We start from the raw sequence: 139,377 nt of genomic DNA, 5'->3' as shown, positions 1-139,377 counted from the left end.
TAACACCCTTAGAATCCATTCTCACACACTCCTTAGGTTTCTGCCAACATATTAGCAATGTATTGCTATTCTTTCGATGTGTAAGCTGTTTCTTCCTGGATCATGGTGTGTACCTGTCTTCCTGAAATGTGTTGAGACTTGACCCTTGTTAAAGGCTTAGAGGCAACAGGGTAGTTGTGAATTTTGAGTGGAATGAGCACCCCCTTTCAAGGCATTTGCCCCAGGTGAGGTTTTCACAGGGTTTTCAGACAGAGAACAGCTAGTCTCATCAGACACAGAAGAGCAAGCTACTTCCACCGGCAAAGGAGACTCAGAATGACTTGGGAGTTCGCTATTGTCTGCTTCATCTGATTCCAACCAGATGCACCCTGCCGAATTTCTGGACCTTATTCTTTCCTGATTGATACCCTAGTTTTCCCATGACAGATTTGATAAGAGTGTGAATTCAACTGTCCTTATAAATCATCAACTTACACAATTACATTTTGTGTTTGACTTTTAGCAATATCAGCCCTGGGTCTACATAATTAAAAGATAGTTTTAGGACTGGCATGTAAGTATCCTGGTTCTCAGATTGTGACTTGTGCTGGAAGTGAAGAGACCCGAGTTTGTCATTTTCTCTCTGTAATCACCCAAGTGCACTGCAAAGAATCCATCCTACACCACAGGTCTGAGTCATGACTACTGCTGTAGGAGTCAAGGGCAGCAGCCAGTTGGGCTCCCAAGGCATGAGCTTCAGTTGGCATCTCATCACAGTCAACCACAGGCAACAGTTTGATTAACTGTGATGCCACTGCATACCGTGGATTGCTAGCATCCCATTTCCCATTGGTTAGGAGCTCAGCACTGTGCTCAAACTCAAGGGTATGACCATATCATTGCAAAATCCCATCTTTGTGAGTCTTTCTCCTGGGACCATCCCAGTACCAATTATTATATCAATCAAGGTCTAACCAGGAGAAAGAAGCCACAATGGGAAAGTTTAACATAAACAATTATTAACAGGGGATTGGAATAATAGGGAATTGGCTAATTAGAGCTAAAGACAATTCTAAAGAATACAGAAACAGAGGTGTTAAGATCAGCTACTCTCTCTAGGACTGAGATGGAGAGCCCAAGGAAGAGTCCTCTCCCACCAGGCTGAGATCCAGACTTCACTTGAAAGGGCATGGCAGAGAAGTCGCTGACTGCCTCACCAATGGGACTTCCTGGAAATTTGCCCTCTGGGGTGCCATGCATGAAATTTCATGTCATGCATGAAATTTGCCCTCATGGGGTTCCAGCACTGCTGGAACCAAGATTGTAGGAAGTGTTCTGTACAGGAACCCAGTGCTGGAGAGAGCTTTGCCAGTACAGGGATCAAGCACTGTATAAAGTCATACCATTGTGCAGTCAAGAGCCAGATGTATAATCAGGGAGAGCCCAGTGCTGGAGAAAGCCGCACCAAGAATCAAGCACTGTTGTCGTTAGAGAAGGTGCACTCGGTGAGAGCAGAGTGCTGGAGGAAACCAGACTGCTGCCAAAGTCAAGTGCTGGAGGAAGCTTGCTCTGCCGGAGATCAGTGCTAGAGGAAGCCTCGTGAGGTGCAAAAGAAGTCTGAAGCGTCAAGAGTCCACTCACTGCAAAGTCAGCTTGTGGTCTGGGGTCTGTGGTGACCACGTCGGGGTAGAGAGGGTGCGGCAAGGTGGTTGCAAGTTGGGGGCTGCGAGCTCCTCAAAGGACTCCTCACTCTCACACACATCTAAGGCAGGGAACCACTGGATGTGCCTCTGCAAAACTGTGCAGCAAGCGCAAGAAAAAAACCAAACCTCAACAGGATCAGAGCCAGGAAAAGCATCCCCTTCCTCTTTCAATGTCCCTCTAGCGCCCTCTACTGACAAAGCTTAACTGCCAGGAGAAACGCATAAATAGTCCAGTCCAGTATCTCAGAGCAGATACTAGAGCCTGAATTTGGAGCTGAGAGGCAATAAATTGAAAACTGTCTTAGTGGCAGAATCCCCACATAGGGTCTCTGACCCACAGACTGGGGACCAATATGGCAAGGAGGGCTAAGTGAAAGTCCCACTTCCTACAAAGACAGCAAACCAGTAAAAATACCACATCCCTGGGAGAAGTGCAGAGATTCATGCCAAAGAATTGAAAGAAGCAGGGGTAGTGAGACCTATCACATACCCATTTAACCCGCCAGTCTCTCCTGTGCAGGAGTCAGATGGAAAATGATGGTGGACCTTCATGAACTTAATCAGGTGACACTTCCAATTGCAGCTGCTGTCCCAAATTTAGTACCTTTCCCCTGGTATTTGGTATGCAGCTATCAACTTGGTTTTTCTTCCATACCAGTATGCAAGGTTCACCAGAGCGGTTTCTTTTTTAGCTGGCAAGGCCACCGTGTAACTTCAGGTGGCCTCAGGGCTCTGTCAGTTCCGCTCTGCCCTAATAGAGTCTGCAAAGATCTTAATCATTAACATCCCACAAAACACCACAGTGGTCCACTATATTGACAACATTACTGGATCTGATGAGCAGCAAGTAACAAGTACTTTAATTGCCCTAATAAGACATATGCAAACTAGAAAGTGGGAGATAAGCCCCACTAAAGATTCAGTGAAGTTTCTGGAGATGCAGTGGCCTAGAGTATGAAAAGGTATCTCCTCCAAGGTGAAAGACAAGTTGCTCCTCATACAACCTACTCCCCCTAAAAGAGGCCCAGTGCTTGGTAGGTCTACTTGGATTTTGGAGGCAGTGTACCTCATCGATAGAGTCACCTGGGAGGTGCCAGTTTTGAGTAGGGACAAGAGCAAGAGGAGGCTCTGTGACATGTTCAGGCTGCATTACAGCTGCCCTATCTCTTGGTATTTATGATCCCCCAGAGCCAGCGATACTCCAGCAAGCACCAAAAGCAGAATCAAAGCACAGACTCATAGGACTTTTGATAAGTGTAGGCTCTTTTCTATAGATAACTCTTCTGCTTTTCAGCAAGAGTCTCTGGCTTGCTATTGGGACTTGGTAGGAACCGACCACCTAACAAGGTAACATCAGGTGACCATGCAACCTGAGCTTCTCATCATGAATGGGGTGTTGTCTGACCAACCCAACCACGAGGTTGGGTGTGCACAGCAGCAATCTATCATCACTTGATATAAGAGATCAGGCTTGGAAAGGTCCAGAAGGTGCGAGCCATTTACAGGACCAGGTGGCTCCTGTTGCATGGTCTTCTCTCCCTCAATCACTGGCTATGACCTTCTGGGGTGTCCCTTACACCCAGCTGACTGATGAAGACTCAAGCCTGTTTACAGATGGGTCTGGCTGATAGGCCGTTATGACCTGACAGTGGACAGCTACAGCCCCCGCCCCCCAGCTGGGTGAACCTGGAGGACAGTGGTGAAGAAAAGTCCTCACAGTGGACAGGACGTCGAGCAGTGTGTTTTGGCTGTTGACTATGTCCGGCATGAGAAATGGCCAGAAGTACGGACCTATGCTAATTCATGTGTCAGATAGGATTTCCTTCCTTTTCAAGGCTGAATAATATTCCATTGCATGTATATACCACATTTTGTTTATCCATTCATCTGTTGTTTCTGTCCCTTGACTGTTGTGAATAATGCTGCTATAAACATGGGTGTTCAAATATTTTTTTTGAGACTCTGCTTTCAATTCTTTTGGATATATACCCAGTAGCAGTGGAATTGCTGGATCTTTTTTGAGGGCCCACCATACTATTTTCCATAGCAGCTGCACCATTTTACATTTCCACCAACAGTGAACAAGGGTTTCAATTTCTCCACATCCTCACCAACATTTATTTTCTGTTTGTTTTTTTTTTAATAGTAGCCATCCTAATGAGTGTGAGGTGGCATCTCGTGGTTTTGATTTGCATTTTACTGATAATTAGTGATGTTGAGCATCTTTTCATATGCCTGCTGGTCAGTTTGTGTATGTTCTTTCGAGAAGTGTCTTTTCAAGTTTTTTGCCCATTTTTCAGTCGGGTTGTTTGTTTTATTGTTTTTATATTGTGGGAGTTCTTTAGATAGCCTGAATGTTAATCGCTTATCATAGAATCCAGGGATCTTTTTGATGAGACCTGTAGATCGGTATTTTTTAAAGCTCCTTCGCGTGTCCTCTCTTAGGAAATGAGACAGTGTGTTTAAGTTAGTTCTCATCAGGACAAATGGGTATATCATCCTATAGGAATAGAGCGTGGAAATTTCCTACCGGGTTACTATATGTATCCATCAGTGCTGTCCAGTTATGGTAACCCTGTTCTTCCAGGGTCACTGGACACACAGTTCCCTGGGTCTATTCTTTCCTCCTTGCACAAATAGGAATGAGTTCATATTTATGCCTTATAAATAGAGGAAGAATAGAAGAAACAAAATTTCCATATATTAACACTCTCCTACTTATAAAAAGCATCAAGATTATACATATCTATTCTCATCACCTTTCTTTATCTAAGAAAGGCAGTACAACTACCTTTTTGAAGACTTGATATTAACTATACTTTGGGGTAGCTTAGGGTCTCACAGCCTTTCCCAGATATTTCCCTTAAGCATAACGATCGTCATATTTTTTAGGGTGCTCAAATCGTTACAGGTTGGACAATGGCCTTCCATTTACTTAGTGTCTTTCTCTTTGTAACACTACCCCTGACATCCTTGAAAATATCCTTGCTTTCTGGCCTCAACAGGATGCTTGTAGACCCATCCTGATTTTTCTTGTATCAAGAAATGGAATCCACTAAAAAAAAAAAAAAGAAAGAAATGGAATCCACTACCCTCCTAGGACTCCTGGTTATTTTAATGGTAAATAATATGACACCAACATCTGGGCATTAGGGGTATACATGAGAGTTAGTAGCGGGGTACTGGACCTCACCTGGTAGAAAGAAGTGTTCTTTCAGGTACAGGTTTTTTGGTTTTTGTTTGTTTTGTTTTTTGTTTTTGTTCTTTGCTGTGCGGGGCAGCTTGTGGGATCTTAGTTCCCCAACCAAGGACTAACCGGGGCCTTCGGCAGTGAAAGTGTGGAGTGCTAGTCACTGGACCGCCAGGGAAGTCCCCATTACAGGTTTATATCGATCTTTCCAATTTAACATATCGCTGCTGTGCCCTGCCTTCCTGACAGTCTGTAGCTACCATGATGCTGCCCTTACTATTATCCCCACCCGATAGCTGAACAAACTAAGACTTTGTAAGAAGTTATGTAACTTGCCTGAAATCACTGCAAATAAGTGTAGAGCTGCCCGGCTCTATCAAATTTCAGAAACTGAGCTCCCACAGGGCCCAGCCTCCACCTCTGCCCGCTGTCAGAAATACATCGTTTACAAAGACTTTCCACCAAGTTGCCCCATTTAGAACTCCCAAGGCAGGGTCTTCCTGGTCTTGGCTGGGTTGAGGAGAAGAGAAAACACTACAGCTTCTTCTTTCTTCACTGCAGGATTCAGGAGTGAGGATGACCAGGAGAGCCCTCCACGAGAAAGGCCTGAAAACAGAGCCCCTCAGGCGGCTCCTTCCCAGGAGGGGCCTCCGGACAAACGCCCGGCCCAGTTCTGCGGTGCCTCAGGATCCCAGAGCTCCCGTGGGAGGAAGCAAGGCCCCGAGGGCACCGAGGACGACCCCCCAGGGGAAGGGGAGGTGAGCCGGCTCCCCAGGCAAGGTGAGGCCCTTAGGCTTCCCTTGGCCGCCCCAAGATCCAGCCACCCACCCGTGCCCCCCGAGGGTGCAGAGAGCTTCCCAGCTCCACAGCCACCGTGGGATCATCGAGGGCGAGTGGCCCCAGCCTGACCCGAACCTAAGGCCATAGCACCCATCTGGCTCGCCACTGACACCCGCTCAGAGCGGGCTCGACCACACCCCAAGTGTGGGAAGGGCTTCGGGCACAATCGTACCACATCGAGCGCCTGAGGACGCATCGCAGCCAGAGGGTCCGGAGTGCTGGGTGCGCGCCCGGCCTCCACCCCGGGAGGGGCTGCACGGGAAGCGCCCGGGCCTCTGCCAGCCTCCGGCCGAGGCCCGGGGAGGCAGCACAAGCGCAGAGACCCTGCGTCACACGCGCATCTCTCCACCCCCTCCCTACTGCCTCCCCGAAGGCCTACGGATGCCCCGCCTGCGGGTGGGTTCCGTTGATCCCTGGAGGATCTGCAGCAAGACCTCCCGGCGGGGCCCCCGGGGGCCGGAAGCCTTCCCGCCCAGGCGCCCGCCTCGCCCACGTGGGGATGCGGAAGGTGGCCTGGGCTGGCTGGCGGGGAGCTCACAAAGCTTCTGAGCCGCCCCCAGCAGACCCCACCTGGAGAAGGCCCGGGGCAAGTGAGCCCTTTGCGCGGTTCCAATGGACGTCACCGAGTTCTTGCTTGCCCACTCCACTGCTGGGCCCGTCGTACTACGAAATAATCACGTCTCCCATTGGTTGAGGGCTTACTCCGTGCCAGGCTTTGTGATTTATGGGAATGACCTCATTCAATCCTCACCACACTCCTGTGCCATTGGGGTTCTCATTATCATTATCAGCATTTTACAGAAGGAGAAACTAAGTCTCAGAGAGGTTAAGGGACCGGCCCAAAGTCACACGGCCAGTATGTGGCAGAACCGGCTTCAGACCCAGGTCTGCCTGCCTGACTCCACAGCCCGCCCCACAGCACTGCTTCTCCTGCCGGTACACGAGTGAAGGGTGCAGGTTTGACAGGACATCTACTTATGAAGCATTCATTTTTCTCGTGATAATTACATAAAACACTTTTTATACTAAAGTGAGCAGATACTCCCAGGAATGAAAGTGAATATTTGTGCCAAGATTGAAATGCAACTTGAGACGCCGGAGATATTCCATATGCCAAGGTCAAGGCTTCAGGCTCAGCCCCCGACTCCCTGAACCACCCTCTTCTCAGACCTCTGCCTTTGGAGGGATGTTGACCAGGGAAGCTCTGCTGCAGGGCCAGCTTCTGTGTGGAACCTTCCTGGAGGCCAAGAAAGATGGCCTCTCCCCAGTTTGCCATCCCACTGAACTGCTTAGGAAGGTCATCGAGTTTCTCTGGGCTAAGGTTTCTAAATTCCCAACACATATCAATCTAGGATTGGGGATTGAAAAATGGGAATTCTTAGGAATTCCTGAAGTCATGTTATTCTGTATTTTTCATAACTTTCTATATTTTTTTAATAAATAAGAAATAAACATTTAGTGGTAGTTACAAAGAACTGTAGGCTATAGCAAATATTCAAAACCAGGAAAATACCAGAGAATATTACTGGGTAGTATTTGGATAACAAAATGTTTAAACCTTCAACAAGATCAACTACACTACACAGAACCATGTGTTGAAATTGCCAATTTAAGGACTTGTTTCTAAAACTTTTTACTTCTCAGAACATCATTCATAGGATTTGTATAAGATATACAATACGTATAAACAGGTTAATATTTTAATCTGTGAGAATGACTCACTGTTAACAACAAGTAGGGCCACGAATACGTTTTTTTATTTGTTTGTTTGTGGTGGCTTGTGGGATCCTAGTTCCCTGACCAGGGATCGAACCCAGGCCCTCAGCAGTGAAAGCGTGGGGTCCTAATCACTGGACCGCCAGGGAATTCCCACGAATACGTTTTTTACATGGCAACAGCTACAAAAAAAAGACTGATTAGTTGTGATCACTTATCTCCTATGTACTTCGGTCCCAAGTTCCAGAAATGTCTACCTTAACCTTGGACTCTGTCAGCGTTTCATTCTTGTGCCGTGCTTTTTACTTGACATCAGTGTATTCCTTCAAACCAGGAATTCCTCGATGTTTATTGTTAAGCATTCGTTCTCACAGGAGAATTATAATAGTTTTTCCTGTTTTCCCAATTTTTTTTTTTTTTTTGCGGTACGCGGGCCTCTCACTGCTGTGGCCTCTCCCGTTGCGGAGCACAGGCTCCGGACGCGCAGGCCCAGCGGCCATGGCTCACGGGCCCAGCCGCTCCGCGGCATGTGGGATCTTCCCGGACCAGGGCAGGAACCCGTGTCCCCTACATCGGCAGGCGGACTCTCAACCCCTGCGCCACCAGGGAAGCCCCCAATTTCTTGACTGATTGTTTTTGGGATTCAGAAAAACACAAATTTCAGGACTTCCCTGGAAGTTTTGCATGCTGCAGGGTGCGGCCAAAACAAAAACACAAATTTCCTGAAAATGGTCGGGAAGGACTTCCTGCATCAAAATACTCTTCTGAGCTGAGTAGGGTTGGCAAGGCAAATATGCTGCAGAAATAATTATCCTGTATAGCATAAAGCCCAGTCACTGAAGTTTCATGGTTTCAGGAACCTCAGAGTCAGAAGATCCAATTATGGATTCCAGCTCTGCCAGTTCCTGGTTGTGAGACCTTGGGCAAGTCACTTTACCTCTCTGAGCTTCAATCTAATGGATAGAATGCTACCTGCGAAATAACTTGCTTGCTTTGTGAGGCGGTACTGAAGAAGGGTTAAAAGTGTGGCTTTGGAGTCAGACAGTCTGAGGTTTGAATCTACTGCTTACTACCTCTTTGATCTGGGGCAAGGTCTAACCACTCTGAGCCCCATTTTTTCTCTTCTGTAAAATGGAAAAACTGATTGAACCCATTTCATAGGATTTTGGTGAGTTCAAATGAGATCACCTATAAAAACACTTAACACAGAGCATGGTACATTGTGAATCCTTGATGCGTGTGGACCCGTAGAGTTATTATCTGCTGTATCTACTACCTCACAGGGCAGTTGTGAGGATGAAAGGGAGGTTATATTGTGGAAGTGCTTTCTAAGCTGTGAAATGGTCATCCACACACTTCCCTTTCCTTCAGAGATGAGATGGCCAGAAGCTCCTGGCAGACGTCAGTGGTTTCTCCCAGTAAGGAGCCCAAGAATACCTACCTGTACCCACAGAAGGTAGCTGTGTTGAGGAGGCAGTGTCACCATGGTTACCTGGGAAAGAAGGTTTAGTTGCAATCAGGTAGGCAAACTCCAGCATCATCTGACTGTGGGCACACTTTGGGGAAAGCCAGTTTTCAGAAGGAAGCTTTGGAGAAAGGACAATATTTAACAGAGCCTGCCCACCATAGGTTGGTTTAATAGGGATCAAATCAAGAGAAGGGGGCGTGTGATAGGAGGTGGTGAGGGGCTGTTTGACTGTTGTCTGAAGCCCTCTTATTGGCTGAACTTAGGAAACAATTCTATAAGCTGGAACCAGTGCATCCCGCTCCTGCCATGTGTGCACTTATGATGCTCATTCATTCTTAGACTGTGGACAAAACACGAATCAAAGGGCTCTGCAAAGATGATCTTGTGTAATCCTGACAGCAGCCCCATAAAGTAAATGCTAGCGTTACTCCCGTTCTGTAGCTGAGGGCTTGGAGTCTGGGAAAGTTAAGTCCATCGCCCAAAGTCACATAGCCTATATGTTGTGGAGTCAAGATTCAGACCAAGTCCAAACGCTTAGCCTCCGCCAGGCTTCCTCAACTCACCGGGTGCCAGATGCTGAGCTTGAACAAGGAAGAAGGAAACACAGACCTACAGGATTTAGTGCCTCAAGTGGCCTCCTCTCTTGCCTTCTGTAACAACTCTCTCTCCCCATACGATGCCTACTTTTCTGGACACTGTTTCTTTGCTTCCAGGGATGTTTTTCTCTGCTTAGCCCTTAAGTCCAGGTTTTCTGGGCCCCATCCTTGGACTCTTTTCTTTTGTACAGGACTACGAGAGATCTTTATGCCCACAGTTTCCGCTGCCAGTCATCTCTCCTATTTTTTATTTTTTTATTATATTTTTTAAATTCTTTGGCTGCATCATGCGATTTGTGGGATCTTAGTTCCCTGACCAGGGATCGAACCTGGGCCCTCGGCAGTGAACGCACAGAGTCCTAACCACTGGACCGCCAGGGAATTCCCCGTCTCTCCTTCTAATCCAGACTGCCCCTCTGAGCACCAGCTCAATCCAGCCAACTGCCTCCTTGATGTCCCCTCTGACATTCCAGCCTCCCAACCAAATTCATCCTCTCCCCCTTAACATGCCTCGCCTCCTGAGTTCCCCTTCCTCCTTACCATGGCCTCCTAGTTTCAAATACTGGTGTAGTGGTGAGGAACCCTAGAAGTCTTCCTAGATAAAGCCTCTTGAGTCAGTTCTTGGGGCTGGAGAGGGACTGTGGGGTGTGTCCTTTGAGAGCTGCCATGGGTTTGGCGGTGAACTTGGAGGGTAGAATGCATTGTTTAATCAGCTGTCTGCTAAGTGCCTGGCAGTGCGCCTGGTCTAATAGCAGGGGTCGAGGACACAATCATGAATGAAACAGACAGGATCCCTGGCTTCAGGGAGCTTTCAGGCCACTAGAGAAGACGGACCTCAAGCAATCCTCCCCAAATACCAGCTCTTACAAACTGTGACAAGTATCATGAAGGAAACGTTCAGGGTGCTATGAAAGAACGTGGTAATCCCAGACTGGTTGGAATCAGAAAGGCTGATGATTAAGCTTCCTGGAACACCGTCCTGTTACCTCACACCCAACCAATGAGAAAAAAGTTATGCACCATGCAGGCCTCCCCGCAAAATTTGCCTTTTAAAATTTCCTTGAAGACCATCAGGGAGTTCAGGTCTTTTAAGCATGAGATGCCCATTCTCCTTATTTGGTCCTTCCCAAATAAAACTTTCTCTGCTCCAAAAAAAAAAAAAAAAAAAAAAAGAACGTGGTAAATCTATATTGGGTGGGGGGAGGGGGTCAAAGGCCATTTGGAGAAAGTGACAATTACTATATTCCTGAGAACTGAGTTGAGGGAAGAGAATTCCACATAGAAGCAACCGTAGGTACACACACAAAGACCCAGAGGTGGACAAGAATGCGGTGTGTTGGGAAAACTGAAAGGCAACTCATGTCTATGGCTCTGAGTATGCTGGGGCATGTGGGCAAGACAAGACTGGCCTGGTTGGCTGGGGACGGTGGCAGGTGCCTTGTGGGCCATGGTAAGGAGCCTGGATTTTTTGGTTTAACTTTTTATTTGGAAATAATTTTGAAGTTACAGAAAAGTACGAAGGGCATCCGTATGTCCTCTACTCCAAACTCATCTGTTAAAAATTACTTGTTCTCCCTCTATATGTAGTATATACATGTGACTTTTATTCTGAACTATTTGAGAATAAGTTGCATACATCTTGTTCTCTTACCCTTAAATTCTTAGAATTTCCTGCCCCAGTGCAGTACAGTTATCCACTTCACTAAATTTAACACTGATGCAATATGGTACCTAATTTACCATTCACTTTGTCAATTGTCTCAATAATATCCTTGATGTAGTATTTTCCCCTCTAGTCCAGAATCCAGGCTAGAAACGATGTATTGCATTAAGTTGTCATTTCTCTTTAGTCTCCTTTAATCTGGAATAGTTAGCCTTTGTCTCTTATGACATTGACATGGTAGAAAAATGCCGTCTTCCCCTTTAATAGAATGTTCCTCATTTGAGCTTTGTCTCCTGTTTCTTCATTATCATATATGGGTTAAGAAATCCCGGCCGGAAGACTGCATAAATGTTGTCGTATCCTTCTCAGTGTGACAGCAAGAGGCACACAATGTCTGTCTACTCCTTAGTGATTTTGTCTGATTTCTCCAATCTCTAGTTAAAATTTTTCCCTCATAACTGATAAGCCGTCAGGGCGATACATTACAACCATGCAGCTACCCTATTCCATAGATTATTAAATAGGTGAGATTGACTATCTCTTCATGATTCTTGCCTGAATCAGATCAGTCTTTATTACGATGGTTACAAAATGATGACTTCAACTCCAGGACTCCCTCCACTTGACACTCTTCTGCCTACTTATTTAATATTTATTAGTAGTAGGGACTTTGAGATTTATATTATTTTCCAATAGTTTTGTAGTTATTAACCTTACTTATTTTGGTGCTCAAATTGCTCCAGATTTGGGCAGTGGGAGCCCCGTAAAACTAGAAGCCTGGTTTTTATCCCCACTTCAGTGGAGTAGCATGATTCTGTTTGCACATATGACCACCTTTTATTGTGTGACAGTGTGTCGTAGGGGCACAGACATAGGGAGACCTGATGGGAAGCTCTTGTGTAGTTGAGGAGGGAAACGTGGCTTAGACTGGGGCGGTGACATATTGGATGGAGAGAATGGATGGACGTTGGAGGAACTTTGGTGGTAGAATCAGCAGGACTTAGCGGGTGCAGATGGGGGGTGAATGTGTGAGAGGTCAGAGAGGGAGAAGTCAGGAGTGACCGAAGTGGCTGCAGGGATGGTGGAGTCGTTTACTGACGTGGGAAAGACAAGCAGAGTGAGGGGGTCGGGTGGGATGGGTATTTTAGACAGTTGAGTTTGAGATGTCTTTGACATCTGAGCGAAGGAGTCAAGTAGACAGTTGGATATATTGTTCTGCAGCTGATGAGAGAAGTCCAAACCAGAAGAAAATTTAGGACTGCCACAGATGGATGATTTCTGAATCCATGGTCCTGGATGAAATGCTGTGAGAGGGAAGTGTAGAGGAGAGAGAGGGATCAGGCAGGGGAATCCTGAGGGAGTTCACTGTTTAGAGGTCTGGAGGTGCGCGGCAGGAGATGGCAATGGACGGGTCTGTGGGGTCAGATCCCATGGAGCCTGGAATGTCAGGCCAAATCCTGAAGGCTCTGGGAAAGCATTGAAGGGTTCTGAGTAGGGAAGTGAGTGACAGGGAATGATTTGAGTTTTAGAAAGATCGTTCTGAGAGCCAAGCGGGGATGATTTGGAAGGTCATGACAGTAGCTAATGCTACGGTTCTTTCTAAAGTAAATCGGTTTCTCTTTTGCCACTGGAACTTGCTCAAGTGGCCACCTGCACCTAAATGCCCTCTCCTTGTCCATCTGGGCACAAAAAAAGATGAACCGAACATCTGCCCCAGCTGCACTTATCAGTCCCAGGTAATGTGACAGCAAACCCCCATCTCCTTGCCTCATTTTGGCTGGAGGCTATTTTTGGGGGGGGCGGGGGGTTTGAACCTTTTGAGCCAGGCGAAGTGTAGGTGTGCAGGGGATGGTCTCTGAGGTTTGTGAGAGTCTGTTTAGGGACCGTGATCCTCTGACCCGGCCTGCTTTGAGTTTAGCGTGGTCTCTGCCCCCTGGGCAACTGCCCATTTAAACCTGTATGTCGTCCCCTCCCCACGCCCACACATGCAGGGGGAGGTGGGTCGCGTCTGGAAGAACATCTCAGTGCATCCTCTCCTTAGCAGGGGTGGTGCTGTGCAGGGGACCTGCAGTTCTGCCCAAAGGGTGTCGGTACCTGTTTGGATGGAGACACAAACAACCAAAAGCGGACATTTTAAGAGGCCAGAGGGAGGGGCAGATGCTCTGGAAGCCCAGGAAAGGCAAGATTGTTTCTAGTTGGAGAAATCAGGAAAGGTCCCCTGAGAAGGCGGCATTTGAATCAGGCCTTGAGGGTAGAGGGTTATTCTGTGGAAAAGAGGAAATAAAAAAAATCAAAGTCCTGCGTCCTCATATTTTATTGACATTGTCAACACAGTCGTTATTGGTTGCATAAATATCCTGTTAGGCAGATCCTCCATTGTTAGTTCTCTGACTGTTGGAATAATTCATACCAGGCCTCGTGACATTGGCTTGGGGCTTGGGGCTGGGCACTGGGGACAGAAGCAACTTGGGACCAAATGCAACTCAGGAATCAGTGCTTGAGCCCACCCGCTCATTCTTCCATTCAGCAAGACCCACCACATCCCAGGCCCGAGGCTACGACAACGATGAGGAGGACATGGTTCCTGTTCTGAAGACGTCACGTCTGCTAGAAAGGGAGCCACAAGTGGAGAGAATTTATTGTAGGGCACGGGTAGATGCTGCCGTAGAGGCACAGCGCGTACAAGAAGCGTGCTGACACAGAGAAAGGGGCTGAAGGGAGCTGAGGCCTCGGGAGCAGATGAGTATATCAGGCAGAGTGGGACAGCGAGAAGCAGGGGAGGTCTGAGGACACACGTCAGAGGACCAAGTTCACATGGAGCACAGCAACATACTTCTCTGTCCACAGGTCAGAAGGCACATCTCTCCTACTCAGGCTTCTGGGCATATTCATTTTTTCTGTTTTCTATTTCAAATATTTCCTTTCCCATTTTGGGGGTGGGGGAGTGTTTTATACTCTTTTCCAAAAATCTCAACTTGCATGCTTCATTCATTTGTTTTATTTTTCTCTTTTTGACACTAAAAGTATTTAATGCTATTAATTATGCCTCTGCAGATAGCTCTGACTGTATCCTTTTTTAAAAATTATTATTTTCTAAATAGGTTGCTTTTTATCCTTGATTTACTTCTTGTCCTAAGGGTACTTTGAGATGTTATTTATGTTTTTCAATTTCTGAGTGGTGTGTTTTATGTTATTGTTAGTTCTACTGCATTTTGATCCGAGACTGACTTCTAGAATTCCCACTTTTCAAAATTTACCAAAATATTCTCTGTAGCTTAATATTTATTGAATTTTATCACTGTCCATGAAACTTGAAATGAAGGTACACTGTTTTCAGGGTCAAAAATTTATATGTTCCTATCTTTTATGTCCTTATTTATTTTTTGATTATTTGTTTGGAAAACGTGTTAGGATATTTCCAATAAAAGTGTCTCTCATGTTTCTTCTTGTATTATGAAATATTTGATTGCATGGATCTTTGTTGTTATTTAACACATAAGAATTAAACCCCTTCACTGTGAAGCATACCTTTTATTTTTTTTAATTTGATTTTACTTTTTATTGAAGTACAGTTGAGTTACAATGTTGTGCAAGTATACCTTTAGAGAGTGAGGTCAAGAGCTCGCATTCTGGACTCAAGACAGCCTGGATTCACACCCCAGCTCCACCATCTCTCAGCTTAGATTCCTTATCTGCAAAATGGAGCTAGTAATGGTATTTCTAAGTTTGGGTTTTTTAAGCACAAGCTGTCTCTTCTCTTTGCTTTGCCCTGCAATTTTTTTAAAAAAAAAATGGTATTTCCCTTGTCCCTTGTATAGTTGTTGGATTAAATGAGATGATGAATAGAAAGCATTTAGAATGCTGCTTGGCACAAGGTAAGTGCTCAATAAAGCCAGAATTCACTGCTACAATCACTGTTATGTTGCCTGGCTGACCATTCCTGGCATTCGAGGCCTCTGTTGTGGAGAAAAGGTCTCTAGGAACCTCTTTCTTTTTCTCCATCCAGTAAACATTTGGTAAACAGAATGCTTCTTCATGCAGAACTTTAGAAGACATTGTGGGGAATTCCCTGGCGGTCCAGTGGTTATGACTCCACGCTTTCACTGCCAAGGGGCGAGTATTCAATCCCTGGTGGGGGAAACTAAGATCCTGCAAGCGGCGCCATGCAACCAGGAGGCATTGTGGAAAACAGGGAGAAAAAAAAAAGCTGACAACTTCCCAGCATGCAAATGCAGTGACACACTTTGGCTTTGATGGTGGGATCACTGGGTGAGTGTCAGTGGCCTGCTGCCACTAATGTGGGGGTGGGGAGGGCAGGTAGGACGGGAGAAGAGGGGGAGGACCCAGCCTTCCCTGGATGTTGTATTGAACACTACTGTCCAGCCCTCAGAGCCTCACATCCCTTCCACCAGTGCTGTGAGCTGGAACGCTGTAGGATTCCTGTCAATAGCTTCCACCTGCCACCTTCAGATGCTTGCCCTCAATGCTGGAGCCACTTTCCCCATGGGAACTTGCATGTCACCATGCCCTCCCTCCCCCAAGGGGGCTTATAGCCAAAGACTTGTGTGAAGTACAAAAGCCCAGCTGCTTGGCCTGAAGTAGGACAAACTCTAAGGTGTTATTTATATCCCAGAGCTGCTAACACACTTGCTAACCTGCCTACCTCACTCCCTTACTGTTTTTTCCTGGGAACACTTCCTTAATACATCACTTGTACTTTATTTATTTATGTTGGCTGCGTTGGGTCTTCGTTGCTGCACGCGGGCTTTCTTTAGTTGCATCGAGCGGGGGCTACTCTTTGCTGCGGTGCGCAGGTTTCTCATTGTGGTGGCTTCTCTTGTTGTGCAGCATGGGTTCTAGGCACGTGGGCTTCAGTACTTGTGGCACGTGGGCTCAGTACTTGTGGCACGTGGGCTCAGTAGCTGTGGCTCGCGGGTTCTAGAGCACAGGCTCAGTAGTTGTGGTGCACGGGCCTAGTTGCTCCGCTGCATGGGGGATCGTCCCAGACCAGGGATCGAACCCATGTTCCCTGCACTGGCAAGCAGATTCTCAACCACTGCGCCACCAGGGAAGCCCCTATCACTTGTACTTTAATCCTTGGCCCAGGTTAAGCTTCCAGGAGAATCTGACCTAAGATAAACTGCTTCACTCCCTCCTAATAGGAGGAATTTGGATGTGGAGAGAACACAGTAGTCAGTTTTTGTCCCTTTGGTTGCAAGGGACATAAACCCCAAAGGTACTAGCTTAGACAAAAGGGGGAGTGGTTAGAAGGATGCTGGGATATCTTAAGTGATCACAAGGAGGAGATGAGTACACCTGGGCCATAGAAGCATCTGGAATCAGGACATTCTCTACCCAACATATTTTTTCTTTTTGGCCGTGCCACGTGGCCTGCGGGATCTTAGTTCCCTGACCAGGGATTGAACCCGTGCCCTTAGCAGTGAAAGTGTGGAGCCCTAACCACTGGACCAGGAAATTCCCCTTTCTCCAACTTTACTTATGCTTTTACTCATGTCTGCTTTATTCCCTGAGAGTTGTATTTCCAAATAGCTGGAAATGAGGCTGCAAAGAGTATCTCCACCTCACTTTCCTCAGCTCTGCCCCTGGTTTGTCCAGCATGGTACCAAATGGCCACAATTGGGGATAAGGAGTCACCTAGTCCCCATGAATCTCTTCTATTCCTAGTGAAAGAGGGGCTGTGACCAGAAGGAAGGAGGGGTGCTGGACAAAAAACTAGATGCCCACCACACAGTTCTTTTGATGAAGAATGAAGTTAAAAAGGCATGGCTTACTTGTATACCCATGTTCACAGCAGCACTAGTCACAAACCAAAAGGTGAAAACAACTCAAATGTCCATCAACAGATGAATGAATAAACAAAATGTTGTATATACATACAATGGAATATTATTCAGCCTTAAAAAGGAAGGAAATTCTGATACATGCTACAACATGAAAGAACCTTGAAAACATTAGGCTAATGAAGTTAGTGAGACACAAAAGGACAAATATTTGTTATGATTCCATTTATATGAAGTACCTAGAATAGGCAAATTCATAGAGGTAAAAAGTAGAATAAAGGTTACCAGGGGATAGTGGGAAGGGGCATAGGGAGTTATTGTTTAATGAGGACAGAATTTCTGTTTGGGGTGATAAAAAAGAAGTTTCAAAATGGATAGTGGTGATGGTTGCAAAAGATTGTGAATATATTTCATGCTAATGAATTGTGCACTTCAAAAGGGTTAAAATGAGGTGTTAGGCAGGGTTCTCCAGAGAAACTGAACCAGTAGGATAGAGATATATATAAAGAGATTTATTATATGGAATTGGCTCGTGCAGTTATAGAGGCTGAGGAGTCCAGACCCAGGAGAACTGATGGTGTAAGTTCCAGTCTGACTTTGGAAGAATCAAGGAACAAAAAATATATGACACACATAAAACAAATAGCTAAATAACAGAAGTAAATTCTTTACCAGCAATCACACTAAATGTAAACCCTTCTATTAAAACACAGATCAGGACTTCCCTGGTGGCGCAGTGGAATCTGCCTGCCAATGCAGGGGACACAGATTCGAGCCCTGGTCCGGGAAGATCCCACATGCCGCGAAGCAACGAAGCCCGTACACCACAACTACTGAGCCTTGTGCTCTAGAGCCCGTGAGCCACAACTACTGAGCCCACGTGCCGCAACTACTGAAGCCCACGCGCCAAGAGCCCATGCTCCACAACAAGAGAAGCCACCGCAATGAGAAGCCGGCGCACCGCAATCAAGAGTAGCCCCCGCTCACGGCAACTAGAGAAAGCCCGCGCTCAGCAACGAAGACCCAACGCAGCCAAAGATAAATAAATAAATTTATAAATAAATACAGATCAGTAGCTTGGATTAAACAAAAAACAAAAACAAAAAAAACCCCCCTAAGAATCCATCTATATGCTCTCTACAAGAGACTCACTTTAGATATAAGAACACAAAGAGTCCTTTAGAAATAAGGACTCACTTTAGATGAAAGTAAAAGAATGGAAAAAAAGATATTCCATGCAAGTAGTAACCAAAACAGCGCTGGATTGGCTGTATTATTATCAGAAAACATAGACTTTAAATCAAAAAAAGGTAATAAGAGACAAATAAGGACATTATATATTAATGTTTTTTTAAAACGGTATTTATTTACTTATTTATTTTTGGCTGCGTTGGGTCTTCATCGCTGTGCATGGGCTTTCTCTAGTTGCAGCTAGTGGGGGCCACTCTTCATTGCAGTGTGTGGGCTTCTCACTATCATGGCTTCTCTTGTTGCGGAGCATGGGCTCTAGGTACGGGCTTCAGTAGTTGCGGCACATGGGTTCAGTAGTTGCGGCACACGGGCTCTAGGTGCACGGGCTTCAGTAGTTGTGGCACAAGGGCTCAGTAGTTGTGGTTCGCGGGCTCCAGAGCGCAGGCTCAGTAGTTGTGGCGCACGGGCTTAGTTGCTCTGCAGCCTGTGGGATCTTTCCGGACCAGGGCTCGAACCCATGTCCCCTGAATTGGCAGGCAGATTCTTAACCACTGTGCCACCAGGGAAGTGGTTAAGAGTTTTTAATGTCAGTTATTGTACTTTTAATTTTTTAAAGTTCTATTTGATTCTTTTCAAGTCTGCTTGGTCATTTGGTGGCGTTATTATTTCCTGCTCCCTGGCAGATATTTTAAGTCTATGTTTTATTTCTTTAAACATAATAATCAGAGGTATTTTATAATTTGGGTGTGATAATTCCAATATAGGAAATGTTTGCAGGTTGGTTTCTTCTTCTGGTTATTTCTCTGTATCCCTGGATATTTCTATCCGTATATTCTCCTTGAAAACTTATTTGGGGGAATTTGTATTTGCTTCTGCCAGTGCCCAAACACAGGCAATCGACAGCCAATTTAAATTTATAGCTTAATGTTTTTGCTTTTGACCACACAAGTGAGGTGATTTGGAGCTACATATCCACCCCAGGGCTGGCTTGTCATCACAACTTCTCAGAAGTAGTTTCTTCTCCCAGCTCCTGGTTTAATCCTGTTCGATCTCGGCAGGGGGTGTCTCTCCGTAAGCACTGGGCAGACGCAGGGCTTGAATTTCTGTTCTGTGAAGCATGCTAAAGTTCATCTAGTTTGGCAAATGCTTTCAGGGTAAAAGCAGTTTGTGTTCAAGTTCCTCTGTGGGTTCACACTTTCAGCTAAATTTTAGTCTGATAATTCCTTCTTTGTCCTTCAGTACTTTTAAGAAAATTTATTATTATTATTCCACATTTTCATTGTTTTCAGTGAATAGATTGCTCTGAATAGCCTGCCATATTTACCAGAAAGCGTTCTATGCTTTCAAGCTTCAAAAAATATTATTTATCTCTTATCTTCTTTCATTTCCTCTCTAGTTCTCTTTGTCTTGTGTACTTCAACCTGTTGAAAAGGTCTTTACTTTCATTTTAAAGGAGTTTTAAGAAAAGTCAGAGATAAAGTGCTTACAGACCACCATATTTAACCAGAAGTCTCCCATTAATGTCATTGTTATATGATTTTTGCAAATGAAATAATAAAATTCTAGAGGCTGGACGGGATGCTTCTCTCTGGTCCTGTCACCTGATGGCTAAATTTCAACTTGGGGGAAGGAAATAGTTGTTCCACAAGATGAGCCCTTTACTAGAGAGTAGATACCCTTCCCTCCCTCTGTTTTATCAGCCTCAGTCTTCCTTGCTGGACTGACTGCACACACCACTGCTCGCACCACTCCTTCCCCCACCCCTCACCATAATCAAGATTTGGGGGAATGAAGATTGCCTCCGTGGTTTAGATTGAAAAGATTTCCCAAGTGATTCTGATATGACCTCATCATTAATTAGAGGATCACTGGGGTAGCTTACATAGGTGAGAGGAAGCTTTCTTGACTCTCAACTAAGTTAACTGAACCCTGTTATGTGCTCTGGTCACCCCTGTGTTTCTCTGATTGAAAAACTCCACCTGTAAATATTGATTTTCCCAAGACCCCAAGTCTGGTCCACCCCCCGCCTTTTCTATGTCAATTGATGGCGATTCCTTCCGTTGTTCAGGCCACAATCCTTAGAGTGATTCTTAATTCCTGTCTTTATCTCATATCCCATTTCCAATTTTGGGGGAAACCTTTTGGGCTCTACCTTCAAAATATATCCAGAATCTGACCACTTTTCACCACTTACACCACCACCACCCTGGTCCAAACTACCCTCATCTCTTATACACTAGCATGCTTTTTTTTTTTTTAACCAAGCTGCTTTTATTTTATTTTAATGTCTATCTATTTATTTGGCTGCACAGGGTCTTAGTTGCAGCATGCAGGATCTTTAGTTGCGGCATGCAGGATCTAGTTCCCTGACCAGGGATGGAACCTAGCCCCCTGCATTGGGAGCACGGAGTCTTAACCACTGGACAACCAGGGAAGTCCCTTGTTTTATTTTTCGCCATGCCGCTCAGCTCGCAGGATCTTATTTCCCCCGACCAGGGATGAACCTGGGCCCTTGGCAGCCCAAGGAGTGTGGAGTCCTAACCACTGGACCACCAGGGAATTCCCTAACATGCATTATTGCAATTACCTTTTAGCAGACTTCCTTGCTTCCATCCTTGCATCTTTGATTCATTACCAACACAGCAGCCAGAAGGGTTATTTTAAATATGTCACATAATGTCACTCTTCTGCCAGAAACCCTGCAATGGCTCCCTATTTCAAAGCAAAAGCCAAGCATACAAGACCCTATAAGAACTGTACTCCCTGTCCCCTCAATCGTTTCCCACCACTCTCCCTTCACTCACACGCTCCAGCCAGTTTTCTCCTCGCCGTTTTTTACTAATACCAGTCAGATGTTCCCTCTTGCCTTGGATACTCTCCCAGATAGCCCACTGGCAAACCGTCTTGCCTCCTTCAGTTCTTTGTTCAGATCTCACTTTTGCACTGGTGTCCAACCTGGCCACCTCGTTAATGATGCAACCTGCTCCATCTTACCTTGCTCTACTTTTAAATTTGGGGGGGGGGGTGTTATTCATCTTTTTATTGTTAAATTGTAAGAGTTCATTATTTATTATGACTCCAAGTCCCTTCAGATATATGAGTTCCAAACATTTTCTCCCATTCTGTAGGCTGTCTTTTCACTTTTTTTTTTTTTTTTTTTTTTTTGGCCAGGTAGCACGTGGGATCTTAGCTCCCCGACCAGGGATCAAACCCGCACCCTCTGTGTTGGCAGCGCGGAGTCTTATTAACCACTAGACCGCCAGGGAAGTCCCCCCCCCTTGCTCTACTTTTTTTTTTCCCCACAGCCTTGTCTCATCTTCTAACACACTACGTAAGGTATGATCTCCCCTCGTTAGAATACAACCTCCAAGAAGGCAATAATCAGGTTTGCTCACTGAGCCCAAGCACCTAGACCAGTGTCTGGCACCCAGCAGGCGTTCAATAGATGTTCAATTTAAACATTAAATGTTTGTATTCCTCGCAATACTACTACCACCGAGAAGTATAACTAACAATATCGGGTGGTTTTTGGTCTCCCACTACCTTCGCCCACACCTAGGAGAGCAGCTACTTAGAATTGGAAACACGGAATTTTCAGTTCACCAAAGCTCTTTCTCTGCTCAGCTTCTCGAAAGTGTATGTCCCAGGCTCACGGTTTCCAGCCTGGGCGAGGTCCCACTCCCCAGCCCCAGGGTCACGCCAGTGATTGTACCCGACTCATCAACCAACCAATCAAAAATCGCCGTTCTTTTTTTTCTCTTGCCCCGGTAAATGACTTCACTTTCCGATTGGTTGTGCCAAGAAGGACCGGACGAAGCAATTTTGGCAAGGGGGGGTTTTACTCTAGGGCGGTTGCCTAGGTCACCGCCCGGCTTTCCGGAAGCTGAGGAAAAATGGGCGGAGCGAGTACACCCCGCCCTTATTCACGATCTGGCTTGGTATTGGTTCGCAGCTTGCGGGCCACGCCCCCAACCCGGACTCGCGCCGCGCCCCAAGCGGTCCGCTGCTCCGGGCCGGGTTACGAGGAGATCCTGAAGGCTCCTCCCTGGGAAGGGGACCTCAAAAGCCAGGACACCTGAGCCCCGCCCCGAGTAATCGCCCCGGCCCGACGCAAGTAGAGGTGCCTCTGCCGGCAGGGACCCCTAAGATCACATTCATTCATGCTACAGTGCGAGACCGTAGGTCTGGATCCAGGTCCAGTAAATTCCGAGAAACCTGGCCGGGGCCGACACCTCTTCTAAACCGCTGTTAAAAGAGGTTTTGGATTCTAGATGACCTCCAAGGAGCCTTCCCCGACTGACAGGCCCTATTCTTCATGGAAGTCTCTGGGCTCTGGCTTCCTCAAGTGTAAATGAATAGTGCCCCGCTATGGCACTCACTTGCTGTTTGGCCTTAGACAAGTTATATCCTATTTCTGGGCCTGTTTCCTCATCCTGGCATGAAGGGACTGGACTAGATGTTCCCCAAGGTCCCTTCTAGTTATTCCTTCCTAGCTATGAAACAGCCCAGGTAACATGTATAAAAGTTCTTCATAAATATTTGACCCGTTATATAAATTGTAAGCAATTTACGACGCTATCTTCTCATCCTCCTTACTTTCTGTACCCAGCAGTTCCAGGAACGGAGAAAGAGTCTAGGGTGGCACGTAAAAATGAAATTCGGACTGTCAACAGATACGGAAAAGGCTGACTGCCTGCCGCTCAGGAGATGATGCCGGAGAGGAGGTGGAATAATCTTTAACCTCCTCATTTTACAGAAGAAAAAACTTTTTTTTTTTTTTTGCGGTACGCGGGCCTTTCACTGTTGTGGCCTCTCCAGTTGCAGAGCACAGTCATCCAGACGCACAGGCTCAGCGGCCATGGCTCACGGGCCCAGCCGCTCCGCGGCATGTGGGATCTTCCCGGACCGGGGCACGAACCCACGTCCCCTGCATCGGCAGGCGGACTCCCAACCACTGCACCACCAGGGAAGCCCAGAAGAAAAAGCTTTGAGAAGAGCTGAGTCAGGCTGCTAATGGGAAGAACCAGGTTTCCTGAATTGACTCCATGATTGGTCCCTTTACACTTTACAGTGCTGGCAAAGAGAAGGCATAACTGTGTTAAAACAGGTTAAAAAAATTGTTCACAGAAATAAAAGCAGACAATGTAATCTGGAGCATTTCCCACTTTCATTTACTTAGGATTCCTCTCCTCCTGACATTTGGGGTGACTAACAAAGAAGAAATAGAGCAATAAAAAATAAAACAGAAGCAAGTTATTTCCCTCTTCTGCTTTTCCTGTCACCTTTGTCTCCTTGGAAGAGCTTCTCAACTTCTAATGTTCCAAACTCACCTTTGTAAGACTCTTCAGTGGTCACCCACCCACCTTCCCAAAAAAAGGGGGGGGGGGAAGCCAACTAAAACCAAAACCAAAGTGGGCCATTTATACAAAATGTCCAGCCTAGGCAAATCTACAGAGACAGAAAGTACATTAGTGGTTGCCTAGAGTGGAGGGGGTGGGAGGTGGGAGGGGTGGGAGTGAAAGGGCAGGGGGGAGATTGGGAAGGCGGCGGACAAGAAGTGACTCCCGATAGATAGGATGTTTATTTGGGGAGTGATCAAATGTTCTAAAATTATGGTGATGGTTGCACAACTCTGTGATTAGACTAAAATTCACAGAATTGTCCACTTTAAGTATACAGTATGTGAATTCTACCTCAATTAAGCTGTTATAACAAAAGAGGCATACAAAAAGCAAAACTAAAACCAACCAACATGTGCCTTTGCTTCTTCCCTAGGTTCTGAGTGTTTAATCCTCTCACTCTTAGGGGATCTGGGCCATCTGGCCCTGCAGATGTTTCCTGAATCTCCAAATGTGTCACCTCCAGGGTTGCCTGCCTCCTGCTCTTGCCACCCCTTCACATTCTGCAAGGCTCCATGTAATAGAAGGAAGCATGCTAGTTCCCCGGCCCGCCTGCTCACCCCCTCCTCTGCCACCTCATTTCTTGGCCACTCTGGATGGCGCTGGGATAAAGAAAGGAAGGACAGACAAGGCAGAATAGAGGTGAGTCTTGCAGGAGATTGGAGAAGTGAGAAACGATCTAGGGCAAAATGAGAAGAAACGAAAGGGAATGTTGAGAAGGAAAAGAATCAACTTAACTTTTGTGTTTTCTTTTCCCCCTCCTGGAATACTTCAAGGATAGCAGATGGCACCTGAATCGCTTTCCTTGGTCTAGGTTGTCTTCTTTCTCGAGTTCTTGAAGGAAGCAGCAGACAGGCAGTTGTTACACATCTGCTTCCTGTCAGTCTTTCACATGAAAACTCATCTTCTTAGAGAAGTCCCCGCCCAGCCTCCTTCTCCAAAACTGCAACAACTTCCCTGACCCTGACACTTCCTAGCCCCCTTCCCACTTTGTTATTTTGCTTTTCTGTCTTCCTTAAAATTTAACCTCTGTGAGGGCAGGACTTTTTTTTTATCTGTTTGAGTCCCTGGGTCTGGCCCAATGTCCTCCTCAGTCTCAGATTTTTTTTTTTTTTCTTTTAAATAACTGAGCTAAGGGACTTCCCTGGTGGTCCAGTGGTTAAGACTCCACGCTTCCAATGCAGGGGGCATGGGTTCAATCCCTGGTTGGGGAACTAAGATCCCACATGCCGTGGTGCAGCCAAAAAAAAGAAGAAAAAGAAGAAAGAAAGAAAGAAAAAAAAATTGAGTTAAAATACACACAACATAAAATTTACCATCTTAACCATTCTGAAATGTGCAGTTCTTTGGTATTAAATAGAGCCTCAGATGTTTGGAAGGAGCACAGTGCTAAGCTCAGAAGCCCTGGAATCAACCCACGTGGACTTAGCTCCTGGCCAGCCTGTTACTATGTGGCCCTGAGTTACTCAGGCATTAGAGTCTCGGCCTTCTCTCTGTGAAGAGGAGATACTCACAGTATTGACGCCATGGCCCTGGAGAGGCTGGAAGGCCATGGGTGTGTAGCAAGGGGCAGTGCTTGGCTCAGAGGGCGCCTCAGTACATGTGAACCATTGTTGTTGTTCTAGAGCTTGGAATTCAGAATCAGAATCAGGTTGGGTTTCACTCACAAGGTCACATGGATACAGCTCGATCCTAGATGTAGCTTTAGCTGAATCCTGAGCAGAGCCTCCAGGTTGAGGGGTCTGTGAAGTGCTCCTGGCTTTCAGGACTGAGTAAGCCTCTGCTCTCTCTTCTCTGGGGCTGCCTCTCCATTCCTCTGGGGCTTGGGGGAGCAAGGGGTGCTGCTTCCAGCCATGGGACTGCACTGAAACGCGGTATTTATTGCTTGTCTGGGGCACCTCCTTACGGCACCTATTTCCTTAGCCATTACCACGTGTCTGCTATGTGCCGGGCACTATAATGGTTGCTAGGGCAGTGCAAAGATAGATCCAATTTGGACCCCATCCTCGAAGATCTTAAAGTTCAACCACGAGGATAAGACATGTGTGACTGGGCCATTTATCAGCTGATAATTATTTATTGACTGCCTACCATGTGCAAGATGCTGTATAAGACATTGATTCAAGCACGGCCATAGAAATCCAGGGGAGGGAGAAATGATGGTGGTTTAGTCATACTCATCTAACCTAGTGCCTGGCTTCCAGGAATGCTGATGAGACGGATGGGGTTGGTTGGATGTTTGGTTGTCAGGGAAGGTTTCACAGAATAGGAGAACAAGCCGAGGATACTGCTGAATAGAATCTACTCACTGGAGAAGATACTGCAAAGATATGGTCCTCCGGTTCATCTGAGAGGCTGTGAGGCAATCTAGCTGATGTGAGGGTTCCTGTAGGGCAAGTGGAAAATTCAAATGGAAATGGGGTCCAAGAAAGAAAAGGAAAAGCATGAAGGATGCTGGGAGCTTACTCTCTCTGTTGTCTTTACACAAAGGTCCCTCTGGGTTTACTTTCCATTTGAGTCCTTTTGATAGAAACCCAGGAGCCAAAACCTACTTCTCTATTCTAGGAAAAACATCAGTGCAAGCACAGCAGCTGATCCTCAGGCTCAGAGACAGGGAGGATTCTGGAGTGGACGGGACTAGGGTGAACTGGGAAACACAGCCCTATCTAAAAGGGGGCAGCCACTGCTCGGTTCAAACTAGATGCTGGAGGCAAGAACCTCGGCCTGCTGTTTCCAGCTCTTTTGATGGATCGAAAGCTGGAAACCTGTTTGGTTTTTTCTTTAATGGAATCTCCCAATGTTAAATATCAACTCAAATGTTGTTAATTTTATTTCTTTTTTGGCCGTGCCACGTGGCACATGGGATCCTAGTTCCCCGGCCAGGGATGGAAACTGTGCCCCCTGCATTGGAAGCACGGAGTCTTAACTACTGGACCGCCAGGGAAGTCCCAACTTGAATTTTGAAAAGAAATTCTGCGACCATTGAAACACATTTTCCAACTGTAGCTATCAGTCTATAACCTCTATTTAGGGAACCAAGAGAGATGAGGTTAGAAAGATGGGCTGAAGTGAAGTTTCAAATGGCCTTGAATGCCATGCTTAGAGAGGTCTGACTTGAGCCTATAGACAACTCCAGTTTGATAGACTAAAAGGGCTGTTTGAACAGAGGAGTGGCTTGATGCAAGGGTTTGGGGGCAACTGGAGTAAAGTGGGGAGATGTGGCATATGAAATAACAGGGGAAGCAGTCAGGATTGAAGGTTACTGCAACAACGCAGGTTTGCAGCAATGAAAGCTGAAAGATGGTGGCAGTGGGACTGGAAAAATAGGTTGGGGGAAAAAAAAAAGACAAAGACTAACAAGATGATAAGGAAAAGATGGGGGAAGCAGAGGGGGTGGCAGGAGAAAAGATAACTGGGAGTTCCAACTCGACTTGGAATGAACCAGCTCTCTCGCAAAGAGAAAAGGCCAACCAGCTTGGTTTCAGGCCTGCTGAGTTGAAAGAAGTTAGCGTGATGCTAAACCACCACCCGAATGCTGAGCCGGTAATGAGTCCGCGGGCCAGAGCACCGCGGCGCGGTCCTGGCTCCGCTCCTGGCCCCCTGAGGGTCTGGGACAAGCCCGTTTATAAATTGACTTTATAAATCAGTTGCCTACAAAATGGGGGTGATGCCGCCGGCTTCTCAGGTAGGTTGTGGGCGTTAAGCAGGAGGCAGACGGGGCCGCACTTGGGAGCGGGGAGGAACGAGCGAACGCAGTCTTACCCCGGGCTCTGGAACGTTCGAGGTCTCGGGGAGGGGCCAGCGAGGGCCCCGGCGGGCGACCGGGCTGCTGGCCCTTCCAGGAGAAACAGCCGCCCGCCCCGCGCCTCCCCGGCCCAGCCTGCGGTGGAAAGACCACAAGCCTCCGGGGCGGCCAAGTTCAGGGGCACCACCCCCCACTCCCCGCACCCCGGTGGGCCCCTGGTCTGCGCGGGCCGGCCCTCCCCTCCCCAGCTCAGTCCCCGCTTTCTGGAGCCCTCCTCCCGTCCGCAGCTCATCCTCCCCGCGGGGAGGCCCAGGCCGAGGCGGGGTCCGAGCGCCGCAGCCCGCAGCCAGCCCGCCCGATTCCCGAGTCCCGACACGGCCGGAAGCGCATTTTCCTCCCGCCCCCAGCGCGGCCGCTCTAGGAACCCGGGGTGCGGGCTTCTCAGTGGGAATAACCCCTTCGGCCCCGGCAAGTGAAATCGGCTTCTGGAGGAATTGGTACACTTGCTCCCTGAGAAGGGTTGAGTTGCCTGGTGCTCACTCCGGGGGACGTTTTGATGATTCTGGTGCCTAGATCAGGAGGGCGAAGCCCAACTGCCTCGGTTTCTATCCCAGCTCGGCTGAGGTCATTTCACCTCTCTGAGCCTTGGCTTTCTTACCTGCAAACATAACCAAGCTAGCTCAAAGGCTTGCTGTAAGGATTCAATGAATTAATACATGTAAGCACTTAAAAGTGTGCTTGACACATAAGTGCTCAATAAATGCTAGCCAACGTCATTATTATTACTATTATTACTGCTGTCTTTTTTAAAAGGTCTGTCGGTAGAGGGTCAGTTTTGTGACACAAGAATAAGGAACACGGTAGAGACAATAGTAAGGGCTGCTATTGATTGAGGACCTTCTTGCTAGGTTACTTACAGACCTTATCTCTATGGCCTTAGGGCAATTCTGTGAAGGGAGTATTATTCTTTGTCCCATTTTATAGGAACTGAGTGTATGTCAGAGTCTGATTTGAACTCAGATCCCTCTGGTTCCAGGGCACATGCTCTTCCTCTCCTCCACACTGCGTCTCTGATATTGAAAACTTTTTCTGGGAATTCCAAACTAAAGCATCAAAACAGACATGGATGTCTAGTTAGTCCAGAGCTGAGGAGGCTGTGCAAAATCACCTAATTCCTCCAACGGGACAAAAGTCAATAATGAAGGGAACTGCCCCGGGATGGACACCATCCTTGCCTAAAGAAAAGGATCTTGTGACCTTAAAAAGGAGCAAGTTGCGCAGATTCCCCTGGAGGTCCACTGCAGTGGGTACGATTCCTGGTGCCGGAACTAAGATCCCGCATGCCATGTGGTGCGGCCAAAAAATAGGAGAAAAAAAAAGCAAGTTGTAGACGTCCAAAGAGAGAAAGGCGTTGAGCATACATTTTAAGGATAAATTAAAACCATGTTTTTATGTGCAAAAACAATTACCATCCAGCCCGCCCTTTCACACACCCTGTGGAAACCTCAGGGGCCAGTTTGACTGGCCGTTTCTTCCTGCTTCAACTCCTCAGGGTCCCTCTGGGCAGTTTTCACTGGGCTCTAGCGCTTAGTACTACTAAAGGTCCTTAGAGTGTGTGGAAGCCTGGAGGACGTGGGCGGCTGTTCTTTCTTCCTTTCATTCTCTAGGGATTTAGCAACTAGACAGGCATGCAGGAGAGCAGCCCAGGAGAGCGTGAGCCTGGAAGCTGTGAGTGAAAGGGGTGAGAGGCAATGGGAGATGAGGAACTGGAGTTGGTGGGCACCAACTTTCTTCCCCTCCTCCTCCCCATGTCCTTAGGCCCGCCGCTCCCTCTGCCTGGTTGAAGCTTTGAGAGGGCTAGACATTGTCCACCTTGTCGCTTCTGCAAGAAAGAGTGGGGCTTTCCCAGGGTCACTCCACAAGTTAATGGTTTAGTCAGGACTGCTTAAGACATGAATACCTCATTTAATGTACCCAAGGCAGGAAAAGGAGCGTGAGGCCACACTGGTTCAAAGACCATACACACTTTCTCCAGTAAGGAAAACCATGTCCATACAATACAGGGGAGATGTTTTCTAATAATTTTTCCTTTTCACTTCTTTTTTTTCTTTTTTTTTTTTGCGGTATGTGGGCCTCTCACTGTTGTGGCCTCTCCCGTTGCGGAGCACAGGCTCCGGACGCGCAGGCTCAGCGGCCATGGCTCACAGGCCCAGCTGCTTCGTGACATGTGGGATCTTCCCGGACTGGGACACGAACCCGCGTCCCCTGTATCGGCAGGCGGACTCTCAACCACTGCGCCACCAGGGAAGCCCTCACTTCTTTTCATAGTTTGCAAAAAAAATTCAAATGGTATAAAAAGATAAAAGTGCAAAGCCAGCCAGCCTCCTGCCTCTGGCTGCCCCATCCCCTATCAACACCTGCTGAGGTGAGCATGTTACCAATTTCTTATGTATCTTTCTAGAGATACTTTATGCTTATGCAAGCATCTCCTTTTAGAAAAACATAAAAGTGATAGCACACTGTAGATACTTGCTTTTCCCCTGGATTTTTCACATAGCAACATCTTTTTAAAATAAATTTTAAATTTTTATTTATTTATTGTTTCTGGCTGCATTGAGTCTTCGTTGCTGCGCGCGGGCTTTTTTCTCTGGTTGTGGCGAGTAGGGGCTACTCTTTGTTGCGGTTCGTGGGCTTCTCATTGTGGTGGCTTCTCTTGTTGCGGAGCACAGGCTCTAGGCGTGTGGGCTTCAGTAGTTATGGCACATGGGCTCAGTAGTTGTGGCGCATGGGCTTAGCTGCTCTGCAGCATACGGGATCTTCCTGGACCAGGGATCAAACCCGTGTCCCCTGCACTGGTAGGCGGATTCTCAACCACTGCGCCACCAAGAAGCCCTCACATAGCAACATATTTTGGAGAATGTTTCGACTCAGTTTGTACATAAGTAGTTCATTTATTTTCACAGCTGCTGAGTATACCATTATATGGATATGCCATAATTTATTTAATCAGTTTCCCTATTGGTGGACATGTAGATTATTCACAGTCTTTTGCTATAAAAACAACATTTCAGTGCATATGATTGTGCATACATCTTTGTGTGCACGTGTCACCAAGCCTGTAGGATCTAGAAATGGAATTTTTGGGTCAAAGGGTGTGGGCATTTTGAATTTTGATCAGTGTAGCAAATTTCTCCTTCCTCCAAAGAGGCAGTGCAGATGTATCCTCTTATTAATCATGTTTGAGAGGTCTGTTTCTCCACAAAGTATATAATCAGACTATTTATATTTGATAACTTCTTAGGTTAAAAACAGTGTTTCATGGTTGTTTTTATTTGCATTACGAGGTTTTTTTCTTTTATAAATTTATTTATTTTATTTATTTATTTCTGGCTGCGTTGGGCCTTTGTTGCTGCACGCGGGCTTTCTCTAGTTGCGGCGAGTGGGGTCTAGTCTTTGTTGCGGTGCACGTGCTTCTCATTGTGGTGGCTTCTCTTGTTGCAGAGCACGGGCTCTAGGTGAGCAGGCTTGAGTAGCTGTGGCACGCAGGCTCAGTAGTTGTGGCTCACAGGCTTAGTTGCTCTGTGGCATGTAGGATCTTCCCGGACCAGGGATCGAACCTATGTCCTCTGCATTGGCAGGCGGATTCTTAACCACTGTGCCACCAGGGAAGTCCCTGAGGTTTGTTTTATAACCAACACTGGTGAGAGAAAATTGAAACCTGACATTGGAGGTGTGAGATTTTAAGAAAGCATCATGCTGCTTTGAACTAAGTCACGTCTGATCTGACTTGGACGAAGAAATTGAGAAAATTTGCCAATGAGCTCTAAGCCACCTGACTCCTTGGAGAAGAGGTACAAAAGACAGACAAATGAAATCATGATTTTCAAAAGAGGGGAAAGATATCAGTAACACAAACCAACGGCCAGGAATCTTGATGTTTAACTCAGCTAGAATTCTAAACCAGACCATCAAATGGATGATTTGTGAGTACAATGGCATGGTGTAGGGAAGAGGAAGGACACTGAGTCCTATCAGACTGCAATAATCACAGCTTTTACCTAACAGGGTGACCTTGGGCAAGCTACTTCATATATCTCTGAACTTCCACTTCTTCAGCATAAAATAGGGGCAGTAATAGCCATGTGCCAGAGTTACGGCAAAAACTAAAATAACTCATGGAAAATGCTTGGCACAAAAGATATCAGTGGGAGTTCCCTGGCGGTCCAGTGGTTAGGACTTGGGGCTTTCACTGCCGTGGGCCTAGGTTCAATCCCTGGTCCAGCAACTAAGATCCCACAAGCTGCACAGTGTGGCTGGAAAAAAAAAAAAAAGATATTAGTTAAAGTGGAAGGAAGGAGGTCAAACCTGAGCCCTCTGAGGTTATAGGCCCTAGACATCTGAGGAAAGGGGAAGAAAGCTGGACAGATGATCTGGAGATAGAACAGCTGTAAGCCAGAGCAGCTTGATTGCCCCTGTAAAAGGCAGTATTTTCCAAATCTAGTGATCAGATCTCAAGGGTGAAAAACCAGACAAACAAAACCTCCAAATACTATCCCCCTTAAAGCTTGAAACAAAACCGTCTTCTTATCAGTTGGGTATTTCTAGGGCCACCAATGTTTCATTCTTTGTGAATGGCCCCTGGAGACGACAAGGAAGAGGTACTGTGTATCTAATCTGCCAACCCCCAAAAAAAGCCTAAAGATGTATGTTGTAGTTAATCCCCCTATTGGGATTATGAGCGGGATGTGTGATTTGTAATAGTGTCTTTAAAACCGGCTGCATTTATGGCAGCCATGCTGCTTATCATGCCCCGTCGGAGCTGTGTTTGCCATCTGTCTCTGTTGGACTGGATCCAGAATTAGGGGATGGGTTGAAGACATGGCCCTCGGCATCTCAAAATGTCATCTTGATGAGGACTCACCGGAGAACTTTCTCCCAAACCTCACGTGAGTTTTGTAACCAATATTTGCTTCAGCCTCTAGAAAGCACAGCAAATCTGTAACCCACTTTTAGTAGTTATAAACAGAGCTTTATACATATGTATTGTATACCAACCCTGGATTCATGTTATCATTTCACCCCTTATTTTCCCTTTGCCATTTTATTTTTTATCTTGATCATGATACCCTACTACTGCTACTGTCAGTAATTATGGCCAGCGTTTTAGCGGCTGTGAGGCTTACTAGATGCCAGGCACCTGTTGCAATGCTTCAAGTCTTTGTTGAAACCAAGCAAGGTACAAATAAAGAAACAAACACAACTGCCAGGTTCCCTCATCTCCCTTATGGTACCAACTTAAAGGGGTCATTTTAATATCTGAGGACATAAATCTTAGAGAAAGGCTGCATATCTTTGACTTCATAGTTCTGCTTATGAAGCTGTATTTGGAAATAAACAGACCTACAAAGCAAAACAAGAACCTCTCAGCAGTCAGAAGGCGTCAGTCAGGGAATTCCCTGGTGGTCCAGTGGTTAGGACTCTGTGCTTCCACGGCAGGGGGCCTGGGTTTGAGCGCTGGTCAGGGAGCTAAGATCCCGCAAGCTGCTCACCGTGGCCAAAAAAAGAAAAAGAAAAATGAGTCAAATTGAAGGAAACATATCAAATAAATAATAGTACAGTGGGTACCCAGATGTGGCAAAGGTGTTAAGTAGAACTTAGGAATCCCTGAGGTCAGACCCCCAGGCAAAGGTGAGGACAGTTATCTAGGAGACACTGTAGTCAGGGAAGGAAGGGGTAGGATTTAGCTGGATTTCGAAGGAGAGAAGCCCCAGTCTTAAAGCTGGGAAATCCAAGACTTCACAGTTGATCTGTGGCCTAGAACATGTTATCTGACTTGTTTGAAGTCTCATTCCCTTGTGAGTAAAAAGAGGATGATAATACTTGCCTCTCAAAGGTAGAAACAAATGCCTTCATGTGAATGAAAGTATAAGTTGTAAAATGCTTATTCAATGTGAGCTACTATCAGGGCCTAGATTTAAGTTGGCTGGTATTTGATCAGGACCCTGCAGACAGACCAGACTCAGCTACGTGGACAGGAGGAGGGGAAGTGCTTTAGAGCAGAGGGAGGGAGTCAAGGTTTGGTGAAAGGCCCAGAAGCAGGACAGCCCTTACTCTGTCAGGGGATGGGTGGGGTGGAGCCCTTGGTACGTGGGAGGGTGGGGATTACCTGTGAGGGAGGCAGAAAGGCTGCGTTCAGATAGGGCCAGGCCTCCGGGGCTTTGAACTTCACTGTGCTACAGGCATAGTTCTAGGTTCCTTAGGGGATGTCAATCAGGCTTCAAACTTTTGAGAGCTTCCCGATTTTTTTAAAAGAACTTTAATGTGTGTGACAATATAATACTCTCCTCCATCTGTCTTCAACCTCCTTTCCCTTTCCCTAGGCCCCAGTAGAGCATTTGTTCCCAGGGCTGATGGGAACCTCTCCAGAAGGTTAGTCCATGTGTCACATATGGATAGGAAATCAGTTGAATCGACCTAATTTGACTCGGATTAGTACAAACCTGAAAAGGAAATCAACTTTTTTTTAAATCTCACAATCTCCACTCGTAACCTTCCATTTAAAAAGTGGTTGTGGGCTTCCCTGGTGGCGCAGTGGTTGGGAGTCCGCCTGCCGATGCAGGGGTCGCGGGTTCGTGCCCCGGTCCAGGGGGATCTCACGTGCCCCGGTCCAGGGGGGTCTCACGTGCCGCGGAGCAGCTGGGACCGTGAGCCATGGCCGCTGGGCCTGCGCGTCCGGAGCCTGTGCTCCGCAACGGGAGAGGCCACAACAGTGAGAGGCCCGCGTACCACAAAAAAAAAAAAAAAAAGTGTTGTTGTTTTTTTTTCCTCTAAATTGGAAATCATCAAACAGAACAAAAGATTACAAAGCTAAGTCTTGCTCTTACTTCAGATTCTCAGTTCTCCTCCCCAGAAGTAACTCTTTCCAGGTACTTATGCAAACTCCCCAGAATAGTCAAGATATACACAAAAGTCACTCACAGAGTCGGACTCTTGTGGTTGGAGAACATCTGAGCGACCATGTCATTTTGCAGAGGTGGTAACTGAGGCCCTGAAAGCTTAGCGACTAGAGTTAGTTCAGATCATACCTTAATGCAAATATTTGGTTTCAAAACAGTATACAAAGATTTCATTTCTCTTCATTTGTATTATATATATATAATATACACACATATATATAATATACACATTTACTTAATATATAAGTTAATTTTATTTACACAATGATATATGTGGTCTTCAGTAGCTTAATCAAAGTTATTTTAACTTTATAAAAATAGAAAAGTTCCGTAATTTCCAAAAATTAAAAAAACAAACAAACCATCTCTGTTGAGGATGAGGACCATGGAGTCATTCTGAGGGCAAACACTGCAGTGCCTTTGGGGAGACCCATGGGCACCAGATGGGTGGGGAGAAGTAAAGGACAGTGGAAGCAGGACAGCTGTCTGGAAAGTCACTGTGGTAATTCAGGAATGAGAACCAGGAGGCTGCAGTGGCCTGGGGCAGGCGGATGGAAGAGCTGGATGGACTCAGCAGTGGTGCCATAGGCCTGAGGACCTACTGGCTAAGGGGTACAGAAGATGGACCCCCCCAGGCTTGGTATCACGTAGGGAAAAGGAGCCGGTGAATCTGGGATGAGGGCGAAGTGGACGGGTCTGTTCGGCAGATGGAGAGAAAGAGCTAAGGCTTTGAGGATGGGGCAGAGTTGGGCAGCTAACAGCTAAGGATTTGGAACTGACCACATGCAACAGGAGATTTCTGAGGAAGAGAATGTAAAGGAAGGACTTGGTTCTGAGCTCAGGGGACACGGTGGTCGGGAGGCACCAGGAGGGAAGGACTTGTTGTGACAAAGACTTAGGAGCCACCGTTGGCACTTGAGCAGTTCCTGAGTCTGGAATCTCAGACTCTCAGAGGTGGAAGGGACCCCCAGGTCCCCAGACCCAGCTCTTGTTCCGCATTTGAGAACCACGTTCCTGAATAGCAGCTCCCAATGTTCCCTGTGGGCACGCATATCTCCGCGGAAGAAGGCCCCATCCATTCCTGGTGGCAGCATCTGGCAGCCTTTCTGCCTGTGGTTAGACAGCTGTCCTGGTGACAAGGTGCCTGGGGTGGTGAGGTGAGTGGCCTCCTCCAGCTTCACCTTCCCAGTCCTTGCATCCTGCCCTGAGAGCGTCCCCATCCATACAGCAGGGGATTGGAGTGTCTAGTCGTGGCCCCAAGTCCTCCCAGATTACTCAGGACATTACCCAGATTTCCAGACTCCTGGCTCTCCTGCCCACCAGGCTGAGGGCTGTGCCCTCTGATGAGGAAGACTGAGGCAGACGTGGCTAGAGTTGGTCAGCTCCAAATTCTTGATCATCTCATTTAACCCTCCCGTCCCTTGGAAACCAAGGCTCATCCTCTTTCCAAAGAAGAGGAAGTTAAATCTCCAAGAGGCAAAGTGACTTGCCCAAGATCATCCTGGCAGTGAGGATGGAGCAGGGTTTGGATCAGGATCTACCTCCAGGACCTCACTGCCCTCAAAGCAACCTGGGCCTCGGGGCACAAGGCCCTGTATTAAGGGGCCATGTGGGAGGCTCGTGAGCTGTGACCAAGAAGAACGTGGCGGTGGGTTGTCCATGAAAGGCAGGGAGTCAATCCAATCCTCATCCTTCCAGGAATTCCCCTGCCAGGAGGGTCTCCTTCACGGCCACTGTGCCAGCTGACTATAGGCAACAGGACAGCACACTGTCGTCTATAGTCAGAGCGCCCTTTGCCTCCCTAGAAGCAGGACAGGAAACTTTCTGGAAAATGGCTTGGCCCATCCGGAGTGCCCTGCCCTTCCCTATTCCTCTCTCCAGCTTGTGGAGCAAGATGAGGAGAGAATGGCAGGGCTGAGAGGCTTACTCTGTGGTCCCAGAAACACACGCACACACACACACACACACACACACACACACACACACACACACACACACACGCAGCCAACCTGAGCCCTGATGGTTCTGAAGTCAGCATGCCTGGGTTTGAATCCATCTCTGTCACTAGTAAGCTGTGTACAAGTGACTTACTCTATCCTCAAATAATAATAATATTGGTTTCATGAGTTGTTTTGAAGGTTCATGGAGTTACTACATGTAAACCCTTGGAACAGTGCCCAGCATGTAGTGAATAATCAAAGGAACTACGTCAGCAGACATCATCCTATTTATTACTCTGAACCTGGTAGACACAGATCAAGGGGTACAGAATCAATAGCTACAGTTAAGTGGGTGCTGGAGCATCAACAGTGAAAGATGATTAACATACTGAAACCACCTTTCAGCCTCACAGTTGGGGAATACAAGAGGAGTGACAAGGATTGTGACAAACTGGAAAGCCTGTGCCCCTCTAAAGAAGGAAGCTACCGCCCAGCCAGTTGTTGCCATGTGAAAATTTGGGTGATGTTGCCACATCTTTGGATTTTCCAAAATTTGAATTTTTATGTGAAATGTACCAATTTTTAAATGTGGCAATTAATTCAGTTTTTAAAAAAACCCAAAACCTTGTAGGCCAAACTCAACTCTTCTGTGAGCCTCCAGGGTACAGCTTTCCTGTAGACTTACTGCCCCACGGCCAGGTCAGGCTTTTGCAGCCCTGGGAGGGCAGAAGAGAGCCTTGAGGGCCGGATCTGCCCACAAGCCTCTCTGATCCCAAGTCGGCCTCCTTCTCACCTGTCCCTCAGAGCAAAGGGGAGAGTGGGGATGTCTGGGAACGAATGTGATTGTGCAGTGGAGGCTCTGCCCAACTCTACCCCATCTGTCCAGCCTAGGGATTAATCCAGAAACAGATGGAAGAGGCAGAAGGATGACTTCATTCCACACACTGAGCACCTACTACCTGCCATTACTGTTCTAGGTGCAGTGGAGACAGCAGTGATTACAAGAAGCCAGGCCCCTGCCCTGATGGAGCAGATCTTAACCCCTGTGTGTGCGGGAGGGGAAGGCAGTGCCAGAGGTGATGCGTACTTCGGAGAAACAGAGCAGGGGAAGGGGGGCCAGGAGGAGCAAAGGCCCTGAGGCTTGACTGAGGTGTCAAAGGTGACAGAAGCCAAGGATAAGATGGAGATATGCCTGCTAGGGAAGGTGGAAGGAGACAGCTCTGATAAGGAGCAGAGGCAGGGCCAGCAGGGCCTCTTCTGCTGGTCACACTCTCTAAACCGCATATGTAGGCCCAGAGGAGTTGCCTCCCCTTAGCAATTTCTGACAGTTTGTTCCTCCCCTCACTCCCTCACATCTCTGGACAGATAGCCCTTTTCACATTCTCTTTGTGAATGTGATTTGTAATTCCTTTGTGTTTATCACACACACACAAACACACACAATCAAACCTCTTGAGTTCTCGAGGGTAGAGAGCCCAATTTTTGTTCAGCTCTGAGGTCTCCCTGCCGTTATGTTCCCCACAGTGCCCAGAAATAATAGGCTTCCATATACCAATGTGTTAAACTGAAATAATGGCATGGCTTAAGCACGTTCCCTCACTTCTCACACCTTAGTTTCCTCTCCTGTAAAATGGGGATAATCATTGATTGTGATGAGGAGGAAAAGAGAAAAAGGCTATAAAAATTGGGGGCCTAGATAACCTGGACTTGAGGCCACCAGGGTTTTTCTCTTGCTCTGAGTTGGGTGCCCCTGGAGCTACTGGGAAACGTTCTTGCCCTCCTCCCTCCTGCCACCACGGGGCCTCAGTTTCCTCCTCTGAGGGGAGCTAACTGGGGAAGAGGGGCCAGCACACACTTCCCAGTGAGGCTGGGGCTAGGGACACAGGGCTGCCACAAATCTCTCGTGGCTGCGCTGGTCCCCTCAGCCCAAATGCTTGTTGCTGTGACTTCTTATTTCACCTAAGCCATTTTTGGTCTGTAGGATGTTCCGTCTCCAGGTCTGTCCTGCCAGCCCTGGCTCCCACCCCATAATCCAGGCATCCAGGACCCATGCCTGGGTCTGAGTCCCAACAAAGGCAGGCCCCGGAGACCAGCAGCCAACAAATCTGAGATAGGGCTTTCTGGGAGCGGCAGGCGGAGCCCCTGTGAAATGGAGGGTGGCCATAAATCCGGAGCCCCTCACTGGTATCTGGGTTCCCCCGAGAACTGGCTTCCACTGGAGACGGAGAGAGGGGCGTCGTCTCAGCCACCTCCCTGCTTCCAGTCCTCTTTTTCTCCCAGGCTGTGGGAGGCAAAGGGTTAAATCCCATAGAGCTGATGCTCTGACTCCAGGCTAGAGGGGCCCGGGAAGCTGGGGTCACTTCCTGCTCCGTCCCAGTCACCCTGAACTGGTCCCCGGGTCCTCAGCCTGGGATCACCCCTTGAGAAGGACCCCAGAGTCCTCGGCATCTAGCCCGCCCCCCGAGGCAGGGCATTCAAGGGGTTAAGTCCCCTGGGGCTGGATTCTGCCTTCCGGCCTTTCCCAGACCCCAGAGCCGTGAGTTGGGGGCGCCTGGGTTCCCGGGGGGTTGGCCCGGAGGGCCCGGGACGGCCGCCGGGGAACAATGGGGCGCGAGAGGCAGGGGCCGGGCGCGGGACTGAGCCCCCTCCCCCGCCCCCGGGCCGCCCGGGTTAGGGGTGGGGGCCGGGAAGGGGCCGTGAGGGCCGAGGATTCTGGGAAGAGCGCGAGGGTCTGGCTGTGGGGGAGGGGAGGGCGTGAGCATTCTGGGAAGAGGGAATTCGGCCTGGCGGGCCGGGCCGGGGGCCGGGGCGCCGCGGGAGAGCCGGGAATCCTGGGTGCCCCGGGCGGGGGAGGGGAGGATGCCAGGCTCGGGGTTGGGAGCCAGAAGGAGGGTCGTGGGGACCGGCTGGAGCAGAAGTCCAGGGTCCGGGCTGGTGTGGGCGTCGGGGGGCCGGGGCCACGGTGGCTGTATTCCCGCGGCTGCCTCCATGTCAGGGTCACCCTGGGCCGCTCTCCACACCTCTCTGTGAGGCAGCCTCCTCCTCTCCTTCCCTCCCTCCCTCCCTCCGCTGTGGGGCTGGCCTGAGGTCGAGGCCGCTGCAGGCCCAAGCACTTCTTGCCTCCCTCCTTCTCCCCACTTTGATACTCCATGTCGGCCTTGTCATTAACCCCTTCCCTTCTACCCTGGATCGCTGAGTTTGAATTTCTCGAGAGACGATCATGGTACATAAATTCTTACCTGTCCTCAGCAAACAGAGCAGGCCTCTTCAACATAGTCAGGCAGCCCCCAGCTTGGCAGAAGTCCCTGCTTCCACCTTCCCAAAGACACTTACAGATGGGGGTGGGGGATTCTCATAGCCTAAGGAGCTGCGGAGATGAAGAAGTTCATTTACTTCCTAACATCTAAGCCCTCTCTCTCCTACTGCTGTTTGGCAGGCTTCAGCTAGCTCCTGCTTCACTTTGGTCACCACCCTGCTGCCTTCTCACAAGTCCTTGCACTGCCGCCCCCATACACACAGTGGTCATCCCACATGGCCACTCAAAGCCCAGGCCCTCCCCAGGGTCTCTCTGGGGAGTTCTCCTCCTAGCACTTAACTCCTGTGGCCCTGTTCCCTCATCATGGAATCATATGACTGTCTCTGGAGTGACAGCTGCCTGTGTTTTACTCTGAACTCCTGCTCCTCTGCTGCCATCCCCTTTAAAGGCATTGGACCAAACAGGTTTTCTAGGAGCAAGGGGCATCTCATTCATTGATTTTTCGTTCATTCAAAATTTATTGAGCACCTATTACGTGTTAGGGATGGGATACAGCAGTAACGAAAGAGAAGATGGATTAGAGGAAGGGGTACCAGGATGGGAGTGGTAGTGGAAGCCTTCAGCGGGGAGTACTCTGTTTCGAGTTCACAGCTACAGATTGTCAGGATCCAACCCCTCCTTTTACAGCCAGGGAAACCTCTTGATCCCAGGAATTTCTCCATCCCGTTCCCATGGCCAGCAGGCTCTGTCTGAGCTTCTTTCCCCAGCTGCCCACGTTTATGAGTTTCACATGACTTTCAAGGTCACTTCCCTCTCTTAGAGGCTGCGACAAGCCAGACACAGAGCCTTGCATATCTGGTCTTAGCTCTGCCACTTCCCAGCCTGTGACCTTGGAGAAATCTTCCTGGGCATTGATTTCCTAATCTGGAAAATGGACAGCCTGATTCCTGGGTCTCCTCATAGGACTGTAGGGAGGATGGGGTGCGACAATGAGGACAGCACAGTGGGCACTGTGTCAGCTGCCAGGTGGTCTCCACACACTCATCCCGCCTCTCTTTTCCTTTCCAATTCCCTCTCAAGGTAGTTCCTGCAGAAGCCCCCGATGGCTTTAAACTGCCCCCTCTCCCTACCTCTGGCCCGAGCTTCGACCTTCTTTCTGTGCTTGGATAACGGGAAAGTGCCCCAGTCTTTTGGAGGGCCCTGTCCCCTCAGGGAAATCAGGGTGGTTACTTTCTTTTTTTAACTCTTTAAGTGTTCCAGGCAGTCTTGGTTGTCTATGGGGCTCATAAGGAAAGTTTATTGGTCCCAATTAGCAGCCCCATTAAGGAGGAAAATTAGAGTCTTTAATGAACTTCCTCTGATTAGCAAAATAACAGGTTTCCCAGCCTCTGGGCATCAGAGGGGTAGGGTGAGAGCCTGCTTCCCCTGTGGGTGTGAGATAATACCTCTCCAGCCCCCAGTGTGGGTTCAAAGGGTTATGACTGATGAGCTTTTAATTACACTCTTAAATTCACCTACTTGCTTAGTTGTGATCTTAAGATCTGGAGCAGGAATCTGGCCTGCGGGGGTGGGGTGGGGGGAGGGGTGTGGGCGCGGTGAGAACTGATGCCCAGAAAAATGGGGAGGTAGGAGACTGCAGTTCAGATCAGGAGAAATAGGGGCTGGGGGGTGGGCAGGTGGGGGAGTGGGGCTGGGGGAGTAAAGGAAGGCGGGAGGTCAGCTCCCATGGTGTGCTCTCTCCCCTCCCCTCCCCTCCCCAGGGTCCCTGGAGCACTGGGCAGTCCTGAGTTCTGGGATGGAGCCCGAGGCAGCGCTGTGGGGCCCTGATCTGCAGGGTCCTGAGCTGAGCCCCGACGATGCTCATCGAGGTGAGGGACACAAGAAGGGACTGCGGTCCTGACAAGACAGTAGCCCCAGTTCAGGGAGGGGCGCAGACTCTGGGGGAAACCCAGGGGAGGGAAGTGATGCTCGGCCCGTGTTCTGAAAGGAAATGGGGGCTGGAGACTCCCTTTCTCTCTGTAGGTGCCGACAGTGGGAACGAAGAGGAGAGCCCTCAGCAGGAAAGTTCTGGGGAGGAGGTCATCTTGGGAGATCCAGCTCAGAGTCCAGAATTCAAGGACCCACCAGAGATGCCCCTGGAGACACCCTCCCAGGATCCCTCAGTCCCCCAGGACCCCCCGGCCCCGCTGGGTCACTCCAACCCCTCAGACCACCAGACCCCTCTGGACCCCCCAACCCCCGAGGTAGTCCCGACCCCGTCTGACTGGACCAAGGCCTGTGAGGCCAGTTGGCAGTGGGGGACTCTGACCACCTGGAACAGCCCCCCGGTGGTCCCGGCCAACGAGCCCAGCCTGCGGGAGCTGGTGCAAGGCCGCCCTTCCGGGGCCGAGAAGCCCTACATCTGCAACGAGTGCGGCAAGAGCTTCAGCCAGTGGTCCAAGCTGCTGCGGCACCAGCGCATCCACACAGGCGAGCGGCCCAACACCTGCTCCGAGTGCGGCAAGAGCTTCACGCAGAGCTCACACCTGGTGCAGCACCAGCGCACGCACACGGGCGAGAAGCCCTACAAGTGCCCCGACTGCGGCAAGTGCTTCAGCTGGAGCTCCAACCTGGTGCAGCACCAGCGCACGCACACGGGCGAGAAGCCCTACAAGTGCACCGAGTGCGAGAAGGCCTTCACCCAGAGCACCAACCTCATCAAGCACCAGCGCTCTCACACGGGCGAGAAGCCGTACAAGTGCGGCGAGTGCCGGCGGGCTTTCTACCGCAGCTCGGACCTCATCCAGCACCAGGCCACCCACACGGGCGAGAAGCCCTACAAGTGCCCCGAGTGCGGCAAGCGCTTCGGCCAGAACCACAACCTCCTCAAGCACCAGAAGATCCACGCCGGCGAGAAGCCGTACCGCTGCACCGAGTGCGGCAAGAGCTTCATCCAGAGCTCGGAGCTGACCCAGCACCAGCGCACGCACACCGGAGAGAAGCCCTACGAGTGCCTGGAGTGCGGCAAGAGCTTCGGCCACAGCTCCACCCTCATCAAGCACCAGCGGACTCACCTGCGCGAGGACCCGTTCAAGTGCCCGGTGTGCGGCAAGACCTTCACGCTGAGCGCCACGCTGCTGCGGCACCAGCGCACACACACGGGCGAGCGGCCCTACAAGTGCCCCGAGTGCGGCAAAAGCTTCAGCGTCAGCTCCAACCTCATCAATCACCAGCGCATCCACCGCGGCGAGCGGCCCTACATCTGTGCCGACTGCGGCAAGAGCTTCATCATGAGCTCCACCCTTATCCGCCACCAGCGCATCCACACCGGGGAGAAGCCCTACAAGTGCTCCGATTGCGGCAAGAGCTTCATCCGCAGCTCCCACCTCATCCAGCACCGGCGCACGCACACGGGCGAGAAGCCCTACAAGTGCCCCGAGTGCGGCAAGAGCTTCAGCCAGAGCTCGAACCTCATTACGCACGTGCGCACCCACATGGATGAGAACCTCTTCGTGTGCTCCGACTGCGGGAAGGCCTTTTTGGAGGCGCACGAGCTGGAGCAGCATCGAGTGATCCATGAAAGGGGCAAGACCCCCGCCCGAAGAGCTCAGGGAGACAGCCTCCTGGGGCTCGGGGACCCTGCCCTGCTGACCCCACCCCCTGGAGCCAAACCACACAAGTGTCTCGTCTGCGGAAAGGGGTTCAATGACGAGGGCATTTTCATGCAGCATCAGAGGATCCATATTGGAGAAAACCCCTACAAAAATTCAGATGGCCTCCCTGCACACTCCGCCCCCAAGCCGCCTCAGTTTCGACCCCCCAGGCTCCCTTTTGGAGGAAATTCCTATCCAGGTGCGGCGGAGGGCAGAGCTGACCCCCCAGGACAGCCCTTTAAAATGCCTGATGGGCAGGAGAGCTTCAGCCAAAGGCTGGGTCTGCTGTCCTCCAAGTCCTACATCTGTTCCCACTGTGGAGAAAGCTTTTTGGATCGCTCTGTCCTCCTTCAACATCAGCTCACCCACGGCAACGAAAAGCCCTTTCTCTTTCCTGATTATAGGATTGGCCTAGGGGAAGGGGCAGGGCCCAGTCCCTTCCTAAGTGGAAAGCCCTTTAAATGCCCCGAATGCAAAAAAAGCTTTGGCCTCAGCTCCGAGCTGCTGCTGCACCAGAAAGTCCACGCCGGCGGGAAACCCCAGAAGAGTCCGGAGCTGGGGAAGAGCTCTTCGGTCCTCCTGGAGCACCTCAGGAGCCCACTGGGGGCCAGACCCTACAGCTGCTCAGATTGTGGGGCCTCCTTCCTCGATCGCCTAGCCCTCATCCGGCACCAGGAGACCCATACCCAAGAAAAGTCCCCCAAACCTGAGGACCCCCACCCAGAGCCAGCCACCCTGTCCACAGGCCAGGAAAATGAGGAGGAAGCCCCCATCCCCACAGAGAGCAGCAGCCACGGGGAAGGGGGAAGCCCCAAAACCCTTTTGGAAGAAAAGCCCTATTTGTGCCCCGAGTGTGGAGACGGCTTCACAGAAGTCGCAGCCCTCCTCCTCCATAGGAGCTGCCACCCAGGGGTCACCCTGTGAAATGGGTCTGGAGACCAGGGGCCTCTCTTCCCTGAGAGGAACACTGGATCTCCCCAAAAATTATGTGGGGAAAGGAGGAAAACTCTTTCAGATTGTAGCGAGGCACAGGATAAAGAATGGTGGGTAAAAATAGTGCTTTTACATCAGTGATGAGAAACCCTTTAAAATTGTTGGTGGGAACCACTTATAAGGCAGTAGAGAAAAACTGTTGGGTTAGAAACCCTATAAATACGTAGGAAAAAAAAGCCCTTTAAGTCTGTAGCAGAAAAACCCTATAAACCATAGTGGATAAAAGCCCTATTAATTGTAGGAAGAGGTCCCAATATGTCTCTAGACAACTCTATAAAACTGTATTGAAATCCTTGTGAAACTATAGAGTCAGGGAAGTGCAGGGAATATGACAATGGCGTTGACTTGGGAGGAGTGACCCTTAGAAGGTGTAGAAGAACCTCCCATGAACTTGCTCCTCCCATGAACTTGCATTCTCTCCCCTTGGAGTATGGGAGGGAACCTCTCTCCCAGAGCCGTGGACAATTACACTGAGGAAACTGCTCGTCTGGGGAGGAGCGCGGGAATGGGGTGGAACCAGAAAAGGAAGAAAACAGAGGAGAAAAATAAGTGATGAGGAGCCCTCAGATCCACAGAGGAGAAATGACCCAGGAACCAGGAAAAGAAGGTGTAGCTCAGGACACTGGGGGTTCCTTGGGGTACGAGGGCAGCCTTAGATGATTGTGTGTGTGAAAGGAAGAGGCCCATGGAATTCCTGATCAGAAAGAACCCAAAAATGGGGAAGGAAAAAAAAATCCAGCCTTTTTAAAGGCTGAAGTTTGGGGTGCATAAAAGCTTTAAGTATAAGGAGACCACAAAAATTAGGGAGGAAGAGTAGGGGGTTGGTTATAGTGCTTTGAGGAAAGCAGACCAAGGTGGAGAAACTGTTCCGATGGAACCCAACAAACTCCAGGCTGCCCAGTCTTCCCTGTCTCCAGGAGCTTGTTAAACTACAAGTACAAGCAGATCCCAGCTCAGGCCATGAGGGTTCCCCCCACCCCCAAAGCAGGCAGGACTCCCCTCTCCCCAGCCCAGCTGGGGACGTCTACTCTCAGAGGCCTCCAGGGATGGAGGGTCCCTCCTGCCACATTCTCAGGTCTCACTGTCAGGAGGCTTCTCCTGAAATCTAACTGCCACCAGTCCTGCTGCAGTGGCAGCCCATTTCCTCAGATTCTGTCCTCAGTCAGAGAGGGAGAACCGCTGCTAGTCGACCTCCAAAGAATAAAGCCCTTCAGAGACTCAAGGCCTGTGTGTGCTTAAATCCTCCCCAGACTTCTCCAAGTCAAGAGAGCTATGTGTGGGCTCTCTGTGGCAACGAGGGACAGCAAGTTGACAGAATAGAGAGCTTTGATTAGCCAGCAACCTGATTTTAAACCTCACTCTTTCATCTGAGCTGTTAGCAAGGCTGCTAGCAGGACAAGCCAGCCTGCACACTGTGATGGGTGTCCAAACGCCCCACAGACTGGACCGTGGGTCCCTGAAGAGTATGGAGACCTGACCACCTGACCACCTCACCCTGGTACCTGGGGCCCTGTGAGGTTGTTAACAACCCAGCCCGACTGTGGGCTTGCAAAGGGACAGATTCCACCCACTTGGCTCCTTTCCTCCTTAGCCAGAAACCTTCAGAGGGAAATGGAAGGATGAGAAACACACTCCCTGGCCAGGCTTGTCTCCAGTCCTCACACACCACACACAGTGACATACTTTCATTAACCCAGCCAAACCCGCTCACATGACTGGGAGTGTGTGGCAGGGGAAACAGACTGTTTTCTTCTAAAATGGTTGGAGAGAGAAAACTCCTGAAACATCTGTAACAAGAACCCCATCCCCTAACCCTAGAGACCCTTAAAGAAGGAGAGGACTCCGTCCAGTGCTGGGTTCAATGGAAGTGCCCACTGACCCCACGCTGGCCCCTGTAACGCACTGTGGTCCTGAAGTAAGAGGACTGAGATGCCAGGTGAGGAGTCACATCCCTGGAGAGGGTGACCCAGCTTCCTACAAACTTGTGGAAGAGACCTCTGATTCCACTACCTAAAAGTTCAAAAGGTGAAAGTCCTTCACCCTTCGTCTATCCTGTTCCCAAAGGGATGACCCTCAAATTCAAAGATCGAAGTCATAGAACGCTGTAGGAGGAAGAAGTGAGGCCTGCTGGGGAGAAGGAAAAGGCAGGCCTTGGATGACTACGGGGAGACCCTTGTTAACATCTGCATAAAGCCCCGCCCCACCCAAGTGCCAGGTCAGAGAGCACCACCAAGAGGGGAGAAGAAGGCTGCCTGCCTCTACTGACAGCATGGACCAAGGGGGTGTCCCTCTGAGACTGAGGAAGAGGAGACGATTCTCCAAGCAGGTTTTTTTCCCTGTAAGATGGCAGCAGAAAGAAACTTCAGTTGTAGAGACAAACCCCTTGTAAAGCTAGAAGCAGATCCTCTCAGAAACAGGTCTGAGGAATCTGTCTCCAGAAGGGTCCTGGAGAGCCCTTGGGGCTCCAGGGTCAGTCCAGGGGAAGATGGTCAGTGTGGTCAAAGGCCGACTGAAGGCCAACCAAGGACTAGGGTGTAGCATACGTAGTAGGACGCTCGCATGTTGTAGGGTGAGGGCCAGAGGTCTTGGCTCCGGTACTGAATGGATGATGTGGACACGATTAGTTGGGGTCTGGGGTTTCATAGCAAGAAAGGGGGCAGAGTCAGAGAACTTTGGGGTGTCACCTGTTCTCTGTTGCCCACCTCCCCAAACTCTTTTAGCTGGGTACTTTCCTCCCAGAGCAAGCTACATCTTGGGAGGAACTAAACAGGGAACAGGCTGGGGGAGGTGGCAGTGTCGAGTCCCTCTGACCAGCTCAGGCCAAGGCCCAGGGGTCGTGGCACTTTCCCACCAGAACTGGGTCTGGAAGGCAGAGCGTAGCCAAACCCTCTCGTTCAACTCCACGCAAGCCTGACTCTTAAGAAGGGCCCTCGTGGAGGAGTGCGACACAGGGTCACAGCGTCATTGGTGAAAGCAGAGGGGAGAACAGAAACTGATCTGAGCTTAGGCTGAAACTTGAAACTGCTATGGATATGGAGGTCAGAAGGGAGCATGGGCATGAATCCTGAATGGTGGGGCAACTCGAAACCATCACAACCAAGAGGTGGGTTCCATGGCACCCGCCCCTCAGGTGAGCAGTCCCGACTCCTTTGCCCCCGTGAGGGAAGCCCCACTCACCTGACTTGTCCCCCCTGGAGTGAAGAGAGGCCCCACTTTTGAGTGTTGTGTGTCAATAACAGTGTTGTGTCACTGGTGGTCATGTTGAATAGTTGAAGAGAATAAAGGGAATAAGATTTCCCAGGTGGTTTCTGTCTTCTCTTTCAAGCCTAGAGCAAGCTGAGAGAGCCCGTCCTCTCCCAGGGCAGCTTCCATGTGTAACCTCAAAAGCTCAGCCCAGCCCCAGGCCGCCCTTGCAGCCCTCTTCCCAGAGGCCTAAAATCCCCATCCAGAGCTTGCTGGTGGGAGCCTGAGGGTTTATGGAGTTTTAGAATCTGCTCCCTTGGGAGACAGGGGCAGAAATGTGTTGAGAAGGTGGCAGAGCCAAGCAGCACGACATGCCGACTTCTGGGTGGCAGCCTGGTGACTCGCACTCGCTGGCTCGGGTCCAGCTGTGCTGCCCCAGGGAGGCCTCTTGGGCCCCAACACCTGCACCCTCCCCAGATGGCCACAAGGCAAAGTGCCTAAGATTCTAGTTCCAGAAGCCGGCAGCCACCTCCCCTGGTTCGTCTGGGTCCTGGCCCTGGCCCAGCTCTTCCTCTGGACCAGAGCCTCCTAGCCCCCGAGGAGAGGTGGGTGGTGACCTGGCTCGTCATCTCACTCTCAGGATGTAGCCCGTGAGCCCCCAACGTGTGGAGAGGCTGAGGCTAACAGGAGGCAGCCATTTGCCTAAGATGCAAGGGAAACCAGAATGCCCAGGAGCAAGCTCTGCACCCAACCAAGCCTCTCCTCCCCCACCGCTGGGCCTGCCTGGGCCTGGCCTGGGCTCCACACTGTCTGGGCCAGGCAGGGGTTGCTCCGCTGAATCCGCCTTGCAGGCTTGCCTCAGCGCTATCTCCTGAACCTAGACCTGACCATGGCCCCTGAGTGGCTGCTTGAGGTCAATACTTGCTCTAACCTGTTGCCTGCCTCTGCCGCAGTCTGCCGGGGGCCCCTGCCCCAGCCAGGAAGCTGTCTCCCCACCTTCCCTGTGCTTCTCTGACCCAGACTCCCAAGGCTGACTCAATTGTCTCTCCTTCCCCTTTTCCATCTGGAAAGCAAGGGGTGGGGGACGGTGGGGAAGGGGGGAAGAGAGGAGGGAATTGCGTTTCACGTAGAAGCAAGTAAAGAAGGCTATTCTATATTCCCTGGGGACACTGAGGTACCTCAGCACAGGAGGATCCTCAGCAAAGTGAGGGGACTACAGGGGAAGAACAGACACTGGAGCACATTGGTTCATACTTAGCAGAAGGGGCTGTGTATCCAGACGTGGTACCTGCCACAGCAGAGGGTCAGGAAACTGGCAGAGGAAGTGACCTGAAGGTTGAGGGCTGCAGGAACAGGAAATAGTAAGTGTAGGGGCCAGGGGTGTGGTGGGGGATAGAAGGTGCATAACAGTTAGGTGTAGGCTTAGAGCATAGTGGAGTAGAAACTGAGAAAAGGGAGAGAGCAGAGCCTGGAGTGTAGAGCATCCCGTTTGAGTAACTTTGGAATAAGGGCACCATTGGGGGAGAGGGGGTTAAGGAGAGTGATGTGATCTTATCCCCCTCACCCAACCCTGGCCACGAATGATGGTGATTTACCAGGTCTGGAGCTCAGGAAAGAACTGGGTTGGAGGAGTTGGGCCTTAGCAGCCTAGCTGTAGCCATGGTCCTGGATAAACACACCCAGGGAGAGCAGTAGAGTAGAAAGGAGAGGGTCTAGCTTATAGGTAGAGGAGGACCATGAGAAGATAGTAAGTATGAGGAAAAGCAGGAGAGTGCAGCACCACAGGGCCCAAGGGAAGTTTTAAAGAGAGTGGTTAATGTCAAATACTCCCCTGGACCCTGTGGCCACAGACAGCAGCCTTAATTCTGGCTAAAACACGTAACTTTGCCACTGAGGCCAGCATCTGCTTACCCTCCGAGGCCAGCCAAGGTCAAGATTGGTTCAGGAGGAGCTTTGGCCTGCCCATCCCAAGGGGCCCAGGGTATCACACAGCCACTGAGGTTGTAAGGGATCAAACATCCTGAGTGCAAGGGGCTGACCAGCCCCTAAGGCAGATCCTCCCAGCACTGGGCAGGCTCACTGCAAACCAACGTTTACGGTGAGTTTACTGTTCTTCCTGCAGCATCAGTGCTTGCTCTTCCCACAAATTCTGGGATTTTTATCCCACTCCCTTGGTCTGGAGCTTGAGAAAGTGGTTTGGGCATACTTTATTAAGCATGAGGACTCAGAGATTTTAGCCCTACTGGATATGGAGACTAGCCCAGGAGAGATATTTGGGGAGGTGTCGCAGTCACTTGCATTTGTTAAGGAGCTCACGTGGAGGTGACTCCTGGGAAAGAGGGTAGTGCTCACAGAAGATTGGCGGACCCCGGCCCGCTCCAGGGCGCAGCGCTCCCCTCAGAGCCAGACGGCATCTCTATGATGCAATGTGCTGCGTTTTTTCCCACCTTGGCCACCACTGCCGGGAGCCACGGACACCTCCTCGACGGCCCGATGCCATCCCCCGCCACGGCGAGAGCCTCAGCGAGCGCGCCCACTGTCGCCAGCCCTGAGCCGGAAGCACTGTAGCCCCCGTCTCCGGTCCAACCTGGTCCAACCGCTGCGGCCCCGCCGATACCTTGGGCACCATGTGGAGCCCGAAGGCGGACAAAGCCGCGAGCCCCACCAAAGGCGAGACCTCTGATAAAGCCGCAGCTTCGCGCAAGGGCGTGACTGCTGACAAGGCGGCGGCCGCTCCCGTGGCCATGGCTCCAGCTCCGGCACCAAGCCCGGTCAACACCGGCCCGAGCGCGACCCCCAGTGCAGCCTCCGGCCGCGGACTCGACAGCACACTGAACCCACAGGCGCCGCTGGACACACAGTTCCCGAGAACAAGGCCAGTGGCCAGTGCAGGTCGCAATGAAATAAGTGACCCGCTGAGGCGTCCTGCTTGTCCGTCCGAGGGGGAAGGGCGGGTGAAGCCATTGGGGAAAAACGGCCCACAGACTGGGCCCAGGCCCGCCTCTGGCCAGCACAACCGGGGACCCGGCTCTCCCCTCCGAAGATCTTGCCTAGAAGCACCAATACAGAACTACATTTCCCAGGATGCACCTCGGGGTTCCCAGCACCCCTGCCGCCAATGACTGCGCGGGCTGTGGCGAGCCCGCACGGACCGGGCCGGCAGAGATGCGGAGATCCAGGGTGTCAGCCCCTCCCCATGGGAACAGGTGGGGCCGGCTGGCGACAGAGTGCTGACCACGACGCTTTCTCCCTGCAGACGCGCCCCTCCCAAAGGCCCAGTCTAACCAGCTGTTGGGAGTGGGGTCTCATCTGTGCAGGCCCTCCAGGTTCACACGCCAGCCAGGGCAGCGCTGGGAACAAGTGTAACAGCCAAAATCCGGAACCACATTTAGGGCAGGAAGCCTGGCTACCCGGACTATAGGCTGAGGGTTGGACGTTTATTCAAAACAATTAACAGCCTATACAAGACATCTCTAGAGCAGGGACCGAGAGGAGCCTTGCACCTCTCAGCAGCTCCACCTTCCAGGCCCCTGCATACTGCCTTCACAGCCCATAGAGTGTGCTTGGGCAGGCAACACACGAAGCATTGTGGGTATAGGCTCAGTCACAGGGTGTTAGATGCTCTTCTACCTGGAATGATTGGAAGTCGGCCCAGCACACTAGTCTGTCCCTTTTTCCCCCTGGAAGTTCTGCCTCCACTAAAGTTAAGGCCACCAGGATGAAAGCAGGGTCAGGGCTGGGGACCCAGCGGAGCCCTGGGAAGCATCAGGGCTGTAAGTGGGGCCTGGGAGCGAAGTAGAGATTGGGAGGGGTCTGATTAGAATAGAAACTGATGATCTTAGTTCAGCACTCCCAAGATGAGTGCAAGGTGACTGCAGCAACCTTAGAGCTTCCCAGAAGACAGTGCCCCCATCAAGGAGGTGCTCTTAGTATAAGACCAGACCAAAGAGCCCAAGGAACTCCACAGGAGGGGAGGTCTGCCTAGGTCTGGGGAGCAGAGGGTAAAGAAACTCCCTGGGCCCCAGAGCCCAGTCTCAGAGCAAGGAGCTGGGGATCTGACCCATCCCTGGTCCTTACTTGTGGGTGTGTAAGCAGGTAGTGAACTTCCACTTGTGTGGGAAGTCACAGCCTGGGGAATTTCCCCTTTAGGGCTGGGATGGGCCCGTGGAGTCAGTTGGAGAAGGTTTAGGGCCAGGTTCCAAGAAGTTCTGTTGAGTGCTCTGGGCCCCTCAGGCCTCTCACAGCAGACCTTTTGTGCAGGGCAAGTGCCCCCTAGGCTGTAGTTCTGACCTTGGGGAAAAGGTGAAACTGAGCTTGGTTAATCCCACTCCCACTAGCATGCACTGGGGCCCCCAAAACCAACTACATGGGGAGGGGCTGGGCCCACAGGGTCCGGAATGGAGGGTGGGGGCCACTGGGTGTGGGGTGGGGAGGGACTGGAGGCACAGCCCCCAGGGTCCATGGGTGTTCCAAAGTCCCCTGAGTTACGGGTTCAGCTGATGTAGACACGGTGGAAGTCATGGGCACCAAAGGCTGCGTTGCACTTGGGGCACTTCCTCTGGCGGGCCTCATAGCGGCCCCGTACGCACTCGAAGCAGAAAACGTGGAAGCACTTGGTGAGGACTGCATCCTTCTTGCGGGTGTTACAGCAGGGGCAGGTCAACCGCGCCTGGGCAGGGCACAGGCATCAGCTCAGGAACAATCCTGACAGGGCCCGGATCCCAAGCTGATAGCAAGAGGTGGTCCAGACTAAGGCCACCACAGAGCAGACTGCACCTAACTCTCACCATAGCCCTAGGAGGTAGGGATAAGCATCCTCCAGATGAGGAAACTGAGGCTCAAAAGCCCAGGTTTCAAAACTAGAAAGTAGCACAGTCTAGCCTCTAATCTGGGTGGTGATGGCCAGTGGTCACATGTCCCCTCTAAAGGTCAATGACCCACAGGCTCCAACCTGAGCTTCTCTGCCCGGGGGCTTCATCTCTTGCCCCTTTGGCCTTCTCTGGCAAAACCCCAATCCTGGCTTAAGCCGACTGTCTACCTTCTCTCCACCTGCATCTGGTAAGTCACAGCTGGGCATGGCAGTGCCACTAGAAATCTGCTGTTCTCAACCCTCAACTGGGCCCATCCCTGGTGCTGCCCAGAAATCCTGCTGTGGGTCCTGGGATTCATTTCTCTCTAAGGAGGTTTTACAAATCTCCTCTCCTATCTTGAAACTTCCCACCTGCCACCAGGTCTCACTTCCAACTCCAGACAGGAAATTCCCACAACTCAGCATTCCCAACATTCATCCTCTGCCCTGCCTGCCACCTCAGCAACTCCCCACAAGCATCACCTCTTCCCTAGCTCTCAGAACCCTACCCATCAGCATTTGACAGGCTGCAGTCTGTTGTTTCTCCAAAAACCCTTCCCTGCTCCCTCATGGCTGCCTCGAGCTGCCTCTGCCCCTTCAAGGCCAAACTGCTTCAACAGGTTGTCTACTTACTGACTCACTCTCCACCCTTTCCTCACTGCAGTAGGTGAGAGTCCAGGTGATCTGACCTCCACCTCCACCTCTGCCCAAGAACTCCCACCAAGGCTGCCAAATCCAAGAGGCATCTCTCAACACCTGCTTCATTTGCCTTCTTGGCATTTCTGAGCTCACCCCTGCCTCCTTGAAACTCTTCCCCAATCAATTCCCTCTAGATTGCTCTCCTTCCTCCTAAGCTACAGGCTCCTCTTCCTCTGTCCATCATTTAAGTTTCGAGGCTCCTCAGGGGGAGTGACGGCCGATGCCATCCCTCGCCACGGCGGGGGAGGAGTCAGAGCTCCTCAAAGGCCCTACCTGCCCTCACCTCATGACACTGTTCCGTGTCATGCCACAGACCCTCCCTGGGTGACGACAGTTATATGTGGCTTCTACCTTTGCCTCTGCTGACAATCCCCCACAAACTCCTGTCCTCCACACCAGCCCTTTTGCTTTGAGTGCCTTCCCAGACAGCCTCCCAAGAAGTCCCACAGGCACCTCATCCTCAACATCCTTGAGACATCGCTCTCTGCACACTGACTACAGCATACGCCAAGCAGCTCAACCTGGTTTGCAAACCCTTCAGGATCTAACACTGCCCAACCCCCACCAGGCTTGTCACTCACCACAAAACCCATGTTCTGTCCTCCAACTACGACTGTCCAGCTCTGTCCTCCAGCACGCCTCTCTCAACTAAAGGCCTCCACCTCTGCCTTTCCCTTTGGTGGAACCCTTTCATCCCCGTTCATCACGGCCAACCCTGACTCACTCTTCAGTTTTTCTTTGGATGATATTCCTTCCAGGAAGCCTGCTGACCACCAGGGCTGTTAAGGGGCTCCCCTGATTTCCCACAGCCCCTCTGGCCTCTGCCATCACACTGCTCATCACTCAGATGGGAGAATTACTTGGCTGCCTCCTCCAACAGACTGTCAGTTTCAAGAGATCTGAGACCAGGTCTAGTGCCTAGCCCTCTCATACCTAGCCAGGCACTCTGCCTGGCACGTAGTATGTGTACCATACTTGATAGTTATCTGATTCTCCACATCGGGTTCTGCGCAGGTTTTGCCATCCTACCTTATTTCTGGGTTCCCCAGACTACCCACCAGAGCTCTCACCAACCCCCCATCTAAGATTCCTAGGTCACCTAAGATTCCTGGAGCACAACCCAGCCCCAAGGCCCCACCTTGTACTCCTTGATCTCCTCCTGGAGTATTTCATCGGCATCTGCGTAAACCTCCACCTTCCTCTGCTTCTCCAGCTTGCGTCGCAGCCGTGAGATGTCCTCCTGGGGCAGGAGAGGGGCTAGGCTGAGTGCAAGGGTCCTCAATCTGAACCTCCTGCCCCCACCCCGCCCCCACCCCTGCCCACCACACACCTGAGCCCTCTTGAGGTTGAAGCTTTCTTTCTCACGGGCAGCCCGGCTCTCTGCCAGGCAAGGCTGGATCTCTCGCAGCCGTGTCTGCACGTGCTCCAGCTGTACCTTCAGGTCCTCGGCCAGCTGAGCTGCTTCCACAGCCTGAGGTGGGTGGAGCGGGGAGGAGGGGCACCGTTTGCCTGAGCCTGGGGAGTCAGGCATGTGGAGCCATGGCCCACAGATGCTTGTGTCAACCATCCAGTGATACCTGCTCTTGGGGTAAGTCCAGTATCTTCACTGGAACTGGTTCTGTCTCCTGACCTCTGAACCCTCACCTCCTCCTAGTCTACCTCATTCCCAACACCTTCAGTTCCTCACCTGCATAACGCTCTCTCCTGTCTTTGAGGCTTCACCGGGCTCCTCTTTCTGCTCCCCTCAACACACATTTTTTTCCTGCAACCCCCTGAGGCCTCAGCTCAAATGTCACCTCCTGAGACACACTGTCCTATTTTTCTTTCATCCGCCTCTATTTCCTTCATAAGACATACCGTGAGTTCCCTGGTGGCCTAGTAGTTAGGATTCCAGGCTTTCACTGCCGTGGCCCACAAGCTGTGCAGCGTGCCACCCCCCCCCACACACAAAAAACATGCTATGATCTGTAATGATGTTATTTTGTCTGTGGGATTATCGGCTTGCTATCTGCCCCTCAAAACTGGAAGTTCCCACTTCCAGCAGGGCGGTCTTGTTCCCGTGATCTCCCCAGCACTCAGTGCAGGTCCTGGGATATAACAAGGGTATGACTAATACTGCTTAAATGAATGAGCCAAATGGAGAAGAAACGAAGTCCAGGAGGGGAAAAAAGATGAAAGTCAATGTTAATCTTAAGCCTTTACCATAAGCTAGAGGAGTGATATCACCAAGAGGGCGCCACAGATCATTCCTAACTCTGTTACCCTCAGAAGAACAACTACCACAAGCTAAACATTTCTTAGGTTTAATACAACTACATGACAGAGACCACCATGCACATTTCACAGCTAACCAATGCAGTGTCAGGACGTGGGCTGAGGAGCCAAGGAGACCCCGGGCCCAAATTCCAGTTCCACTCTTTCTTGAGCAAGTCAGCTACCTCCCTGAGCCTCAATCTTCTCACTTATGAAAGGTAACAACAAAAACTGTTGTAGGATTATTTTCAGACTGAAATGTGACCAAGCATGCAAAGTCCTCCAGCACACAGTTTGGAACACAGTAAGTGTCTGAGACATGAGCTGGGCTGTGAGATGAAGCAGAGCCAGACTTCGGCCCAGGTCATCTGCTTCAAGTTCTCTAGGCAGAGTCACAAAGTGAGGCTGTGAGCCAGCATCCCAGGTTGCTGTCCCCTCGCATAGGTCTGGCCTCACCTTCCTCTTGTTGAGCTCCAGGGCCTGGCTGCGCAGTGTCAGCTCCTTCTCCACACCCCCGAGGCTGCCCTGCAAGGCCCGCTCTTTTTCCTCCAGCTTCTGCACGGTCAGCAGCTGGGCATCCACCTGAGGACAGGGGTGGGGACTCAGTGCTGGGGAGCCCCTGCCTCTCCAGCTCCACTCTAACAAGCCCAGGGCAGCCATACCTGAGACTTGAGGCCAAGAACCTGCTCGCCCAGCTCATCCTTCTCCTCCCGCAGTAGCTTATGAATCTGGTTGGCCTTGATCCGCTCTGACATCAGCTTAAAGTTGGCATCGTCCTTTTCCCGCAACTGCTGTAGCAGCCGCCCATTCTGCTCCTGCATGTCCTCAAAAGCCTGGCCTGTCACATCCATCTCTGAGAGCAGAGCCTCCTCCTCCTGCAGCAAGTGGGCAAGGACAAGATGGAATGTAGTAGATGGACAAGACGACAGTGGGGAAACCACAGGAAAACATGGCTGAGCAAAGAACCACAGAATGGACCCAGGCCATGTGCTAGAATAGGAGGTTTAGGAAATTCCAATATTCAGAAGCAAGGGGACCAGAACGGGGTCGCACCTGCTTGGTGGCACCCAACTTGCGTTGCAGGTGTTCTATCTGCTCCTCTGCCTGACGAATGCGCCGCAGGGCATCCTCATCCGCGATCTTCTTGCTCTCCCTCCGATCCCTCTCCTCTAATTCCCGGATACGGCTCCGTAGCTCATCGACCTATAACCACCAGAAGGAGGGAGCTCTCTTGTCACTGCTTCCTGCTGACCTAGGGCTCTGCTCTGGTTACAACCCCCTGGGGCAGCCTCTCTGCACACCTCATAGGCCCTACCTGCCCTCACCTCAGCCTTGGCCTTGCGTTCCGCTGCCATGAGCTGCACCTTATCCCGCTGCTCCTTGGGTGCAGACTTATACATGTCCAGCAGCAGTTTCATCTCCTTCTGACTTTCCTGGGCCTTCCTGGGGGAGGCATAGGAGGAAGGCTTGGTGAGTAGGGTTGGAGGCCACTTGGCAGGGGTGGGAAGGAGAAAGGAACAGGGCCTCACTTGAGCTCTGCTCGGAGACCTTTGAGGAGCTCTGACTCCTTCCTCTTGGCCTCCTCCACCTTGACCTTCTCCCGATCAGTCCTTGAGAGAGCTGAGGCTACAGATGGGGGTCCCAGCCCAGGCCCTTCCCGCTCCCGAAGCTCCCGAAGCTCCCGCTTGGGTTTAGCCTCAGGTTCTCGGGCCCGGGAGGAGGGGCCCTGGGCCCCGGGGGTCAGGGCCTGGGCCTCTTCCTCAGAAGGGACCAGGTCTTCCTTCTTCACCAAGGAGGTAGTAATGGCAGCGCCAGGCATTGAAGCCATCTCCTTTCTGGCATCAGGGGCACCAACAGGGCCTGGCCCACCCTCTTCTTTCCCCGGGGCTGGGGCACTCAGGCCAGAGTCCTCCGGGTGGCCCAGGGTGGGGATGGAGTGGGTAGAGCCACTGGCCTGGGCCCGGAGCTGCAAAGCACAGAGAGAACAGGGCTGAGGTGAGACGTGCTCACTGGGGTCTAGCCGCAGCTTTCCCCAGGCAGCCCCTCCTCACCTTGGCAATCTCAGCCTGCACTTCCCGCAGCTTCCGCTTGTATCGCTGAGCGTCCCCCTTTAGCTGGTGGTTGTGGTTTTGGAGGCTGCTGATCAGGTGGCGCATCTCCCGGTTGATGGGCCCTGGAAGAGTACAGGAAACCAAGGCTGGGTTGAAGGCTGGGTTGGTCCCTGGGTTAGGGGCCCAACCCCTCAGTGGGGGAAGGGGCAGGGCCAGAGCCATCACTCTCATTACAAAGGAGATAACAACTGAAGCCTTATGTAGAGTGTGTGATCTCATCAAACAAATGAAGAGAATTCACCTAAACATAACTTGACACTGCCTATGTGTGTTATTTCTGCTAATGCAGACTTCTAAAATATTTCCAAATTTCCTTTCAAAGGAACACATGACTAACTGTAAATTCATAAAAGTAAGTTAGTCCACTTCTTTTAGCTTTTTAAACAAATACCATCTTCTTAATTACATTTCCCCGGCATTTCTCATAATACTTCCTATCTTCCCTCCCTGCTTTATTTTTCTTGGTATATTTGTCACAACCTAATATACACGTTCAATTTTTTCCTCCTTTGTTGTCTGTCTTCCCTCACTATAACACTGCTCCACAACAGGGATCCGTCGTGTTTTGTTCACTGGTATCATCCCAAAGCCTAGAACTGAGCCTGGGTCATAGAAAGTGTTCAATAAATCTGTGAAAAATGAATTAGTATCTCAGAGAGGCACCATAAGGCCAGAGAAGTATGGATGAGGGTGACAGCTCCCGTTCTGCCTCAGTCTGCTCCATGAGCCACCTCATCTGGCTGTAAGCCTCACTGCGCCTTTGAGTCAGGTGGTGTGGTCCCCATTTTCCACAGAGAGATGAGGCTCTGGGAGAAGAAAGGACTTAACCTCTTACATCTGGATAAGCATCTGGCCACACCAGGGCCCAGCAATCCCAGATAAGGCCCCACCTCAACCCTGTCCTCACCACATACCCGCCTGCTCGTTGGCCGCCAGGTTCTGTTCAAACTCGATGCGCAGCATCTCGTACTCCTTGCGTACCTGGGCCAGCGTATCCTCCAGCTGGATAACCTCTGTGCGCAGCTTCTTCTGAAGCCCCAGCTCATCACTCTGTGGGTTGAGGCATTAAGGACCCACCCAACCCCTTAGTTCCTGGCAAGCCCCCCCTACCTCAGGCCTCAGCAGCTCAGGAGGAGTTTACTCCCAAGGGACCTCTGGCAGGCACACAGGGCCTCTGACACCCTTGACCCAGGAACAATCTGACCCTAAGGGTCTGGTCTTTACCCCTGTCCCCTGCCCCTGTTCCAAGGGCATACCTCCATGTGCTCAATGTGCCTCAGGTGGGAATTCTTGGTGGCCAGCAGCAGCCCACGGGCCTCGTCCAGCTGGGTCTTCACTTGCAGAGACTCATTGTAGAGCAGTGAGAACTGCGCCTGCAGCATTCGGTACTCCCCTGTCTCCCGTACCACCTCCTCAGGAAGACTCCGCAGGGCTACCTAGGGGCAGGGATGTCCAAAGGCAATCAGCAAGAGGTTTCAGAGCTCAGCTCCTACCGTGCAGGCTCAGGCCCTCCCAGCCCCAAACACAGCTCACCTTGAGGCGCTCATTGGTCCGCACAGCCCCCTGAAGTTCTGCCTGCAGCTTCTCCAGCTCTGCCATGCGGCTATTGGCCAATTCCTGGTTTTCCTCCAACTCCGCGTTCAGCATCTCAAACTGAGGAGTGGGAAGGGCAGTGGGAGGCAGGGCCAGGCCAGGACGCATGCTTCCCTCATAGCCCCACCATATGCCCTACCCAAGCTCCCATCTGCAGAGCAGTGATGTACTCTGAAGGCCCAGTGACAAGCCGGACCCAGGCACTTTCCTAAGGGCTCTCAGGCAAGTAGGAGAAAACTCAGTACTGCCTGGTCAGTGCTGGGAAGCAAGGCTTGTAACTGACAGGGGGTCAGGGAAGCCTTCCTGGAAGACCTGAAGAGCAAGCTGAGCAAGGGGAGACAGGGCGCAGTGACCCTGTAGCACCAAAAAAGTGTGCAACGACCAAGAATTGAGAGAGCAAAAGCAGGACAAGGAATGAGACAGCGGCAGCAAGGCCCTTTCTCAGCTACACAACTGAGAATGCCAATTGACTCCAACATACCCCAACATCTCTTTTCTAAGTGGTACTTTTTTTTTTTTTTTTTTTTTTTGCAGTACGCGGGCCTCTCACTGTTGTGGTCTCTCCCGCTGTGGAGCACAGGCTCCGGACGCGCAGGCTCAGCGGCCGTGGCTCACGGGCCCAGCTGCTCCACGGCATGTGGGATCCTCCCGGACCGGGGCACGAACCCGTGTCCCCTGCATCGGCAGGCGGACTCTCAACCACTGCGCCACCAGGGAAGCCCCTAAGTGGTACTTTTAACCAGCTGATGTACATACGACCTTACCTAATTCTTGTCAGTTACCCAAACTAGAACTTAAGCTTCATGAAAGGTTTAATTCCTGTCTGTTTCGTTCTCCAAAATGCCTGCTTCCTACACAGTACCTAGCACTTAGTGTTCAGCAATTATTTACTGAATACACATATGAAAGAATGAAATAAAGAGCACTGTGAGTAACGGGGAAAGACCTCCGAGACCACAGCTGGACGTCTGTCCTTAATCCTGAGGGGATGTTCAAGGGTAGGGTAGAGAAAAGGTGGTGGGAGGGACGAGGAAGAATGCTGCTGCTCACCTTCTGCATGCTGAGTGTGATCTGGCCCCCCTGAAAGCCTGAGGAGCTCCCAGATACATAGTAGCCAGAGTTGAGCTGTGGAGAGAAGACAGAGGAGACAGGGTGTGGAGGAGAGAAGCGAGGGCCCCAAGTACCCTGCTCTGGCTCCATCTGACCCAATGTCTGACCCCACCTGCTCCAAGGCCTCCGCTAGGTGCTTATTGAGCTTTTGCTCACGCTTCCGCAACTTCTCAATGTCCCACTGCAGGTCTTCTACTGTCGTCTCCATCTCCAGCACTTTGGTCTCTGCAGATGTCACTTTATCCTGGAGCTCAGAGTACTGGGGACAAGGAAGGGGACAGGTACTTAGATAAGAGACCCGGCTCCCTGAGATCCTTGGGTGCCCATCTAATCCAAACCCTGCCCTGGTTCTAATCCCACCCTAAAAGCCCAACTCCCACCTCCAACGAGATGCGGTGGTGCTTCTCCTGTAGCTGGGTGGCCAAGTCCTGCAGTCGCCGGTTCTCACGGCCCAGCTCCCGGGTGCGTGCCCGAGCTGCCTCACTGGGGGGCTCACTGTCCCCTGTGAAGGGAGGGCTCGGGTAAGAGCCAAGTCCAAGGCAATGGGTCAAAGTACTAACTCATCCTGGAGTCTGCTAGGTCATTGCCCAGTGTGATCCACCAGCTGTCTTGCCATTTTCTCATGACAAAGCCAGGAGTCTTTGTCCCCACTGCACAAAGGAGGAAACCAGCTCAGAGAGGAGAGCCATCTGCTCAGAACGCCCAGGCTGGACTGACAGAACTAAGGCTGAGAGAAGTCAGTCTGCCTGCAAAGCCTGGGCACTTGCTGCTATGCCTCGTGGGTCAGCAACTGCCACCAAGATTTGTGCACAATGCTCCCAAGAGGTCTCCAGCCACAAGGGGGAGGCTCCCCCGGCATCAACAACTCCTCCCACCTGTCTCTCTAGAGCTCAACTCCAGGAATCAAAGCGAGAGCCACCATCAACAGCCTAAGCCTGCACCTGAAAACATGGCTGATTTATTCCTTGGGGGAACTGTGGCTGCCTCTGGGCCAGGAGCACTGAGGAGGGGATACCATAAAGATGCAAATGGAGTTGGACACCTCTGGGGTGGGGGCACAAAGAACTAACCTCGGCTGTATACTCGCTGACAGAGCTCCTCCACCTGGCGCTGTAGGCGGTCAGAGGCCTCCACGACACGGGACACAGCTGCCTTGGAGAATTCCATGCGGCCCTGCAGCTGCAGCTCCACCTCCTCACTACTGCTTGCACCCAGGGCCACCACAAAAGCCAAGGCTGGCTCACTGAGAGGTGGCCGCAGCTGCATTGGCAGGGGCTCTGGGAGGGACGGACAGACCCTCATGAGGATAATGGTAACAGTTACCACCACTCTTTACCAAGTTCCAGATCGCCTCCTTCAACTCTCTATGGCTCACTGAGTCAACATAACCAACCCCTGTAATACTGTTGTTATCCCCATCTTAAAAGTGAAATAACTGCAGTTCAGTGAGGTAATTTCCTCAAAGCCAGAGAGCTACCAAATCACTTCCTCAGGGAAGGCCTTCTCTGCCTTCCTAAGCTAAACTAGTGTGCATACACACTAATTCCCATTCAGGGACCCCTACACTTTTTTTTATGGTTTATAACCACTTCCTCCCTAATGGCTGGGGCAGTAAGTATTTCTTTTTTATTTTCTTTGTCTCCTCCAAAGCTACAACTATGTCAACTACACAGTCAGCATTTAATACTTTTTTGAACTAAGAATGTCAAAACATGAATTGGACTCTTAACCATGTCACTCAGATTCCAAAACCTGTGTTCTTACCCACTGCCCTTTGCTGCCCAGATATGAAATCAATTTGTGTGTGTGTGTGTGCGCGCGCGCAAGCAGGGAATTCAGCAGCCTAATGTCAAAGTTCCCTCCTCTCCAGGACCTTCCCCAGAACTTAATTAAGCTTCCCAGATCCCAGGGCTCTGGCCCTACCCCTCAGCTCCGATGTCCCTGGCTCTGTGAGAGGGGTCTCATCACGTGTTGGCCCCTCCTGGGTCCCAGGCGCCTCTGTCCCTGAAGACAGCTCCCCCTGGCTCTCATGGTGTCGGAGAAGGGCTTCCACAGTTTCATCCAGCTGAAGGGAGAAAGCACCAAAAATGTTATGAATCCCTCAGGTGCTTCCCAGCATGATACTCCTTTCCTAGCAGAGGAGTCTGAGGATTGGCAGCTGGATCAAGGCCAGGTCTTGGAAAGTAGAAGGGCATCCACCTGGGCCCAGTAGCGATTGACAATGAGGAGTGTGGCGTCATCTGTGGCCTGCCGCTTCTCCAACTTCTCAATTCGTTCTCGGAGTTCATCTTCACAAGCCTGTCTCTGTTCCAACCGCTCTGCCAGTTTCTTATTCTTGAACTGCAAAACCTTCAAGTCCATCTCCTCCTACCAAGGAAACAAAGGGGCCGAGAAGATGGTCAAGCAGGGACCAAGAACCCAATCATAGAAAGAGACAAAGAAAAGCAAAATGGAATGGATGGGAGAGGGGAGTAACCCCAGACTAACTGCTAACAGGATTTAAAGAGGCTCAGACACCCACAGAGAAAGCGTCTCGGTTGTGAGGAGGGTCACGTTCTGCTTCTGCCTCTTCCTAACTCTGAAGTCTTTGACAAGTCACACGCCCTCTGGAAACCTGTTTTCCTATCTGTAAAGGGAAGGCAGACGTCGTGTCCTCGGTTTCTTTCAACAGAGTGTTCTGAAAAGTGGATCTTGCTAAACCTGGGGAACTGGGAGTAAGGTTCTGGACGACGTGGACGGAGAACAGAGATGGGAGTTCTGGTAAGTTGTGAGGCCTGAAACAAGAGCCCACGAACCGTGGAAGAGATGCCCCCAAGACGGATGGGCTCTATAAGCGTGGTTGTGGTCTTCTCCTCGCGACTCAGCTTCTTCTCTGGGGGCCCCGAGCCCCCATCGCCGGCGGCGCGTTTGTTGCCGGGCCCAGACATGGCCGCGGCGGGGAGGAGCGGCGCAGGCTCTCCCGAGGCACGTCAGGCAGGCGGAGGCGACGCTTCCGTCACCTGCAGAACACAGAGAGCAGAGATGTGGAAGCGGCCGGAGCTCCTGCGGCCCCGAGCCTCCTCCGCACCCACCTGCTGGACCCCGCCCCGCCGGCCCCGGGCCCCTCACCGGCAGCAGAATCACCCCACCGCCGCCATCTTGGACTCCCCTGGACGTCACTGGCCTCCCCAGCACAGAGCGCAGGCGCCACAGGCAGTACCGGATGTGGAGAAATCTTCTCCACTTCCTGTTTCTATTGGTCGCGCTTTGTGCCGCCTTTCGGGTCCCGTTTGGTTTCTTCCTGAACACCGCCTCTTCCTCTCAGTGATTGGCCAGTAGACAGTTCCTATGGTAACCGACAACACACTTCCACTCTCCAGTCCTAATGACATCGCCTGCCTCAGAATAGCAACTTTGAAGCGAGGGCACGGGGGCGGGCCTTGCGGCTTATTACGCACGCGCATTCTCTTCTCACTGATTGGCGAGCGCCGTACACTTTCTCTCTTGCTCCAAGAACCCCCTTAGCAACGGTCACCGTTGAGACGGAGGAAGACGCCCCCAGCGGATTGGCTGCACCGGGCCTCTCTGCAGCGTAGATTGGCTGAAGCGTCGATAGAGGGCCAGGCCTTGGCAGCCTCTGCCGGAGAACCGGCTGTCCCAGAACCGAGGCAGGACAGAACCTGTGGTGCCCCGCAGCACAGAGGAGCGACAAGATGATCCGCCGGAAGTCCAGCCAATTCCAGGGACTGAAAATGCAATCGGAGCTTGAACAGCACTACGAATTGCGGAGAGAACCCAAGAAAGACCTCAGGTCATTGGATGAATCGGCCACGCGGATGGGAACAGGTGTGCATACCGAGTCGGGAACCGTGGCTTCGGTGAATGCGGATGAGGATCCTGCAGCCGACTTGTTCCCGGTGAGGACTGGACAGAGTCGTCCGCTCATGAATGTTTATAAAAGGGCTCCCCAGCAGGGCGCCACCCGTCGTTATGCTTTCTAACGTTCAAGACGTTTCCCGGGCTGCCTTGGTGAAGAGACGGGGGTGTGTGACCCCCCCTTGTTAATATGCTCATGAATAGTACTTAGGGGTCGCTGAAGCCCAGCCCGCCAGCATTGCTCGTAGCTAGTCTTTAAGATGAGAAGGCAAGTTAACGCGTTCTTAGGCCCGCTAGAGATTCGCAACGGCTCAAGAACTAGGGGCCATGAACAACAGAGCTCTGCCTTTCCCAATGCGCTTTCTCTCTGCAGCCGCCACTGCCCCAGCCCCGGATCTGCATATGGTGAGTGTGAAGAGCTTTGGGGGAAAGTTACCCTTCACACTTGTATTACTCCTTTAGGGCTTCCCCACAATCCTGTCAAACAGCAACGGTATCCTCATTTTACAGATGAGGAGACTGAAGCCCAGAGATGCAATTACCCGAGATGACTAAGTCAGGTCTCCTGCTGCCCCAGTCCAAAGAGAATGTGAGAAGAGGGGAGCCAAAGACTGAGAATGTAAATGTAGTATCAGTGCCTCTACGGAGCATTGTACAAATGGGGACACTGAGGTTCACAGAGGGAGACTTGCCCAGTTATACGGTAGGGAGTGGCAGAGACCAGAACTCAAGTTTCCTAATCCTACGCTTTAGAAATGAAGAGGATCATGAGTTCATTTTGGCCATACCCTCTATTTACAGATGGAGAAAGTGAGGCCCAGAGAGGGAAGTGACCTGCCTAAGGTTACACAGCAATTCAGTGGAAGGGCCAAACCTCTAACTCAGGTCTCTTGGTTCCCAGTCCAGTGCTCTAGCCATCATAGCCCTGTTATGAGGGTAATGCATAATGGCCACCAACACCTTTTCCCCTCTTTTCCTATGACAGGAAGTACCTGGACATCCATTCCATGCACAGGCTGGAGAAGACAGCCAATGTTGAGGAGATGAGGGAGTATGCAAGGGGAGCAGGGAGGGGAATAAGAGCTAGCTCTTGGGGAAGGCTGGGAGGTGGATGGGCTGGGAAGGCATGAGGAATGCCTGGCTCCAAAGCCTGTTGTACACTAGTGTGGGGCGGTGAAGAGAGGCTCCGGTTGTCACTCATTCCTTCCTCTCTCCCTCCCAAGGGTGCTGGCCGAGCTGTTGGGACTAGGCTCTCCTGCGCAGAGCCTGCGGGACGCCATCACCCTGGACCTCTTCTCCCATGCACTCATCTTCTGCCGGCAACAAGGCTTCTCCCTGGAGCAGACATCAACGGCTTGTGCCCTGCTCCAAGATCTTCACAAGGCCTGTATTGGTAAGAGAAGGCCCCCGAGGGCTGTGAGTCCAGGGGAGAGGAGAAGGCTGGCATAAGTGACCAGGGGAAGTAAAAGCAGGATTAGCACCTGAAATCTTTGTTCTGTCATCACTAGCAGCAGTATCACACCCGTTATTTCACCTTTGAAATCCTCTATTTCCTTATCTATAATAAGGCTACAGCACTAACGTTATGAAACTGTTCTGAGAAATATTATATATAATAGATGTAGATACATGCACAGTGCTCAATAAAACAGCTCTTGCTTTACTCCTGGAACTAATTTTCTACAGAATGTTTAACGAGAGCTAAACTATGTATTTCTTGGTTTATTGTCTGTCACTTCCACTAGAAAATACGCTTCTTAAGGGCAGGAACTTGTCTGGTTCAGTGCCCAGAACAGTGCATAGTGGGTACTCAATATTTGTTGCCTATATCTTTCTACTTCTAAAGCTCATGCTCAATAAGTAGCTGTTGAGTGACTAAAATGAATGATTATCAGGGAGAGTACTCACTGTCACATCTTGCCTTCCCTCCCAGCAACCCCCTTGGGCAACGTGGAGGAATGTTACCGCTACTTCACCAGTGTTCTTTTTTGCCACGGAATCAGGGTCAGTTTCACTCTCCCCCCAGATAAGGTCTAGCCCAGCCTCCCACCCTCTCTTACACACATGACCCTCATCTTCCTCTGAAGGCCACAGTGGGCTCTTCCTGCTCCTGGATTGCCGGGCACTTGGAGAAAAGGTGAGGGCTTCAGGAGGTGGTCAGTCCTCTAACTCCCAATCATCCCCACAGCGGCCCCCCTTCAGTATCAACCTCTTTAAGGAGGAACAGCTGCTGGCCCTGGCAGATTATGTGGTCAACACCTACTTCCGCCACTTCAAGCTCTACAAATATGTCTTCACACCCCAGGTACTGGGCCATGGGCTACAAGAGGCCACCCCTCATCTCCCCCCTTTCCCTCAGTGCAGACGTCTTCCTCCCTCTTCCCAGGTGCGGCTGGATCTATCTTTGACTTACATGGGGCTACAGGCACCCAAGCTCTGGCCAAAGGATGAGACGGGTAAGGGAGAATGCCGGGGCGAGGGCTGGACTGGGCTGGGGCTGAAGCCTCCTCCTGCCTTCTGGCTTGCAGAGAAAGAAGAGGGTGAAGAGGTGGAGGAGCAGGCACTCACCCCAGATGAGGAGGAACCGGAAACAGTGGTCCAGCCAGAGCCAGAGCCAAGTGAGGACCTGGAGGGGTTAGGGTTCCCTGTGACTTTGGGCAGGTGTGAAATGAAGGGTTTAGACCATATCAGGACTTCAGAATTTTTGTTTTAGTCATGGTGTCCTTTCTCCAAATGATTCCTTATGCAGAAGTCCAAGATGGCAAACAGATAAAAGCACAGCTGCTGGGGGTGAGGCAGGAGTCCCAGAAAAGGATTATAAAACCAATGACAATAGGGCTTCCCTGGCGGTGCAGTGGTTAAGAATCCACCTGCCAATGCAAGGGACACGGGTTCAAGCCCTGGTCTGGGAAGATCCCACATGTCGTGGAGCAACTAAGCCTGTGAGCCACAACTACTGAAGCCCGCGTGCCTAGAGCCTGTGCTCCACAACAAGAGAAGCCACCACAATGAGAAATCCGCGTGCCACAAGGAAGAGTACCCCCGCTCGCCACAACTAAAGAAAGCCCATGCACGGCAATGGAGACCCAACACAGCCAAAAGTAAATAAATAAATAAATAAATATTAGGGGAAAAAAACCCAACCCAATGACAATAATAGCCAGCACACATTTGACAACACTATGTGCCAGGCAGGCCCCATTTTAAGCATATATATATATATATGTATGTATATATATAGACCTTTTTTTTTTTTTTTTTTTGTCTGTGCCGTGTGGCTTGCAGGATCTTAGCTCCCTGACTAGGAATCGAACCCGTGCCCCCTGCAGTGGAATTGTGGAGTTGTAACCACTGGACTGCCAGGGAATTCCCACATTTTACATCTATTAACCCATTTAATCCTCTCTCAATCCTAGTTGCTAGGTGCTATCACTATCTGCATTTTACACAGAGGAAACTGAGGCATGGAAAGGTTAAGTCACCTGCCTAAGGTCACAAGGCTACTAAGTAGCAATCCAGAAAATGCAGCAGCACAGCCACTCTGCCCATCTTTCTCTCACAGAAGGGCTGGCTGACATTTTCTGAATTGAAGCAACACCGCCACTAGTGTAGCTCCCAGGGGCACCCTGGAAGGTTGTATTTGCCTGGCTAGGGGCAATCCCTCAGCCCCAGACGGCATCTCTTCTGACATGTCCCTTCTTCCCTGCCCCTGCAGGCCAGGTCTCCATCCTCCGGGCCTACATCAAGACCCAGATGAACAAGGAACTGGAGCAGCTCCAACAACTGGTGGAGGAACAGCTCAAGGCCAGTGAGGAAAGGCTCAGCAGCAAGCTGACCGCACTCGAGCGGCCCCTCCAGCTACCTCCAGGCAAAGGCAAGAACAAGACCTAGTGACCCCCACCCTCTTCCCCAATAAAGACCTGGACCAAAGTGGCCCTACCCTGCCCCCATCCTGAGCACCTTCTGGGCTTCCCTGCACCAGACACAGGACGCTGGCTCTCCCTGGCGTGTAGCAGATTTTATTGCATACGTGGCACAGGCAGCATGGATAAGGCCAGGCATGGCACTCTGGGTGGCTCTCTTCCTCTTCAGCTCTGATCTCAAAGCCCTGGCCAGTGTGGGTAGGTGTACAGGGCTGGTCTCTATGATACTTTGATCAGTGGCGGGCCTGGCCAGGCATGGGGGCCTCAGGCCATAGCCCAGAGGGGCTGGAATGATAAAAATCCTCCTCCTGGAGAGTTCTGCTTCCTGGGATTCCTCAGGGCTGAAGTACTAGCCCAGCACCATCATGGCCTCATCTTCAGTGATAGTAGCTGAGTCCCCCTCCTCTTCAGGGCCCATCATGGATAAAGGCCCTGGGGGCCGGTGCTGGAAGAGGGCTGCCCGGTTCTGCTGCTCACCCTTCTTCACCCAGTGTCCATAGAGCCGGAAGGCACAGCTGTCAATGAGGCGCCGCACTGGCCGCAGCGCATAAGGGTCCCTCAACAGTGCACTCTTGGTCAGCGGCCGTACACGGTGGGTGCTTAAGGCCACCCGTCCAGCAGCCAGCACTGTCCACACTGCCACCTGGGAAAGGGGGCAGTGTGAGCTCCACGGGCACATCCACCAAAAGAAAAATCATGGGACAGAGGAGCAGGCCCACGCCCTGACACTCTCAGGCTTACCCGGAACCGCTGGCGGGGGCTGAGGTTCCAGGGTTGGCTGCCTTCACAGCGCTCAAAGAATGGGTGCTGTAGGGCTTGCTCAGCTGTCAGGCGCTCCTCAGGATCCACCTGCAGCAGCCTCGAGATCTACGGGAAATGCCAGAGCATGAAGGGCAGCTCTTGGGCCTCCCTCCTTGCCCTCTCATGGCCCCAGCTCACCAGGTCTTTCACAGTGTCAGAACGGTCATCCCACTCAGGTGAACTAAACTGGTACTGGCCCTCCATGATCATGCGTAACATCAGGATCTGGCGTCGGTGCCAGAATGGTGGCGAGCCAGCCAGGAGTGTGAACAAGATCACCCCACAGGCCCAGCTGAGAAAGAGACCACAGTCAGGGAGGACTAGGTGAGCGAATGTGTTGAAGGACATTACACAAAGGAGGAGGGAAGGGGGAGACCAGAAACTCACAGATCGACCTCCTTGCCGTAGCCTGGGTGGGTTTCATCCATGGAGCACTTAAGGATCTCTGGTGCTAGATACCCTGGAGTCCCACACAACTCTGGGGAGAGAGGCCTGAGATTGATGGGATGTCACAGCCCCCTCAAGGACCCTTAACACCAGACCTCTGCTGGAGCCTCAACACCACCAGAGCCCCAAGTGTTCCCATTCTGCTCCTGCCTGCCTTCTGCCAAGTCTCGGTATTAGACCCTAGCCCTGCTGAACAATTCAAGGACCCACGAAGGCTCCTGGTGGCCTTCCTGGGAAAACCCGATTTTTAGATTGACTTAAAGGTGCTATCCAACTGTATCACTTGCCTCCCCCAACCCTCCAGCCAACCCAATCCTCACACAACTTTTTACCACGTTTTTACATATATACACACATAGAAAACAAAACTTAAATCTTTTCTGCATTCCTTTCTGCCCAAATCTATTCCTCCTCCTATAATCTCTACTGCAGTTAGTGGAACCACCACTCAACCAAGGGGAATGAGTAGGAATATGGGATTTCTTAAGGCACATTCTGGGTAAATTGTTTGTTTAAAACCCTTCCCTGGCTTCCCATCATGGCCTCAGGATCAAGTCTAGACTCCTACAGCACAGAGCCCTCCATCACTTGATCTAAGCCTGTATTTTTAGTTTCTTCTGGCACCAAGTCTTCCATCTCAGCAATTTCCAAACTGTGATCCATGGCACACTTCGAAGAGATCTTAATAGGCCTGAATTGAGAAACTGAATTTCTCTGGGGAAATTCATTCCAAGTCAAACTATTTACTGAACGCCTACCATGTGCCAAGCACCACACTAGACACAGTGGCGAATTTGATGTGCCCTTACCAAGCTCACCACCTACCAGAAAGCAAACAAATAACAGAGTAAGACATGTATCATGAAGTGGGGGAGATATAAGAGCAAAAAGCAAGGGCTCTAACCTGACACAGAACTTTAAAGTAAAAGCTGAATTATCCAAGCCAAGGGAGAGGCTGGAGTGGGCAGGGGCAAAAATGATGCAGAATAGGGAAGTGTATGTGGCAGCCCAAAGGGACACAAAGCACAGCATCTGGAAGATGTGTAAGTCCACAGATTAAGACCATGAACTCTGGAGTGATACTGCCCAAGTTCAAATCACACCTATGTGACCTTGGGCAAGTCACCTCACCTCATTAAGCCCACTTATAAAATAGAGACACAAATACTATTTCAGAGCTGTTGAGAGGATCTAGAGAAATAAGCCATGTAGACTCAGCGTGGTGCCTTACTCACAATAAGTGCCCAGTGAATGTTAGCTATTAGTAAGTCCAATGCAGAGCCACTGAAGGAGAGGAAGTAGTATATTAAAGGCTCTGAGGAGTCTCACAGTTGAACTTTGTTTAGTTTTCCACTTGCACTAGAAATGGTTTTCACAACAAATGTGTGGGCACGAGGTGAGAAGGGCTGTCGCGCCACACCAGGCTCCTCATAGCACCTAAGCAGCACACTGTGGACCTGCCTCCGCCAGACCCTAAAGGCACAGCTGAGCCCTGCTATCCCTCGCCCCCTCTTTTTCCTCCAGTGACAAGCCCAGCCTCCCCAGGCCGAGGTCCGAGCCCCTTCCTCTGTGGGTCCCTACAGCTGAATCAGGTATTCCTTCCTGGCTTCCTGGCATGGCCCCTTGCCTGCTGCGTGCCATGATCTGCTCACTTGTCTGCCTCCAGGTCAGGAAGCCCACACTGATTTGCACACGAGGCTCTGCACCCAGTGGGGACCTGGCAAGTGCTCACTGACCTTCTTTTCCTTGGTACTTGGGACCCAGTTCTCAGACCCAGCCAACCAGCCCCAGGCCTGAGCCTCTTTCCCTCCCAAGCCTCTCAGGGTACCAGGTCCCCTCACCTCGAAGCTTCTCGTCAGGTTCCAAGTGGCAGGAGAACCCAAAATCTGACAGTCGGATCTGCATATTGTCATCTAGGAGAATATTCTCAGGCTTCAGGTCTCGGTGTACAATATTGTTGGCGTGGAGAAAGCTCACTGCTTCCAGCAGAGACCTCATGATGGACCTGAGGGAGGCACAGTCTCCTTTGCTTCTCCCTGTCCCGCCCCACCCCCTGCTCATCCCAGGGGTTGCAGGCTCACCCATTACCTGGTTTCCTTTTCTGAGAGGGCCACCTTCTCTGTGAGATAGTCAAACAGCTCTCCCTTCCGCATCCTAAGGGATAGGAGGGGTTGGGAGATAGGTGCACCTCACAGTGGCGGCTGAGAAAAGAAGCCAGTGCTCACAGAAAATACCACGGAAGAGGCCAGTAAAGAGATCCCTCTGTAGACAAATGAAAGGGTCTCGAGACACAGCACTCCAAGAGTGAACCGGGTGTCAGGGGCACTTTGGCCCAATGGGTTGGCCGTCGAAATATCTGCACTGTGCCACAAGGGGGCTATTTTAGCAAGAATAAGTGCCTTATGATAATAATCATTTACAGGAAGTCTGTGTTATCTGAGAATACACTCACAAAACGCCTTCTGAAGTGAATCTATTTAGACCACGGACCAAAATTTTCCAGTTAATAGTAGCAAGAAAGTTGAATGGGACTTTACTTTGAATTTTGCTTATTTTATCTTGTCTTTAAAAACTGAGGTTATAATTGCAACTCTGCATCAATCCTTGAAATAAAGCACACACCAGGTTCTGCAAAGTTGCATGTGGTGTAACAGACACTTCCCACTTCCCCTCGACTTTTGCAGAGGGTCATTTCTTGTCTGAAGACTTTGTAAATTTCTTCCAAGGGCCTCTCTTAAACATCTGGTATCCAAACCATTCTCTTTTGAAGTACCTTTGCAACTGGTTTGCATTATAGCACTGTATAATATCTGACATTCAGCTTTAGACCGACCAGAAAAAGAACTGATGGGCAGACAGAGACTCCAGTGGAGGGTGTTAAACACTGGGAGACTGGTGAGGGAGAGTCTATTTACATGTGGTCAGCTCACGAATAAACACTCTCCTCCTAAAACAGGGTCTCATGAAGACCCTTTGTACTTAGCTGGTCACTATGACTCTTGAAGAACTTGCCTCAATCTGGGCACCTAGGGAGAAGGGCCAGAGCCCTAAGCTGGCAGGCAGGCCTGAGCGGGAGCAGAGGAAGGTGTGAGCAGGGTGGTCTTCAGCCCACTGTGCTGTAAGGCTGGGGCCATGCATGGAGGTGAGGAGGAGGCTTCTCGCTTGGGGCTGGGAGATACTCACAGGTCAAACACCAGGAACATGAAGCTAGAAGACTCGTAGGAATCGATGAGAGTGACTGGGGAAAGAGGCAGAAAGGCAGAGAGACAGAGATGGAAAGGAGCAGATGCACATTAAAGGGCCTTTTCCACCCTGAGGCAGCAGTGGGCTGTTACTGGGAAGGAAGGAGAACCAAAGGAGGCAGTAGGGACCCAAAGGCTGGCCACACTTTGAGGTGCAGCGGAGCCAGGACTAAGGGAGCAGAGGCATGGAGGCAGTGCTGGGGGAAGTGGGCTGTGGGCAGGGCTAACAGGAGCAGGGAATGCAGCCTCACTGATGTGGGGGTGGCCGGCGACCTGGCGAAGGATGTGTGTCTCTCGCCGCGTGGCTTCTCGCACCTCCTCCAGCTGCTCAGGACTCAGCCGCTCAGCTGTCACCTCCATGATCTTCACCGCAAACTCCCGGCCAGTAACTCGATGAACACAACGGCGGACTACAGAGCTCACTCCTCTGCCAGAGTCAGACAACGCGCAAGTCAGGGCCTCCTGCTCTCTCATTTCCACGCAGAGTAGGGCCTTGGCAGCCTCACACCCACTACGCCAGACTCTGGAAACCCATTTAGACAACAGGGTGAACTCCCAAGGAGCTCACCCTGGCCTGCAGGAGCTTCACAGCAGCATCAGCAAGCAACCTGGGTATCCAGCAATGTGCAACACAAAGCTCATAAGGCAGGCAGGCAGGGGTCCTGGGTTCCAGTCTCTGCCACTCCCTCCATGGGTGAGCCTAGGCACTGGGCCCCAGAACCTGCCCCTTGCCCCAGAACCCCACAGAAGAAAGTGGGAAGGCTTCCTCCAGATTTTACCCACTTCCACGGTTACCCCATCTAAATCCCAAAGTTCCCCTACAATACCTCAAGCGAAGGAGGCTCCAAATAAATACTGGGCCACTGACCAGAAGACCAAAGTTGAGAAGTAGGAGATCTCGGTTTAGGCCCCAAATCTGTCACTAATTAACCTCCAAGTGACCCACTGACATAAGGTCTCTGGGCTTCCACTTCACCTGCTCTGAAACGTAGCCAACAATATCTTGAAGGGATGCTGAAAGGCGTTAATGAGGTAGAGAGAGGAAAGCCCATTTGGCTTTGTAAAGACAAAGTCCTAGGGAATTCCATGTGGTCCAGTGGTTAGGACTCCACTCTTCCACTGCAGAGGGCTCGGGTTCGATCCCTGGTCGGGGAACTAAGATTACACAAGCCGCATGGCACGGCCGAAAAAAAGACAAAGTCCTAGACAGGGATTTCCTTGCTTGGCTCTGTCACCAACTCCGTGTGACCCTACAAGTATTTCAGGCTAAGGTGAAAATCTCTCCAGGATCTGACCTCATACCACATTTCGCATGCTGATTCCCTGGATGCCATTCACATAACCTCACTGCCGTGCTCCCAGGGCCTCCTTGCCTTTATATAACTCCTTTTGCTGGAAATGCCTGTCATCCACATCTCTGGTTCAATCAGTGGATGCAAACCATTGACCCTCCAGGCAAACACAGCCCACAGATATATTACACTGTGGTCAGTGCATTGTTATTTACAAATCTGAATTCACATATCTTAGCTGGAACAAGAACGCTCCAGCTGCCACAATGCTCACCACTTTCTACTCTTTTTTTTTTTTTTTGCAGTACGCGGGCCTCTCACTGTTGTGGCCTCTCCCGTTGTGAAGCATAAGCTCCGGACGCGGACGCGCAGGCTCAGCGGCCATGGCTCACGGGCCCAGCTGCTCCGCGGCATGTGGGATCTTCTCAGACTGGGGCACGAACCCGCGTCCCCTGCATCGGCAGGCGGACTCTCAACCACTGCGCCACCGGGGAAGCCCACCACTTCCTACTCTTTTACTCTTGGCCACTTCACAGTTTTCATTTTCTGCCCAACTACTAAGGGCACCTGAGTTCGAGGTCCCTGGTCTAATTATTACTCATCTTTTAATGAACCTCTGAGAATTTGTGGAAAGCTGGAGACCTCTGCCACATATATCCAACATTTTTATTATTTCGGGGCGGCGGGGGTGGTCAAAGATCCTTTGAAGCCATAAAGCAAAGAATTCCCGCTTTAAGGCCCAAAATGAATGCTGCGTCTACCAATTCTTTGTTTATTCTCCAGGAGGGAGGGACCACTCCCTTCGCTGGTATCCTATAGCATGTTAACTGTAGGAGCATTCCCCTTTTTTTCTTTTCTTAATTAATTTATTTATTCTTTTTTTTTTTTTTTTTTTGGCTGCATTGGGTCTTCGTTGCTATGCGCGAAGTTCTCTAGTTGAGGTGAGCGGGGGCTACTCTTCATTGCGGTGCGCGGGCTTCTCACCGCAGTAGCTTCTCTTGTTGCGGAGCATGGGCTCTAGGCAGGCGGGCTTCAGTAGCTGTGGCTCGCGGGCTCTAGAGAGCAGGCTCAGTAGTTGTGGCGCATGGGCTTAGTTGCTCCTTGGCACGTGGGATCTTCCCGGACCAGGGCTCGAACCCATGTCCCCTGCATTGGCAGGTGGATTCTCAACCACTGCGCCACCAGGGAAGCCCCTACCTGTAGGAGCATTCCCTTTTAATTAAGCCTTCCTACTATGTGTCATGACTATCTACATGGGAAACCTGGGTGTTCAGACTCAAAGTCCAAACTCTTCCTACTGATGCACCCCAGTACCTTGTTCTCTGCCCACCCCTTAAATGTTAAGACTTCCCCAGGATCCCATCCTTGGCCCTGTTCTCAGGCTATATACACTCTCAGTAATCTTATCCACCTCCATGACTTCAACATTCATGCCGAGATGTCTACCCCACCCCCCCTGCCTTTTTTTTTTTTTTTTTTTGGCTGCACCACACAGCTTGCGAGATCTCAGTTCCTCGACCAGGGATTGAACTCGGACCATGGCAGTGAAAGCCCGGAAACCTAACCAATAGGCCACCAGGGAACTCCCCTAGATGTCAGGCCAACACATCTTACTGAATAAATTGCTTCCCAAGGGTCCTAGAGACCTCTCACTGTCATCATGACCACTGAACACTTCATCTTCCCGACACTAGCTCCTCAATTCCTGATCTCAGTTAATAGCAATGCCATTCAATCCGACTCCCAAACTAGAAACCCTGGTGCCATTCTTGGCTTCGCCCTCTCCTTCACAATCTACAACATCCAACCAGTCCAGCCCATCCTGTATTATCTCTCAAATCTGTTTCCTAGTACTCCAACCCCACCACCACGATGGCCTCCTAACTGATCTCCCTGCTGCTAATCTCAACCACTGCCACCCATCTGCCACACTGCTTTGAGAACTAGCTTCTTAAAACAGCCCCAATCGTGTCATTCACTGCTTAAAAACTTCCCTGTTTAAATTCTTTACTAAGTTCTGTGTTCCCTCATTCCTCAGCAGTACCCCTAAAGCAACTGTCCTCTTTTTAAATGATACCTAATACTTTCAACCTTACAGTTACCTGTGGAATGCATTCAAAATTCTTGTTTTCTTTCCATACTGCCTCCCTATTAATTACAAGATAAAAATCAAATCCAAATTCCTTCATCTGTCACTCAAGGCCTTCACCAACTTCTTAGTCTCTTTTCAGCCTCATCCCTGGCTATAACCCTGCTCTTCAACCTTTGTTTCATGACTTATAACTTGTCACCAATTTCCAGAATGTGTCAAGCTCTTTTAAAGCTTCAGGTCTGAAATTGGTACTCTGGAAAAAGTAATTTAGTTAGAGTGTGCAGGAAAAACAAGAGGGAAAAGGTAGAACAGAGAGACGAGGGATGATGCTACCACAGTAATCTTGGAATGAAATGATAAGGACCCTACTCTCTGATCTGCCTTCTTCAAAACTGGTCCTTCTGTGCCCTTGGCAGTGGAACCACTGTTTTTACCTAAGGGCTCTTCCTAGCCTCAGTGCATCTTCCCTCACCTGGTCCTGAAACCTTGTAGCATCTCAGGACTTGGATCTCAGCTCTCTTCTTTTCCCAATATTCTCTCTTCCCTGTGACCTCCAACCAGACCCAGGAGTTTTGTTGTTTTTTTTTTAATTTTGGTCACGCCATGCGTGGCATGTGGGATCTTAGTCCCCTGACCAGGGATCAAATCCATGCCCCCTTCAGTGGAAGCACAGAGTCCTAACCACTAGACCTCAGGGAATTCCCCCCAGGGGCTTTAAATACCAACTATGTGCAAATGCTTCCTGCTACGCTGTCTCAAGCCTTGATTTCTCTCCAGAATTCCTGATTCCAACAACCTTTTTGACATCTCCATGTGCTATCTAAAAGGAGTCTGAACAAATCTAATGGTCACACCACCATTGGATTTCCTGGCCTCAGCAGCATGTGTCACAGCAGACCATGCCAACCTTCCAGAAACATACTCTTCCTTTTTTTTAAAGTTGGTGAGTTTTTAAAAAAAATAATTTATTAATTTATTTTTGGCTGCATTGGGTCTTCGTTGCTGCGCGCGGGCTTTCTCTAGTTGCAGCAAGCGGGGGGAGGGGGCTACTCTTCGTTGCGGTGCGCGGGCTTTTCACTGCTGTGGCTTCTCTTGTTGTGGAGCATGGGCTCTAGGCGCGCGGGCTTCAGTAGTTGTGGCATGTGGGCTCAGCAGTTGTGGCTCACGGGCTCTAGAATGCAGGCTCAGTAGTTGTGGCGCACGGGCTTCATTGCTCTGTGGCATATGGGATCTTCCTGGACCAGGGATTGAACCCATGTCCCCTGCATTGGCAGGGAGATTCTTAACCACTAAACACCAGGGAAGTCCCAAACATACTCTTGTGTTTTTCTTTCTAACTCACAGATGGCATCTCTATAGTTTCCCTTGCTGGCTCCTCCTTCTCTAACTCTTTAATGGTGACATGCCCCACAGTCTGAGCCTAGGTCTCTTTCACTACTTCACATTTCTCTTGCCAACTACTATCTATATGCTGATGCCTCCCAAGTTAACAGCTCTAGCCCAGCGCTCTTGCTTGAGTTCCAGACTCACATGCCCACTGGACAGCTCCAGTTGGTGGAACTCTTGACTTGCTCACACCTCCCTCCAGACTGATCTTCCCCAGTCTTCTTCATTTCAGTAAATGGTACTCAAGCACTCAAATCCAAACCTTAGAATTTATTCTTGTTTTCTTCCCTTTCCCTTGTGGTCCATATCCAATCCTTCAGGAAATTGTATCAAGTCTCCCTTCAAGCCATCACCTAAATTATCCACTTCTCTCCATCTCTACCACTACCACTCTATTCTAAACCATCACCATCTCTAGCCTGAATGAATCAATAGCTTCCTAGCTGGTCTCTATGCTTCCATTCTTGCCCCTCTCCTATCCACTCTCCACATAAGAGCCAGAATGATCTTTTTTAAATGTAGCAACACACCTGTATTAAGCACTCACCATGTGCCAGGACGTGTCCTAAGAGTACCATATTAACTCTTTCTGTCCTCACAGCAACCTACAAGGTAGGCTCTTTTTTTAATTCTCTCATTTACAATGGAGACACTTTGAGGCATAGAAAGGTTAAGTTCCTAGGCCCCAAATCACAGAAATGTAAATCAGACCATATTACTACCCTACTGGAAACCACCAGTATCGCCAGAGTAAACTTTACATTCCTTACCCTAGGGAATTCCCTGGCAGTCCAGTGGTTAAGACTTTGCCTTCCAATGCAGGGGGTGCGGGTTCGATCCCTGGGGAGCTAGGATCCCACGTGCCTTGCGGCCAAAAAACCAAAACATAAAACAGAAGCAATATTGTAACAATCAGTAAAGAATTTAAAGATGGTCCGCATCAAAAAAAATCTTAAAAAAAAAATTCCTGGAACTTCACTGGTAGCGCAGTGGTTAAGAATCCGCCTGCCAATGCAGGGGACACAGGTTCGAGCCCTGGTCCAGGAAGACCCCACATGCCGTGGAGCAACTGGGCCCGTGCACCACAACTACTGAGCCTGCGCTCTAGAGCCCACAAGCCACAACTACTGAAGCCCAGGTGCCTATAGCCTGTGCTCCGCAACACGGGAAGCCACCGCGATGAGAAGCCCGTGCACCGCAACGAAGAGTAGCCCCCACTCGCCGCAACTAGAGAAAAGCCCGAGGCAGCAACGAAGACCCAACACAGCCAAAAATAAATAATAAATAAATAAATAAATTTATTTTTTAAAAAATTCCTTATCCTGGCCCAAGGCTCTACATAATCCAACCTCTATTTACCTCTCCAACTTAATTTCCTCCACCTTTTCCCACTCTTACAACATTCTAGTCACTATGATCTTCTATCTGTTGCTTGAATAGGCCCTTTCCTACGCTGAGCCTTTGAACACGGCAGTTCCCTCTGCCCGGAATATATCCTGCCTCAGCTCATGACCTGTTCATTCTCATCGTCCAAGTCTCAGCTCCATTAATTACTCTTGTTCCATAACCCTATTTATTTTCTCCCTAGCACTTACAATGAACTTTAACTTGTTTTCGTGTCTATTGTCTCTCTCTACCACTGGAACATAAACTCCAGGAGAACAGAAATCTTGTAAGATGTTAAGGTGTGGGTCTTACATCTCCAGTGCCTAGCACAGTGCACCCAGCACATTGTACATGCTTAGGAAACCTTGATGAATAAATGTATCGGCCACTGCCTCTACAGGTGACGGCTTCCTTCTATTTGGTGTGTGCTGAACTCCTACTCATCCTTCAAGACCCAAATATCACCACTTCTGGGAAGATGTGGTTTTCTGAGACCCAGCAGCACTTTTTACACAGCCTGATACTTTTTATATGTTCATGTGTCTCCTTCAGTCACATCACTTGGGAGTACCTCCAAGGCATAAACATCTCTTCTACACTCCCCATGTTTATCTTTGTGTCTGGCACCCAGTAGGTGCTTGAATTATGTTTGTTGAACACATAAATGAATGAATTCGTGAAAAAATGGGGGTTGACCCAGAGTAAGAGTCTAGTCACCAAATGTTCCTCCACTCACCACTGACCCTTCTCATTTAGAACTCTTCAGCCCTCAGAGGGAACTGTGTACCCTGGCTAGGACCTGACCTCTCTGGACCTCTGTTTCCCTGCCGTGGGCTCACCTGCCAATGACGTCCTTAGGGTCGTACTTCTGGTAAAACTCCTTGGCCGCAGCCCAGTCGGGCAGCTCATCCTCCGGCCCCACGTCTAGCGTCATTTTGAAGTAGGTGGGGGCCTGTGTGGAGGAAACGGAGGGCAGTGAAGGCAGGGAGGCCCACAGGCTCTGAGAAGACGAACATCGCGGCTCGCAGAGGCGCAGCCCTTGCGGCTGGGGAGCCAGGATCCTGTGGGATGGGGACGGGGTCGGGGAAGGACAGGGACTAGGGAGACCCCACGAAAGGGCCTTAGGGGTCGGGACGGGATGGCAAGGCAGGGAGGGGGGCGGGGGAAAGGAAGGGAAAAGGTGCGGAGGAAGAGGGGAAGGGGCAGTCGGGCTGGTGGCTGTTGCTGCGCAGGCGCACTTGGGCGGGCGCTGGGAGGGGGCGCGGGGTCTCGCGCGGGCTCACCCGCGGGGACGGGGAGAGAAGTCAGAGTCGACGCGATGCCTCCTTGTCGCCGGGTTCGCCTCTAGTCCCTTACCTTATCCACAGGCAGTGCCGGCGACGACCTCAGGCCCCGCCCCCATTCTGTCCGCCAATGGCCAGCGCCACCCGAAGACTGAGGTTCAAAAACCCTTCCGATTGGAAACTGGTAGTCCAATAAGAAGCCGAGAGTCCCGAGGCTGGCGCGGGAGTTGGAGCTCGGAGTTACCTGAGGTTGCGACGCTAGGGCGGGGCTTCAGATACGGCCAATCAGGGCACGGCATCTGCTGGGGCCAGCAGGGGGCGGAGCTTATTGACCAGTGGGGCTGGAGGCCTGGAACGGGACCCGGAAGTTAGATTTACCGGTAAGTGTGACCTCCGGGTACCTGGGACGCGGGACTCGCTGCGCCTTCGACTCCCGGACTTGGGCATGGTCCCCTCAGTCTCTCAGAATCCCTATCTCAATTCGGCTTTTAAAAATATTAGCAGCCTAGTCCAAAGCGCCTGCTTTGAGGGGCAGAGCATGCAGCTTGGACCTCAACTTGGCTACTTGGTACGAACTTGTACGAGCCACAGCCCGTCAGGCAGAAGAGGCTTTGTCGTCCTGTGGCTGCTCCGACTCTTGAATACCTCCAAAGCCCTAGTGCTCACCATCTGGGGTTATACATTTTCCCAGTCTTCCACTACCACCTCCCGAAAGCCTTGGGGAATATCACACTTTGTTCGAAGCCTACCAGTTTATGAGATTCTGCCAGGAGCGACTCACTTCATAAATATTCTCAGTGCACAGCTCAACCCTGGCATTCACTTACTCATTCAACAAATATTTGTTGAGCGTCTAAGAGTTAGACTAATAGCAATGAAAAAAAATAAGGTCCCTACCCTTGTGGAGGTTGTGTTCCAGGAGGCAGAGAATGAATTCATTTAATCTTCTATCTTAGAAATGTCACTTTGGGATTGCAAGCATGTAAGAGGAGAAAAACGAATCCAAGTAACTTTTTAACAGAGTACTTTGACCTTATACCATTAATCTAAAGACAAAATAGTTGCAAAGAAATCTTGTACTTAGTAGACTTGTTGTTTGGTAGCATAATGGGATAATTATTTTGAAATTGAGCAAGTCAATAAAGATTGATGTAGTTGGCGGCCTAGATTCTTACTGTGGGAATATGGAATTTGGAATAGGGAAAGGAGAGCACCTTATGATTGATTGAAATTGGAGGTATGATTTTAAGAAATGACTTAAGATAGATAAAATTCGATATTTTCTAGCTCTAACCTCTGAAAGGGCCTAGAAGCAATAATGTCCCAGTAGAGTGAGCATAGCTAGTGTCTAGATACTGATTTCAAAGTAACAGTCCTCAATAAAAGAAACCAGGGCTCCTTGGGAGAAATGGCCAATTCCCAGGCTGGAGCAAAGAAAGTACAAGATGAGCCTGGAATAATTTGTGCCAGAAAGCAAGTGAAGTAAGATGGGGACTTAAACACAAGAACCAGGTTGAAATCAGGGACAAAAAGGATAATGAGACTGAGAGGGCTATGAGGGAGCCTTCTGATGTACTAGAAATGTTCTATTCACCTAGGTGGTGATTACACAGGTGTGTTCGTGTAAAAACATTCACCATTCGGCACACATAAGATCTGTGTACTTTACTGTAGGTAAATTATACCTCAACAAAACAATTTAAGAAGGCTAATGACAGTAATGGGTATAACAAATTGAATTTAAAAACAATCTGAGACCATACTGACACTAAAAATTGTAAATAAATAAATGAAAGAGAAAAAGACCTTCTTTATAGTAGAATGCCAACTAATAAGTATAGAAAGAATGATAAAGTTAAAACATCAACATTTTGTAAGCCTCAGAATAACTGACTTGGGCAAAATGGACATTAAAGTTACTGGTAAAAATTTGCTGAGGTATTTATACAGGTAACTTTTTTTTTTGGTAAATTTATTTATTTTATTTTTGTCTGCATTGGGTCTTCGTTGCTGCGCACGGGCTTTCTCTGGTTGTGGTGAGCAGGGGCTACTCTTCGTTGCGGTGCGTGGGCTTCACACTGTGGTGGCTTCTCTTGTTGCAGAGCATGGACTCTAGGCTTGCAGGCTTCAGTAGTTGCAGCACGCAGGCTCAGTAGTTGTGGCGCACGGGCTTAGTTGCTCCGCGGCATGTGGGATCTTCCCAGACCAGGGCTTGAACCCGTGTCCCCTGCATTGGCAGGCGGATTCTTAAGCACTGCGCCACCAGGGAAGTCCCTATACAGATAACTTTTTAATTACAAAGGAAAAAAAGGATCTTTACCTCTGCAGAAATCTGACAGACACTACCTTAAAATCAAGTTGTCAATGTTACCTCCACCAGTAAAAGGGCAAATTGACATATGCCTCTCGATGTGATGTATTGAGGACATACAGCTTATGTAATATTTTAGCCAAAAATGCATAACCTGAATTCAGTCATAAGAACCCAAACTGAGAGACATTCTACAAATGGCCTCACCTCAAAAATGTCATGAAAGACAAAAAAAGAAAGGATGAGGACCTACTAAAAATTGAAGAATGCTAAAGAGATATGACAAACTAAATGCAGTAAGTGTTCCCACACTGGACCCTAAAGCAGAAATTGCTATACAGGACATTATTGGGACAACTGGCAAGTTTGAATATGGACTATATATTAGAAGATAATATTGTACTGATGTTAACTTCTCTGAATTATATAATTGTACTGTAGTTATGTGAGAGAATATCCTTGTTCTTAGGAGATATAGATCATGAGGTATTTAGAGATGAAGGGCCTTCAACTTACCCTCAAATGATTCAGCAGTGACAATTACGTATATTTAGAAAGATATAAAGCAAATGTGGTGAAGTTAAACATTATAAATCTAGGCAAGAGTACACATGAGTTCATTGTACTGTTATTGTTCTATAGATTTGAAATTTTTTCAAAATAAGGAGTTAAAAAATAGCAAGACCTCATGTAATCAGTTTGGGGAAATGGGATATTCTAGTAAACTGAAGCTGCTAATTAATCAAATACTAGCTTTAAAAATTTTTTGTAAAAAATCTCTCTAAAATGAGTTATCCTGATGCCCAGGCAGCACCTCACACAAATTAAATCAGAATCTCGGGGGGGTGGGTGGTAAAGCTCAGGCATAAGTTACTTTTTAAGGCTCCCCAGGAGGTTCCATTGTGAAGTCAAGGTTCAGAACCACTGCTGTTTATATGGCTTCTACCCATTGTTGTAGTTCTAACCTCTGGACCAACAATGGATTCCCTTCACTTTTCCTTCCTGAAACACTCTGGAACACTGAAAACAACCATCATGTGCCCCTCCTTCCCCTTTAATCTTCATTGTGCAACATCTCTAATTCCTTTAGGTGCTCTGTTGGTCTCTCTGCTGGTGAAATCACCCCAAAATTTCATTCCCAGGGTACATGTACTTCAAAGAACATGTACAAGAATGTCCAAAGCAGCATGATTCATAATATCCTAATGGGAAACATTCCAAAAGTCCACTAACAGAAAATCGGTAAATTGTAATATAGTCATATAATGGAATACTATACAGTAATGAAAACTACAGCTACACCAAATATTGATCAATCTCACAAGCAATGTTAAGTAAAAGAAGCAAGACATAAAAAGAATACATATGATTCCATTTATATAGTGTTCAAATGCAGGCAAAACTAAACTACATTGTTAGAAGTCAGAATACTTGTGGGTAACAAACAGAAAGTTACCTGTGGGAAGAAACGAAGGTGTAGTGATTGGGAGGGGTATAAAGGAGGCTTTGGAGTGCTGGCAATGTTAAATTGGTTACATTGACTGAATGGTGGTTTTTCAGATGTTTTCTTTGTGTTAACTTATTGAGCTGTCTATTCTGTTTTGGATATTTTGCTTTGTGTACCTCACAATTTTAAAAATGTTTAAAATATTATCACAAGGCCCAAGATAAAGGATATGAAAATTCATCATAATCATACAAGTTTCTACATACAGGGTGGTGGTTGCTATTATCCAATCCTTTCACTCCTCTCTCAGCTCTGGAACTAACTGTCTAGGTTGAATTCCAGCTCTGCCACTTACTAGCTGTGTGACCTTGGATAATCTGTGCCTGTTTCCTCAACTATAAAATAAAAACAGTAGTACCTACTATTGAGTGATTTTGAGGACTGAAGAAATTAAGAAATATAAAATGCTTAGCACACAGCCTGGAATATAGTAAGCACTCAATAACTAGTAGCTGCTGCTACGACTTTTCCTCTGTGGCCTAAGGGTCTCTGTTGATAGGTAAGGGAGAAGTTTGGGTCTTTCCAAGAAGGGAAACTTCCAGAAGAAGAAGGAAAAGGGGGAAAAAAATCCTTTCCTCCTCTTGAAGCCCCTAGGTAAGGGGAGATGCAGGCTTCTCCCATCAGTCAGATGTCCAGTCTGGCTCTCACTAAGGGCCCAGGGAAAAGCAGGGGAAGAACAATTAGACAGGAGCATTTCGCCACTAAAAAAGACTTTTATTACAAAACAAATACTAATAAAATCAGGCCTGGGCTTCAATCCCACCTCCTAGAGGCCCCTAGGATGGAGGAGATTGGGGGGAATAGGGGATGGTGGGCACTGAAAGAACAGAGCAGGCTGACCTCCCCTCATCAGTCTCAGCTGCTGCCTCTCTCTTCCAAAGCCCTTTGAGAGAGGCACCATCCTTCCAGCCAGGAAGTACCATTGTTGGCACCAGACCCTAGCAATGCCGCATTGCAGGATTCAGGATGTCTCGGCTGACTCTCAGCAAAGGCCAGCTAGGGTCACTCAGCCTGGGCGATGGCGTAGGAGAGCAGCCATAGAAGCAGCGGGCCCAGAACAAGGACAGCAAGCCAGACGGCAAAGCTGGCCAGGATGAACCTCCGGGCCCGGGCCCCCCAGTGCACTGCCTCCTCCAACCGGCCTGCCTTATGCCGCTCTTCCGCCTGTGGGGGCAGGTTTTTGGTTAGGTTCTCCCCCTGCTTCTGCCCCAAAATGCCCTCTGCCCCACTCCAATCCTACATCCTCGTCTTGGCTCAAAATCTCACACCCAAACCCTCCACCTCCCTTTCCAGTTTCTAACTCTCATGTCTCAACCGCAAAGTAAGGTACCCACTCTGCTCTGCCTCCTTTTCAGGATGGCTTTTGTTTTGCTCAGAAGATCACGTATGGAAAAATACTTTTCATTTTATTCCCCATTCTTTTCTACTCATTTCAGATTCATTCAGAATTTGGAATTCTTGGCAAGAAACAGTGACCAATCTTGGAGTATTTCACTCATGTCGAACCAAACAACACTCCGTTCTCATTAGCCCAAAGGGCCTCCTCTTTTTCATTAAGGATTCTTTTTATGATTTTGCCCTAATGAAATCCAGAAATTATCACGATAAGAAAACAGTTTCTGATAAAAATACAGCTAGGGTCGAGGAAATTCCGAAAGGTACACATGAGGTTTCTGTTAGATGTTTTGAAATGGTGAAGCCCTCTCAAAAACTTCATAGCTTCTTCCGAACTCCTATAGATTGTTCTAGTTACTGCTCGGCTGCCCCGAGTCTTGCCCCTTCCCATTCATCCTCTTTATAGGCCTTGAGAGTGGACCTTAACTACAACACAAATCTGACCATGTCATTCTCCTTTGCAAAAATCCTTGAAAGGCTCCCCAGTACTTCCCAGATAAAGCTGAAACTCCTAAGCACAGCACTGGAGGCTCTTGGGAATCTAGATCCTCTGGCTTCATCTCTCACTGTTCCTTACTGGTTCATTCACGCTGAACTAATAGTCCAGGTTGCCTTTGTATAGGCTGCCTGTGCTCCCTTCGCCTGGAATGCGCTTTTACCCTTATTCACTCATCCTTTAAGATTACTTTCTTTTTACTCCCTTAGGATGCCTTTCCTGTTCACCTACTCTATTATACACATACATGTACTTACATACATATATATACACATACATAGCTCCTGGAATACACTGTGCTTCCTCTATCATAGTACTGATGAGCTGTATTCCATTAATAGTTACCCATTTTCACAGCCATCTCTTTTGCTAGACTGTGGGCCCTTTGACGGCAGGAACCATGTCTTATTCCTATTTCTGGCACCAGGCCCACAGCCAGGCTCTGGCAGGTACTTATTAACTGTTTGATCAATATAGATAGATCGGGTATACAGAACCGTTGCCTTACTACACCCACACCCCTGCTTCCATAGGAATTGCTTTCCTCACCTTGATGGCAAACACAAGGGCCACGACTCCCAGGCAAGAGCAGCCACATATAATGCTAGTAGCTGCCAAGTAGCGGAGGCGGAGCGAGCAGCAGCGAATGGGGGATGGAGAACGAGCAGCTTCCGTGTTGCTCACCAAGCTCTCCACTGCCTTCTCCTCGTCCTCCATCACCTGTAGGCGATATAGTCAGGATACTTGTAAGCCCAACAACTGAACCCCTGGTAGAGTCTTGCTCAGACTCTACCCGCCTCTCTGATCATGTCATGGCCTAGTCGAACTCTCAGAAATGCTGCCTTACCTGGGAAATTCCCCTAGTGACTCATAGACTGAGAGGAAATGTGTGTCTGGAATCCTTTTTCCTCAGCCTAAGGTTCCCAGTCTTTAAAGGCAAGCTGGTGTCAATGTAGCATTATCTGTTTTACTTACTGTTTTGGCAAGTGGGGAAAAGCAAAATGACAGGTGCATGCTGAGAGGCAGTAGAAAAACACAGAATCTCAAAAACTGCTAGGAGTCTGAGACTACCCAATTCAGTGATTTTAAACTGTATTTCAAAGGGCCCTGAAGTTCCTTAGAGGCTGCCCTCAAATATTAAGGAGGAATCAGAGAATGGCATCCTAGGTCCTCTACTCCACTTTAAGGATATCAGCCATTTCATGTGAAAACACAGTGCTGGGGATGGGGGAAAGCAGGGGAAAAGTACCCATCTAAGCTCTCTTTGTAGCTGAGGAAACTCAACTTCAGAAACACCTCACCCTCCCCAAATCAGAGCCTCCCTTGCTATGCTGACTCCCTTCCACCTCCTCGCTCCATTTAACCCAGGTCATACAACACAATCAGATTAACACTGAGTCCGAATGACCTCATAAGCCACACAGAAACCTGCATAATGATGCCCTAATCATTTCTCATCTCCCTATTTCCCAAGCCCTCAGAGCCCTGGCATCAAACTGCCTTTCTACCTTCATCCCCAACCATTCCCCTTCACCCTAGACAAAATGAAAACATGTGCAGTTCTCAGAACACAAGTAACAAAGGATAGGAAAGGTTAAAAAGAAGAGGCAAGAGCCAAGAATGATATGTGCCACAAAGCTGCAGGAGAATGGATGTGAGGAAAGAACTGAGATGAGATGAACACAGTACAGTCATCAGGGGAGAACACAAGGAGAGGGTCCAGGGAATTGAGGTCAGAGAAAATGTAAAAACAAATGGGGACTCTTACCTGGCTATAGGCCTTGAGGAACTGTGAGTTTCGGCTCCTGCCTCAGGTTTGATTTGGCTTGGGTGGAGATGGAGCTGACTCGGGGCTCCAAGCCAAGCCCAGGGGTGGGGTTGAGTGGCCAGCCACCATCCGAAGAGCCCCAGAAGCTCGGAAGGGGGTGTGGCTGATTCAAACCAGTCTGGCTAGATGGAGTAACTGGAGGTAGAATGCCTGCCTTCTGGAAAGGGAGTGAAAGCACCTGAGCAAGAGGGATTAAAGCAGGGAAAAGTCTGAGGCATCAGATAGCTCCCAAGGAAAGTCCAGCAACCAAGGGAATAGAAGGGAGGAGAGGAAAAGTATGAGTCTGAATGACTTAAAATTGAAACTTTAGGGAAAGGTACCCTACCAGATAAGATTTGCCATTCTTCCCTCTTCTTGCGTGGAGATTTCTGCCTCAAAGATACATAATTCTGAGTTAGAGATCGGGTACTAGGGTCTTAGCAAGAGCAAGAGAGAAGAGAAAACTGATACCCAAGTTCCCACCCAACCCTCCACCAGACCAGAAAATCAGAAGCCTCCTTACGCGGATGCTCATACAGAAACTAAGTTTATTATTTTTTTCTTCTTAAAAAAAAAAAAAAAAGAAAAAAAGAAAAAAACTCATTGTAGAGAAGCCCCTCCCCCTTCCCCTAAGGGTGGGGGGCTGTGAAAGATAGCTGGGGAAATCAAGTACAAGGGGGTGGGGACAAAGACTATCTTGCCACCCTTAACACTGCCCAGCCATGTGGGGTGGAAGGGAAGGGGATATGTGAAGAGCCCCGTTTCCATGACAACCAGTTGCCTACCCCCTACTTTGGTGGAAAGAAGGGAGAAGGCCCCTATGTCTCCCTGGAGGATTCCCCCCTCAAAAGACTTCAAGTAGTGGTTAACAGAGTCAGGCCTGGTCATGGAGGGAGAGGGGCCATGGCAGAAAGCCTAGGTGAAGGGGGGCAGCCCACTCACGTCTTGGCTTTACGGCCTCTGTGACTAATGGTAGGGCCAGCCAAGTGGGAAGGGGCGCTGCTGCGCAAGATACGCTGGTCCCCTTGGTTGGTGGCCCCACCAAGCCGGCGGGGGCCAGGCCGGCGCCGTGGGGTCCCATCCCCTTCCTCCTCCTCACCTGAGGCTTCAGCCTCAGACTCCTCTACTGAACCCTCAGGCCCCAGGGGACTTGGGGGCTGCAGGCGGCTCCGCTTTGCCAGCCCAGGACCACAGCCAACTGGGGCCCCTGCCCGTTTGCGAGGCACCTTCTCAGTCTCTAGTGGGGGCACTAGAGACCCTGGACGCAGCCGGGTCGAACGCAGTTTTGGAGCCAATGAGACCACGGGAGGTGTCAATTCTAACCCGCCTGGCCCACTATCCGCTAAATCCAGATCATCCTGAATTACAGCCACTACCATGGACCCTTCACTCTTTCGTCCCCTCATTCCTTCTGCTTCAAGACGTAAGCGGGCCAGGCGGGTGAGGGGGCGGCTTCCATCCTCATCAGATGAACTACCCTCACTCTCCCCCTGGCCCTGGGGTTGCCGCTGCTTCCCCAATCCACAGCTCTCAAGGACAGGAGAGCTGTCGCGGTCCAAGACAGGGAGCTGGCTGGGCCGAGGTGACGGTGGATTCTTGGGAGGTCGGCCCCGCTTCCGCTTGGGTGGGGATGTTGAAATGGTGAGAGTGGTGACAGTGTTGGCGACAGTAGCAGTGGGACAGGCTAGGAGTGGTGGGAGCGGTGGCAGGGGTGGCGGTATCGGGAGTGGCTGTGTCCGGCTCTCTAAGCTGCCATCCCCTGGAGAGGAAATGGTCCCAGGAATGGGCAAATCTCGGGCCTTAGGGGGCCGCCCACGCCTTCTTTTCTCCACAGGTGATAGGATGACAGGCTCGGGTCTATGAACTGGCTGGGGTCCAAGAGGCTGGGGCCCAGGAATAAGCTGGGGTGCCAGGACAGGCTCTGCAACAATAAGGGTCTCAGCCCCAGGGACTGAGTCAGTCCCACTGGTTTTTCCCTTAGAGGTGGATGAAGGTGCCTCATCCACCCCTCGCCCAGCATCTGCTGGAGACCTGTTCTTCTTGGGGGGCCTCCCCCTGCGACGTTTCACAGCAGGAGGGGTGATGGCAAGTAGTGCCCCTTCTCCATTTTCTGGGCTGCCCCCACCAGTCAGCCCCAGCTCAATGTGACGGCGAGCTATGAAGGGCTGCTGGGTTGGGGTGGGCAGTGTGGATGGGGGAGCAGCTTCACAGGGACCACTGGTGGGAGGTGAGGATTCTGGCCCCGACATGCTGCGGGTAGATGGGCTTCCCGGGCTGGCACCAGTCTCAGAGACCCCAGGCACTAGGGTGCTGGCAGTTCCCCGCTGCTGTCGCCGTCGCCTCACCAGTTCCTTTTCCTCTACCACAGTCACTAGCCGTCCTGGCAGCTTGCGAAGCACTTTGGGACCTGGAGGCTGCCCTGGCCGACCAGCCCCCTGACCCCTAATTTCTACATCGGCACTGGTGCGACGCCGAGGGGGCCGGGCAGGCGAAGGACCCTCAGGTGTGGAGGTGGCCGAGGATGAGGTTGACGGGGCTGCGGCCTCAGCTGAAACAAGTTCCTGTGGTTTCTCTGGGGTAGACGTTGGGGTCTGGGCTTCCACCAGCTCTTCTGAGTTCTTGTCAGCCTCCAGTGGCTCCTGAAGTAGCTCATCAGATGCTGCTGAGGGTGGGAGCTCCAGCCTATTGCTCTCACTCAGACACGTGGCCACTTCCTCACCATCAGGCAGCACTGAGAGGATGGTCGCCTCAGCAGGCTCGGGCACCTCCTGCTCTTGACCGTTGGGGACGCTGCCAGCTGCCAGGTTTGGGCTAGGTGCAGAAGAGGTGAGAGAAAGGTTCTTCTCTGACATAGGCAGGATCTCAACAGCAACTGGCAACAGATCCTTAGGGGGCACAAGAGTAATTGGGGAAGTCTCGGAACTGGCCATATCAGCCAGCTCCAGGGACTCAGTAGATGCCATTGCTTGTGCACACAGCTCTGCCTCAGGCCCCATGCCCAAGGGGAGGTTGGTGACTGGTGGGGAAATGGGCACAGAAGGTAGACCAAGCAAGAGAGGGGAGGAAGGAGTTAAGAGAGAAGTTTGGGCTGGAGGTGGGGTATGAGCTGGTGGAGGGGTACAGGCAGGAGGAGGGGTACAGGCAGAAGAACAAGAAGGAGGAATCTGTGCAGAAGGAAGAGGGGGAGAAGGCAAGATATGGACAGGAAGCATGGTTATTGGATTTGGGGCTGAAATGGGGATTGGGGCAGAGATTGGGGCAGGGACTGGGGCAGGAATTGCAGCAGGAGCTGAAGCTGGAGTGGGTCGAGGCCTAGGCGCTGGCCGGGGAACTCGGTCCCTGGCAGGGCTGCAGCGGGGGGGTGTGGAGGTGCTGCGGGGGTGATGCGTGGATGTGACAGGAGTGTGGTTTGCCCCTTGAGTTTCAGCCCGGGCTCCACGAAGACGCTCACTGACGCGAGTCCCTGGCCTTTCGGGGGCCTTGGCCTTCTTACTGCGCCGGTGGCTGCCTCCACCAGTCCCACAGGAAACCTCATCCCCAGCCCCTGGCCCCTCCTCCTCCTCCTGGGGTAGGCGGAACACCTCCTCCTTCGCTTGGTCCAGGTCCTTGCGGGCAGCTTCCACTTGCTCCTACCAAAAACAGAGCCCAATGAGTGGTCAGAGGGAGGCAAGAGGCATGGGGAGTGGGTGGAAAGCAGCCACTTTCCACTTCTATCCCCACCCCCATACTCACTTCTGCCTGCTTGAGCTCCTCTCGGCTCACCTCCTCCAGTGAGGCTTCCAGGAATTTCATGGCATAGCGCTCAATGGGGGTCAGCTGTGGGGAAGAGCAGCGATGATGAACATAGGGACCTGGTGCCCAGGGCCCATCACCCTTGATTATTTTCACCAGAGAAGACAGAAAGAAGGTCGCAGAGTCCAGAGGAAGGAGTTGTGGAGGGTGAGGTTGAGAACTAGTGGATCCAACACAGACCTGTTCTACAAGGGCAGCAATTTCCTGCTCAGCCCGGGACATCTCCTCATCTTCAGCCCCAGGCCGACCAGCCTCCTCTCCGTCAGCAGCAGGAAACCCATCATTCTCATTGAATTCTGCAAGCTCAGCCACCTGTTCAGCCTTGGCCTGGGTGGCCGCACGGATATCCTCTTCATCCTCTGCCCGACACAATGCCTATGAGGGTGTGGGGAAGAATAACCATGAGAATTAAAGAACTTTACATCCTGTGATTTGATTCTGGCAAATGTTTGAGGCCACGTTTACACCAAACCAGATTTACATCAGAACTCAACTCTCTTCTGGGCCCCCAAAATTACCAAAGCAACACAGTGGTCCACAAAGAATGGAACAGATTCAACCAGGAGAGCCACCAGGGACAAAATAACTGTTTTAGAGACCTCTAGTTCCACTTACTTTCCATTCAAGTAAGCCTCAAATCTCTTTAAAAAAGCAATCCCAGAAGTGGTGAATACAAAATAATCCACAATTCTTTTTTGCGCTGAGATGCCTCATGACAACAGGTTAACATATGATCATTCCCCTGAGATGAATATCCAGGGAGATCACAGCAAAGTCACTGAGGGAAGTAGCCTAGAGCATGAGAGGAAGGCACTTGGTAGGGGAAAATTTCTCCATGATAATCCACATCTACAGTTCCCAAACATCTGTCTACTTCTGAAAAAATACAAATGCCCAGACCTCACCACTCAAAATCATGATTTAAGTAGACTGTGAGATGGGACTCAGGAATCAATCTTTTTCAAAGCCTTCCAAGTGATTCCAGTATGCATTAATGTTTGGGAAATGAGAGTTTTACACCATATACAAAGCACTTCTTACATCCACTATGCTATTTAACCTTCAGTTACTTCCTTCTAATTTAGCATTTCAGAAAAGTCGGAAGTGAGGCTCAGAAGATTAAATGGATGTGGCTTAATGAACACTATTAAGAAGCACTGTTGGGGCTTCCCTGGTGGTGCAGTGGTTGAGAGTCCACCTGCCGATGGAGGGGACACGGGTTCGTGCCCCGGTCCGGGAGGATCCCACGTGCCGCGGAGCGGCTGGGCCCGTGAGCCATGGCCGCTGAGCCTGCGTGTCCGGAGCCTGTGCTCCGCAACGGGAGAGGCCACAACAGTGACAGGCCCGCGTACCGCAAAAAAAAAAAAAAAAAAAAAAAAAAAGAAGCACTGTTGGAGCTCAAACCTAGAACCGTGGACTCCATATCCTGTGTTCTATCTATGAAATCATGTGAACCAATAAACAATCTACTCACAACTATCAAAGGCCAACTGTAATCTGGGAAGCAGCAGAAATAGTTCTTTCCCCTTGGACAAACTCAAAAGACTGAGAGACAACACACACTACAACCATTAGCTCTACTCTAGGGACTGCCCACTCTTTTTCTGCGGCGGGATCTTTGTTCCCCGACCAGGGATCGAACCCGTGCCCCCTGCAGTGGAAGCACAGAGTCTTAACCACTGGATGGCCAGTGAAGTCCCTGCCCACTCTTTTTTCACCTGCTCCAGGATATGGGTCTGCTTGCTGGCCACAGTCTCTTCCTCATCTTCAGGGGCAGAGGGTATAGATGAGCCAGATGGTTCCTCCAGAGGCATATCAAACAGCTCTCGGATGGTCTGCTTTGGAAAGAACATATGAAAAGTGTCAGAGCCAACGGAATGTTGGTCCCAGATCTATAGCTATGAAGCTGATAGCTCTTAGTAGTATCAGAAGCACCACTAGTTGAAGAGGCAGATCTGTGGAGGCCAAAGCATCCTTTTTAATAAGCAGTAGTAACTCCTACAGGCATAGCAGTTCTCTCTTGCACAGACTGGAAGATCTTAGTACCTGTTTAAAATAGGCTGTGGTGAAGTTGCCTCCCTCAATGGCCATGTCTCCCAACATTCTCTTCTGGTTTGCCTTTTTTAGGATGTTCTCTTCCACTGTCCGTTCACTGATAAGCCTAGGGGGTGATAAAGGACATGTATAAACAGCCAAATACATCAGTAAAACCCTATTAGCAAAGGGAAAGTAAGGTAAGGGGAGACTAGGCAATACCTATATATGTGGACATCTCGGGTCTGGCCAATTCGGTGACAGCGATCCTGGGCCTGAGCATCCATGGTAGGATTCCAGTCGCTGTCATAAAAAACAACAGTGTCTGCCCCCGTCAGGTTCACGCCCACACCCCCACTCCGAGTTGAAAGGATGAAGCAGAATATGCGTTTGTCTGCATTGAATCGTTCCATCAAGGCCTAGAGGAAAAGGAAAAAAAGATAGTATTGGGAGACATATCCCCAAAAACACACCAAGGCTTAGTGGGGGCCCCTCCTGGGACTCTGAACCCTGGAAAAAGGAGACAGAGCTGAGGCGAGCCTCTAAGGGCCAGAGATGCCTGGGTTACCTGTCTCTGTTCAACTCTAGTAGACCCATCCAGACGCAAGTAGAGGTGGCCATGGTAGGTGAGAAACTGTTCCAACACATCCAGCATTCGGGTCATCTGGGTGAATATGAGCACCCGGTGGCCCTCCGCCTTGAGCTGTCGCAACAGCACTGCCAACGTTTGCAACTTTCCTAAAGAGATATGAAGGGGTACAGGGAGCTAGCTATAAACTGGAGTGGGAAAAACACAGCACTGGAAGCCTGTGTAGTTGAAAGATCAAGTTTTACGCCAGGGTTTCGATCAACCCAGGGGAATCAAAAATATTTAACTTTATATATTTTCTTCTCTTAAGGGTTCTTCCTCTTCAGTCTGCTCCTGTCTTGGATCTGACTTCTTTCAGTGTAACTAGGGGCAGGGTAATACAGACCCTCAGGGGGAAAAAAGAAATCCTCAATGGTGTATGAGCAAGAAAAGACCTTCAAGTACTACACTGAGTTATACCAGCTGCAGCACAAGCCATTCACAAGATAAACATCAACAAATCCATTGATGTCATAGCTCACTTGGATGGAAGGTCACTGAGATAAGAACCAGAGAGGCAGGATCTTATGAGGTTATCTAGTTTAACCTCCCATCAAACACGAAAATAGTGATTCAATCAGTTTGAACACTTTTAACAAAGACTTTCAATTCACCTATTCTGAATGGTTTCAAATGTTATAAAATTATCTTTTTACTAAAATATTTATTGAACACATATTAATAAAAATTCTGCTGACTTTCTTATGTTCTAAGACATTTAAGAAATCTGCAAACATATTACTATAGAAATCTACAAACATATTACTATAGAAATACCTGTGCACAGTTGTGGCAGAAACTATTCGCTACTGTCCAACAGCCATTCTCGGTTAACAGAACCCGATTAATCCTATGGACACCTGGCAGAGATCCCTTGATACCCACGGAAGGCGCACGCCAAACCAACCCCAGAAAATGAATCATTATTGTTCTAAATAAGCCACAGTTCCTTTTTCCCGTTGTCAGTGATTACTCTAAGGATGGGCATATGGCCCAATCTGAGCCAATGAATTTTGAATCGAAGTCAACTGGGAGGGCTTTCTTTCCCAGAAAAAAATGAAAGACTTGCGAGTGTTTTATTTCAACCCCTTGCTTCCTGCCTGGAGCACTGGTGTGCTCCCTGGAGTTATAGCAGCCATCTTAAGACCATGAAGAAATAACCATGAGAATAAAAAGATAAAAGCTAAGGATAGTAGGTAAGGTCCCGGGTCCATGAAGATACCACTAAGCTGCTGAACCAGCCATATACCACCATTCTCGGCATTTCTCATTTAGTAAACAATAAATGATCTTGTGGTTTAAGTCACTGTTGGTTGGTTTTCTGTTACCTGCAGCCAAATTTCTTCTAACCAATAAGATTCTATTCAAAAGGCAAGCATCCTTGTTCAAATCTTTCCCCAAAACAAAATCTACTATTTACTTTTTTTTTTTTTGGCCACCTGGCTTACGAGATCTTAATTCCCCAACCAGGGATGGAACCTGTGCCCTCAGCAGTGAAAGCGTGGAGTCCTACCACTGGACCATCAGGGAATTCCCCAAAATCTACTATTTACTGTGCAGTCTTATACCACCACACACCTTTCCCCATAAATCTGAAAACTCCACGCTGTGCTATGTCATTTGCCATTGTATCCCAAATGATGTAACATGTTCACAAAATAATCACTGAATAAATGAGTTAGCAAACATTTTCAACTTTCATCAAAGTCAAATTCATGAATGCCAAGAATCTATCATGAGGCCTACATTTCTTCATCTCACCCAGAAGCATAACCTAAAAGACTATCTGATGTTTAATGAAATCCACAGAGACCTTATGTACAGCATCCCTTTGATGTAACAGTCTTCAGGCTAAGACAAGAAAAGAGGTCAAGAGACCCTCACTGGCCGAAGAACTCACCGCAATCATACTGGATAAGCCTCAGGTCAGGAAACTGGGTACGCATGTTACACACAATACGGTGCAAAGGACGAGCCCGGGGCCAGAGCTCACGAGCCAATTGCTCCTGGAAGGCTGCCTGACGAGGGGCCCGCCAAGGAGGTGGGTGGCAGGCGTGCAAGGAAGGGGGAGGTGCCTCCACAGGAGGCATGACAAAGATGAACCTGTAAAAAGAAGGCAAGCAGTATAAAATATGGAACTCTGAATGGCCCCAGAAGTTAGCACCTTTACCAGCCCTAACCACTATATCCACTCAGAGGCCCCAAGACCCACTTCCCATTAGCACTTAGCCCTGCCAACCTCTCAATGATTTCTGACAGCTGGTCTAGTCGTTGCTGGGGAAACAGTACAGCCTGGCGGGCAGCCTCGGTATAAGTCCAAAAGGTGGGGTGGCTGGGGCCAGGAGAACGAGGGCCGATGGGGCTGGCAACAGGTTGGGGCAGGGTACAGAAATCCAAGACTTCAGTCCCATACACGGGTGCCAGGGCCCCATGAGCCTCACTAAGTTGGAAAATCCGTTCCAGGCGTTCAGACCGCTGCTGCTTCCGCTTTTCCTCCAGAGAGTCCTGAGGATAAGAGGAGAAAAACACAGAAAAAGTGATCAGCGTCCTTATAGAAAATCTGGCAGTTCCTCCCAGAATTAAACATAATCTGTGGAAACCATAAGATTCAACAATACACTATTTTGGTTCTTCCAAATTGTCAATAATGGGAGTTATTCTTTTCCCAATGTTAAATGAAATAACTTCTCCACAAAAGAAAACTGATCTTCCCTGTATGCTACCAAAGCAGGTGCCTGAATGTTCAAAATTAAGATCCGTATGTTTGACAAACTTATAGAATGGATGATTTGCGTGAGTTTTCCCATGTAACACTTAAATCCAGAATATCCAAGTTAATTTATCTTCTTGCAGTAGATCCAAAACAATTATTAAAATCCCTCCTCAAATCACTGACCAGGATACAGAGAGGCTAATCAAATCCATGGCAGGTTTTTGTCCAAGGTCAGACTGGAATGGGGTGGGATGGGAACAGCTAACCAGACATCTAGGTAACCCCGAGAGAGAAAAGGGGAGTGCCCTGGCTGACAGGATACCTGTATGACTTTGACCCAATCCTTTCCCATCTTTGTGCTTCCAGTTTCACAGGCTATAAAACCACCTAACTCTTTTGTAGCACTTATCACACTTGTAGTTTTACATGTATAGGATTCTTTGATTAACATCTTCTACCCACTAAACTGTAAGCCCCTCACTGTAATCATCCAGTATCCAACTCAGTATCTGGCACAAAGTAGGCTTTCAATAAATATGTTATTAGAATGAACAAATAATGAAGGAGACTGGACCCTACAAGATGGTCCTGAAAAAAAGCAGTGTCCCAAATCTCCCTTCCTGACTGCTACCTTAAGCTTGACCTCTTGGCTCCTGGTGGTCTAATAAGTGAGGAAGGAAAGCATCCTAGCAGAGGGAAAAATCATTAAGGCCAGCTCTCATTAAGTAGCAGCAAAGGAGACAATATTTGCAAATCATCTACCTGAAAAAGGACTTGTATCAAGAATAAAGAACTCTTACAACTCAATAACAAAAAGGAAAAGAATAAAATAACCCAATTAAAAAAGGGAAAGGATCTGAATAGACATTTCTTCAAAGAAGATATACAAATGGCTAACAACCACTGAAAAGATGCTCAACATCATTAGCCATCAGAAAAATGCAAATCAAAACCACAAAAGGGACTTCCCTGGTGGTGCAGTGGATAAGACTCTACTCTGTGCCCCCAATACAGGAGGCCCGGGTTCGATCCCTGGTCAGGGAACTAGATCCCACATGCATACCTCAACTAAGCGTTCGCATGCCACAACTAAGGAGCTGGCGAGCTGCAACTGCAGTGCCCTGGAGCTGCAACTAAGGAGCCCCCCGCTGCAACTAAGGCCCGGCGCAACCAAATAAATAAATATTTAAAAACCACAGGATACCACTTCAAACCCACTAGGATGGCTATAATCAAAAAAGACAAATAATAACAAGTTTTTGGCAAAGATGTAGACAACCTGGAACCCTCACAAGCGCTGGTGGGAATGTAAAATGGTACAGCCACTTTGGAAAACAGTTTGTCAGTTCCTCGAACAAACATAGTTACCATAACCCAGTTAATTCCACTCCTAAATTTACATCCAATATAACCGAACATATATGAAAAGATACAAAATCTTATACATGAATGTTCACAGCAGCATTATTCATAACAGCCAAAAAGAAGAAACAAACCAAATGTCCCCCAATCAACTGATGAATAGATATATAAAATGTGGTATATTCATACAATGGCATATTATTCAACAATTTTTAAAAAATGAAGTACTGATATATATACATATATATATGTCAGTTATAGCATAACATGGATGAACCTCAAAAATATTAAGTAAAAGAAGCCAGTCACAAAAAACCGTATATGACTCCATAAGTAAATCTACAGATACAAGTTACTTAGAGCTAGGAGGGATGGAAAGGTCAGGGATGATGGTTAAGGGTGTGGGGTTTCTTTTTTTTTAGGGCAATGAAAATGTTCTAAAGTTGATTGTTGTCATGGTTGCATAACTCTGTGAATATACTAAAAGCCAATGAACTGTATGGTTTAAATAGGTGAACTGTATGGTATGTGATTTATATCTCAAACTGTTTAAAGAAAAAGTATCAAGAAGCTGCTACCTACTTGCAGAGCAATGAAAATTTAACACAGACCATGGGGTTGCACCCTTGGGCTAGGATCTAGGCTCTCCTCTCTCTACTTCCAAAAAGCCAGACCAACCTGGCAGCATTAGAGAAAGACCAAAGGTGGAAGCAAGTGGCAAAGATGGGAGGGTGGGGGACTGGGGCCGAGAATAAGCAGCTCTATTATCAGAGTGAGAAAAAGACAAGAGGGCCTGGAAGGACTCACTAGATCTTTCTCATTATTGGGTCCTGGGTTACTTACTCTGAGTTGCAACTTTTATTTAACCAAATATATATACAACTATATATATGATAGAAAAAAATGGCTACCAGAAAGCTCCTGAAGGGACAGAGTTCTCTTTATTTCCCACTTAATCACCATGGAGGTAAAAAACTACAGCAAATGACCGTCAAAGTCAAACGCTCATGATCTTTAGGGAACTGTATTCCGTGGTGTCCTTTCTCCCCTAGAAGTTCAAATACTTAATGGTGACAGTTTTAGCAACTGAGAAAAATCCTCCTGTCTCTGAGGACTGCCTCTTGTGGGGAAGAAGAGAAAGCAATGGAGCCAGCACATCTGTGTTCTCACAAGTTGTATAAATTTTAAAACATCATTTAGTAGGCTAGTTTCATCTGTAAAATGGGGCAATTAGATGCCAACACTAACTCAAAACAGTAAGAAAGAACCAAAGAGACCAAATGTAACAAGAAAGCCTTGAACACATCAGTGATTAATAGTTTTAAAAGCACATTATGTCCTCAATTACTTCCTCTGTGAAAAGTAGGACATGGATTATTCTTCCCATTTTACAAATAAGAGTAAAGGCCCAGGGAAGGGCTTTGTCCAGTGACATTCAAGTATTAGGTCCACAAAACTAGGCTTCGTAATTTACCAAGATAAAGGTGACATTATTTTGTTCCATCCACTCTGTAGCAACACTCCAAAGAAATTCAATTTCCTGTTCCCTCTCCTTTGAGGCAGTAAAACTTACCAGATAGAAAGGGGAACGAGGTGGTGGTGGGGGCTGGCGTCGAGGTCGGGGACCACTGAACGAGGTAGCAGTGGAGGGAGGGCTGGGGGGACCAGAGCGTAATGTCAGTGTCTCAGGCTCATCCTTGGAAACAGGCAGCCGGGATACCATGGTGACAGGCAAGGGAGCGGCACCGGTTGCCGAAACCACGAGGGAAGATGCCTGGGAAGCTGGGGCCTGTGTTGAGGCTGGGGCCAGTGCCAGAGTCTGAGCTGCCGCTGGGCCCAAGGTGGGCACCGGCACTGGGGCAGGGCTCAAGGTCAGTGTTTGCACTGAAGCTGGGGCCAGGAGTGAAGCAGATGACGACACTGTAGCCAAAGTCAGTGTGTGAGCTGGGGCCGGGCCCATTGGAGAAACTGGAGGCAGAGGGGGTGCTGGAGCCAAAGACAGCGTCTGAGATGGACACAGTGGTGGTCCCGGTGCCAAAGACAGTGTCTGGGCTGGAGCTGGTACTAGGGATGCTGCTGGAGTCAATGACAATGTCTGAGCTGGAAAAGAACCTTGGGGGTTCCCAGTTCCCAAAGACAGTGTCTGAGATGGAGACGATCCGCCAAGAGTGGATGCTAAAGCTGGGGGTAAAGCCAGTGTCTGCGTAGAAGCCGGACTCGGGAGAGGTGATGGAACCGGGGCTGGTACCATAGTTTGAGCTGATGATGGAACCAACACAGGAGCTGGGGCTGGCACCAGCGAGGAAGCTGAGGCTAAAGGAGTTCCTGGAGTAGATGATGAAGCCAGAAGTGGAACCGAAGTCTGCGATGGAGCCAGTACAGGAGTAGGACCTAGTGATGAAGCCAGGACTGGAAGAGGAGCCAGAGAAGGAGCTGGAGAAGGAGCCAGGATTGCTGTCTGTGGAGCCACCATGGGAGCCAGAGAGGTGGCTAGAGCCTGAGATGCAGTAGGTGCTGGAGCCAAAAGGGAAGCCTGAGCTGGAGCTTGATTTGATGCTGCCGGAAAAGGACTGGCCAGAGCAGAAGCTGGCACCAGGACAGGTGAACATGCTGGGGCCACGGCTGAGTTCAACCCTGGAACATGTGAAGAGGCTGGAGCCAACAACAGAGGGTGACCAGGTGCCTGAGATGGGGACAGGGATGGAGTTGTGGCCAAACCTAGAGTCAAGGCTGACGCTGATGGAGAAGTCCCAACTGGTGCCAAAGAGGGAGGTCCAGGAGCCGCTGCCAGTGTTGGAGTCACATTAGTCAACAGAGCTGGGCCTGAAGCCGAAACAGGCAAGGGGGCTGAGATGGGGATGGTGAGTGGAGCTGAGGCTGGGGACGGAGGCGTTGTGCAGACAGAGATGGGGAGTGAAGATGATACTGGAACTGGGACTGTAGAAGACACAGGACTAGCAAGGGGAGAGGAGTTGGGAACTGGCATTGGAGAAGAGGCTGGCCCAGGTAGTGAGGATGGCACGGGGAGAGGAGAAGAGATGGTCAAGGGAGCAGCTCCGGGTGCTGAAGCTGTGGAGACAGAGGATAAGTTAGCCCCCAAATTCTTTTCTTGCTCCTTCTATTACCCTGTCCCACCCCTTCCCTTACCCCCAAGCTTCACCTGTTTCCCAGAAGACCTTCACTCCCACACCATGAGATCAAAGATTCAAGGAATCTAACAATTCAACATTTCCTTTCCCTCCAAAGTTCCAACTTATGTATCTTGGAATTAGGCAAGGGCTCAGCAGACCATTTTGGGGGCTAATGCAAATCAGTATACTGATAACGAAAGGATCTATTGTGACTTAGAAACCCTCTGGGCCACCTTATCTCCATTCCTGACAAAAATTTATGGCCTCAGCCACCTGAACTCACCACTGACTTCAGGCGTAGGACTGTGGACCAGCTTGAGAAGTGGCCTCACCAGAGTGGATGTGGGTATGGGAGCCCGGGCAGTACCCAGAGCAGGTGTGGGTAGCCGGCCAGGGGTTAATGTGGGGCGTGGAGTCAACACAGCTGGAAGCCCAGAGCTCGGAGGCCGGGGTGCTGGGGCCAACGGAGGAACAGGAGTCAGTCCATCCCGAGGGGCCTGTCTCACTACAATCTTCACCACGCCTGTATTATTCACCATGGTTGGTGGCACTGCAAGAGGAAGCTAGATTGAGGGGAAGGTAGAAAAGAAACAAGAGACCCAAAGGATGGAAGAAGTCCAAGGGCAGGAGAGGGTAGCAGACAGATATCAGAGATACTGGCAAAGGAAAACAACACTGAGGGAAGGCTAGACAGACAGTAGCCCAGGGCATGCCTGGAAGGACCAAGGCCAGCAGGGCTAAGTAAGTAGGAAGGCCAGAAGCCTCACCCTGGTTAGCAGCAAGCGGAAGGCTGAGGCCAGTGGGGGCAGGGGTGGTGCTGGGGGTCGAAGAAGGCAGCACAGAGACAGGGGTAGGGCCAGGGGTCGGGGCCACGGCCTGGATGAGGGCCACATGGGCAGGCTGGCTGATGAGGTGGTGCTGCCCCCCTGCTGACACCAGGTGCACCACATTCCCTGGGTTAAGGGAAGAGAGAAAGAAAGAAAGAAGCAGCTATCAGCCGGAGGAGGGCAGAGGCAAGAGAAGAGAGAAAGAACGAAGAGGGAATAACTTCTCCAGAATAAACTCATACCTATCTTGATCAAAAGACCCCCTCCAACCATTCCCCTTGGCCCCACCCACCAAAAGGTAAGGAAAGAAACATAAAGGCTGACATCTGAAAAGAGCCACAAAAACAAAGGGACAAAGAGGAGGAGGAAAAAGGCAGGACAGGGGGTGGGTTTTACCTACTTTGCAGCGGGCGGGGCTGCCCCACAGCAAGCTGGCGCACCTGCGCACCAGTCAAAGTCAGCTTGTTGCCCTGGATTTGGAAGGTGAGAGGTTTGCTTCCCCCTGTACTAGCCACTGGCCGCTGTGCCAGTGAGGCTAACTGCCCGATGCTGACCACTTCACCTGCTATGAATAAAGAAGAGGCTTAATGTACATGGGGCTCACTCTGCTCAAACTCACTTCACAGACCTTCATGAGGCACAAGTCTCCAGTTTCTCCAACCCTCCCCCTCAACTTACCATGTTCCAATAAGCTTAGCCTCCACCTACAGCCTTTGAGCTTCTGACATGCTACTCCTTCCAATCCCACCTGTTTGCTTTGCAATCTCCTTTACATCCTCTAACAGCTTTCCACCATACTGAGCTAATCACCACCTGCCTCCTCTACACTGCCCTTTTACCCCAAATAATTTTCTACTGCTAGGCTTACCACTATTTATTCATCTATGGATCATCTCCCCAACTAGAGACTGTGAACTACTTGAGGGCTCTTACTTGATTATGAATTACCAATGCCTGGCAAAATACCTAATATATGTTAGCCACCATGATACACTCATGGTCCTGAGCTTTTCCTCTCCAGCTCCATGGCATGTAGGCTTTCCTCCCATCTCAAGTCCTTCACCCTCACAGAGCCCTGGGAACTTACAGGGCAGGCGAGCTTGCATATCGGGAGACAGGATGAGGCGCTGTGGAGCAGGAGTAGGAGCTGGCACTGCCGTGGTGGGAGCCGTGGCTGTGGTGGTACAGGTGGTGGTGACAGCAGCAGAAGGGAAGGTATAGCCCGGTGGCACGGTAAGGGGCTTCAACAGGCTGGAGGAGCCTGGGGGCGGGGCAGGGCTCAGGCGAACAGGAGCAGGTGGGGCTGGCTTCAAGGATAGGGTTGGCGTGGGAGGCCGTGAGGTCCCACTCAAGACCCCCAGAGGGGATGGCATCACTGTAAACACAAAGCAAACACCTGTCAGATATACCTTGACTAAAGCCTCAGCCTGGTCCTAGAAACCTCCATACATAACCCCTTGTAGCCCATCAAACACCACACCCCTGTCTCCAACCCAGCTCCTCAAACACTAATTTCATTACTTCTCCCCCAATCTGAACAATCTGCCTGAAGTATCCCCCAGCATCCTGGCTCCCTTGGAACTCACCCTGGGGAAGAGGCCCACCGTTTGGCTGCAGTGGGGGCAAAAGAACAGGGCCAGGAGGCCGGGATGCCGGAATGAGTGGGGGCCCAGAAGGCGAGGCCGACACCATCAGTGGTGCTGGCAGCACTGGGGGGGTTGGGCCAGGCGTGGGCTGGGCTGAGAGCTCAGGGCCTGGAGGGGGTCGGACTGGGACAGGGCCCAGGGGAGTCCGTGGACTGTTCACCACCACCACTGTCCGGCCTTCTTGCTTGGGCATTGGCTGCAGCATCCTACGAGGAAAAAACAAGGGGATGGGTAGGGAAGGAGGGAGAGTGAAGAATAGGAAAAGAAATTAATAAGGAAGATGAGGCAGAAAAACAGACAGATTATAAAAGCAAAGGAGAGAAAGGTAAGACCCAATGGAGAAAACGGGAAAGAAATCCGATAACCAAAAAGCACAAAGCGAAAAAAGAAAAAGCACGAAGCAGAGAGAGGAGGGAGAAAAAAAAAATCAGTGACAAACACAAGGGCCTCTCCCAAAACCATCTTCTGGTTATTCTATCCCCCGATTCCTCCAAGTATTTTTCATCCATCTATATGAACATTCCAGCCTAGCCTCCAACTCTTACCTTTCCACCCCAATTCCCCCCAGCCAGCTGCAGCCACTTTTTTCTAGGAACCCACTTCCTTATTCCTCGGCCCTGGTACCTGTTGACCTTCATCTTGACTGGCTTGGGCCGGGGTGGGGGGTCCGGAGCAGTAGCCACCTCTAGCAGAACCCGGCGGGAAAGGCGGTGCTGGGGTAGAAATGTGTCGGCCTCATATCTAGAGACACGACCCTCCAGGCCAATGAGATCAAATCGACCCATGTCTATCCGCTGACATAAGAAGGAACACAAGAGCATAGTGTCAAAGGAGCCAATTTGGCAATGATTTCTTGGATATCACACCAAAAGCACAGACAACAAAAGAAAAAAACTGATAAATTAGACTGCATCAAAAGACACTATTAATAAAGTGAAAAGGCAACCCACAGATTAGGACCAAAATTATTTGCAAATCATGTATCTGGTAAAAGGCTAACATCCAGAACACACAAAGTCCTACTACAACTCAACAAAAAAAACAAACAATCCAATTTAAAAACTGGCGGGAATTTCCTGGCGGTCCAGTGGTTAGGACTCTGCACTTTCACTGCTGAAGAACCAGGTTCAAGCCCTGCTCGGGGAATTAAGATCCCACAGGCCCCACAGCGTGGCCAAAAATAAAAATAAAAATTGGCAAAGGTCTCAAACAGACATTTCTCCAGAGAAAATATACAATAAGCACGTGAAAAGATGTTCAACATAACTAATCATTAGGGAAATCAAAATCACAATGAGATACCACCTCACCTACTCAGACAGCCGTTATCAAAAAAACAGAAAACAGGTGTTGGCAATGATGTGGAGAACTCAGAACCTTTGCAAAATGCTGGTAGGAATGTAAAATAGTGCAGCTGCTACGGAAATCAGTATAGCTGTTGCTCAAAAAATTAAAAATAGAATAATCATATGATGCAGCAATTCCATTTCTGTGTATATATACCCAGAAGAATTGAAAGTAGGGACTTAAACACACATTTGTACACCTATGCTCACAGCAGCATTATTCACAGTAACCAAAAGGTGGAAACAACCGCAGTGTCCACTGATGAACAGATAAACGTGGTATTTGTCTCTATGTATGTAAATGTATACATGTGCATACCCACATACATGTATACACATACACAAGAACATGTATAATAGAATATTACCCAACCAAGGAAATCCTTACACATGCTTGAAGACATTCTACTAAGTATATATGCCAGTCACAAAAGGACAAATACTGTATGATCACACATACATGAAGTACCTAGAATAGTAAGTTTATAGAAACAGAAAGTAGAATGGTGGCTGCCAGGTGCTGGGAACAGAGGGAGAATGGGGAGTTATTATTTAATGGGTATGGAGTTTCAGTTTAGAAAGATGAAAAAATTTCTGAAGATGGATGATAGTGATGGCTGTACAACTATGTGAATGTACTTAGTGCCACTGTACCATATGCTTAGAAACAGTTAAAATATTTAAGCATTATTAATATGCCAGGCAATTCTAAAAATATTAACACAATTCTCACAAACATACTGCAGAATAGGCCTTATAACCCCAGTTTTGAAGGGCAAGCAAATTTAGGGTTAAAGGTTAATAATTAGCTTCCCCGAAGTGACACAGTTAGAAAACGATGAAACTGGAATAATGCTGAGGTGACAGGGCAAGTAAGTATGCAAAAGGTCAGACTCCAGCATAAAGAAAAGAGGTGCAGGGGTGGGTAGGGCCAATAACCTTGGAGGCAACTGCTTACCTGGAGAGGGTGGACATCAGTGGCCCTTAGCACCAGAGAGGCGGTGCTGAAACAGATGCCTGGAGTGATGAAGGGGGAGGTAACGGGTCGAGGGTCAAACAGGTTTGGATGATTGCAGACTTTTCGCAGCTGCATCAAAATGTTGATGACGCTCATGAAATGGCCCGTGGCTAGTGTCTCCTTAGTTCTGGGAGAAAGGAGAAATAAATGGGACATCTTGATAGTCACCTCCGCTCCACTGTAGGGTCCCAGGCCCACCCTCGGTCCTCCCTTACGTGGTCTGTGCCATGAAGTCATCATAGAGACAGCGCTGGCGCTTGGAGAGCCGGCAGCGGATAACATGCTCATATTTTTTGGGCATCTGCTTCTCAACATCCACCTTAACTCGGCGCAGCAAAAAAGGCCGCAAAACCTAAAAGCAAATAAGCAGGAGGCTGACAGGAGAACAGCGGGCACTATACCCCAGCCTAGACCCTCTACCTGGGTCTTGGCCTGATGACCAGCAGAGCGCTGGCTTAGCCCATCAGTAAACACTCATGGAGCCATGCAGCATGCCGGGAACCAATCACACAAAGGTGAATCAGATGCAAGCCCTCCTCTCAAGGAATTTATTATAATGAAAGAGACGAACATAAAGATAATACCACAACACAAGAAGTGATAAAGAAGGCACTGAGGACAGAGCAACTAACTAAGCAGAAGGGATGAGTCAAACTACAGTTCCAAGGAGTAACTGTACATTTACAAGATTGTGAAAGTAAATCCAGCCAAGAAGCTGAGAACAAATCTGTGGCACTGACAGCAGCAAAGAAAACCAAAGACAAATCTGAGATCTCAGGAGATAAAATCTGATATGACACAGTCATCAACTTGACATGGAAGAAGTGAAAAAAGAGAAAATAAAGAGGTATAGTTTCACTAAATCTAGTGTGGTAATCATTTCATGATGTATGTAAGTCAAATCATTATGTTGTACACCTTAAACTTATACAGTGCTATATGTCAATTATATCTCAATAAAATAGGAACAAATAATATTAAAAATATTTTAAAACTTTAAAAACGAGGAAGTATAGTCAAGGAAGACATCTTGGTTTCTACTGAATAGTTTGATTTACCAAACTGATGGTGTGATTGACCAAAATGGAGTAGAAATAATAGGCTATAAGGCTTGAGATGTTTGGCTTAGAACAGAGTGAGTTCAAGAGGAACTTTCTGGCAGGGTAGGCGACAGCTGCCAAGGCAGGGCTGAGCCCCAGGGGCTAAGGAGAGAGGGAAGTGCCCCTTGTATTCCAAAAATGTCAGGCTGAAGGCACCAAGCTGAGAGGGAAATTTTTTTTTTTTTTTTTTTTGCGGTACGCAGGCCTCTCACTGTTGTGGCCTCTCCCACTGCGGAGCACAGGCTCTGGACGCGCAGGCTCAGTGGCCATGGCTCACGGGCCCAGCCACTCCGCGGCATGTGGGATCTTCCTGACAGGGCACGAACCCGTGTCCCCTGCATCGGCAGGCGGACTCTCAACAACTGCGCCACCAGGGAAGCCCTGAGAGGGAAATTTTTATTGTTTTCTGTATAAAAATGTCCATCAGATGGGGTTCAAAGGGGTTGGGGGCAAATAACAAAAATAAATAAATAAAATTTCACAAAAAGAGGAACTTTCAATTAAAGACATTATCAGAAATTTAAATACAGGTTGAGTGGTCTAGAGAGTCAAGGAATTATATAAATCAGTATGCCGATGAGATAAGTAAACTGGGTGACAAAAAAAAAGTAAAGATCAGAATGCTGAGAGATGTTATTTAAAAGCTGGACACTGGACAAAGGAAGAGGAGCCAGAGAAGACCAAAAATAAAAAAATAAAAGAAGAAAAGAAAAAGAGAACACAACAAAACTATGTAATTGTGGAAAGTCAGGTAAAGAGAAACCCAAGCCAGGAACAGATCAGCATTATCATTCTACTCAAAGAATAAAAACAGAAATGCTACCATTAAAGAAAACAAGCAGAATGATGACTAAGATGGGGTCACTCAATCTGGCAATGAGTTAAGTCACTGGAACACTGCAGTTTGACAACTGGGTAAATTCAACCTAGCACTGACTTCCCTCTTCCTAAGGCTTTTCTGAGTATTGCCCTTAGTTCCTTGCCATTCCCAATGCCCTTGACAAACTGGTACAGGTCCTACCTTGTGAAGGCGTTTGACTAGACCTTCATTGTACTCTTGGCTGCCCTCAATCATGCCAGTTAGGGGATTAGAGAACCATTCCTTGAACTCGCGATGAGACTGGAAGACATGGGGCATCAAAAAGTGCATCAAGGACCACAGTTCCATGAGGCTGTTCTGCAAGGGTGTTCCTGTCAGGAGCAGGCGTCTCTGGCTGCAAAGAGACAGGGAATTACAGGGAGGATGGTCAGCAAAGTCCCAACTGTGCAAGCATCCCACCCGGCAGGCCAAGTCAACCCTCCCATGAATCTCAGACATCTCCATCTCCACCTGTTGAAGTTGAGCAATGACTGCCAGCGCTGAGACTTGAAGTTCTTGATGTTCTGAGCCTCATCCAGAATGAGATAGCGCCAGTTCTTGCGGCGGAAGGCCTGGTGGTCCTGCAGCACCAGCTTGTAAGATGTGATACACACATGGAAGGCATTGGGCTTGGTCCAGCCCTGCAGTATCAGGAGAAAGTAGCAGAAAGTGGGGTAAAAAGAAAGAGCAAAAAGAAGACATCCTAAGATCTTCAAGGGACAGAAATCACGTTGGGAGAAAGAAAAGTCCCAGGAGCAGAATGGGGTAACAGAAAGGGAAGGGAAAGGAACTCATTTGAGGAAAGGGCCTAAAAGTATAGGAAACATCAATAGGGGAAGGGAGCAAACACATGGGGAAGCAAACCTGCCGCTTGAGCTTCCTCTCCTTCTGGGCTCCATAGTAAGTAAGGATTTTAAAGCTGGGGCACCAACGTTTCAGCTCCATCTCCCAGTTCAACATCACGCTGGTGGGGACAATGATCAAATGGGGACCCCAGTTACCTGTTTAGCAAAAGAATGAGAGATGTACAACACGGTGACTGCAGTTAATAATACTGTATTGCACATGTGAAATTACTAAGAGTAAATCTTAAAAGTTCTCACCACAGGAAAAAACAAAATGTTTTGTAACTATGTATGATGATGGACCTTAATTAGTCTTACTATGATGATCATTCTGCAGTGTATACACACACCAAATCTTTATACTGTACATCTGAAATATAGTGTTAAATGTTAATTATACCTCAATTTTAAAAAATAAAGTAAGATTCGGAGAGATCTGGGGCAGAGGAATTTTAAAAAGATGAGAGATGGTAAGGAAATACAAACTTTGGGGTTCTGGAACTCAGGTATAAAACCCTGACGATTCTGTCCTAATGGCCCTTCCTAAGAATCCTAGCACCATAATACAAATGAACTTATTTACAAAACAGAAACAGACGTATAGACACAGAAAACAAAATTATGGTTACCCAAAGGGAAAGGGGAGAAGGGATAAATTAGGCGTATGGGAATGACAGATACACACTACTACATGTAAAATAGATGAAAAGAATTTACTACATAGCACAATAAATTATATTCAATATCTTACAATAACCTAAAAGAAAAAGAATCTGAAAAAGAACATATACATACATACGTATAACCAAATCACTTTGCTGTACCCCCTGAAACTAACCGAAAATTGTAAATCAACTAAGTCAAAATTTGGGGGGGGGGGTTGGGGAATCCTAGTGCCTACAATGACCTCTCTATACAGTTATTGACCAGAGTCAATGAAGCTACTTATCAGCAAGAGACTGTTTCACCGTGCTACAGTTGAAGTCATTAAATAAGCTTCCCAGGAAATTGGCCAAGGGAGACCCAAGAAGAAGGGCCCGGCCTAGTTACCTTTCTCACAGGCCAAGTGGGCAAGCAGGGAAATGGTCTGGATCGTCTTGCCTAGCCCCATCTCATCAGCAAGAATGCCATTAAGCTTCTTCTCATACATAGTAACCAGCCAGTCCAGCCCAATGTGTTGGTACTCCCGGAGCTGGCCCCGTAGGAGCAGGGGGATGGGTGTCTTCACCTAGTAGGTAGGAGGAGAGGTAACACAATGGAATTGAGGAATCTGTCACTGAGAAACAGGAGACTCAAGATATGAGAAAGCAGGGGCTTCCCTGGTGGCGCAGTGGTTAAGAATCCACCTGCCAATGCAGGGGACACGGGTTCGAGCCCTGGTCCGGGAAGATCCCACATGCCATGGAGCAACGAAGCCAGTGTGCCACAACTACTGAGCCTGCTCTCTAGAGCCCGCCAGCCACAACTACTGAGCCCAAGTGCCACAACCACTGAAGCCCGCATGCCTAGAGCCCATGCTCCACAACGAGAGAAGCCATCGCAATGAGAAGCCCGCACACCACAACGAAGAGTAGCCCCCACTCGCCGCAACAAGAGAAAGCCCGCACGCAGCAACGAAGACCCTAGGCAGCCAAAAATAAATAAATAAATAAATTAAAAAAAAAAAAAAGATATGAGAAAGCAGAAGCTTGGGCCTAGAAATACCTGGGTAGTGGCCAAGGTATAACCCTTGGGCTGGAGACTTTCAGCTGCTGCAGCGATGTCAGTAATTTCTTTCTTAGGGCCTAGAGTGGTGGTGGGCCCTGGGGTGGGAGGTCCACTGCCTCCATCTGCCTCACTCTGCTCTTCGTCCCTGGCAAGCAAGTACTCCACCCCGAAGTCATCATCTTCCTCCTCTTCCTCATCTGCTTGGCTCTGTGACTGGGACTCCTCAGATTCCTCAGACTCAGATTCCTCCGATTCCGAACTCCCGCTTGTTTCTTCCTCTTCTGAGTGCTCATCTTCCTCATCCTCACTCTGTTCCTCAGCAGAGTCTAAAGCACAAGATCAAGGCTTAGTGTTCACCATACCTACTCCTCCAGTCTTGCCCTCCCCAGCTCTTGCCTCATGACCACACATTCACCTGACTGACTGCTACTATCCTCTTGAGTAGCCTCTTCAGCTTCTGTGGCCCCCTCTGGTTCACAGTCAGAGCTGTTAGCCTCAACTTCATCTTCATCTTCCTCTTCACTACTCCCAGAACCTGGGGCAGAGGCATCAGAGGCATAGGCTCCTGCGTACTGCTGCAGTAGCTCCTCCACAGACAGCTCACCTGGAAGAGAAGTGAAGGATAAGCCTTCACATGCTTCACGGGGAAGAAGGGGAGGTCTGAGTGGTGCCAGTTCATTTTACCTCAGCTTCTACAGACACTGCTAGGCCCATGTCTGAAGGGAGGCAAAAGAGTTTACTTGCAGCAGCAGCTATTTTCAGCCAAGCCCCGTAACATGGGCTAGAACTGTGGATGGTCCTGCCTTCCACTGGGAAGGACGGCATCAATCTGAGGAACCTCCCCTTTAAGGTTCAGATCAAACATGGCCACTATCCTCTTCCAATAGTTCTTCCCTCCACTCAGCTCTCACATCACTTTGTTCAAACTTCCATCATAACCAATCATAATTTTCTACTTATAACCATCTATAAATCTGTCTCTGTCATTAGATCTAGAGTATCTCCAGAAGGGATAAGAGTGTCTTATTCATTTCTTTATCTCTGGCATTCTGCACAGAGACACCAAGTGGGTACTCAGTAAAATGTCTGGTGTCACCTTCTCGAGCCAACTCGCTCAGCTCCATGGCATGATCCACCTCCCCTTCCAACTGCTCCTCAGCTGCTATGGTATCCTCTTCATCCTCCGCTAGGAAAGAGAATGAACCAAGATCAACGGGGTCAGAGGCTCAGAACACAGTCCAAGTGGAAGAGGTGAGAAAGTCTGAAATATTAGGTCCAGACAATTTAAGGGGTAAGAGGCAACAGGACTGAGAACAGGCCTGACCTTCATCTTCATTGGCAGCAAACTCTTCATCATCCTCATCCGGATGCCAAGGCTGTTTGTTGCGCTGTGTGACAGAGGAGGGTGGGGGCTTTACCTGTTTGGCAGAGGATGAAAAAGGAGAAGGCCTATGGTTAGAGCAGCAAGAGAAAGACACAACGTTGAGTAAGATGTCACAGAATAGTCTCTCTGTCCCACTGAGTGACAGTTGCCACTGACACCGTCCCAGGGCAAGGATACAATCAAGGGTTTTCAATTTCAGTACCAGCTACCAAATCCTGGCCCCACTGCCCGGGGGAGGACCTGTGAAAGTGCCAGAAGAGAAACACAGGCCCCCAACACCAACCCCATGCACTCGGACACATGGAAAAACAAAAAGCTTAGGTCCAGAAGAGACGTCAAGGTTACCATCTCAGCTCCGAACCTACAAACCAGCAAGTGAGTATTAGGGCCATTTCACAGAAACGACAAGGACCAAAGTAAGTTTTTTTCCAAGCTCACACAGCAATTCTAAGAGTACTCTTCCACACATCAGAAACCTGGCCATCTCACACTGTAACTTGCCCCAAACCCAGGTTCTTTCCTATCCAACCTCAAATGAGAGCCCAAATGCTCACACCACGGAGGACTCCTAAAAACCACAACCAACCTCATAGACTGGAAGAACTCAGTCCTTAAGGTTCTCCCTCTGCTCCCACTCTGAACCCACCTTCTATCCCCTTCTGCCCATACCTTCAACACCTGAGAGGACTCTTCTTCACCACCTTCTTCAGGCCCATCTCGGGTGTCACTATCATGAGATGAGGGGGTTCTTGAGGGGCTGGAAGGCCCTCCTAGCAGCTGAGGGGGGAGGGAACGGAGCAGCTCTTCCAGTGGCAGTTCTCCCTCACGTCGAAGTAGCTCAATCTCACGCCTCTGGGTCTCTGCATCATTGCCTTCCTGTTGTTCTTCAACCTCAATCGTCTCCTCATCATCCTCTTCCTCCTCCTCTTGGGGTTGGAAGTCCCCATCTATAGCAGGAGAACAAGGTCACAAAGTCCACGGGGCCCTGCAAGCCACAGGGTGGGTTTTCAGCTCTGGAAAGGGTACATGAGGAAGAGTAACAGAGCTAAAGAGGACACACACCTTCATCATCCATCCGGGAAACTGGGGGTGGAGGACTAGAGGCAGCTGAGGAAGAGCCAAGGCAAGGGGAGGAACCAGCTTTGCTGGAGGTTAGTGGCTGGTTGAGGCTCTGAGACAGAAGGTCTGAGTACTTTTCAGTTTGCCCCACGATGAAGTCCAGGTGCAGGTCCAGGGCTTTTTTCCGCTTTTCCTCAAGCCGGGACTGTTGTTTGAATTGCACCACCTGACACAAGCATGAAATGGAGGGATCACCGAGATAATCTTTTACTCATGTATTCTTACTCAACATTTAGGGAAGCCTCCACTATGCTAGGCCCTGGGCTGGCTTTTCAGGAGGGAAGAGCTAAATGACCTTAAGGGTGCTTCTGAGGAAAGCAGAAAGGAAGCACAGGATAGAGAAGAGCCAGCTTAGTCTCTGGCAGTGGGGAAAGACTTACAAATGTATCTGGAGCTGAATCTTAAAGATTAAGTAGGTGTTCCCTAAGTGAAGATGAGGAAAAAGGCATCCCCTGCAGCAGAAAAAGCATGTGTAAATGGCCACGGACATACAAGAGAATATTTGAAGTGGAAAGAAGAAAAGGGGGCTTCCCTGGTGGCGCAGTGGTTGAGAGTCCGCCTGCCGATGCAGGGGACATGTGTTCGTGTCCCGGTCCGGGAAGATCCCTCATGCTGCGGAGCGGCTGGACCCGTGAGCCATGGCCACTGAGCCTGCGCATCCGGAGCCTGTGCTCCGCAACGGGAGAGGCCAGAACAGTGAGAGGCCCGCGTACCACAAAAAAAAAAAAAAAAAAAGAAAGAAAGAAAAGAAAAGGAACTGGCAGAATACAAGAATGAAAATATAGACAGAAGCCAGGTAATACTTAAGAAATAATTACAGGAACTTCCCTGGTGGTCCAGTGGTAAAGAATCCCCCTTACAATGCAGGGGACATGGGTTCGATCCCTGGTTGGGGAACTAAGATCCCACATGCCGTGGTTCAACTAAGTCCACGCACCATGACTACTGAGCTCGCACGCCTCAATGACAGAGCCCACGTGCTGCAAACTACAGAGCCCATGTGCCCTGGAGCCCGGGCGCCACAACTAGAGAGAGAAAACCCACACATCACAACTAGAGAGAAGCTCACACACCGCAACTAGAGAGAAGCCTGTGCACCACAACGAAGACCCTGACACAGCCCAAAAAGATAAAAGAAAATAAACAAAATGACATTTAAAAAAAAGAAACAATTACAACTTAATAAATGAGAACAATTCAGTTAACGAGAACTTTGATGGTATTTAAGCAGGTAAATGGCACACACTTGAAAAAAGCACACTGAACGGGCTGCAAAGGACAGATGGCCAAGGGGAGTCAAGAAGTCCTATTAGCAATCCCCAAATGCAGGACCCATATTTTTCCATTGTACTTCTCTCTTCCTCGTAGAACTCAATGCTTGAAAGGTCCAGCACACAACAGAAATGTCATCAGAGTTGCATGAAATAATTATCCACTCTCCTCAGGAGAACTTTTGATCATTCCTGCTACCATGCTACCCACCAGTCAACCCCAAGGCATTTCCCTTTCCCAATCTCTGCTGCCTACCTTCTCCACATTGCTCCAAAACTGCCTAACATCCTTGGCCATGGTGGAGGCGATTCGGCGCAGCTTGGCCTGCTCCTCCCTCCGGGCCCGTTCCTCTTTCTGCCGCTGCTCCTCGTGGTGCCGGATCACCATTCGCACCACCTGTGGGGATGAGGTGAAAACACTCCAAGGCCAGACGCTTGGCCCATCCCCAAGTCAAGGGTAAAGAGAAAAGTCAAAGCCAAGAAACCTGGGAAGTCAGAGCTTGCCTCTCGAGACTAGAAGCATTTACAAGCACTGTACACCATTATGTTTGGTTCCCTTCCAACCAACCTACCCATCAAGAAAAAGCAAACCTGAAAACAAAATGGAAAGTAGTAGGTCCAGTTGAGGACATACCTTACGGGCCACACCCCGTTTCCAACGGCGCTCCTGAGCAAAGTCGGCAGAGAGCCACTGCATCTCCTCACACAGATAGTCCCAGTGGCCCTTGGGGCGGGGAGGCTCGGGCACTTTAGGCAGTCTCTTCAGTGACCAGAAACCCTCCTTCCGCAGCTCAGCAATCCGAGTCTCAATCTCAGCCTCCTAATGAGGAAGAGCTAGGTCAATCAAGTTACTTGACATATACTTCACCTCATGACCATGGCTGAATCCCTGACCTCTGACTACGTACAGGCACTGACTGGACTGAGTGTTATATGCTTGTCTTGAGTCCACATACCAATCCTATGAGTTGATATTATACGCTCTTCAGGTGAGCAAAAAGAAGATCAGGGAGATTGAGTGATTTACTTGAGATTACAAAGATAGGAGCTGATAAGTACTGGGAATTAAAAATACGTCTGACTCCACACACCAGATTTCATGCTTTTTCCATTTTTTCACACTCCATACCTTATGAATATAGGCACAACTTAGGAAAACATATCCAAGGGAAGCTTCCCAGAGAACAAGGAAAGCATGCTTCCTTACTGACTCTAGATACACTGAAGGGACCTTCACTGCCGCAGAATTCTACTTACACAAGAGTATATGTTCGTACTTAAAAATATGCTATAAAATCCAATTTACATAATCCAGTTAGTTTTTAAAAAATATTATTTTTATAAAAATGTACTTTTTTTAAAAAATGTACTTTTTTGTGGAAAATACTGAACAGTTATACACAAAAAGATTAACAGTGGTTAGTATTACAAAAAGATAACAATGTTTCTACATTCGTTATATCATAAAAAGAAAAATGAAAGCACTTGAAATTTTTATTTAACAGAGGTGACTTATAAACTCAGGACAACTGCCCTCATTATTTTTGTCCTCTCCTGACAAAAACTAAATCAAAGGAACTAACAGCCACAGATGAGACAAGAAACTAAATGGCCTGATGGTCACCAAGGAAACACCAAGAAAGACATGGATATTAGACCAATGGCTCTCAAGTTTGAGCATGCATCAGAATCATCTGTAGTGCTTTTTAAGACAGTGCTGGACCCCACGCCTAGAGTTTTAAATGGGTAGGTAGAAGAAGGGTACGAAGAATTTGCATTTCTAATAAGTTCCCAGGTAATGCTGATGTTGCTGGCCCAGAGACAACATTTACCTCTGGTAAGTTTAACAGAGACTACAGGAGAAAAACGTGAAGTAGAAACCAATAAATCTTAGGAGGCTCATAGCTTACAAAGCACTTTTGTGTCTATTTTCTCCTTTAACTTAAACCTTTTATCAGCCTATTCACTACTACACCATCCCTATTTTAAAAAAAAGAAAATGAGGCTCAGAGTTCAAGAAACTTGTTCAAGATCAAAGCAGAGACTGTACTGTAAATCAAAGATAAGGAAAGAAATGTAAAATACCCATGGGACATAGGAGTTCAGGGAGGAAGACTCCTAAGAAGCCTCATGGGCCTTCCCAATACATACATGCTTGGCCTGCTCTGCAATCTCAGCATGGCTCTTCTCCCACTTTGGGCCCTTGTTAGCCAGGTCAGCAGCCTGGGGTAAGCTGAGCCCCTCCAGGGGCACTGTGGCACCATCTGGGGGCCCTGGAGGTCCATCCAAAGAGGAATCTTGAGCTATATGCTGGGGGGAGATGCCACCTGCCCCACTAGAGGCTGGGGAACTGGATGAGGCAGGGGACACAGGATTGCTGCCTGTCATGCCGTCCGACACCATCTAGAAAAGGGAGAAATGACAGATAAGATGAATGCTTAGCAGCACTCTACCATGGGTTTTAAGTACATTCCTTCATTCTATCTCCACAAGAAAAAGCTCTGGAGTAAGGTATCAACCTCATTTTTATAAACACAACATTTGGGATAAAGTTTTAATAAGGTACTCAAGACGGCAAAGCCAAGTTTCCAGTAAACACTTGGCATGCAAGAGGAATTAGAGCCTGACATTTACATGATTCCCAAATTCAAGACTACTACTATAGCACATGACCTCAAATTTTAATGATCTTTTCAGAACCTCAATGATTTCACTCACATAAACAACTCCCTGTTTTTCCCTCCTTTTCACAGCAAGTATGACAGATTCACCCATGCGAATAAATCTGAGCTACCACCAAATTCAAAAAGCATCAAAAAATCCAAGATCACCTAAACCTCTTTATGTTCATCACCAGCCTCGGTAGTTTCCTTTACTGGAGAGGTAGATGGGGAAAGGGAGGATTAGTCACTGTTCTCAAATATCCACCTATTACAAGGTACCGCATAAGCAATAATGAGTATAGAACAAAGTCCTACTTAAATGTGCATAGTGAGGGAACTCATGAAATTCACTCTGGCACACAAGCCTCATAGTGGGCCACTCAAATTCCTACCTCAACTAAATGAAGAAAAACATTATGTCGCATAATTTCCCAGCTGCTCAGGAAAATAATATCAAACCCATAACCATCAAAAGCCTACTGTACGGGAAACCTAGGTCTGTCCAGTTTTTTAAAAGTCATGATTTTCTTCTACCTCCAGCACTCCCTCAGTATGAGAAAAGAATGAATACTACACACCATCCATAAGGCTTACCTCATTCCAGTTCCAAAAGAAACCGAGCTATTCTCAAAGTACGCAGTCTTAAAAGCATTTTGTCACAAACCCCATTTCCAACCTGGCTTAATTCAACTTTTTTCAGGTAACGAGGAATTTCCATGCTCTTAGAGATCAACATTATATTAATGTCAAGTAGAATATGAGTATCCAACAGGCTTGACAGCCCACCTGAGCATCAAAGATTCTCCAAACTCAGTTACCAAGGTAGCTAGGATCATGGAAACCCGGCTAAGACCTGCCACATTTCTTCTGCCTCAAAGCCAGCAGCCCACAAAGCAGAAGCAGAGAAGGAACCCTCCCCACTTTCAAACCTGTGTTTGCAAGATTGGGAGCTGAGGGTGAGCAGGGGAGGGGCTGCTCTGCATGGTCCCACTCCCAGGCTCCTCTTTGGATGCCTGAAGAACGACTGGGTCGTTGTCACCACTGCTGCTGGCCGAGGGGCTGGCGTCCGGCTGCAGGGCATGCTGGGAGCTGGACTCATTCTGGGCCACCGGCCACCGGGACCCGCCTTCCAGGGCCCGGGGCCCACTAGGGCGTCCCAGCCTCCACTCAGGTTCACCGGCCTCTGGAGCACCTAAAGTAAGGTAAAAAAGAGTAGAAATGGGATTTAGAAAGATTAAAGAATCTTCTTAAAAAACAGGGATAACACTAACAAATAAAGATAATCAAACACAGTGATTATAGCTTACGTTTCTTGAGCATCTACTATGTGTCAAATACCTTACTGAGTACTTACTTGATGTGTTCTATAATCCTCACATCTACCTTATAAACCAGATACATTTCATGCTATGATAAAATGCTTACTTAGCTCCTTCTACATACCAAAAACAGAGCTACGCAGAAAAGACCGCTGACATAAACTTAGCTTACATTCTAATATTTCCTCTGTTTTATAAATTAGGAAATCAGAATACAAAGAGACCAGAAGACTTGCATAAGGTCACAGTAAGGAAGTAGGAGGAGGAGGACAAACCTAGACAGTCTGATGCCAAAACCAAGAGAACGTGCTACTCTCCTTGGTAGAGTCAGGGTGATCAGATCTTTCTCTCTCCGTAGTCCCAGATCTGTTATTGCACCACAATCATTATCTCAAACATCTTTCCCATTAGCATCAGCACATGAAATGGTATATGAGCCCTCACCTGTGTGAGCTGAGACCACACCCCCTGTGAAAGTCTGTACTTCCACGGTGCCGCCGTACTGAGGGGAATCACGCCTGAAACAAAAAGGGAGGAAAACGGCAGTGAGGAACTAATCCACATTTACCAACATCCATCAAAGCCTTCTTTACACCAACTTTTGAGGCTTTTAAATATACCCAAATCAGTTTAAAGGCGGAAGAGAACTACAGTAGTAAAAAAAAATCACATTTCAGAAAAATGAAAACAAACCACGTTTTGTGAAAACAGAATTCCCTAGTAACATGAGATTCTGGCTGGGGAGGAGAAGCAGGGAAGTGAAGCCCCCCAAACAAGTTTAAAAAGCTTAAGGGTAAAAGGCTCCAACTTCTGAATGGAGGACAAATTAACAAAGCCAAAAAAGCTGTCACATCCAGAAGCTCAAAAGGTGCTGGCTGCCTGGCAGCCGGCTCTCCTTTCCAGTGAGGGCTAAACGTAGGAGGATCCACCCTTCCTCAGGGCAGGCCCTGCGACTCCTATACCTGCGCCATATGACACTTCCCCAAACAGCAGAACTAGAGCAGGAGACCTTAGAGGAGCAAAGGTAAGGAAGCCCGAGCAGCAGAGAACCATACCCCGGAAATAGGCAGGGTAAACCCACACAAGGCCCGGAAGTGTTTCTCCAGTGTTTAAGGAAATTCTTTAACCACAGTGCAGCCTTCGATTCACTCTACCTTCCACAACAGAGTCACTGGAATCGAGCTAACCAGAATTCAAGAAGCTTGAACTCTCGACCCCCGGCTTTATTACTGTCTCCCAACCCGTCCCCACAGCCTGACCCAGCGTGACCCCTGACCTCTGCCCCAACTTGCCACTAGCCCTAAGATAGCCCCGCCCCCTCCTAGACTCCCACCCCACCCAACGTGCGCGACTGGGGGAGGGGCCCGCGCGTGCGCGCCTGGAGGCGGAGAGAGCCGGCTGCGCGCACCGCCCGGGGGCTCCCGCCAGAACCCAAGCCCACGCACCCAAGGGTCGCAGGACTAGGAAGCCTCTCATCCCTGCCCGTCAGGGAGCCCCCACCACCAGACCGCGAAAGGCTGAGATAAGGGGGGGTTCGTGCCGCCAGGTCCTGGCTCCTGACTGGATATGGTGGGCGCGGGCCCCGACTACTCGTCCCACGCCCCCCTTCCTCTTCCCGCGCGCCCCTTAGGGGGGACTGGGGTTGGTGGGCGGGCAGGAGCGCACCTGGGTCCGTCCTCTCAGGGCTCGCTCGCTCGCTCAGGCACGCGTGCGCAGACGGGCAGGAGGGGAGAGGAGACGCGCCCGGGCCCAGAACCGGCCGGCCTGGCCCCCCTCAGCCTGTCGCTATGGGCGCGCGCCGACAGCCTCGCGCACCGGCCCCGGGGCCCCGGCCGAAGGTGCGCGCGCAGCACCCCGGGAAGGTGGGAGGGGAGGCGGTGGCGGAAAGATGCGCGCGCAGTCACCCGTAAGGGGAGGGGGAGCTGTGGGGCGTCCGCCATCTTGTCTCCCTCTCCTTACCTGCGTCCTCGGGGGCGTGCGCACCACCCCCCCTCCCGCCGAGGAGGGGGGAGGGCCCCCTCTTGGCCGCCGCCTTCGCGGCCTTTAAATTCCCCTGGGGCCCGCGGTTACTGTCACCGCCTTGCTTCCACTGCTTCCTCTCGCGGCACAGAGATGCGGGCGGTGGGTGGGAAAAATGGGAGACGCTACTCGCAGCGAACCGCCACCGCCGCTTCCGAGGCCTCACCAAAATGGCCGCCGCCGTCTCGGCCGCCACCACCAACACCACCGCCACCACCACAGCTCACTATCGCTACCGCCGGCGCGGCCCGTCCTCTCGCGAGAGACAGTAACAGGAGGTTCGGGGAGCGGAGAGGTTCGCGTGCTAGCGTAGGGCGCTGTCCGACGCGCAAGGCAGGCTGGGAGATGTAGTCCTCCCGGAGGCTCGCCGCTTGGTCCGCGGCGGAAAGCTTTTACCCTCCACCACGGAACCTGCCGCTGGGGCTGCCTTGCGGCTGCCAACTCGGATCGATACACCCCACTTTTTTTAATAGATCACCCAGAAAGCTGAAGCAATTTCTCAGGTACTTTCAACAAGTTAGTAGTGGAACCTGGGCCTCTGGATTCCCACGACAGTCCACTTAAGTAGAGCTGCTTCGTTTTACACAAGGATGGTATTCCCAGTAACTCCTAAGCACTTATGCCATCTGTTAGCCAACTTTTTAGGTTAAGAACCCCTTTGGGAATATGATACCCTCACCCCGAAATAAAATAATAATAACAGATACCTTCTATTGAGGCCACTTTGTGCACTTGATTATCTCTTTTAATCCCAGCAGTGCTCCATTTTACAAATGATTTGAGGCTCATAGATTAACTAGTGACAGAGTCCAGAACGAAGATTCATAACAAAGCAGTCAAAGTCACAAGGATACAAACACAAAATTTACCACCGAAAGCCCACCCTAGGAGCCAGGTACAGAATCCCAGATAAAGCTCTCATTCAGCTCCTCTTCATCCACTCAGTTGAGCTCTTCCCCATTCTACTCAAAGAGCTGATTCTCTCTCTGTGTCGTTGATTTGAAGTACTGTTTTTGTTACAGCAAAAACCAGGGGTTGAAAACTCAAAAACCTAGGAGGACCAGGAAGGTAGTGTAAATAAAGCAAAGAGGGGCAAAATACATCAGATTCAGCCACAGGCTGTCAGTTTGCTACCTCTGTCCTATGCTGGAGCCTCAGGGCACACAGAAGTATCAAGGATGGATTGTTTGATTGAAAAAGTGGGTAAGTGCCCATCCATTTAGGCCCAGTTCAAAATCTTTCCAGGCCAAGCTTACATATTTCTGAGACTCCATAGAACCGCACTGAACTCCCAAGAGAGCTCACATTTCTTGGCCTTCCCATATACTTTTTTACCCTTTTTCAATATTTTTCCTTCAGAATTTAGCTCAAGGGCCACAACCCCCAGATGATCTCTCTTGACTACCCTTCTGGCTCCCATAGCCTCCTGGGCTCCATAAAGAACTGATTGCATTGTATCTGGATTCATGGTCTGTCCACCCCACGCCCAAAACTGTTGTTAACCCCTTGAGGGTAAAGACATGGTTTATACCTGACAATTCACTATGCCAGTCTCAGAAAGATTATTCAGGAAATTTACTAGTATTATCACACCTTATGAAACACAGAAATAACGTATTGGATATGTGAGCTCAAACTCAAGGTAAGTCTAAAGTCTGTCTTCCATTTTCATTGACTATAACCCTGGTCCAGCCACCATCATCTCTTGGCTTGGATTACTCCTGACTGGGCCTCCCACTTCCACTCCTGTTTCCCTTTACTCCGTTCTCCACACAGCAACCAGAGTGACCTTTTCATATAAATCAGATCATCATGCTCTCACACTTAAGATCATCTTAGTTCTCTTAAATGAAAATGATGTATCATGGTTTAAAATTCCCATAGGACAGACATTATGTTGAGCTGAAGAAGCCAGACACGAGAGTAAATACATATGATTCCAATTATATAAAGTTCAAGAGCAGACAAAATTAATTGATGGTGATAAAAATCAGAACAATAACCATTGGGAGAGAAAGGTTTTAACTGGAAAGATGCACAAGGGGGATACTAGAAATGTATCAGGTTGGTAAACTATGGCCCAAAGGGCAAGTCTTGCTCACCACCTGTTTCTGTACAGCTGGCAAGCTAAGAATGGTTTTTACATTTTCAAATGGTTGAGGAAAAAATCAAAAGAAGAAAAAAATATTTTGTGATATGTTAAAATTACAAGTTATTCAAATTTCAGTGCCCGCAACTAAAGGTTTATGGGAATCTGACCATGCCTCTTCGTTACATAGCAACTGTGGCTGCTTTCCTGCTATAGTAGCAGAGCTGAGTAGTTGCAGCAGAGACCATAGCCCACAAAGCCTAAACTATTTTCTATCTGGCATCTTACAATAAAAAGTTTGCTGACTCCTGTCCTATATCTTGATCTGGATGAGGTCACATCCAGGGGTGTATACAGATGTAAACATTCACTGAAATGTGCACGTAAAATGTGTACACTTTATGTATCTCACAACATGTATTTTATACTTATTTTTTTTCAATAAAATAACCCTACAGGATATGATCCCTGTCTATTTTTTTTAACCTCATTTACCCCTTGTTCACTATACTATAGCCACCATGCCCTTCTCCAAACCATCCATCCAATTCATTTCTGCTTCCAGAGCCTTCATCTCCATTGTTCCCTCCATCTAAAAATTTTTCTTGGAATTCCCTGGCGATCCAGTGGTTAAAACTCAACGCTTTCACTGCGTGGGCCTGGGTTCAGTCCCTGGTCGGGGAACTCAGATCCCCCAAAATAATAATAATAAAAATTTTTCTCATGGCCAACTCTTCCTTTTCATGAAGGTCTTAGTTCAAATGTTGCCTCCTCAGAGAAGTTCCCTGACATTAAATAGCCCTTTCACTGCCTGTCACTCTTTATCACATGCCTTTTTCACAACCCTTACCTGAAGTTATTAATTTATTTGTATGTTTGTTTATTGTCTGCCCCCTTCCCACTAAAAGATAAACTCCTTGAGAGCAGGTACATTGTCACAGCATTCACAGTATCTCTAGATAATTAATATATGAAAACCATTTCAAACAACCCTGTGAAGAAGAGATTGTTCCATTAGGCAAATGAAATTTTGGTTGAATGAAAAGTGAATAATGAAGACTCAATATTGTCAAGATGCCAGTTCTTCCCAACTTGATCTATAGATTCAACGCAATCCAATCAAAATCCCAGCAAGTTACTTTGTGGATATCAACAAGCTGATTCTAAAATTTGTATGGAGAGGCAAAAGATCAGAACAGCCAAAACAGTATTGAAGGAGAACCAAGTTGCAAGACTGACACTACCAGACTTCAAGCCTTACTATAAAGCTGCAGTAATCAAGACAGTGTGGTATTGGCAAAAGAATAGACAGATCAATGGAACAGAAAAGAGAGCCCAGAAATAGACCCACATAAATATAGTCTACTGATCTTTGACAAAGGAGCAAAGGCGATACAATAGAACAAAGGTAGTCTTTTCAACAAATGGCGCTGGAACGACTGGACATCCACATGCAAAAATTTAATCTAGACACAGATCTTATACCCTTCACAAAAATTAACTCAAAATGGATCACACACTTAAATGTAAAGCACAAAACTATAAAATTCCTAGAAGATAACACAGGAGAAAATCTAGATGACCTTGTATGTGGCGATGATGACTTTTTTTTTTTTTTGGCTGCGTTGGGTCTTCGTTGCTGTGCACACGCTTTCTCTAGTTGTGGCGAGTGGGGGCTACTCTTTGTTGCGGTGCTCGGGCTTTTTATAAAAAATAATTTTTTTATTTTTGGCTGTGTTGGGTCTTCATTGCTGTGTGCAGGCTTTCTCTAGTTGCAGTGAGCAGGGGCTACTCTTCGTTGCGGTTCGCGGGCTTCTCCTTGCGGTGGCTTCTCTTGTTGTGGAGCACTGGCTCCAGGTGCGTGGGCTTTAGTAGTTGTGGCACGTGGGCTCAGTAGGTGTGGTTTGCAGGCTTCTAGAGCGCAGGCTCAGTAGTTGTGGCGCACGGGCTTAGTTGCTCTATGGCATGTGGGATCTTCCTGGACCAGGGCTCGAACTGTGTGTCCCCTGCATTGGCAGGCGGGTTCTTAACCACTGTGCCACCAGGGAAGTCCAATGATGACTTTTTAGATGCAACAACAAAGGTATGATCCATGAAATAAATAATTGATAAACCGGATTTCACTGAAATGAAAAACTGCTCTGTGAAAGACAATGTCAAGGGAATGAGAAGATAAGTCACAGACAGAGGGGAAATATTTGCAGAAGACCCATCTGATAAAGGACTGTTATCCAAAATATACAAAGAACTCTTAAAACTCAAAAATAAGAAAACAACCCGTTTAAAAAAAAATGGGTCAAAGACCTTAACAGACATCTCACCAAAAAAAGATACACAGACAGCAAATAAGCATATGAAAAGATGCTCCACATCATATGTCATCAGGGAAAGGCAAATTAAAATAAAAATGACATACCACTACACATCTATTAGAATGCTCCAAATCCAGAACACTGACAACATCAAATGCTGATGAGAACGTGGAGCAGTGGGAACTCTCATGCATTGCTGGTGGGAATGCAAAATGGTACAGCCACTGTGGAAGACAACTTAGTATTTTTTTACAAAAGTAAATATACTCTTACCATACAAACCGGTAATCACTCCCTTTAAACACCCAAAGGAGTTGAAAATTTATGTCCACACAAAACCTGCACATGGATGTCTACAGCAGTTTTATGTAGAACTGCCAGAACTTAGAAGCAACCAAAATGTCCTTCAATGGGTGAATGGTTAAATAAGCTGTGGTACATTCAGACAATGGGCTATTTATTATTCAACGCTAAAAAGAAGTGAGCTATCAAGCTATGAAAAGACATGGTGGAATCTTAAACACATTACTAAGTGAAAAAAATAAATCTGAAAAGACTGCATACTGGGACTTCCCTGGTGGTGCAGTGGTTAAGAATCCGCCTGCCAGTTCAGGGGTACACGAGTTCGAGCCCTGGTCAGGGAAGATCCCACATGCCACGGAGCAACTAAGCCCGCGCGCCACAACTACTGAGCCTGCGCGACACAACTACTGGAGCGCACGCACCTAGAGCCCATGCTCCGCAACAAGAAAAGCCACCACAATGAGAAGCCCACGCACCACAATGAAGAGCAGCCCCCGCTCGCCGCAACTAGAGAAAGCCCGCTCAGCAACGAAGACCCAATGCAGCCAATAAATAAATGAATTTTAAAAATTAAAAAAGACTGCATACTGTATGATTCCAACTATATGACATTCTGGAAAAGGCAACACTATGGAGATAGTAAAAAGATCAGTGGTTATCAGGGATTGGGGGTGGGGAGATGGGACGAATAGGAGCACAGAGGATTTTTAGGGCAAAGAATACTCTGTATGATACTTACTGGCGGGTACATGTCATTATACACTTGTCCAAACCCATAAAATGCACACCAGGAGTGAACCATAATGTAAACTATGGACTTCGGGTGATAACGTGTCAGTGTAGGTTCGTCAATTATAACAAATGTACCACTCTCATGGGAGATGTTGAAAATGGGGCGATACTATGCATGTGGGGGGGCAGGGGCTATAGAGGAAATCTCTGTACCTTCCCCTCAACGCTGTGAACCTGAAACTTCTAAAAAATAAAGTCGTGGGGAATTCCCTGGCGGTCCAGTGGTTAGGCCTTGGTGCTTCTACTGCAGGGGCCTGTGTTCTATCCCTGGTCGGGGAACTAAGATCCCACAAGTGGGATAAATAAATAAATAAATAAAATAAAGTCTTAATTTAAAAAAAGGTGAATGATGCCCATCTTTATAGACCCTCCTCCCATCATCCTCAGAAGACAAGGCCAAGCCAGAGTCTGAATGGATTGAACATAGCCTTGTACTACTAATTCCTTACTATGTGACCTTGAGCAATTCACCTCACCTCTCTGAGCCTCTCTCCCCTCATCTGTAAAGTGGGGCTAGAGTTGCTGATGTAAATTGCTTTGAAAGCTCTAAAGAACCAGCTAAATTCAGGGGTGTATTTTAAACCTCTATTTCAGAGTCTCAAACTCATGATCTTCAGGTCAAGTTTAGCCTTCAGGTGTGCTTTACATAATGTTTTGATATTCTGAGTATTATTAATACTTTAGGCAGGAGAATGAAGGTTCTTACTTGCCATAAGCCCCACCATTTCTAATTGTCTTTTACTGGGCGACCTCACACATCATATCTGCCTGGCTCCTGAAGGCAGTTGAATCTGCAACTTCTTGTTCCTACACGTGAGTGGGAGAGACGAGAGCAAAGATGACACAGCCCTTGCTCTCAAGAATTTAGTCTCATTACGGAATGAGCTGTGAGCTTGGTAAAAAGTCAGGGCAGAGCGTTTTGATGCCACAGTGGTCAAGGGTCGTGTCAGATCCAGTGGGGAGGACTTCCAAGGGAAGTTGTCGTTTGAGTCTCACCTTGAAAAATTTAGGCATGAAGGGTAGGCACTTCAAGAAGATGACATGGCCTCAGTGAAGCTGAGGGTTGTGGGGGACAGTGAGTAGATCAGCTTATTTTCTTTATAAGGGAACAGATTGAGACAGATAGGTCACATGGAGCCAGGCTGCCAAAGGCCCAGCATGCCACGCTAGGTAGTAAGGGATTCGTTCAGAGGTTACAGGGAGCTATTGAAAGTTGTTGAGCAGGAATTGGCATGGTCCAGACTCCACTTTCCAAAGGACAATCTAACAGAATGAATGGGGTGGCTGTAAAGATAGCTGTAAGGCTGGAGATAAGAGAGGCCAGAGCTGTTACCCAGTTGTAATGGGGGCTACTGGCCAGCAGGTGGCAGTGGAGATGGAGGGAGAGACACAGAAGAGGAAGAATTAGCAGGATTTGGCAGACAGTTGATTGCTAGTGATAACGATCCTCTAAACAGCAGTTCCTCTTGCCTTCTGTGAAGCTAGCCTTTCCCAGTCTCCTCCTACCTCCTACCTCCCTGGACGCTCCTTCTCAGTCTTGCTTACAGGCCACTTCTCCTGGACACCTCCATCAATTGTAGGGGGTCCTCAGCATACTTCCCTCAATTGCCTTCTCTCATCCAGCACGTTCTCAAGGGCAGAGGCAGGTACCCCAAAGCTTCAGGACCCCTCCCTTACAGGGACCCTTCGTTACTCGAAGTATCTGGGGGTTATAAAACAGTCTAGGTGAGGTGGGAAAGCCAGGTTGCAACCCGAAAGCATTTGCACATAAGCATTTCTGATAATTTGCCTAAAGAGAAGAAAAAGACACTAATCCCTAAGGCTCCAGTAATTTGTCATGATTTCATCATGCAGTCCAATGACCACCTCTTAAGTCAAGGACTCGCAAGGGTTATTCCCACCTTGGAACCTGGTTTCCCATCTAACACGTGGATTCCTCCTGCAGGCATCCCAGGCACTTTGGACACATACATTTAAAACTAACTCTGGTGGTCCAGTGGTTAAGACTTCCAGGCTTCCACTGCAGGCAGCGCGGGTTCGAACCCTGGTTGGGGAGCTAAGCTCCTGCATGCCTCATGGTGCGGCCAAAAATAAATTAATTAATTAATTAAACTGAATTCATGATCTGAACCACAAATCCGCTCTGTAGTCCACCACTATCCACCCAGTTCAAACCAGAATGGAAGGCAACACCTTCCCTTTCCCTCACACCTCACATCAAGCCACCGAGTATTTTCCATTACATCTGAAATATTTCTCTCCAATGGATATTTCTATCCATTTCCCTCCAGTCCCACACCCAGTTCTTAGCCCTTGATGACCTATACCAAGTGACAGTACCAAGAACTGGCTTGTTGGAACTGCAGGGACTTTAGTCCTCCCCTGCCCCACTACCAATATCTCTAACTGCCTCCCCACCCCATTCTTTGATATGGACAATGACTGTTTTCTCAGTCTTATGTAAAGTGATATGCAAATGAAGTTTCTAGGGGAGTCTAGTCCTCTAGCCTTTTGCTCTCTACCAGCCAGACAGCTGTTCCTAACCCTCCTCCAGACAGCTGTTCCTAACCCTCCTAGGGCTTGCGCTGTCTTCACCAGCCTCCTGAGTGGTCTCCCTGTGGCCAGTCTCTCCTCCCGCTAAAGTCCCAGCTCTGGCAGGGTTTCCATTCCAATGGGGGTAAACAGAGAACAGGCATGAGAGAGTGTAGGACAATGTCAGGGCCTCATAACGTGGTAAAGCAGGTGGAGAGGGGCAGAGATGGGGGGTCTGGGAGATGCCATTTTAGACGAGGTAGTCTCTGGTGAGGTGGCAGTTGAACAGAGACTTGAAGGTTTCTCCTCCACACAGCAGCCAGGGAAAACCTCTCTAACTTCAAAGCTGATAAAGTCACTCGACTTCAAATCCTTTCATGGTTCCCATGAAACTCCTTTCTGAGACCCACAAAGCCCTGCTTGGTGGCCTTTGCCAAATCCTCCGGCCTCATCTCTCCCAGCCCTCCACACACCAGCCACGCTGGTCTTCCCACTCGTGTCCCTTTATAGGCTCTTTCTCTACCCTGGGCTTTCTCACACATGGTTCTCTTTCCTTTCTACCCAGTCAAAGCTTACAGAGTAACATCACTGCCTCCAGAATCCTTCTCTGGTTCTCAGACTACATTATATCTCTTATTACATTCTGTGCTTTTTTTTTTTTTTTTTTTTTTTTTTGCCTCTCAGCACTTTAACACTGGAAATAATTACTCGACTTCCTGAAGGCTCATGGCAAGAGAGGGGTCACATTTGTCTTGTTCACTTATGTGCACATGTCTATACCCATTGTCTGGAAGAGTGACAGGCACATACTAAATATCAATGGATAGGGGTTGGTTGTTGACTCTATGGGTTTTTTTTGCGGTACGCGGGCCTCTCACTGTTGTGGCCTCTCCCGTTGCAGAGCACAGGCTCCGGACGTGCAGGCTCAGCGGCCATGGCTCACGGGCACAGCCGCTCCGCGGCATGTGGGATCCTCCCGGACCGGGACACGAACCCGCGTCCCCTGCATCGGCAGGCGGACTCTCAACCACTGCGCCACCAGAGAAGCCCGGTTGTTGTCTCTATGACCCACATATGTGAGATTCACTCAAAAATTATAACAGTGACAAACACTGTAAGCACCAACCTGTGTTTTTACACAAATTAATTCACTTAATTCTCACAAAACCTCATTGAGTAGATTGTCATCCTCGTTTTTACAGATGGTAAAAAAAAGATGGTTAACTAACTAGTCCCAAGTGACAGAGCTGGGAAGCAGCAGAGCAGGGACTCGAACCCAGAGAGACTGGCTCACGTGTGTGCCCTTAACTGCGGTGCAACACAGCCTAACAAATCCAGGTCTATGAAGCTCCAAGTATTATTCTAGGCACCAGGAAGATAGTATTGGAAAAACAAACCAGTAAAAACTCAACATTCAGGTTTTTATTGAGCTGATATTCCTGATGGAGAAAAACAAAGAACAAATTTATAAGCAAGTAAAAGTATAAAATAACGGTAGGTAATATGTGTTATGAAAAAATAAAGCGGGGCTGGGGAGAGGGAGTGAGGGGCACGGGTGGTGCTGTTTTGGACAAGGTGGTCTGGTAAGGCATCTCTGGTGTGCTGACATTTGAACAGAGAATGCTTTGGGGGAAGAACATTCTAAGCAAAGGTAAGTTAGTACAAAGAGGCTGCCCAGCTTATCCTGACAGGAAACAACCAGAAGGCTCAGGAGGCTGCAGGGGACAGGAGAACAGTAGGAGATGAGGCCAGAGAGGGGGGTCAGACTTGGATCTAGTAGGGTTTTGTAGGAGTTTAGATGGAATTATAAGTGTAGCAGGGGGGCTCTGAGCAGAAGCCAGTGTTGAGAATGGATTATAGAGGTGAGATTAGAAGGCGACTGCTGTAGACTAGGTGAGAGGTGATGGACACCAAAATGTTTACGTAGCATGGGAACCCAGGGATAGGGTTGCCAGATTTAACAAATAATTCCTCCAGGGGTCCTCCCAGAGGAGCCTCCAGAAGTCAGCTGTGCAGTGGGTGAGGTCCCAGGAGCCTAGGAGAGGGTGGCAAGCTGCTAGAATACCTCTCTCCTCTCTGGGAGGACTGGGAACTTGTGAGAACACAGCCAAGCACAGAGACTTTATGGGTTGATTCCAGCACATCTTAAGTTAGCACAGCAATCAAAAGCATCCCCAGCACTAAAAGAGGGAAACTAAAATCATGATGCGTGGTTCTAGGAAGGGTGTGAAAACAGGCACTCACATGCTGCAGGGGGAGTGTACATGGGCACAATCATTTTGATTTGGTTTTTGTTTTTTTTTTTCGGTTGTACCAGGTCTTAGCTGCGGCTCGCTGCCTCCTTAGTTGCGGCTCGTGGGCTCTTTAGTTATGGCACGCGGGCTCCTTAGTTGTGGCATGCAAACTCTTAGTTGCAGCATGCATGTGGGATCTAGTTCCCTGACCAGGGGTGGAACCCGGGACCCCTGCATTGGGAGCGCTTAGTCTTATCCACTGTGCCACGAGGGAAGTCCCGATTTGGATTTTTTTAAAAGACTGTTTTTTAAAAAAAGAAAATAAAAGTATTAAATTTAAAAACTATTCTTTGGGAATTCCCTGGTGGTGCAGTGGTTAAGAATCCGCCTGCCAATGCAGGGGACACAGGTTCGAGTCCTGGTCCGGGAAGATCCCACATGATGAGGATCAACTAAGCCCCTGCGCCACAACTACTGAAACCTGTGCGCTTAGAGCCTGTGCTCTGCAACAAGAGAAGCCACCGCTCGCCGCAACTAGAGAAAGCCCGCGTGCAGCAATGAAGACCCAATGCAGCCAAAAGTAAAGAGATAAATAAATTTATTTTAAAAATAAAAAAATACTATTTTTCCCCAGAAATCACACTTTTAGAAATTTATTTAAGGAATCAATCCTAAAAATGAGCAAATATCCATGGACAAAGAAGTCCATCACAGCATTGTTTATAAAGGCAAAAAAATTTGGATATGACATAAAGTTTCAACAAAAGAAAAATAGGGAATTCCCTGGCCGTCCTGTGGTTAGGACTTGGAGCTTTCACTGCTAGGGCCTGGGTTTAATACCTGGTCGGGGAACTAAGATCCCACAAACCACAAGGCGAGGGAAAAAAAAAAAAAAAGACAAGTATGTGAAGAAGTAGTTGGGAGACAAGGAAAGTCAAATCACCAATAAATATATTGAAAAGATGGTCACCCTCATGAATAATCAGGGAAATGTAAAAGTGATAACATTACCATTTCACAAAACTAGGAGGACTTCGCCTTTACCTGTAAAGTTGCATTTTATTTAACAATTCTGCAGCCCAGCAATGCACCTTAGCACCCAGATTATGGTCTCTAACTAGGGCTGGTTGCAGAAAAGGCCAAGTCTGTGTCTAGGGCTGAAAGGTACAAGATGAGCCTGGAACATCTTGTAGACCCAGGAAGCAAGGAAATTTTCAAAGATTAACATAATCTTGTTGGAAAGACAAGAATCTTGACAAAGGGGCTCCCGCTGGCCAACGCTAAGACCATTAAAACCCTAGAAAAAACCCTGTTGGGCTGAGGTCAGTGTTGGGCTTGGCCCACTAAAGTATTCACAGAAGAGTGAACATAAAGTTCTGAACTCTTTAAAAAGGGTGAATAGAATAAAATAATCCTATTTTGTCGTCTTGTTAGTGAAAAAAAATTTTTTTAAATGAAAGCAAAAAAATAACAAAATGCGTGTTTGTTAATTCTAGGAGATGGTACACACGTGCTTGTTTTAGTTTTCTTTTTTTAACTTAATAACAATTTTTAAGTGTGTCTAGGATAGAGGTAACACTAATGTTTGCTTTATAATTACTTCGTAAGAAGTACATGCGCTTTATACATTCTTCTGATGTATGTTGTATTTTACAATTTAAAAGTTTTTGTTAAAAGAATTCAACAGTGAGGGATTGCTTGATTAAATTTCAATGTAGCTGTTACATGGCATAATGTGCAATCATTAGAATGATGTACTGACATGGAACATATTGAAAACAGCAGGGTACAGAGTAGTGCATTTTGTATAATTGCAACTTATAAATTGAGAGGATGAATATATTTGTATAGGCAGACCAGGAAATGTGAGTGTGCTCACCAATGTGTCGACTGGGGTTATCTCTGCGTGGTAGGATTTGGGATAATTTCAATTTTTTGTGAGCTTGTCTGAATTTTAAAATAGTTTGATCACAGGCATGTATCATCATTATAAAAGCAACATGCTATAAAAATCCAAACAACCTCAATCCAATCTCCCATACATAATGACTCTAAACAGAGTTTAATGACTATTCTCCTCGACTGTTCTTTCAGACCTCACACACACGTTTTCTTTTCTCTTTTTTTTAACAAAAATGAGAGGACACTGTACCTATTGTTCTACAACCTGCATTTCTTATTTAACAACACTGTTATAGAGATATTTTGTTTGTGAATCACACTTGTACAGTCAGAAAAAAGCACAATTATTTATGGTTTTGGAAACAAAATGCTGTAGGTATATATTATTAACATGATAAAATGTGAAAAAAAAGACTAACAACATATGTAATATGATTCCATTTCATAAAAATAACTAAATCTAAATAGGCAAACAAAAACGCAGACAAAAATTTTTAGAATATACCAAACTGTTAAATGTGATCATCTTGTTGAGGATGAGAAGGCAAAGCTGTTGATCTTTTCTTCTTTATATTCTTCTTTATTTTCTTTAAAAACTTTTTTGCAATGAGCATACATTGCTTCTTTTTAATTTATGAACTTTACCCCTCCCCAGGTTTATTGAGATATAATTGACATTGTGTTTTGAACTCTTAAAATCTTTTTTTTCAAATCGCGGTAATAAATGTTTGCTCTTCATCAAACATAAAATCCAGTACTTTGAAGTATAAACCAAAAGGTATGTCTTTCCTTCACCTTCTTAATTCCACTCCCCAGAGGTAATCAGTGTTGTTACTTGTATTTCCTCAGAAATTTTCCATGAGTGTGTCTTTTATACCTAGAAATGATATCATACTGTATATATTGTTCTACATCTTGCCTTTTACACTTAATATATGTGTAACATCTTTCCACATCAATACATACAGACTTATCTCTTACTTTTTTAAAAATAAATTTATTTATTTTATTTTTATTTTTGGCTGTGTTGGGTGTTCATTGCTGCACACGGGCTTTCGCGAGTTGCAGCGAGCGGGAGCTACTCTTTATGGTGCACAGGCTTCTCATTGCGGTGGCTTCTCTTGCTGCGGAGCACGGGCTCTAGGCGCGTGGGCTTCAATAGTTGCGGTGTGCGGGCTCAGTAGTCGTGGTGCACGGGCCTAGCTGTTCCTCGGCCTGTGGGGTCTTCGCGGACCAGGGCTCGAACCCGTGTCCCCTACAGTGGCAGGCAGATTCTTACCCACTGCGCCACCAGGGAAGTCCATATCTCTTACTTTTAAATAGCTGCCCGTCAATTGTGTGCATATAACATGATGTCTAGCTAACTTTGTACCATGCTGTGGTGGACAACGTTGTACGTTTATATCCTGAGTTGTACAAGTAAATCTATAAGGTAAATTCTTAAAGTGGAAGAGAATTGCTGGGTCAAAGAATATGTGCATTTAAGATTTCCATAGACACTACTAAATATTGCCCTCCTAAGGTGCTACCCTAATTTCTAGTGCCACCAACAGGGTACGAACGGTGCCCCTTTGCCCCTCCCTCATTAATATCACTAATTAGCAGGCTTTTATTTTTTTAATAAAATTATTTATTTATTTATTTTTGGCTGTGTTGGGTCTATCGTTGCTGCACGTGGGCTTTCTCTAGTTGCGGTTCGCAGGCTTCTCATTGCGGCGGCTTCTCTTGTTGTGGAGCATGGGCTCTTGGCACTCGGGCTTCAGCAGTTGTGGCACGTGGGCTCAGTAGTTGTGGCTCGCGGGCTCTAGAGCGCAGGTTCAGTAGTTGTGGCGCACGGGCTTAGATGCTCCACGGCATGTGGGATCTTCCCTGACCAGGGCTCGAACCCGTGTCCCCGGCATTGGCAGGCAGATTCCCAACCACTGCACCACCAGGAAAGTCCCTAGTAGGCTTTTAAAACATCGCCTGTGAGGGCTTCCCTTCCCTGGTAGCGCAGTGGTTGAGAGTCCGCCTGCCGATGCAAGGTACACGGGCTCGCGACCCGGTCCGGAAAGTCCGGGAAGATCCCACATGCCGCGGAGCGGCTAGGCCCGTGAGCCATGGCCGCTGAGCCTGCGCGTCCGGAGCCTGTGCTCCGCAACGGGAGAGGCCACAACAGTGAGAGGCCCGCGTACCGCAAAAAACAACAACAACAAAAAAACATCTCCCGTGAAACATCAACTCTACCGAATAAACAGCTGGTTTTTATTTTAATTTTTTCATCTTGACACAAACCCTTGTTGAAAGACATTCTATGCACAAAGTAAAACAAAAATTCCGAACAGTACACAAAGGTATACAGTAAAGAGAAAGTCTCCCTATATGACCCTCCTACCCCATCCAACCCAGATACCCTGTGAAAGGCTGGTGTATAAAAATAAAAAGTTCTGTGGATAGTGAATGAATATTTTCCCCGCTAGTGTTTTTTAGTGTAAGGTACGTGCTTTTTTTTTTAGAAAAGACTTCAGGTACTAAGAATTGGATTAATTAAAATCCTTAATAACACATTGTTATTATCTGTTTATAACCCTCTTTTATTTCTTTATCCACTTGTTTTATGTTTTTATTTGTTTATTCATCTATTTATATATTTACTTATTAATATTACAATAATATTGACAATAATTCCCATCTTCTGATGGGCTCTACCTTTTACCTGTTCAAGCTGCTTCCCCTTCCCCACACCAGGAAACCACTATCTGGAACTTTGTGTTTATTGTTTTCTTGCCTTTAGTTTTGTAGTTTTGTCCTATCTATGATGATTAAACAATATATTGTTTAGTTTTAGTTATTTCTGAATTTTTTTAAAGGTTATCACCGTGTAGGAGTCCTCAGGTTCTCATTTTCTGTTTTTACACTCAATGGTCTATTAATGAAATTCATTCGTACTGTTATGTGTAGCTGTGGTTGCTTCCAATTCCACTCTTGTGTACTATTTCATTTTGTCAAGATGCCCCAATGCATTTATCCATTCTCCTGTTGAAGGGCTTTTCGGGTTCATTCTGGGTTTTGGCCATTTGTTCACTGCTGTTATGAATATTCATAGACATGTCTCCTGGAGCACTTGAGCAAGACTTGTTCCTGGATACCTGCCCAAGAGTGGAAGTGCTAGGCTTTAAGGTGTGTAAATGTTCAATTTGACAAGAAAGAATGATGAATTGTTTTCCAAAATGGTTGTATGGCTATGTATTCCCACCAGCAATGTATAGAAGTTCTTCTCCAGTACTTGGTGTTTTAATTCTTGCCGTAGACTGGATATCTCATTATGATGTTGATTTGTATCTCCTTGAATGATGTTGAACATCTCTCAGTAAGTTTCTTAGCCATGCTTCCTCTTCTTTGAAATGCACGTTCGAGTCTTTTGCCCATTTTTCTGTTGATTTATTATGCTTTGTTGGTTCATAGACGGTCTTTAGATCATCTCAATATATATATCCTTGAATAGTGATATGTGTTTGCAAATATCTTCTTTAAATTTGTAGCTTATAATTTTGTTTTAATTTTAATATAGTTTTATTTATCAATATTTTATTTTATAACTACCTTTTGTGTTTTGAGATTCGTTATTACTCCAAGGTCAGAAAGAAATTCTCTTATATTTTCTCCTAAAACTTTTTAATGTTTTGCCTTTGATAATTAAGTCCTTATATCTGGAGTTGATTTTTGTGTATAGTGTGAGGCAATGATCTAATTTCATTTTTTCCTATAGGGAGGACTTTTTTTCCAGCTCCACTTATTGGATAGACCCTCCTAGCATCTGCCGTGCCACCCCTGTCATTTATCAAAATTTTTTTTATTCATGAGTTGATTTTGGTGAATTTCTATCACTACCAACACCATCTTGTCTTCATTGCAATAGCCTTTTAACAATTCTGGTAGAGCAAGTCTCTTCTCTTTATTCTTCTTCAGAAATATCTACCTGTTCTTAGCTCCTACTTCTCTGTATATATTTTTTAATTGGCTTGTTGAGTTTCATGAAAAACCCTGTTGTAAGCTTTATTAACATTGCATTGACGGTTACAGATCAATTTGGAGAGAACAGTATACTTACAATATTGTCTTCCTATCCATGAACACAAGATAGCCCCATTTGCTTATTAATAATAAATGTTGAAGATTATCCCAGATCTGCATGTTGGGATCTACCTTATATTTTATTTTACCTTATATTTTAAAAGGCCATACTAGACCATTTTGTGAATGTTGAGTGATTTATTTAATCACTCTCCTGTTTTGGACAGTTGAACTATTTTCATTCTCTAGCTCTAGGAACAATATTTTTGTGGAAAACCTGTAGTGAATATCTTCACATACATGAAAAACAGTGTTTGATTTTGTTTTCTAAGTCTCTCTTTATTGCTAACTTTAGCCTGTTCTGCACCCAGCACAATGGCTCTAGATGTCCTCCGTCTTTTTTCATCACCGTCTTCCTCCTGCTGTGTCTTCCCCAGGAGACTGGCAACGGCTCTGTGATCCCTAAGTATTGGGGTCAGGGTCCCCTAGAGAGTCTACAATTGCTTCTCCTGAAGCTAGGGGTGGGGTGGGGAGATTTGGAGTAAAATAAAGTGATTTTGTTAGGTAAGAAAAATTGCTTCATTTCTAAGGTGTGTCAAGTGTTTCATACACATTTCATCACAGCCGCCCGGCCCAGCCCTGAGAGGTGAGCATCATTACATCGCTGTTATTCCTACATTAGCCTGAGACACTAAGGCCCCAGTTCACCCAGCGTTTTAGAGACCTCAACTGGATTCCAAGCTGGGGTTGTCCCAGCTGGCCTCAGGAAATATTTATTGACAGTAAAGCAGGGTGTGAGTATATCAACAAACACTTATTAACCAATCTTTCTCCTTTTTCAAAGTTCCAAACATTTCCATCAAGGGCTCATTGTCTCGTTAATGAAAAGAGTAAACACTCATTTGCATCACTGAAGACCTCTTCTCCTTCACAGCTTGGGAGGGCAGGGGCTGGTATTAGGGAGAGAGTTAGAGACCATGAGACCTGGTCTCTAGGCACCTAACATAGGCTCTGACACCTGGTTCCGTAAATGTTATAATCATTCAGGACATTTACAGAATAATGACCCTAACAGCTGCTATTTCCTGGGCATTTACTATGTCCCCAGCGCTGTGCGAGGCCTTCTTCTTTTGCTGCAGCTTTTAGTCCTCCAGACTTTTGAGGTCCAAGGTCTTGTCCCTTTTTTGGTAGGTGTGGTTAACTCTCAGGTTCAGAGAGGTAACTAGCCTAAAATCACAAAGCAAACAGCTAGCAAAGCAGGGATTCAAACCCATATTTTGTCTGACCCTAAAGTCTGTCCCTCTTGAATTTTTCACTAAATTTGCATGAGCCTTTTTCATCGTTGCACCTCAGTATACACTGAGGATACTCATCCCAGTCTTACCTGCCTTGCAAGCAAGCCTCGTGGGCATTACATTCTTAGTATTAAATAACCAACTCAAGCAAGCTGGTGCTAGAGGCAGTCTAATATCAGTAACCATCTTAACCATTTTTAGAACACCAGTGATTCTCACAGCAACTCCATTGAGATACGCTGTCTTACTATTCTCATTTTGCGGATGAGGGAACTAAGGTTCAGAAAGGTAAAGTCATTGGCTCAAGGTCACTCAGCTCAAGTCTACTCTGGATTTGATGGGTCCTGGAGAAAAGGTGGGAGAAGGGGGGAAGGAAGGCAAGAGAGGACTCCCTCCAAGAGCCAGGGCAGGGCCTCCCACCAGTTGGTGGGAGGGTTTGGGAGGAACTAGCAGCTTGGTGAAGGCATTTGTCAGTCTTACCCACCACTGCCCACGCACAACCCCACAGCGAAATGCCTGGCATGCAGAAAGTGCTCCACAAACACTGCTCCCAGGCTCTTCTTCACTCGGTAGCCGGCAACAGCCCACACGACTCCCCTCGCTGAGGCTCCAGCTCACCCAGCACGCTCCCACCTCAAGGACTGGCTGGGCACTGCTCCCCCTTCTGCCTGAAACATTCCTCTCCCAATTTTTGTATTTTTGTTGTGATAATTAAATTTTATGTTTTTTGTAAAAGTTTTACATATAAATATATATGTTTTAAGTAGAAAGAGTAGAACATGATCCGTAAAGGTGAAACCCTATCTCCACTCCCTAGAAGTTCCTATTGAGCAATTCTCAAATATCTTTCTAGAAACACTCTATGCATGCATAGATATATACTTTTCTCACATACATGGTAGCAAACTATACACACAGTTCTTCCCTTAATATATATATATATTTTTTGCGGTACGCGGGCCTCTCACTGCCGTGGCCTCTCCCATTGTGGAGCACAGGCTCCGGACGCGCAGGCTCAGCGGCCATGGCTCACGGGCACAGCCGCTCCGCGGCATGTGGGATCCTCCCGGACCGGGGCACGAACCCGCGTCCCCTGCATCGGCAGGCGGACTCTCAACCACTGCGCCACCAGGGAAGCCCTTCCCTTAATTTTTTTAACTTAACACTACGTCACAGGGAGCTTTCCTTATCTGCCACACCAACCAGTACAGACACACCTCATTCTTGTTAACTGTTCCATATTTATCCATTGATGATCCTACAAGTTTAACAGATGCCTGTGGCTAGACATTTGGGTTGTTTCCAGTCTTTCCACGATAACAAACAGGGTTTCCGGGAACATTACTATTATTATTGACTTATAATTCATATACCATAAGTTCACCCTTTTAAAGTATACAATTCAAGGGTCTGGGGTTTTAGTATATTCACAAAGTTATGCAACTACTACCACTATCTAATTCTGGGAACATTCTTTTTTTAAAAAAAATTTTATTTATTTATTTTTTTAAAAGTTCCAACTCACTTCTTCTTTTAAAAATTAATTAATTAATTTTTGGCTGCGTTGGGTCTTCGTTGCTGCATGCGAGCTTTCTTTAGTTGCGGTGAGCAGGGGCTACTGTTTGTTGTGGTGCATGGGGTTCTCATTGCGGTGGCTTCTCTTGTTGAGGAGCACAGGCTCCGGGACGCGTGGGCTTCAGTAGTTGTGGCTCATGGGCTCTAGAGCGCAGGTTCAGTAGTTGTGGCCCACAGGCTTAGATGCTGCGCGGCATGTGGGATCTTTCCAGAGCAAGGCTGGAACGCGGGGTCCCCTGCATTGGCAGGAGGATTCTTAACCACTGCGCCATCAGGCAAGCCCCTTTAATATTTACTTTATTTATTTATTTTATTTATTTAGTTGCACCAGGTCTTAGTTGTGGCTCTCTGGCTCCTTAGTTGCGGCATGCATGTGGGATCTAGGTCCCTGACCAGGGATCAAACCCAGGCTCCCTGA

General features: G+C 48.6%; 6 protein-coding genes and 1 non-coding gene across 16 annotated transcripts; 2 read left to right on the top strand and 5 right to left on the bottom strand.

The window, feature by feature from the left end:
- Positions 1-38,525: 38,525 nt before the first annotated feature.
- Positions 38,526-47,361, top strand: ZNF629 (zinc finger protein 629). Of its 2 annotated transcripts, XM_060032091.1 has the most exons (3): positions 38,526-38,723; positions 41,204-41,311; positions 41,466-47,361. In XM_060032091.1, exons 2-3 carry the CDS (start codon positions 41,239-41,241, stop codon positions 43,997-43,999), a joined length of 2,607 nt encoding a protein of 868 aa, XP_059888074.1. In that variant the 5' UTR covers positions 38,526-38,723; positions 41,204-41,238; the 3' UTR covers positions 44,000-47,361. The 2 variants fall into 2 exon arrangements, with proteins under 2 accessions (XP_059888074.1, XP_069397516.1); XM_069541415.1 differs by lacking the exon at positions 41,204-41,311 and having other exon boundaries at positions 38,716-38,723.
- A 3,237-nt stretch (positions 47,362-50,598) lies between these two features.
- Positions 50,599-63,020, bottom strand: RNF40 (ring finger protein 40). Of its 2 annotated transcripts, XM_060032089.1 has the most exons (20): positions 62,975-63,020; positions 62,662-62,865; positions 62,066-62,233; positions 61,790-61,931; positions 60,937-61,143; positions 60,247-60,368; positions 59,979-60,125; positions 59,807-59,881; positions 58,697-58,816; positions 58,420-58,599; positions 58,078-58,213; positions 57,104-57,225; positions 56,582-57,018; positions 56,378-56,495; positions 56,106-56,255; positions 55,715-55,927; positions 55,509-55,634; positions 54,130-54,270; positions 53,938-54,039; positions 50,599-51,920 (listed from the first exon to the last, which is right to left on the bottom strand). In XM_060032089.1, the coding sequence occupies exons 2-20, from the start codon at positions 62,791-62,793 to the stop codon at positions 51,744-51,746; spliced, it is 3,015 nt and encodes a 1,004-aa protein (XP_059888072.1). In that variant the 5' UTR covers positions 62,794-62,865; positions 62,975-63,020; the 3' UTR covers positions 50,599-51,743. The 2 variants fall into 2 exon arrangements, with proteins under 2 accessions (XP_059888072.1, XP_059888073.1); XM_060032090.1 differs by lacking the exons at positions 62,662-62,865; positions 62,975-63,020 and adding an exon at positions 62,388-62,606.
- Positions 63,021-63,538: 518 nt separating this feature from the next.
- CFAP119 (cilia and flagella associated protein 119) lies at positions 63,539-67,650 on the top strand. Of its 5 annotated transcripts, XM_060032104.1 has the most exons (9): positions 63,539-63,762; positions 64,095-64,126; positions 64,707-64,772; positions 64,945-65,114; positions 65,655-65,725; positions 65,910-66,026; positions 66,108-66,177; positions 66,250-66,339; positions 67,437-67,650. In XM_060032104.1, the coding sequence occupies exons 1-9, from the start codon at positions 63,559-63,561 to the stop codon at positions 67,610-67,612; spliced, it is 996 nt and encodes a 331-aa protein (XP_059888087.1). In that variant the 5' UTR covers positions 63,539-63,558; the 3' UTR covers positions 67,613-67,650. The 5 variants fall into 5 exon arrangements, 4 of the variants coding, with proteins under 4 accessions (XP_059888087.1, XP_059888086.1, XP_059888085.1 ...); XR_009522156.1 differs by adding an exon at positions 66,471-66,822 and having other exon boundaries at positions 65,910-66,339; positions 67,437-67,545; XM_060032103.1 differs by having other exon boundaries at positions 66,108-66,339.
- A 67-nt stretch (positions 67,651-67,717) lies between these two features.
- PHKG2 (phosphorylase kinase catalytic subunit gamma 2) lies at positions 67,718-79,777 on the bottom strand. 4 transcript variants are annotated; one of them, XM_060032096.1, is made up of 10 exons: positions 79,647-79,777; positions 79,130-79,242; positions 72,386-72,657; positions 72,076-72,130; positions 70,981-71,046; positions 70,734-70,897; positions 68,833-68,923; positions 68,584-68,737; positions 68,386-68,511; positions 67,718-68,287 (listed from the first exon to the last, which is right to left on the bottom strand). In XM_060032096.1, exons 2-10 carry the CDS (start codon positions 79,222-79,224, stop codon positions 67,994-67,996), a joined length of 1,317 nt encoding a protein of 438 aa, XP_059888079.1. In that variant the 5' UTR covers positions 79,225-79,242; positions 79,647-79,777; the 3' UTR covers positions 67,718-67,993. The 4 variants fall into 4 exon arrangements, with proteins under 4 accessions (XP_059888079.1, XP_059888081.1, XP_059888080.1 ...); XM_060032098.1 differs by having other exon boundaries at positions 72,386-72,561; positions 79,647-79,773; XM_060032097.1 differs by having other exon boundaries at positions 79,574-79,679.
- Positions 79,778-84,084: 4,307 nt separating this feature from the next.
- On the bottom strand, positions 84,085-87,553 carry TMEM265 (transmembrane protein 265). The gene is made up of 3 exons (XM_060032109.1): positions 87,051-87,553; positions 85,832-86,002; positions 84,085-84,555 (listed from the first exon to the last, which is right to left on the bottom strand). The coding sequence occupies exons 2-3, from the start codon at positions 85,997-85,999 to the stop codon at positions 84,394-84,396; spliced, it is 330 nt and encodes a 109-aa protein (XP_059888092.1). The 5' UTR covers positions 86,000-86,002; positions 87,051-87,553; the 3' UTR covers positions 84,085-84,393.
- A 64-nt stretch (positions 87,554-87,617) lies between these two features.
- Positions 87,618-120,060, bottom strand: SRCAP (Snf2 related CREBBP activator protein). The gene is made up of 33 exons (XM_060032086.1): positions 120,039-120,060; positions 118,298-118,371; positions 117,464-117,726; positions 116,023-116,274; positions 114,506-114,691; positions 114,128-114,268; positions 112,544-112,766; positions 112,151-112,428; positions 111,422-111,515; positions 111,194-111,283; positions 110,513-110,701; positions 110,095-110,423; positions 109,441-109,618; positions 108,410-108,546; positions 108,017-108,186; positions 107,708-107,900; positions 105,802-105,938; positions 105,527-105,713; positions 103,847-104,016; positions 103,163-103,428; positions 102,664-102,951; positions 101,977-102,141; positions 101,033-101,299; positions 99,192-100,687; positions 95,783-96,048; positions 95,444-95,646; positions 93,484-93,653; positions 93,138-93,334; positions 92,928-93,042; positions 92,600-92,719; positions 91,062-91,256; positions 90,822-90,905; positions 87,618-90,718 (listed from the first exon to the last, which is right to left on the bottom strand). The coding sequence occupies exons 3-33, from the start codon at positions 117,515-117,517 to the stop codon at positions 88,028-88,030; spliced, it is 9,531 nt and encodes a 3,176-aa protein (XP_059888069.1). The 5' UTR covers positions 117,518-117,726; positions 118,298-118,371; positions 120,039-120,060; the 3' UTR covers positions 87,618-88,027.
- Positions 111,606-111,736, bottom strand: LOC132439040 (small nucleolar RNA SNORA30/SNORA37 family). Its single transcript, XR_009522274.1, has one exon. It is a non-coding gene; the product is annotated as a small nucleolar RNA SNORA30/SNORA37 family (small nucleolar RNA).
- Positions 120,061-139,377: the final 19,317 nt, after the last annotated feature.

Source organism: Delphinus delphis, chromosome 15 (assembly GCF_949987515.2).
Source record: "Delphinus delphis chromosome 15, mDelDel1.2, whole genome shotgun sequence".
In the NCBI taxonomy this organism is placed as follows: Eukaryota; Metazoa; Chordata; class Mammalia; order Artiodactyla; family Delphinidae; genus Delphinus; species Delphinus delphis.
The sequence above is the reverse complement of the archived record's forward strand: the minus strand, read 5'-3'. Positions and strand labels throughout refer to the sequence as shown.

Coding starts and splice junctions, on each gene's coding strand:
- TMEM265 (XM_060032109.1), bottom strand. CDS start 85,999: ATGGAGGACGAGGAGAAGGCAGTGGAGAGCTTGGTGAGCAACACGGAA. Junction 84,556..85,831: donor CCCTTGTGTTTGCCATCAAG/GTGAGGAAAGCA, acceptor CTGCCCCCACAG/GCGGAAGAGCGGCATAAGGC.
- ZNF629 (XM_060032091.1), top strand. CDS start 41,239: ATGGAGCCCGAGGCAGCGCTGTGGGGCCCTGATCTGCAGGGTCCTGAG. Junction 41,312..41,465: donor CCCCGACGATGCTCATCGAG/GTGAGGGACACA, acceptor TTCTCTCTGTAG/GTGCCGACAGTGGGAACGAA.
- CFAP119 (XM_060032100.1), top strand. CDS start 63,559: ATGATCCGCCGGAAGTCCAGCCAATTCCAGGGACTGAAAATGCAATCG. Junction 63,763..64,094: donor CTGCAGCCGACTTGTTCCCG/GTGAGGACTGGA, acceptor TTCTCTCTGCAG/CCGCCACTGCCCCAGCCCCG. Junction 66,340..67,436: donor CCAGCCAGAGCCAGAGCCAA/GTGAGGACCTGG, acceptor CTGCCCCTGCAG/GCCAGGTCTCCATCCTCCGG.
- PHKG2 (XM_060032096.1), bottom strand. CDS start 79,224: ATGACGCTAGACGTGGGGCCGGAGGATGAGCTGCCCGACTGGGCTGCG. Junction 71,047..72,075: donor ATGTTCCTGGTGTTTGACCT/GTGAGTATCTCC, acceptor CCTATCCCTTAG/GATGCGGAAGGGAGAGCTGT. Junction 68,924..70,733: donor ACCTGACGAGAAGCTTCGAG/GTGAGGGGACCT, acceptor CTCTCTCCCCAG/AGTTGTGTGGGACTCCAGGG.
- SRCAP (XM_060032086.1), bottom strand. CDS start 117,517: ATGCAGAGCAGCCCCTCCCCTGCTCACCCTCAGCTCCCAATCTTGCAA. Junction 114,269..114,505: donor AACGGGGTGTGGCCCGTAAG/GTATGTCCTCAA, acceptor TCATCCCCACAG/GTGGTGCGAATGGTGATCCG. Junction 93,043..93,137: donor CGAGATGTCCACATATATAG/GTATTGCCTAGT, acceptor ATCACCCCCTAG/GCTTATCAGTGAACGGACAG.
- RNF40 (XM_060032089.1), bottom strand. CDS start 62,793: ATGTCTGGGCCCGGCAACAAACGCGCCGCCGGCGATGGGGGCTCGGGG. Junction 62,234..62,661: donor TTGGGGGCATCTCTTCCACG/GTTCGTGGGCTC, acceptor TTTCCTTGGTAG/GAGGAGATGGACTTGAAGGT. Junction 54,040..54,129: donor TCAACCTCAAGAGGGCTCAG/GTGTGTGGTGGG, acceptor CTCCTGCCCCAG/GAGGACATCTCACGGCTGCG.